General features: G+C 39.3%; 5 protein-coding genes across 5 annotated transcripts in view; 2 read left to right on the forward strand and 3 right to left on the reverse strand.

The window, feature by feature from the left end:
* The first annotated feature begins 14,388 nt into the window (after window positions 1–14,388).
* On the forward strand, window positions 14,389–40,823 carry IGFBP7 (insulin like growth factor binding protein 7). The gene is made up of 5 exons (XM_032213057.1): window positions 14,389–14,945; window positions 32,642–32,751; window positions 36,714–36,830; window positions 40,064–40,187; window positions 40,657–40,823. The coding sequence occupies exons 1-5, from the start codon at window positions 14,489–14,491 to the stop codon at window positions 40,674–40,676; spliced, it is 828 nt and encodes a 275-aa protein (XP_032068948.1). The 5' UTR covers window positions 14,389–14,488; the 3' UTR covers window positions 40,677–40,823.
* Window positions 40,824–67,838, reverse strand: POLR2B (RNA polymerase II subunit B). Its single transcript, XM_032213056.1, has 25 exons — window positions 67,717–67,838; window positions 66,472–66,544; window positions 65,415–65,565; window positions 63,462–63,574; window positions 63,094–63,313; window positions 62,384–62,542; window positions 61,490–61,654; window positions 59,843–60,039; window positions 58,911–59,030; window positions 55,007–55,193; window positions 53,702–53,845; window positions 52,816–52,955; window positions 52,190–52,301; window positions 51,307–51,461; window positions 48,604–48,802; window positions 48,310–48,478; window positions 47,245–47,341; window positions 46,711–46,805; window positions 46,109–46,359; window positions 45,928–46,017; window positions 43,707–43,814; window positions 43,131–43,244; window positions 42,879–43,039; window positions 42,177–42,372; window positions 40,824–41,083 (listed from the first exon to the last, which is right to left on the reverse strand). The coding sequence occupies exons 1-25, from the start codon at window positions 67,733–67,735 to the stop codon at window positions 40,994–40,996; spliced, it is 3,525 nt and encodes a 1,174-aa protein (XP_032068947.1). The 5' UTR covers window positions 67,736–67,838; the 3' UTR covers window positions 40,824–40,993.
* Window positions 67,839–69,637: 1,799 nt separating this feature from the next.
* Window positions 69,638–85,143, forward strand: NOA1 (nitric oxide associated 1). The gene is made up of 7 exons (XM_032214003.1): window positions 69,638–70,920; window positions 73,556–73,720; window positions 74,494–74,699; window positions 79,219–79,350; window positions 81,276–81,392; window positions 83,657–83,774; window positions 84,777–85,143. The coding sequence occupies exons 1-7, from the start codon at window positions 69,747–69,749 to the stop codon at window positions 85,001–85,003; spliced, it is 2,139 nt and encodes a 712-aa protein (XP_032069894.1). The 5' UTR covers window positions 69,638–69,746; the 3' UTR covers window positions 85,004–85,143.
* Window positions 85,144–102,784: 17,641 nt separating this feature from the next.
* On the reverse strand, window positions 102,785–120,891 carry REST (RE1 silencing transcription factor). The gene is given in 4 exon segments (XM_032213220.1): window positions 102,785–109,377; window positions 112,611–112,694; window positions 116,641–117,557; window positions 120,720–120,891. Coding segments are annotated over 3 exon segments (2,676 nt in total). The 5' UTR covers window positions 117,548–117,557; window positions 120,720–120,891; the 3' UTR covers window positions 102,785–107,692.
* A 15,822-nt stretch (window positions 120,892–136,713) lies between these two features.
* The window catches only part of SARAF (store-operated calcium entry associated regulatory factor), a 7,565-nt gene continuing 99 nt past the window's right edge, over window positions 136,714–144,179 (reverse strand). The window contains exons 1-6 of the mRNA XM_032214192.1: window positions 144,042–144,179; window positions 142,842–143,020; window positions 142,021–142,402; window positions 141,448–141,547; window positions 139,952–140,088; window positions 136,714–137,777 (exon numbers count right to left, since the gene is read on the reverse strand). The exon at window positions 144,042–144,179 is cut by the window's right edge and continues 99 nt beyond it. Coding sequence (XP_032070083.1) covers window positions 137,752–137,777; window positions 139,952–140,088; window positions 141,448–141,547; window positions 142,021–142,402; window positions 142,842–143,020; window positions 144,042–144,126 — 909 coding nt within the window. The 5' untranslated portion in view covers window positions 144,127–144,179 and the 3' untranslated portion in view covers window positions 136,714–137,751. The remainder of the gene's footprint in view (window positions 137,778–139,951; window positions 140,089–141,447; window positions 141,548–142,020; window positions 142,403–142,841; window positions 143,021–144,041) is intronic.

Below are 144,179 nucleotides of genomic sequence, written 5' to 3' on the forward strand. Positions count from 1 at the left end.
GCCCAAGGTTTCAAACTGCATTTTGAATGGGGTGCTTTAAAGTCATTTTAAGAGAATCTGTGCATGCCACCCGCATGGCCTCTTAGAGAATGAATTAGCTGAACTAAATTAAATGAGGTTCAAAAACAGATCACTCAGCTCGCATAAAGATAGAAATATAGTTGCTGAGAGTTGCAAATTTGATGAGTTAAGAACTGAGGGAGATGGAAAGAATATTTTTATTAATTTCCCTCTTCCTTCAGTTCAAAATTGCCTTCCTTGGGCAAAACGGAGTACCCAAATCTAATTTCAGGAGGGGATAGATTTGGGACAAGAAAAAAATACCTTCCAGAGAAATCATAGGCAATCGAGATTAACAGCAAAAGAGGAGAAATGATAGATGGCCACAAGGAAGACAGAATTGCTTCCTGGGGTTTGGTAGATATGCTGGCCAGATGCAAGAGTAGTATCTGGGCATGGGGGCATCAACCAGCCTGGAGAGCTCAGAAGGGTATGGAGAAGCATCTGACAGCAATGGCTATGGCAAAAGGGGAACAGTAGCTTGCAACACAGAGTAGATCAGAGGTGTCAAACTCAAGGCCCACGGCTGAATCCAGCGCATGGGGTGCTTAGATCTGGCCCATGGGGCCACCCTGGAAACAGGGAAGGACCGGCTCACTGTGCCTCTACCAGTGAAAACAGAGTTCAGGATGGCCGTGCGCAGAGAGCTGGAGGCAGCTGCAGCCGAAAACAGAGCACACCCCCTCCCGTACCCCATTTTAGCTGAAGGTGGCCATCACAGCTGAAAATGTGCCAGGCGAGACCTCTGGAGGCCAGAACGGAGCTTCTGAGGGGTGGATCTTCCCCTCAAAAGCTTCATTTCGACCTACAACATGCTGGGTGAGGCATCTGCAGGCCTAAACGGAACTGCAGAGGGGCGCACGTGGCTGAGAGGCTGGAAAGGAGACGGCTTGCTAGATAAGTGACCCAGTGTGGCATGTTGGGGCAAGAAGCAATTGTGGGGGATATGAAGTATTTCAGTGGGTCAGGAAGGCCGTGGGTGGTCTTAGGCAGGTGGCCTCTTCAATCACTAGGGCCCCCCATAGCCTTCCCCACCCTGAAATATCTCATGTGCACTTAATGAACCTCGGATACAATTAGCAAATGTGTGGGCAAAAAAAGGGAGTGATCCCATTCAAGATATGAAAATCACTCCCATGAATCCTCAGGTTATGAATGGAATGGGCAGGCTCCATTACATTCATAACTTGAGGACTGCCTGAACTACACTGGAGCATGAGAATTGGGAAGGAGAGTAGATCAAAAACTATGATGACAATGCATCTGATCAGAAATGCTATATTGATGCTGATGTCTATTAACTGGGGTTTTATTATTAAATTATATATATATAAAAATAAATGTATTAATATTGGGCTGCAACACAAGTGGTACCAAACCAATCTTTAGAGTGAATTGCTACTTTTGCCTCCTTATTGTTTAGAATGCCTTGAAAGGTTGATATTGGTTTGAAATATGTTAACCTGAGTATGGAAAAACAAAGGGAGGGTAAATAGTAGATGCTGGAAAGTCAGAAAGATGGTGTGGGAGAAAACTGACCAGTTTTCCATCTGGTGACAAGAACATGGCATACTCAAAACTCCAAAGATGTCCACTGACGCAAAAATGTGTCTATATTGTAGAATAGAATTCCACAGTCACAGTCAAAAGCAGCAAGTAAAGAGAAAAGTTTAATCAGCAACAAGGAATGTAGGCCAACTTACACAACTCTATAACTCTAGATAACCAGTAGATGGCAGTAAAGAGATGCCAAAAATCCACTTTTAACTAATTTCTCTGGGCCATCCATATTTGCTCCAGATCTGGTAGTTGTAGAGTCAAATCCTTGAAATTCCTCCCACACCCCATCCCCACACCCCAGATGGGCTGCAACGGTTCATGGTTTGGAAAAGATTTGCTTGAAAAACTCACCGTGGGAAATCCAGATTTCTTTTGCAGTCAGCAAAAATTCATCATTCTAATCAGACATGTCAGACATGTGGACCAGGTGCAGCCCACGATGCGGTGAGCAAAATCTCTAGAAATATGAATGTTTGTCTGTTACAACCACCACTCCCCTTTCCTCCTATTTATTCCCCAGCCAGGGAGGGGCCATTCAGTGTCAACCTCCATTTTGCTTCCCGAATTCACTCCATGCCTTCCATTGTTTACCTCTCCACACGCATGCATCTGGAACAGGCCCCAGCTGTTCTTCCTCCTCATTCATCTCTGACTCCAAACGCAGCTGCTCTCTGGGGGCTGGGAAATGCCCGACGGCCCTGGTTCTGACTCCGTGTCCAATGCTGAGCATCCATCAGCACCTTCCCCAGGCTCCAGAACTGACCCAAGTTCTTTCCCAACCTCTTCATCGTCCGAGTCTGCCGCCAACTCCACTGGCAGCAAACGGGCCACAACAAGCAGTGCCTGGCAGCAGTTGGAACTTGTTGGCCTCACCCTGCCTGGCCTTGAAGAAGCCATTACGCTAAGCAACTTGCAGCAGCGGCAGCATGCAGAAGTGAGCGCAGGAGAGTGAGGGGTGGCGCTGGGCAAGCAGCAGAGGCTTTTGAGCAGTAACTAAAGGTTGGAAGCTTTAGATTCAGCTCTGCCTTTGTCTTCTGGAGATAAAACTGTGTTAGGAGTGTTGAAAGAAATTGTCCTTCTGGGTTTGGCTCCAAGTGGGGAAAAGACACTGGAGACATGGCGGCTGCTTGGAAAGATGGTTTATTTGTGGACAGGACCACATGGCTTGAGGATCACATGCTTCAATGTTGGTGGAGAAAAGAGAAAGGACTGAGATGCTGAGTTCCTGGTTTTATGCCCTCTCTGGCCTTTGATCTTGATCTTGTATTCTGATTGGTTGTCAGATTCCCATGGGCCCATGCAGGGGCAACACTCTAGGCTGTGTTTTGAATCCAGGTTTGGTTGAGTTCTCAGATGCCATGTGGGTAAAGGGCCAATATTATCATGCCTTAATCCCATCCCCCTGGAGCTGAAGGGGAGAACTCTTTATTATGTAAAGTGGACTAGCTTGGCCTTCTTAATGGCCCATTGACAAAGTGGGGATGGGCAGGAAGCTACAGGGAGATATTCTGTCTTTTAAAACATGTTTCTTCCTTTTCACATCCAGAGAAATATTCTGCCTTTTCAATATTTCCTAGGATATTTTATTTTTTCTGGGAGAAGGCCTGGTGATACCTTCCTACAGGAGTTAGGAGCCATTGCTGGCACATTTGGGGATCCGTGTTGTTGACGGAGAGCAAAGCCGGCAGACAGGTAGGCAGGCAAGTAGGGCAGGCTGCAGCCTAATTTTCTACCCAGAAAATATTCAGAGGCTTCATTTATATTCCCACCCCCTGCACCCCTGCAATATGATTCTGGCGGTGTACATGAGTGCTGGCGGGGGGGGGGGGGGTGGAAAATTAGGCCGAAGCCTGCCCATGCCATTTCGAGGGCAGACTTGATCTAACTGCATCTGCAATGTGGCCTGTGGGCCTTGAGTTAGCTAGTGCGAATTGTTCCATCCCATCCCAGCCCCAATGAGCAGCATGGAGTCGCCCCCGCCCACCTGGCACTGTGAGTCGACATAGTCTTACATGCAACTGGTCCTTTGAGGGCAACCATAATGCTGATGCAGCCCTCAATGAAATTGAGTTTGACACCCCTGTTCTGGTTTATGACTGTCATGGTCTTGATGCAGAGAAACTAGAAAAGAGGCCATGCAGTTCATTCCTTTGCAACTTTAGTCAGAGGCTTTTAGGAAGTGTTAATTCAACTATCAGTCACACTTTTGATGAAGATGATGTTGGTACCTACAAATTAAAGTCTGCTTTTCCTCAAAAAGGAGAGAACTATCTCTCTGAAGCCTTTGTAAAGAACAAGGAGGTTTAACAAACAACTAGAATGTCCAAATTCCTTGTCAGAAGGATGAAGAGATTTTACAGAATGTCCTATCATATACTAAATAATGAAATTTCTCCTCAGGCTTTTAGAACCATGTTATATGAATATTGTAATATGAAAACCCCATCTTACATTCTGTACCTCATAAGTGGTAAATATTCTAATTAATATTTTTCTCATTTGTTTTGATGGCAACCAGGCAAAGAATATATCTGCAAAGAATATGTACAAAGAATTATTGTGGTTTCTTTAATCTATAATCAGCTGGAAGAGAATATGCCCAGACAGATGTTCAACAAGTGCAAACTTCTTTAGTCATTTGATAAAGAGGCTGCTAATGAATCTATGTTTGATGCAGGTTAGCTGAGAAAGTCCTCACCACTTTCCAGCTGCTATAGTAATGTTGCAGGTAGAAATTCAAGAGGTCAAAAAGAACATGCTGCAAGGACAGCGTATGCAGAACCGCCATCAGAAACAGATGGTATACACTGATGGTATCCCAAACGAACATATTCAAAAATAACAAATATACCTGAAAAGCATAGCAACTAATTTAATCCAAAAAGCAAATTTCGCTAGATATCCAAGCCTGTAAAGGAAAGACATTCTTAACAGATTGGATGGGAAAATCAGTAGCAAGCTGTGAATAGTTAGCCTGCACTGTAGGTAGCAATTTTGCACACAAAGATTAGAAAAATGTTCCCTTTGGATCAGCTGTGAGGTCCTTAAATTACAACTTTATTGCTATTCCCTCAAATCTTGCAAGCAATTAGGCTGCCCAGCCCATCAAATAACTTTGGAATTTGCAAAACTAGGACATTAAAATCCAATATATTTAACCAATCCTGCCTCCAAATCCATTCCATGTACCTTGGAAATACATACCTTCAACATTTACATGTAATTTTGCTAAGTGGTGCAAGATTCACTAAGACAAATGGCACAATGTTCAACTAACTAAACCGAATACATTTTATTAATAGGTAGAGAATGTATGTGTCATAAAGATACTGAACAAGTATTGGTTTTCACTTTAGACAATATTCACACGATTGGTAGTAGTGTCACATCGTCCTTTCATTCATGCAGCTCTTAATACTCACAGCTTCTGATCATTAATTGAAGCTAAAATATATGTCTAGTATATAGTGGCCCTCTTAAATACAGGGATATTTCCCATGGTAAAAATATTCCCATTATGTCTGTCAGTTTTCCTTGGCTTCTCTAGCCCCATCATTCTGAGTCAGCATTCTGTGTGATCAGGATGTCTATACTTCCTAATAGCTCTAGAGTAGACCTATCAAATCTCTGTTGCAAGCATTTGGCTGATGATAGCAAAGTATTAGAGCTTGTGGTTTGTTTGTTTGGTTTGTTTGGGGGGGGTTGTTTGTTTTGGTATTTGTATTTCTTTATTGCCATCTAGTGACGATCCAATTTTCTGCAGCCCAGATCTGGCAACCTTAATCTTGAAAGCACTGGGGAAAGCTGTTAAATCAAAACATCTTTTTACTTATTGAACGACTGTTAAAGACACAGAAGTTCTACCAAGGAGGTGGTGGAATCCTAGGTATATTTTCCTGGGAGAAAAACCCAAATGAACTCTAAAAAGAGGCAGAAATAGATGTGTATCCCCACCCCCACATTATATATGGAGAGAGAGAAATTGGTTGATGTATACCAAAGTGTCCTTGGTATGATACACTTCGTAAAATGAATAAAATTTAAATACCTGGCTATTTCCAAGTTGAAAGCAGCTTTATTTTCTCTACCAGTAACTTTTTGCATTTGTACAAAAAATTGTTTCTGCTTGATTATGTCAAGTAGGGGAGGACAACACAAAATCTTCAAGAAGATGCTGAGAAATAGAATGTTACCAAGCTGAAGGAAAAATCCAAATAGTAACTGGCAGTCGCTGATACCACTTGTATTGCTGTAGACTAAAGAAAAATACTTTGCAAAGCACGAACTGCTAATATTGATGTTTATGCTACTTCCACCATAAAATAACAACACAAATATTTTGGAAAGCAAAACCAGAAATGATTGGGCAAAAGGGAATTCCAGCAGGCATCAGTATCAGATCACTCAAGATAGAAGCTTCAGCAGTGACTATAGAGGAAACCTTCCTCCAAGCTAAAACTTGCCTTTTTACTCTCGGTATCCTAAAGAACTTGAAGTACTTATTTTATTTCAATCCCTAAAGGAAATTGCTGACAGGGACTTAGCAAACATGGATATTATATGTCCATTCATTGATTGCTCTTTCTAGGTCTCCCTACTGTGATTATTATACTCCTGATGATCACTAGTTTCCACCACTGAAGAGTTGTTCCACACGTTTCTAGAAGGCCACATTTATCACAGGATTAAAAAGTTCAATACTTACCTATCCCAATTTTGTGATTGAAAACCCAGTGCTCATGGGAAAGATTGGATTGCAATTATTTGGGAGGAGTCAGCACCCCAGGAGACAAATTACTGAGGTTAAAAAAAGGAAGGCAGCAAGGGTGGAATCTTGTAGTTGGCTTGGATGCTGTTGTATCTTCTAGTTTTTTCTCTCTCTCTAATCAAATAGTGACTTTGTGTGTAGGAAAGGCTTTTTTTGCTCTGAAGTGTTGTCTTCAATCTAGAACTGCAAAGAAAGTGAGTATGAGGATTTGTGGAGCATGTCGTGCTATTGGGAAGGGATGGCTCTGTCGGGTAACAACCAACCCCTTGTTGGTTGTGACCTTTCCAAAGCAATTTGCAGCCTTTAATGAGAAAATGATAATAATAGGCTCGACTTTGGGTTGTATGGTGGGGAAACTATAACCTGCCAAATGTTGGGTTGTATTGAATTGCTTGGCTCTTTAGCATTTGCAGAATTGATATAGTTTGTAGGCCCAGCATAATTAAAGAACAGGTAAAATTTTCTTTCTTACAAGTAGAAATTCTGTGAATGTAATGGCTGCATGAGCAGCTAGAAGCAAGTTGGAAACTGCTTTCTTATCACAGTAACCATAGGAAAAACTCTGCTTGTTAAAAACACAGCACAGGAACCTCTTAACCCAAAATGATAGCCCTGCGTGGGAAAGAAATGTTTGTTATAGAGACTCTGGTTCCATCTTTGATACACCCCATATAATGGGGCTTATCATTGAGTGGAACTGCAATAATAAAGAAAAAGAAATCTTTGACTTTAAATTCTTTGTTAAAACAATATTAAATTCTCAAATTGTGGCAGCAGCAGCTAGAAACACTGATAAAGCAGTCAGCCTGGACATGGCTGTATTGTTAGAAGAAATGTAAAAGGCTTGGTAAATTGGTACCAAGATCTCAGCTGCAGAAAATGAGTTCAAACACAGGCTATGTTTAATATATGGTTTGCTCCAGGAAAGGCTTTGCCTTCATTTAGTGATATGTTTGTTACTTTTCAGAGTGAATCCATGGCAAATCAATTGAGGAGATCTACAAGGCTCTCTCAACGCTGTTCTTCCCTGACCTTACAGGATGAGACAGATGCCCCTAAAGTTTCTGCTTCATCTCTCTACCCTAAGAAACAAACTGGTGCGATGCCATTGAATGTGTCCCGATGCCGTCGCTCAGAATCCTTTGCTGCGCCAGATTCAATCATAGTGACTCTGCTCCAGGCCTTGGCCCAGATAGGAGTCCCACTTTCGGAGGCAGAGCGCTTTGAGGCTCTTGTGCAGCAGGCAGGGTCTAGGCGACCATTCCCCTCCCTTGCACAGCTTTATCGTAGCTTCCTTCCTGCCCTGAGACAACGGCATGAATTGGCTCTTTGTCACAGCCTTCGGCATCAGGATGCCTTTGTCTTCCTTCATGAGGCTACCACAGACGACGGACGGATAGCCCTTGGACTCTCCCTTTCGCCTCTTAATAGACTTGGGCAGTCTCCACTGCTTCTTGGGATTGAGATCCTGGAAGAGTTGAGCCGTCCCTTAGTGGCCCGTGCTGTTGCCCGTATGCTGAGTGACGGGCATGTTTTGTTCCACCGGGTACTGGCTGTGGTCACTTCAGGGGGTGTGCCTATGAGCCAGGCCTTCGCTGCAAATGGGATTTTAGGTGAGGTGTTGCCGGCTGCCATTCATGTTCCTTGCTTGTATCATCAGTTGGAGTTGGTGATAGAGCTATGGCAAGATAAGTTAGAAAGGCTGGTTTCACTGCAGCATCTTCTGGATGAGACGTTTGGACGGCGTCCAACTCTCCGTCACCGTTATGCACTATTCCTGAAGGAGCATGAACTGAAGCTGTCTCTCCCTGTGTGCAATAGGCAGGCCGGCCCTGAGGTTTGGTTGGAGAAAGCAATAGGCATTGCAGACCATCTCCCAGTTCTGAGGGAATTTGTAGCAAGTGATGAAGTCGAGGGACCCATCATGGCAAAATTGCAGAGTATCTTAGGGGAGAATGGCAAGCAACTTGTGGCAGAAGCCACTTTTATAGCTGAGCATGCCCAAGGTCTGTTGGCCACGGTACGGTTTCTCCACCAGACAGGTGAGCCCCTGGCCCACCGAATCTATGGAGAACTAGATTCCTTGCGAGTTTCTTTCTCCTATCACTTAGATTCAAGACTGGGGCCCAACACAGAACAGCATCTGGCTTTGTGCCCACCTCAGTGGGCACAACAGTTTCGTGAAATCTTAGCTCAGAGCCTGAGTCTCCTGGAGTGCTTGTTTGACTATCATCCTGCGATGCCCACCTTGAAAGCAGTGCGGGCACTTGATCCCAAGCAACTGGGGGCTGTAGGATTGAACCAGATAGAGAAATACCAAGGGATCCCTGGCCTATTGGGGGTGCCAGAAATGGAATGGTTTCGGTATCAACATTTGGCTGAAGCAGCTCCTGCTGACGTCTCCTTGGCTCAGTGGTGGGAGGCACAAGCTGAGCAGCTTCCTGTGCTGAGTCCACTGGCCCGGCGATTCCTCTGGCTGCCTGTCTGTTTTCCCAAGTCTCCCTTCCTCCCAGGAGGTTTCTTCAAACTACCAGTGGCTGAGGATGGCTTTACACAGGAAGGTGCACGTCTCTTATGCATGCTTAAGTATAACCGCAAGCTCCTTTAATTGACTACTTCTGTGTAATTTATCCAGGACTGGGCAACGTTCACTTGGAATGGTGCAAAACCTCTAGTGTTTACTTTGGTTTTATGAGAATTTTAAATATTTGTCTTGTTAATTAGATGGAAAGTCACAAAATAGCCTGATTGTAAAACTAATAAAAATATCACCTGCATCAAATATTTCTTGTCCCTTCCCTTTTTGATGGTGAGGATAAATGGAGATCAGAGTGCAACTTGAACTATGAGCATGAAGACTACAGTGGGAATTGAAAATGATTATGCCTGAAAAGAAGAGTTGGGTTCTCTTTTGGTGGTTTTATGGATACCAGCGGTATTCCTCTACTTCTCCCAACCTGGTCAATCCTTTTCTTCATCCCACCATTCAATGGCCTCTCATGTCCAAAGGTTCTAATAAAAACTAAATTACAGCTGCCAACCCTCGCATCTGCCCATTCATATGGCAGTGCTTTCAGAAGTGGGCACTAGCATTTCAGCGAAGCTGTAATCTGACTGCTGTCCAGTAGATGGAGCCTGTGGGTCACACTAAACTCCACTTCTTTAGCACTTCCACCAGATAGAAGTTGCTCCGACAGTAAGCAAGGAGTTTCCAAAGGAAGTTGCAGAATTTCATTAAAAGAAATTCTAGCATAATGCCTATATTTGAAGGTAGGTCTGGACGGATGCCTCCCTCCATTGCTGGCTGAGCTGGTGCTGTTTAATGGCTAGTGAGTCACAAGGGCAGCTTCCTCTGACTTCTGTAAAGAAATGTAGCCCTCCCATGGATTCAGGCAAGTTGCAGAAAGCTTCTGAAGGAGCAGCCTGCTGCATTGCATCTTTTTCATTTCTCTAATGCCGGATGAACAGAAATTAAACTGAGGGAAAGTTCAAGTACTGGAAGACACGTTTTAGGTTTTTATGAGCAGTAGGCCGCCATCTTCTCCTCAGGCTTTGGAACAGCTTTAATTTCTTTAATTATATGGTAGAACTCCCAATTAAGAGGCAAAGTTCTATTGATCAAAAATGGTCTGCGTTCAGAAATCAACTTAAGTCTCTCTCAGAACTTCGGCATATTCACAGAGAATCCAAGGGTTCTCAGGAAGTCAGTTTGAACAATCCTACATCAATGCAAGGTTTTTATATGCTCAGGGGAGAGATTTTGAAGTTTGGGTAAGCATACCATTTCTTGTGGCTGTATATTTTGTATGAAAAGACCCTCCATGTATACTGGGTGGTATTCATAGGTGTTGTACATAGGTTGTACATAGGTGGTGTTCTTTCTTGCTAAATATCCAGCAAAAAGACTTAATACTGGGTTTATAGATACCCTATTTGGTGATAGAGATAAGTTGCTTTCTGGGTTAATATATACTAACCAAATGGGCTGGGTTCACACAACCCAGGGATCACCCCAAAATAACTTAAGTTTAAAATAAACACATTGTAGCATGTATCAGTAGTGCAGTTGCCCATGTTTGAATATGGTGTTCTGACCCAGCCTTAGCAGAAACAAGAAACAGACTCCTTGTCACGAAAACCTCCTTTATTTAACTCTTGTGAATTAATTGTATTCACTCACTGAAAAGTCCAAGCAATAGTCTTTAACTCTAGTAACAGACCTTATCAGTTCAGGAGTTAACTCTAGTAACAGACCTTATCAGTTCTCTCTGATAATTGCTCATGAGTTCCCAGCAGAAAGGTTGCAAATTAAGTTCTGGCAAGCATGAAACACAGTGAGCAAAATCTTCAGAAATATGAACTGTTGTCTCCTAGGACAACCACTCCCCTTTCCTTCTATTTATTTCCCAGCCAGGGAGGGGCCATTCAGCATCCACGTGTGCTTTGCTTCCTGAATCAATTCCTTGTCCTCCTTTGTACATCTCTCCTAACTGCTCTGTACATACATGCATCTGGAACAGGACCCAACTGTTCTTCCTCCTCATATCGCCTCTAAAGGCTGCTGCCACTCCGATGGCTGGAAAATGTTAGACGGCCCTGGCTCTATCTCTGTATCCAACGCAGAGTATCCATTGGAGCCTGACCCAGACTCCAGAACTGGCCAACCTCCTCATCGTCGGAGTCTGCCGCCAGCTCCGCTGGCAGCTGGCAGGCCACAAAATATGGTATGCCTTGAATTGCCAAATCAGGAACATGACTCACCGTGTTGCTCAAAGTCAGCTAATATACAAGTAGTCCTCGACTTGTGAGCCCAAAATATATGTTAAGTGAGACATTTGTTAAGTGAGTATTGCCCCATTTTTTATGCTTCTTGCCAGAGTTGAGTTGAACACTGCAGTTGATAAGTTAGTAACCAGGTTGTTAAGTGAATCTGGTTTCCCCATTGACTTTGTTTGTCAGAAGGTCGCAAAAGATGATCTCATGATCTTGGGACACAGCAACGGTCATAAGTATGAACCAATTGCCAAGCATCTGAATTTGGATCACATGATCATGGGGATGCTGCAGAGGTGGTAACTGTGAAAAACGGTCATAAGCCACTTTTTTCAATGTTGTAATGTTGAATCGCCACTTAATGAACTGTTGTAAATTGAGGACTACCTGTACTTCATTTTTAAAACAAAGTTTGTTGCATGTTAAAACAGCATGTTGGGGAAAGGTTGACTCGTCTGAAAGACACGCTGTCTGCGTGCAATAAAAGGATAAATATATATCTTTATTTTAAATCAAGAGAATTTTGCCTTGCATTCTGAAATACTCTGCCCAAGCAAAGTAATATTAGCTTGAGTGGCTTAAAAAAGAGCTGTTTCATGGAAAAGTGAGAATTTGTTTGACCAGCAGGTATTGACAGGTTGTGTGCTGTAGTTTCTCAAGGTTAATGTATTTATTAAACAAATTTATAGGGCTGCTCAACTCACACATAAGGGGTTCCAGGTGGCTTATATTATTATTTTGCTTGTATTACATGTTCAACCATTGTCTCAAACCATAGGACTGGATGGATATCAAGGGTCCTGTAATTTCAATTATCTCATTCCTTATTACTCTTGCTGACCAAAGTAAAACAGAAGAAATAAAATATAATTACACATTAAAAAGTATTTTATTAATAGCACTTCCCCCTGATTCTCAAGTCTACCTGATTATTTAACTTTTAAAATTATACTCATTAGTAGCTAAGGACTATTTAAAATGTATTGTTTCATTTCCTATAACAAGCCAGGAGACTGAATCTATCTGGAAAAAAAATACTATGGGGGTAAGATACCCCTAACACCCCTCAGGGTGTGTGTTCTGTTAAGATACAGCATGTTGTGCGTTAAAATGGCTTCTACTGTACTGCCATGAAATGGCTTCTACTATATAGTGCAGTGGAGTTGCCATGGTAAAGGCTTCACAATACCCCACAAGAGGGCTCCCTCTGGTAAGGGGGAAAATCCAACATTAGAAATTACTTTTGGTCCGGGCATTTCCCCGCTATAAATAAATACCTGGGCAACACCAGATTATCGGCTAGTTCTTTATAAATATACATGCAGTTTTAATGGTAATTTAATATTTTATTTTCCAACAATGATCACAGGCTAAAGAAACATATGGAATGAATCTTGTTCAAAGTTCTTGGCAAAAATATTGCATATTAAATCTTCTCATCATCACTCATGAGTTAGTATTTGGACTACTGCAATACACTTGTAGGAAGTTATCACCCAGCCGTCTCCCAAAAAAATGAAATATCCTAGGAAATATTGAAAAGACAAAATATTTCTCTGGATATGAAAAGAAAGAAACATGTTTTAAAAGACAGAATAGCTGCCTGTAGCTTCCTGCCCATCCCCACTTTGTCAATGGGCCATTAAGAAGGCCAAGCTAGTCCCTTTACATAATAAAGACTTCTCCACTTCAACTCCAGGTGGATGGGATTAAGGAACTTTACCCAACTCACCATATGGCATCTGAGAACTCCACCAAACCTGGATTCAAAACACAGCCTAGGGAGTTGCCCCTGCATGGCCCCATGGGAGTCTGACAACCAATCAGAATACATTTCTTACACAGGAACAGGAAACAGAGAGGCGGGATTGAACAGGTTATAAAAAGCCTAGCAAGCCCCTCCCTCAGCCCTTCTCTTCTTCTCCACCAACATTGAAGCATGTGATCACCTTTTCTGTTTAGGGCTCAAGCCATGTGGTCCTGTCCACCAATAAACCATCTTTCCAAACCGCCTCCATGTCTCCAGTGTCTTTTTCCCCACTTGGAGCTGAACCCAGAAGGACAATTTCTTTCATCACACTCAACATGAGGTGGTCCTTGAAGGCGGCTTGGAAGCTGCAATGAGTCCAGTGTCTGCAAGAGCAGTTACGGCTTTCTTTTTTTAATATAAAAAATATATTGAAAAATGAAAAAGAATGACAAGCGAAAGAATGTATGATATGAGCTAGTTTGACCTAGTGCAGGGTGTCAAACTCCCGGCCCATAGGCCAGATGTATCACGCGCTGGCCACCCCCACCCCCGTATTAGTGAAGGGGGAGAAAGTCACAATATGTCCCTCGACAACAACATGACGCCGGGAGTTTGACAATCCTGGCCTAGTGGTTAAGGCACCAGGCTAGAAAATAGGAGATTGTAAATTCAAGTCTCGCTTTAGCCATGAAAACCAGTTGGGTGACTTTGGGCCAGTCACTCTCTCTCAACCCAACCCACCTCACGGGGTTATTGGTGTGGAGAAAACAGGAGGAGGAAGATCTTGGATATATTTACTGCCTTATTTGTAAAAATAATAAAGGCGGGATACAAATAAGTAAAATAAATAATACAACAGGCTAAAAGTTTTGTTATAAATATGGATCAATGGGGGAATATGTGAAAGGTTTGAACTTTACACTGTTAATCTTTACCGATAATTTTTATAAAATGTCATAAGAAAAACTGCCGAGAAGTATAAAGGCTCTTCCATCATGCTAGAAATGTTTAAAAAGCCAAACATTTTGGACACAATTACATACAATAATACAGAAGACTTTAAAGACTCATATTTGATTGAAACCAGAGGCTTTTCTTGGGGATGGACAAGCAGCTGTGGGAAAAAATTATGGCACAAAGGTGAAAACTTTTGACTTTGCCTACAATGGAGTGGGTAGCGAAGAATTTGCTGAGATGGCCAAATTGACTGCTTCAATTAGAGGTAGGACATTGTCTAAATTTAATTATGATTTACTCTTTCTGGGAAACAGAAAATAAAAACTACGCTAATAATACGTCCCGAGGTACTTTTTCCTGGGCCATTTAAACTTTGAAGCCCCCGATTTATTCTCTTCTCGCACTCCTTAACCCCCCACCCTCCCCAAGGACACACAAAGGCTCTTGCCATCATTTCTGTTTATAACGGCAAGGCTGGGCGGGCGGAGAACGGGGCGGAGACTTCACTCCAGGCTTACTTTCCTGCCTCTTTTAAAGCAGATCTTGAGCCAGCAATTAAAGTCCCTCGCCAGCCCTTGCCAGGGAGAGGAGTCCCCGCCACTCCGGCCCAGCCTCTCGCAATGATGCGGGCTATTTGGTGCGCTCCGTCTTGCCTACTTTTGCTTCTCGGCTGCGCCGCGTCTCTGGAGGAGCCAGGCGCTGCCGCCGGCGGTTGTTCGCCCTGCGTCCCCGACGAGTGCCCGCCGCTGCCAGCCTGGGGTTGCCCGCTGGGCAAGGTGCGCGACAACTGCGGCTGCTGCTGGCGATGCGCTCGCGGCGAGGGAGAAGCGTGCGGGAACGGAGTCTCGGGCGGAGTCACCGTCGTCTGGGGACGCTGCGCGACCGGCTTGGAGTGCCGCCGCCGAACCAAAAGCCGGGGGGCCACCGCCGTGTGCGTCTGCAAGAACCGCTACCCGGTGTGCGGCTCCGACGGCCTCACCTATCCCAGCACTTGCCAGCTGCGGGCGGCCAGCCTGCGCGCCAAGAGCCGAGGCGAGCGCCCCGTCGCGCAGCGGAGCAAGGGGCCTTGCGAACAAGGTAGGCAGAGCCGGGAGAAGGTGGCGCCAGCGCAACAAGGATTAAAGGTGGGAAGGGTCGGGATGGGGGTCTCGGGCAGTGAATCCGCGCACTGCGGTTGTATTCCTAGGTGCTGCCACTCTCGCTTTCGCTTGGATGTAAACCCATTGAATTCTGTAGGGCTGACTTCGGAGTAAGCGCACAACAGGATCTAGCGCCCTTTGCGTAATTTCTGAAGCTGGCTGTTCAAAGATATCAAGCATAGCAACTCTTAAAAAAAAAAAAAACTCAACCAACTATTGATGGTTGTTTAACCTCACAAAGGATGTAAAAAAACCTGTTAATGTCTGGATACCAGTTTACAGTAGAATTGGGCACCTTTGCATGAGGTCAAGACAAGTTTGCCTTTGGCAAAAGTTTATTTATCTGGTCTTTTCTAGGTTATCATTTCTAAGTTTGGTCCTCCTGTCTTGTCGTTTTTAAAACCAGTTCTGGTGTTCTTAAAAAATGTGTGGTTTGGGTAAGGAAAATTAATTAAATAAACGTAAGCCTTGGCTGAAAGCTTAATTCTTTTAGAGTTGATTCATATGTTCAATAAAACTCTGGTTAGGGCTTTCTGTCGTGAGAGCACCATAATATTGGCCGGCACTTCATAGATGAGTTTTTATTGATTAATGTAGGGCTGAGAGTATTCAGATCTTTTATTATTTGTCTCCAGTAGTTCCTTGCATTTCTGCTAATCTGCACCAGGTTTTACCAAAAATGGGATTTCAGTCCCTATAGTCCTAAACATGCTTATTTGTAAGGAATGTTTAGGACTATAGATACTAACTTCTTAGTATCTTCACATCAAAATTTCAAGAAAAATTCTCAGGAAAGATCATTCTGGGATTAGAAGTATAATCTTTATTGTCATTAAATACTTGAATACAATGAAATTTGCATTTCATTGTGCAATCATCACTGAATGGAAAGAACAAATTGTGGTGCAACCATCATGAATTAGGTAGGGCTACTTGGCAATTTCAGATTATGAGAACTACTGCAATTTTGAGATAAACATCTAGTAGGACTGTGGATGTATGTTTTGTCTTGGAAAAATCACTGACTGATATATCTTCAAGATGTGTCTTTCTCAATATTTTAGTGCCTATCCGATTTGCTTTATTCCTGTTTTTTGGCTCACCCAGCAAATGGCTTTTCCCCCACCTTTGCCTTGCACACCAGAAATGTTGATATAACAGTTGGAAGATTGCAAAAAAGGTATTTCAGGTTAGATCCCAACACAAGTGTTTCTCAAACCTTGGCAGTTTAAATAAATATTTGGAAGGTGCAAGGAACACCCAATTAGAGGAAACCTATCCTTACTTTCTGTTTTTAAGAGCATGAAAATTCACAATTTTGGTGATTAAAATAATGATTATGTATAATTTCCCATGACTTCCAGTAAAAAAACCTTTTAAAACTTTTATAACAAACCAATTATTCCAAACTGTAGTATTTATTCACCATTTGCATTTTTATACACCATGTGGCATTATACCAACACTTGATAGCTTTTCAAAGGATACCAACATTAAATGAAATGATTTATTAGTTGTTCTGTAATGTTGAGTCTCACATACCAATAAAAGGAAATGGGAAGACAGGACCACACAGGCTTGAGATATGCTTTAAACTTGCCAAAGAAAAAAATTCCAAAGAAGCAAAATACTTAACTAAACCTCAGATGACCTCCAGACCCTACAGTAAGACAGAATATTTGCAAATGCTGTTAGTGGTTTAAGTCAAGAACACTCTAAACAGGAAATCTTGTTTTAGTGATGAATAATTTGAGGAACATCACGTCATTGGAGAATAGAACTTTGAGACTTGAGAAGATAGCAGAATCAAGTTTCCAAGCTTATTATCATTTCAATATGTCAAAGTTGAATAGAAGAAATATAATCACAATAACAATCAGGTCTATCTGATCATCCATAATCCCCATAAATCAAGATTGTGGTCAGCTTACAGATGGTTTAAAAGCTTTGTGATAAAATTCACTTCTTGAGTTCACTGAATTTTTTCAGAAAGTTTAAAGTCGCCAATATTAGTACTTTCATAAACAATCATTAATAGGGACATGGTGGCTCAGTGGCTAAGACGCTGAGCTTGTTGATCAAAAGGTCGGCAGTTTGGTGGTTCAAATCCCTAGCGCTGTGTAATGGAGTAAGCGCCCATTACTTGTCCCAGCTTCTGCCAACCTAGCAGTTCAAAAGCATGTAAAAAAGGCAAGTAGAAAAATAGGAACCACCTTTGGTGGGAAGATACAGCATTCCATGCATCTTCAGTGTTTAGTCATGACGACGGACACATGACCACGGAGACATCTTCAGACAACACTGACTCTTCGGCTTTGAAACGGAGATGAGCACTTCCCCCTAGAGTCAGGAACGACTAGCACATATGTGTGAGGGGAACCTTTGCCTTTTAACTAATCATTACTGTTTCTGGTTAAGGTGGCTATATAACCTCACCCACATTGAGACAAAGAAATGTTTACAGTAGCACTGGAGACAAAAAGGACATTTTCTTTCTCTTAAAGAGCTTCCAAAATACAATTTAGTTTCCCTGTCCTATAAGGATGACCTTTTGACAGCACATGCTTTTTGATAGGTAACAAAATTTGGCAACCATCTGAAATGGTTGACAAGAAAAGTTATTTTTTTAAAGAAATTAAAATATCTTTGTCTAGAAAAACATGCTCCATAGATGTTGTTATGGAGTTTTAATAAATCTGTCCTGAAGAGAAACTTGAGAGATGAATAGAACTGATCATTAGATTCTGACTCTTTTCCTGGGCAGTTCTGCTTCTTTTTAAAACATATTTTATTTATACATTTTTCTTAACATATATAAATATTCAGTAAACAATGTATTGTCTGGGTCATTTTACATATACGTACATAATTCTAGTAACCATAATATTCTTTACTTGTATATAATAATATTCTTCCAGTTTCTAATTTGTACCTTTATTGTCTAACCATTGATAAAATAAATCCCAAGTTAAAAAGCATTCTGTATCTTAATTATCCTTATTTAACTTTAACATTAATCTATCCATTTCCGCACAATCTAGTATTTTTTTTTATTATATTTTCATCTGCAGGAGCTTCCTAATTTTTCCAGTATTGTGCAAACACAATTCTCGCTGCTGTCAAAACATGCAATATTAAATATACATCCCTTTATCGTAATTTTCTGGCAATATACCTAACAAGAATATTTCTGGCTTTAGATCTATATGTTGTTTTATCTTTTCTCTAACCAAAAATTTTCAGCGAATTTTATTTTGCTTTTAGACATGTCCCCAACATATTATAGTAGGAACCTGGTATCTGATTGCATTTCCAATATTTGGCGGACATATTTTAAACATCTTTGCTAGCCTTGCTGGTGGCAAAAACTACCTATAAGACATTTTATACAGGTTTAGTTGCCATTGACAATTTATAATCTCTATCCCAAAGTTTCTGCCATTTATCTAGTTCTATAGTATATCCAAAACTTTTTGCCCATACTATCATTGTTTCTTTCACTTGTTCATCTTCCATTTTAAAGCTTAATAAATAGCTATATATTTTTAATTAACTTTTCATCCATTCCTAATAGTATCTGATCAAGTGTTGATGGCTCTTTATAAAAGCTATGTATTTTTACATCTTTCTCATATCTTGATTGTATTTGCAAATGTGGCCACCGTGTAAGGTTCACCCCTTGGTTTTGTAATTCCTATTTAGTTTTTAATTTCCCTTTCTCATTTAAAATATCTTCATACATCACATTTTTCCCATTTGGGTCTATCAGTGCTTCCATTATGGAAAGCCAGACTGTATTTTCATGTAGTTTTTTTGCCCTGACTTTTTCCCAGACTAAAAATAGAGCACTTCTTACAAAATGTCTTTGGAAATATCTATATATTTGGTTCTTCTCATACCACAGAAAAGCATGCCATCCCAGCTGAAGATCATGTCCCTCCAACAATAGTAATCTTCTATGTCTAAGATTTATCCATTCTTTCACCCAAGAGAGTATAGAGGCCTGGTAGTAAAGCTCCCAATCTGGGAACCCAAAGCCCCCATTATTTTTAGATTTTTGCAGCATTTTAAGTCTTATTCTTGCCCTTTTTCCTTGCTGGGCAGTTCTGCTTCTAAACTCAATGCTGCATTTAGCATATATCACATTTTTTTTAAAAAAGCATTTTAAAGAAAACAAGATTATGTTTTCTTGCAGTGAGACTTTAAATTACCAAATAATAGCTAATCCTTGCATCCATAAACTGTCAAGTCAATCATGCGTCTTTTTTCATTCCCCTTCCATGTACACATAAAATAGATTTATGCACAAACCATGTAATTTTCTAAGCAGATGCTCACCAAATATATTTCTATCTGTCCAGTTGTTTCTTCTTTAATCTCTTACTTCATTTTCATCTATCTATTCTTTCATCTATGGAATAATTGCCTCCCCCCATAAAAGTATTCATTTAGAACACTATATAATTTCTCCAAAAACTCAACCCTGTTTTTATTATCATCATTTACTGAAACATAACACAAACTCTCATCACTTACAGATTCCTACAGCAAAGTACATTAAAACAATGAGCCACAGATATGGCTTTCATATAATAGTTGTTAGTAATATCAATTCAGTAACACTGAGAAGATATAGAGTATTTCAGGCAAAGGGGAAAATTGGCTAAGATATTTGATTATAATCACTCCACAGGTGGTGGTGGTTGTTAGTTGCAAAGTCATGTCTGACCCATCGCAACCCCATGGACAACGTTCCTCCAGGTCTTCCTGTCTTCTACCATCCTCTAGACTAGAGTCCATTTAAGCTCACGCCTTCTGCTTCGGTGACTCCATCCAGCCACCTCATTCTCTGTAATCCCCTCCTTCTTTTGCCCTCAATCTTTCCCAGCATTAGGCTCTTCTCCAGTGAGTCCTTCCTTCTCATTAGGTGGCCAAAGTACTTGAGTTTCATCTTCAGGATCTGGCCTTCTAAAGAGCAGTCAGGGTTGATCTCCTCTAGAACTGACTAGTTTGACTTCACAGGTAGCCCTTACTTAACCAGGATTGATCGCTCCAGACTTACAACATGAATTTTTTGGTCATTAAGTTAACAACTCACAGTTGTAAAGCAAGACATCATGCAACCACAAATTATGATTTTACTGCCAGCTCCTGTGGATTCTGTGTTTTGAAAACTGGCTGTGAAATGTGCAAATGGCAGGCATATGACTAGAGGATGCCCCACCAGTTGCAAAATGCCCAAATAAAATTCAGCACATTGTAACTTCAAACGGTTGCTAAACAGGGCAATCATTAAGCAAGGACTATTTGCATAGCATTTCTATGGAGAGTACAATTTTGGTCTCTGGCCAACTAGGACACATGCCTAATTAAATTATAAAAATGTTAATTAACATTTACTGCAATGTTTATAAGGCTGGAATCATGTTATACAATTTGTAGCTGCATGTGTTATCAACATGCTTAAATTCTATGTCTAAATGCTTTTATTGTAAGTACTCTATTGCACTATTCTTGGCAAGGGTACAGTAAGGTTCCTTAAGCTTTTAACAGTAAGATAGGGCTAAAAACAATTCCTTGGCATCCATAGCCATCCTGTCTTAAGAGGCATGAAAAGTGCAGAAAAAAATAGACCCTTCAGATGTTTTTAGGCTTATTTCACAGTGCTTTTCGAAATGTCTCCTAGCTGTCTTTGGCACTAAAAATTCTAGGACAAATTGTCCTCTAAGTCCTAGAGATTGTTTTGAGTTTTTAAAGTGGAATGCAGATAGACTTATAAGGCAGAACTAGTCAACCAAAGCAGTGTCAGTCTGTGCAAGACTATCCCCACTTCCCTCCTATCCCCACTTTATAAAGTTTCTGCTAATCTTTTTCCTTTGTTTTTGTTTAGGTTTATTTTTATTTTTCATTCTTTTCTTTCTTTCTTTCTTTCTTTCTTTCTTTCTTTCTTTCTTTCTTTCTTTCTTTCTTTCGTGGTTCTGAAGAATTAAAACTTGATTTTTTTAGTTTTTCTCTTGATGAGTACTTGGATGGGAGATTTTCATTGATTATCAGAGCTATAAATAGACTGGGAAATTAGAAAAAAAAATCCCAGAGGAAAGTAGTGGCAAACAATTTCTGCATTTCTTGCCAAGCAAATAACATGAGTCAACTTCCATTCAAACAATACTTGGTTTCTTTCCTAGAATCAAAAGCTAGTTGGGAAATTTGTTGGCTATTTCTCTGTTTTATTTCAAAAGGAAAGGAACAGTTCCTTCCTTCTAGCATTAGACTGGCTTTCAAATGCTTCCATGGCAGGATTCCAGCTAAATGTTAACTTTATGGGATATTAAGGAATCACAATTCTTCAACATCAGCCTGAGCTATCAGATTTATGGGATATTAAAGAATCACTATTCTTCAACATCAGCCTGAGCTATCAGATTTGAACTACAAAACTCTGGAGGACCACTATGTGACAGCAAAGAATTTTGATCCAGAATTTTGCAAGAGATGGTAGGCCTTAACTTCAACCCATTAGACTTGAGAAAGGACTGTCTTGATGAGCCAGTTGGTTTAGCGGTTAAGACACCAGGCTAGAAACTGGGAGAGAGTGAGCTCTGTTCTTGCCATAGGCATGAAGCCAACTGGGTGACTTTCAGCCGGGCACTTTCTCTCAGCCCTAGAAAATGAATTTAGAACAAAGTAAACTCTACTGCTCCAGAATTTACATTGCTTGGACAAGTGAGATAAATGACATGGTTTGAATTCTGGGAAAACTGCAATAGGGGAAGGATGTGCTGCAGCTGTTAAATAACAGATAGATATTTATGGAATAACAAATGGGCAGCTGAAAGTCCTAAAGACACATATATAATGTATGGCATATATATGTCATATATATATATATGTATATATATATTCTATAGCATATGACTAGAAACTCCAGATTGGGGTCTCCTAATGCTGTTATCATGGAACAACAATCTAGCTGGATTTGATAGGTCATCAGGGCCACTGCACGCATGTGTGCAAGTTGTGCAATGCACAAAGGTGCCAGGACATGGGGAGGGAGGGCACCAAACAATGAGAATGGTAGCAGTCCAATGCCACATTGCAGAGCACCAGGTTGAGTGTGGGAGAAGCCCATCCACTTACTATGCCATGTGTGTCTGTGCATGCACTGTAGAAAGAAAAGAGAGAACAAAGCACCAGGAATCCACAACTGCCACATGATGTGACTTGACATTCTGATGCAAAAAACCTTTTGCACAAAGGTATCTTAGAGGCCAGAAGCATTCCTGTAGGTTGTTATTTCTAAAAACATTCCTAGCTTTTTTCAGCCTTGGCGGCTTCCCCTGATTCCCCATGCCTTTACTCCTTCCCAGCTTAATTCTTTACTGCAATACAAAAGGCTGGATAGTAGATCTCTGTTTGATCTACAGTGCATTAACAACAGTTTCTGGATTAATCCATTGCCTAACTGTAACAATCATTTCGTATTTACATTGCTAAAACAGAATGTTTTGGGGGATTCTTGAGAGAGTGATTCTGGCTCTGTATAAAAAATTGTTGGGTTGTATAAATACTGAGAAGAACCTTACTTGTTAATCTTGGTCTGTGTTACCTTCTACTTGGGCAAAGTAGATCCATTATGGTGAAAATTTGCCCATCTGTGTTTTAAAATAAGATTGGAAGTAGAAATAAGGATTTGTAGAAGGTTGATTCTGAAAACACTGATTTTTTTCCTCATATTTTTCTTCATACCAAATCATACTGTCATGTTGCTTGTTTTCCTATCTGCTCCCATCTGCCAACCAGTTCCCAATGCAATGTGGAGCAGGTAAATATATGAAGCAATAGGACTAGGCTATGGAGTGAGTAACCCTCTACATTGCTAATTACTAACATGTTACTAAGCTAAAAAATGTTTAACAATTTTTTCATAACTCTCAATAATACTAGCTTTAATGGAAGAAGAGGGGGAAATGTGCCACTTTTAAAGATTCCCACCTATTCTCTAATATATTATTGTGTATTGTTATGTTTAGTTTAGTTTAGATGTGTTCAGTGACCTTTGCTGAATCAGGGTTTGGATTATGCTGAGTCCCCATGCTTCTTGGTTTATATGGTTGCTTCTTTTCATTCTTTAAATCTGTGGTGCATTTGCATAGCAGCCAAACATTTATATATTGTAAAAATGTTTCTAAGAAAACAACCCACTTTTTCTAAATCTAACTGACATTGTTTTCTTGTGAACTACAATATTATCAAAAGCGAGTCCATAGTGAGACCTCCTCATGAGATTTGTTTGCTGGCCTGATTTGAGGAGGCATTCAAACTGATTACCTTCCCAGATGCTGCAACAAATTCTCACCATAACCCATTTTTTTAATCTCGTTGCTTTCTTTCCAGAAAGCCTGACAGTTTTGTAAGCCATGGAAGGGGTTGTGGTTTTGGAATAAAAACAGTAGAGAGTCTTCATGAATACATGAAAGATGAAGAAAGCAAAATAACTTGTGTGTTGGGGATAGTTTTTCTGACAAGGCCAGATGTGTGTTGTCAAAGGTTTCATATCACTCCTTAAGGCAGAAGTTCCTGAAACTTTACTAGAACCTGCTGATAATTTCCAGCCACAACCATTGAACTTTGTGAATGGAGTCAGTGCCAGCTACAGAAGTTTTGTTCAAGATGTTTGTCCTTTGAATTATAACAAGGTATTATTTACGTGCTTTTCAGTCAAGCTGCAAGAAGCATTCAAAAATTTTCATTTCTGGATTGGTTAACTGAAAGAAACTCTCATCCCTAGCTGACATGGCCAATAGAGCAATCATGGGAACTGCAATCCAGGATGTCTGGGTAAATATGGATTATGCAAAACACTTTTATTTTCATGTGCATTAGTGAGGACAATATCCCCCAGCTACTTTCCAGTAATCATCTCACAGGACTAGTAAATTTATATCCATTAAGCCTGTTTTTAATCTAGTCATAAAACTTCCAGATCCACTGTATAGTAGTGCTAACCTTAGGCTTCAATTAAGAATCATATCAGCAGCACATTTTATTTTCTAATGATAGGCAGTGGGGATATTACTGCAATCAGTGTAGCAGTTGACATCAAACTAACACGGTTGCTGTAAGACTCACTGAACAAAAGAATTCTAGATGTGTTTTGAATACAAGATGTGGACAGATTAATTGTAGAGAGGAAAAGACTTCTAGTAGCTGAAGCCAGAGCTTGGTTCTAAGAAGTTGAAACTCTGCCTGTGGTCCATTAGCCCATGGATAGAAAGTTATGGATTGACCTCAGGTGGCAACCAATACTGTATCCCAAAACATACGATTTTGCAGTATTTGAAGAATGGAAATGTGAGGATCATGTCTCTGAGAGGCTTCTTGTATGGCCCTGTCTCTTCTTTAGAAGTTACTACATACTGTAGCTGAAAATGTACAAAACTCCCATATTGCTTCCTGCAACATTAAAGTGTCAACATATGGATTCTGGTGGCCTTTCAGAAGATTGAGAGGTTGAGTTGTAGTCATTTTACCCTCAAATGCAATGAGCTGAATGCAACAAAAATTCATTTTAATATATGCCAATTAGTGTAAATTCAAAGTGACAATAAAGTTATTCTAAGTCTTCTAAATTTAAGTCTTAAAATACTGCCTAAACCTACATTCTATACTCCCTTCAGTTGAAACAAACAGCTTGACTTAGTAAACTAAAAGTATTGCACATTCCCCATGTGTATTGAACTGTAAAGCCATTAGAGTATAGTAAGGACTTAATCAGAAATTCAGACCTCTTTCCTGGGAATCACGTTTAAAATTCTTCCAGCAAAACTCTTTCGTGCAAGTATACAAAATTTGGATCCAGCACACTATGATATGCTGCTGATTGGAAGCAGCTTAAATATCTTCCTGCATTATTATGAAAGCATTCCAAAGGAGAAAATATGGTTATTTGGAGCTATTTTTCCCAGTATTAAAAGCATGATTGTCATCCCCTTGGGGCGGGAAATGACACTTATGGAACAATTCCACAAGCAGCAGGATGTTAGTGGAGGGTTTGCATCCTGTTGTGTTCTGCTCAGAGCCATAACTGTAAAAGGCTACACTGTAGTGTGTCATTAGATGTTCTTCTACTGTACAGGACACATGAAAGATGAATCTATTCTCTAGCACTAATAATGACCCTTCTGTGACTATGTTCACCTAGGCATTGCAGAAAAGTATCTTTTCCCCCCCTTGGGTGTAGGTTTCTCTCTGGTCTAGCGGTCCAGCGGGATTGGTCTGTTGGTTTAAAGGGATTGGTACTGCAGGCGGGAACGTTCAAGGAATTTCAGTGGCTGAGCTGTCAGACAGCTCCCTTTAAAAGAGGGAGCTGCCAGACAGCTCCAGCACTTGTATATATTGATCTAATGAATAAAAAGCTGTTGTTACTAGTCATGAGTCCTGCCTCTTCACTTGTCCCACACTTAACAGTTATATTATGGAGATCTCAGATGAATGTATTCAGTTACATTCTTTCTAGACTCCTAATTGAAATGCTAATTTTACCTGAATAAGGCATGGAATAACTGTTAATTACATTTTTTTAAATTTTCTTAATTATTGAGAACTGTTTTGGGGTAGTGGTTAAGGCACAAGCCTGGAAACAGGAGAAGATAACTTCTAGTACTGGGTTACATGAAAGCCAGCTGGGTGATTTCCAGCCAGTCAGTTAAACCAGAGTTAAAATGAGAGTGTAAAAAAAAAATCAACACCATTTTCTCCAGCATGAACCAGTAATTTATGCAGTGAAAATCTACTTCATTCTAAGAAGAGAGTGTAACACCAAAGGAGAAGAGAAAGAAGGTTTTTAACCAGGAGGAGGCACACCAAAGAACAAATCACATATTAACAATAAAAAGTAAGTATTGCAGACCAACTCTGTCCTCAGCCTGGAGTTTGATCCTGACAAGGTTCGAGGTTGAATTGTCCTTCCATCCTTCTGAGGTAAAACGAGGACCCAGATTATTGGGGGCAACATGCTGACATAGAGCCCAGGTGGCGCAGTGGTTAAATACAGCACTGCAGGCTACTTCAGCTGACTGCAATTCAGCAGTTCGGCTGTTCAAATCCCACCAGGCTCAAGGTTGACTCAGCCTTCCATCCTTCCGAGGTGGGTAAAATGAGGACCCGGATTGTTGTTGGGGGCAATATGCTGACTCTGTAAACCGCTTAGAGAGGGCTGAAAGCCCTATGAAGCGGTATATAAGTCTAACTATTGCTATCACAAACTGCCCAGAAACTGCTGTAAGGCACTATGAGGCGGTATATAGGTCTAAGAGCTACAGCTTTTGCTATTGCTAGTGTGTATATCTTTTTGCCTGGATGCTCACAACAGCAGATCAAAGGTCTTTTTCATGGTTGGGTTAACAGACATTTCTCCAGTCTTTGAGTCAGCAGAAAAGTGAGCTGCCTAAAGTGCCAACTCTGACTCCTCAGCCCATTCTGCTTCAATAATGAAGCCAGCCAGGAATGTTGTTTTTACAGCTTCAGCATGGGACAGATTGTGTTATTTCATTCCTTTCCAAGGTTTATGTGCTGCCTCTCTCATATCTGATTCTTTGCAGCTTAAAAAACTACCACTCAGTAATTAGGTAAAAATAAGATTTAACAACAAAATCCCCAACACTGATGCATACAGAACATAAACTCCAAAGGCCTGCTGAAAACGTCAGGTCTTAACAGCTTTGCAAAAATCCAGTAGAACCTGAGCCCATCTGATATCAAAGAATGTTCTGGAAGATTGATGTTCTTCTAAGCTGGACAAGACACCATTGCTTCTGCCTTCTGCCAGGGTACTTCAAGTAACAGTGAATCCTTCCTTCCTCCTTCCCTCCCTTCCTCCCTTCCTGATGTGAATCACCTGCAAAGTCCTCTGTCCTTAGAGGCCACTGCACATCTCCTATCAGGCTCTGCCTCATTTTAATGAATTTCTTAGGATGGGAGCATGAACCACATTTTCTTGAAAGTGTTGCTGGAGTTTTGAAGCCCGCTGCTCCTCATTTGCAGCAATCCCAGGGTTGAGTTTCGCCAGCTCCAATACCTTTCTTTTTATTCATGAGGCACAGCCCAATCCATGAAAACGGTACCATTGACAAAATGCAGTGTGCCTTTCCTCCCAGCAGAAGCCACTGATTTTCCAAACTTCAAGGGAACAAGGGAATAGCTTTTAACAGTTATTTTTTTTTGTTTAGAAGTAGCTGTATAAATACCCAATGAGAACTTGGAAAACATTGATGCCTTCAGAAGCCCAGAGACCCATCCTTCCCACAGCCCAAGCTAGCATAATCACAGAGGAGAGTGCCCAGTGAGAAGTGGAAGGGTGTATAACCACAACAGTCTTAAGGGGCTAAGTAAGCCCTGATTCCTTCATCACAAACTGTAGACAACTATGGAGATGGCCTTGAAGAAGGAATTCAGCCACTATTAGATAAACACCAGCTATATGTGGGAATGACCTTAGAAGACATAACATTGTAGACAATGTTGTCTACAACTAGACAACATTCAGATAGGAGGCAGCTGAACCTGGAGAAGGAATGCAGTGTGGTAAACATCTCAGAAGGAATCCTTCATAGCTTCTTTAATTGTAAAGGTTAGATGGGAGAGATAAACTTTCAGACTTGCAAGACTCTGTTAATGTAAATGTACAAAAAATATAAAGCTAGTACTTCTGGATGTGCTTCTTATCTAATGCTGACACCAGCTTAATCCTTGAAGGTAGAAGGGAGTAAGAAAAAAAGTCAAGATCCGTTTACCTTGATTCTCCTTGGAATAAGGGAGTGGGGAAGAGAATCTGTCAAGCTTTCAAGATTTGGTCTTCATATTCTGCATCAATAACAGAAAACTCAGTATGAACTTAAGTTGCCTTGTTTCTGGCTATGGATGAGATGAAAGCAACAATATTGTTCTTTAAAACAATTATTGAGACATCTTTGGGCCACCCTAGTAGGAATGAGGACAGGCACTTTGTCTATCAGCATGTTTCTGAAACTATGCTCCACTCGGCACTAAAGCTACCCAAACAACTTGACGTTGTTCCATAAAGACTTTTAATTACTTTCCCCATGAAAAGTGGATTTTCAACACTCACTACAACTAAGACCAGGTAACCAACTAGGTAGAATGTTGCAATGACTGCAGGGCTTCCATTAACAAATGAATCATGCATAGTTCATATTAAAGTGTTAATGATGCATGCTTTCATCATTTAATATGAAGCATGCATTTATTTTAATCATTTTCTTATTTTCTCCTTTTTACAAAAGAAACAATCATTTAATGTCCTCATAAGAAGGATAATGTGCTCGGTGCTTCTTTAGTGTCAAAAAGTAAAAAATAAGAATCTATTTGGTAACCAGAGTTACAGTAGACCCAGCTTAATAATATACTAATTTTACTATTAAACATACACTGCCTAAATACCAGTGGCCTAAATGCTTATTATAGGAATATAACAGCCCTCGGAGGGAAATGGGTATACTGTAATGTTCATCATATAAAAGTTACTAATTTCAGAGTCCTGAGAATTTCTTGGTTTCCCAGACTTCAACTATGCATATTTTAATTTCCCAGAAAGATCCCAGCAGGTCAGAATTCCTTTCCACATTGGGAAGACTGCACAATAGATCCTAGGCTCCCTTATGATTATAGAAGGAATAAGAAGCTGACACCAACTACTAAAAGTATTTCAAATGTCTTGGGGGTTTCTTTGAATTTAAATTAAATAGAACAAAATGTATAGTTTTCAACATTCACTAATATTTCATCTAGTTCCACCAAATTCAAGACTTTTAGAGATATGGCAAAAGAAGAACAAATTTTGCAACAACCCCTTCTCCACATCTGAGTTGACGGGCTATCCATCAATTCTTGTCAGCCAGCTATACCAACCTAACATTTGTTGTCATCACTGAAGATTACTTTCCTGAGCCCATGGCTTCTACCTTGGCTTGCTGGTGAATGGTGGTGTTCTGATGGTGAGGTTGTAGAGCAAGTTAAACAAAGCCATTTCTTAAAATGGCTATAATTGACAGAAAGTCTTCACGAAGAGCTAGATGGCAGGATTAGCAATAACCAAAACTCATCATTTGACAAGCCCAGTAGATGACTGATCACTGGGCTGGGAAGTTGCTCAGTAAAGTAGAAAATCATCTCCACTTTACCAAGTACATTTCCTTTCCTTGATTATTCCCTCAAGAAAAATGAAGGGAAGGAGAAGGAGAGTTGTACTAGATGGAATTGTGTTCCCAGGTACCAGGAAACAAATGTACCGTATATCCTTTCTCAATGTGTTCTTCTAAAACAGAGAGTAAACTGTCCTCAGCAACACTGGAGAAACACTGATTTCTAGGAATGAGAACTGGACAAAGGACAGAAAGAGAGAGAATCAGTATTACATTTATATATTATCAATACACTAATGAGAAATATGCAATGCTGATGCTTTTAGATTTCTGTTGTGTCCAAAATGACTTTAACTGACAGGATTTCTTAGTTTAAGAATTCCTTCAGGCCAAGAATTTCTAATGGACCTTCTGCTCCTTGAGGTTCTTCTTACCAGAGTTGCTGGGAGCTCAGCTAAAATGGGGCTTTGTGGATTCATGATGTTTTGTGCTATTATTTGTAAATTATTTTGAATTCTTGAGAAACACAGAAACATAAGCCATTTTTACAACACAGTCTTCCTTAAATAATTGTACACACAATGTATTGTACACACCACAAGCCCTTGGGACTAAATTTTAGCAGAGAGTAAAATTTAAATGGATGCCTGTAGAATATTCAGCTTTTCATTAGACTTTTTAAATAGGGAGAGGGATGCCATTATTATTATTTATTTATTTTTTTGAGGCATGAGATGGCTTTCATCCAGCCCTGCCTACATCAATCTTGCTTTCTTTTGTGGATAACTGACCAAGTACATGTCAATATTAGCAGTTTCTTCTAAGATGTTTACCAATTGGTCAAATTAGACAAAAATCTTAGAACTAGGTCACATTGCTTTGGTGAAAAACTCCCCCCGCCCTCTCTCTCTTAGATAGGACCATCTGACTCATGATATTTGGATGCTTTCGGTTGGCAGTCCTTTATCCTCTGCTGAAAACTGTGGCCGCTTTGAGTTGGAAGGTCTGCCTCTTCCCATGGTAATAATACACCCCAGGGATATTTCCTCGCCAGTGCTGAAGGAGATCGGAGCAGAATAGAACAAAAGGTCACAGCTATGCAACTTCAGCTAAGCCAAAGAAAAATCTAGTAATTCTAGCCAACAATCTCAAGAACAGCAGCTTGTCTCATACTGCATAAACCTTGATCTTAGGATACAAAGTCTTTTCTTTAGAACTTAGAACTAATTTCTAGAACTAAAACTAAGACAAATATTCCTTCCTGAGAAAAAAATATAATGTACACAGGAATTATGGTAAATGTCTCAGAATATCAATCTCCCTGAAGCATACTAAAAATTAGGGAAAAGAGTATATTGCAGATTCTGTCAAAGGCATAATACAGTAGTACTTGCAAATAGGAAACAACCATTCCTTTCTGCTATCTTGGTTATGTTGCTTAAGTGATTCTTAAGCAAGAAATGAAACAGATTTCTTTTCGTGGTTTAGGAGCAGATTGGGCATTGCTCAGTGAGGAAGACTGAATATTACTTCCAGATTACTTATAGGACTGTCCGTTCCCTATAGTTCCTGCTGGATATGATAGGGTGGGCTCAGTCTGGATTCCCTTGGTGAAGCAGTTTCACCTGGTGTTGCCTCAGAAGCTTGCTTTCTCTGTCTTAGTGCCTGCAGCAGCCTCCTCCAGAGAGTACCAAAGGCCCCAACCCTATTGACCTTCAAGAAAGTAGTTGAAGACCTGGCTTTCCCCCTACACATTAGGGTTAGGATAATGATAAAGTTGGCATATGATAGCTGATGGATGGATGGATGGATGGATGGATGGGAGATTTTAGCAGGGCCTCAACATAGTTTGTTTTAAGTGGTTTTTTTAAAAAAATCATTATGTTTTTATTTTGTCATCTAGAGTTCCTTTTGGTACTTGGGTAGCTACATAAATTTGTTAAACAAATAAATGTCTATGACTATCAGCTACAGTACTAGAGACCAAGCCAAAACAGATTTTTAAATCTTTAAGCTGAAGTTTTATGGAGAAAATATGTCAGCCCTTTGAGGTAACCCTGACAAGAAGCCCAATCCATGAATACCAACACTGTCTTTATTGTAAGGTTATAGTAGCAGGATCTTGCAAGTCTTTCTTTGTTTATTTTTACTCTCTAGAAAACTAGGGAGGGTCCCTTCTGAGATCTTTTCCAGTCCTATTTCCTTCTGTGAGCTGAGTTACCTTTCGCATGATGGTAGTGTAGGCTGTGGCTCTTCTTCCTGTCTCTCAAGGTCATTCCCACATACCATTCCAGAGCAACAGTTGGGTTCAGCTTTAGTTTTTGGCATCACAAAAAAGTAGAAGCAAGGGAAATGTCCTGGGGAATTGTTTTAAGAGCAAACTGTGTTTTCATTTAAGGATTGAGATGGACCCTTAAGTTTTGAAATGTCATAACAGACGTTTCTGAAAACAAACTTTGTTAATATTTAACTTCCTGTTGGGAAGTCAACTATGGACTTGAAAGACTATTATGTATGAATTGTTCCCTATCAGGGTCTGGTGTTGATGCTGATGTTTGAAAATATTGCATATTATGAACATATATGGCCATAAGATAGGCTTGCATCAGCTTCCTCGGTTGTACAGCTGAGTTGAAAAGCACCTGTATATAAATAGAATACAACTCTTTGGTCCTTATTAATATTATGTTTTATTCTCACTCACATCTTTCTCTCTTGCTTGCTTTTTGAAGCTACATACTTCCTTGCTCGTTGCCCCCCTTTTAATGTTTAAATCCAGTGTGATTTGTACAGCCACCTTTTCATTGGTCAGGATGAATACTTTGGTATCTAAGAATAATTGTCACATATTAATAATGACACAAAAGAGGAAGTCTTGGCAGGAGGAGGGGATCATATCTCAACTGTCAAGCAGCGCTTGTCATAATTCTCTCAATTGCAAAATGGGAACAGCATCCCCTCACTCTGCTTCTGGCTTTCCCACAGCAGTGGTCTGCCTGGTTATCTTGGGGAGGGGGCACAATAGCTAGAACTCAAATAGTAGTTTTATTTTGAAGTGCAGATAGTCTTCAATATATATTCAGTAGCATCAAGAAAGATTTACATTCTTTTGAGGGCAGTTACAAGTCACTGTCCAAAGAACTTCAGGTAGCAACAAGGTCCCAGGTCTGCCCTGGATGAGATTCTCTCCCCCCCCCCCCATTTGAAGCCTTCACTCACATCCTTATCACAAACACCTTCCCAAAGTATTCTCCTTGTCCCAGACAAGGAGCTAGCTAGAGAAACTAGAGGTTTAAATCCCTTCAGGACACATAAAACAAGTTGAAAGAACCAGGCTTCTGGGTCTAATCACCAAATAACAGAGAAGGGTTGGTTACTGTTAATAGTTTTTTGTTAATGATAAAATTGCTTTAATTTCATAACTTCATGAATACACTGTTTGCTGTCTTAAAAGGACTCTTTTTTTTATTTCTAGGTCCATCCATTGTGACCCCTCCAAAGGACATCTGGAATGTCAGTGGAGCCCAGGTTTACCTGAGCTGCGAAGTCATTGGAGTTCCCACTCCAATTCTCACCTGGAACAAGGTTAGTAGAAACTAGGCAAGCTTTGAAGGTGATCCACCAGAAGATTTTCCTGGACAGCTTCATTAGAATAAATGAGCGCCATGCCAGGACCCTGCCAAGTTCATGCCACATAAATGAAGAGGTCTCCCAGGTTTTTTTTACAGCAGTGATTCCTACGCAGAAATCCCTGAAGTCTGTGCTATTTGTAATGCTTAGGAGTACAGAAAGGGTACAGAAATAGATGTTGTATGTAACTGTGAGGGGGAAAAGAGAACAGTTCATCATATTAATGACTCATTGAAAACCACCCCAAGTACAAATGCAAAAGGATTAGAATATAGCATGGTGATAGGTGAATTTAGGTATGTGGTAGAAAGTGCTTTGTGAAGCCAAACTTTCTGCAGAGGCTTAGAAGTGTTATTTAAATTATAGAATGTTCTTTTCAAAAAATAATGCTATTAAGGTCTAGTGCTGGATTCAGTTCTGTTTACCCTTTTATATGAGCTCTGTCACCATATTAGGTCTTTGAAAGGAGCAAGTGCTAAGGAATAATTTGAACAGAATGCCAGTGTATTTCTGCAGACTTTGAGATATTTGAAGCAACAAATACAAGGCCTATTTTTGATGCAGTTTTCTTGGTTGCCTGTAAATGAAAGAAGCAGAGGAATTGGAAAGGAGTTGCTGCTTCAGCAGTATGAGATCAGATAATATTGATGACCTTGACTTGTTCTGTAGTAGCTGAGAATTTGAGCCATGTGTTAGAAAGACCTTGATTTACCATTTTCTTAGTTTCCAGACTCCTTAGACATTAATTAAGCTTGACTTTATTCATGAGAAGCTATAATTCCAGAATGTGCTTCTGGGTGTGCAGAAAGTTAGGTAGTCAGTAGGGTTATTAGATCTGGGCTCCAAAACTCCAGTCAATTGCTTTGCATGGTACTTCCACAAATGGGAAATAACTGTTTTAAAGTCAGGAATAAGAGTATTGCCGTCACACTAGACAAAGGCTGTTATTGTGTGTGTGTGTACACATACTTGTAGTAAAGGACAATGGAAAACAGTGGAAGAAATTATGCTGGGAATAGCAAAGGTAATGTAGAAGTGCTGCTGGTAAAACAGTGAGTTGTGTGATGTAGTAGTTAAAGCTTTAGAGTAATATGACAAGTGAAACCTAGGATTTTTTTTCCACAGCACATAATTCAACTTTAGAAAATGCTATTGTGGGAGGTGATGCTGGTTACCAGAAGGGCTGATGGCTTAAAAAAAAGAGAGAGTGAGTTGGACCAATTAAAGGAAGTCATGGAGATCAGTAATTTTCGTGTTGATAGCAATGTGACTGCATCTGTTGAGAAACTAGCGAGCTTCCTTGTGCAGGTGGCTGTCCACTGTAAGAACAGACTGGTGGAGTAGAAGGGCCTGGGTTAAAATTCAGCAACCCCCTGATTAAGTCTTTATCTAGGTTTAGGTCCAACCTTAGCCATGGAAGCTCAAAGGCTGGGCTTTGGAGCCAGTCTTTCTTTCTCACCTTACTTCCCTCTTATGATTGTTGTGATGGGGACAAAATGAAGCAAGATCTCTTAATATATAAATTAATTCATCTCTACATTATGAGATGAATAAAATCAATATAGCTTAGAGATGATTGCCTTGAAGTACTGCACAAAAGGCAGGTTATAAATCAGAAAGATAACTATTTTCAGAATAAGGAGAAAGCAAAGGGGCCTCATGTCCTGGAGGCCTCCAGATAATCAGAGCCGAGAGCCGAGGTGGCGCAGTGGTTAAATGCAGTACTGCAGGCTACTTCAGCTGACTGCAATTCAGCAGTTCGGCTGTTCAAATCTCACCGGCTCAGGGTTGACTCAGCCTTCCATCCTTCCGAGGTGGGTAAAATGAGGACCCGGATTGTTGGGGGCGATATGCTGACTCTGTAAACCGCTTAGAGATGGCTGAAAGCCCTATGAAGCGGTATATAAATCTAACTGCTATTGCTAAGTCTAACTGCTAATCAAAACTTTAGTATGGAGAGGCCTAAGTTACCATCTGATTTCTCAGTATTTGACATGAATTTAAAGTGAGCAGAACCCAGGAAATGTGTTTTTCCTTTCCAAGATTCAAACCACCCTTGTCATACTTGCTTTAAATAGGCCTTGAAAAACCTGGCTCTTGCCCCAGGGATGAGGGTTGGGTCCTTTCAGTTGGACGTGGCATGAGAAATAAAGTATTCATTGTTTTCCCTCTGGGCAATTGCCATCTTTCTAGGAACGATTATGTTTCTAGGTTTCTTTCTTTTTTCATTTCATAAGTTCCCAGAACTATTGTAGGGTCAGGCAGCTGTGGGTTGAGAGTGAGAGAAAATGAGAGAGGAAGATGGATAGATGGTTTGGAATATGACATCATGGGTGTACAATGTTCAGATGTTGATTGAAACACAAGGCAATAATGGGAGGATTGAATAGAGACTGAACTGATAATTAGAAGACATAATAGTGTGGTTACAAAAATAGGATCTCAGATGGTAATTCTTACAATGGGGCTATTTTCCAAGACATGTAACAGAGAGAATCAAGAGAACTACAGGGAGAAGAGAAGCAGGACTATTTCATCCCTTCTGCCGAGAAGCCAACTATATTTGGCTCTTCTACAATTGTCAGAAGGAACAACTTAACCTATTTCTACTGTAACTTTGGGAATCGGTATCTCTGTTGGCTTCTTTCCATTTTTCCACCCCTCTACCCCCAGCAATTTTTTTTACTAGTCATGTCAGGGACCATATTAAAATTGCTATTTATAAATCACTCTCTTTGAGCAAAGAGAAAGTTAAAAGAACATGTTAAGTTACTCTGTTGTCCACAAAGAAGTGGTTGTGTTTGAGTTGTGATCCTCCCACAATTCTCTCCAGTAGGGTAAATACCATGCTTAGTAAAGTTGACCTCCAGCTGATTGATTACAGGGGAACATTCTTTCCTATTTTTGGCCAGAATATGGAAATAGGTTTTGTCCTTTCCTCCCAGTTTAATATTCCCTTCTGATCTCCCATCCAAGCACAACCAGGTCAGGCCTTGCCTAGCTGCCCTCTGCTTGACCAACCAGTTGCTGACGCATCAGAGCTTGCTTTTGACTCTTCTAAATTATTGCCTTGTTTGACCTTTCTAACTCAAGGAGATAATGTAATACCAATCACAAATACTGTTCTCATTACAGTTCCAACTTTCTGATCAATAAGCTCTTTGTCAGAAGGGAAAAGTACCTAAAAATGCCTATTTGTCAATGCTCGAAGGGAATTTATATGTTTTTAATATTTTTTTTATTTAAAAGATTTCTACAATTCTGGACAGTGGTAAACAACAGTGATAAAAATATTAGGAAAGAAAAGACTGCTTTGATTTGAACTCTTGAACTCACTCATTCTCTTATTTACCCAGTGAAGGAATGAGTTTCTAATGCCTGGATAATGAAGTATTCTAGGTAATAAAATGTGCATTTCCTCCTCTGTAATGAAAACACAAAACCAGCAGATAATTGTTTATATTCCCATGGCTGCTTTTCATTAGTCGCACTTTCTCTTTGAGCAACTGGCAACTCTCCCTACAATATTATATAAGCAATTCATCTTTTTAAAAAAATGCAGTTTATTGTATAAGTCAGGAGAATTTGCTTTTTAAGGGGATACTAGTCTATTCTAAAACCCATTGGGTCTCCTGAAAATAATTTGTGCTCTTAACCAACTTATTCAGTATAGAAAGTCTGAAATGTTTTAACTATATGGTATATTAAATATCCAGGTTCAGTCCTCCTGACTAGTCCAAAACTCAACCCACCCACCTTTTCAAGTCTGTCCTTCCATCAGGGGTATCCAATCTTGGCAAATTAAGATTTGTGGCTTAATTCCTCAGCATGGCTTATTGAGGAATTCTAGGAGTCCACAAGTCATAAAGTTACAAGGTTGCACATCCCCGAGGCCCATCCTTTCTTCTCATATACAGGTAACAAGGGGACAATATAGTGTCCAAAGAGTGGAACTTCTTCCAGGAGACCGAGACAATTTAGCCGTTCAAACTCGTGGTGGTCCTGAAAAGCATGAGGTGACAGGGTGGGTATTGGTAAGTAAAAATTTCAAATTAATTTGTCCTTTTGAGAATTTTGCAGCAAATAGAGAAATAGGATTTTTCTTCTTGGAGGTTGGTTGAGAGGAATGTTGGCACATCATGAGGTAAATGACATGTTGGCTTTCTAGGTTAAATGATTAGCTTTCATTTAAGAACTAGTATGTACTGTAATATATTATGGTTATGCCATCAACTGTCCAATTTGTATGCAAAATTAGTGAAGTGCAGGCCTGTATCAGGGCTGGGTTTCAACCGGATCGCACCGGTCCCTGCGATCCGGTTGGTCGCCGAACCCGGAAGTAAGTAACTTCCGGGAACGGCGAAGCCCCCCCCGCGCCCGCGCGCGCCCGCACACCCGCGCCCGCTCCTTACCCGGTTTTTTCGAATTTCGCGCTTTCCACGCATGCGCAGAACGCCTGCGCGATCCTCCAGGAGCAGCTGGAGCATCGCGCAGATGCTAGTACGCATGCGCATGTGCACGCACGCACACGCACGCCGCATGCATGCGCGCGCACGCCGCGTGCGTGCATGAGGACGCCGCCGGCCTCGTTCCAACCGATCCGGTTGGAACGGGGCGAGAAACCCACCCCTGGCCTGTATCTATAGAATATACTGCCAATATTGCATCCAGATGTAGAACAGGTTCAAGGACAGAACATGCTGCGTTTTTGTTTTTTTTTAATTTCTTACACATCTGAGAGGGGAAGAGAGAGAGGGAGAGAGATTTTTTTATCCTTAATTGATCAGGGAAGGAATATTGACTTCTTCCAAAGCAAAATGCAAAATCCAAGTATATTGAATGTTTTGTAAAATGAGGTAGTTTTGTCTCGTGCCATTTGCCCCTTATACCATATCCTCCACAAAAAGCAGAGGTTGAAAAGTACTTGCCACATAAAGTTCAAATCATTGTACCTGCTAATCTGCACTTATCATAAGAAACTTCTTTTTCCACAGGGACACTTAATCCCACTTCTCCACCTCTCCCTAAATATATGCTAAGATCTCTTTGGTAAGGCAGAGAGTGTTTTCTGGTATCCTACCAGAATTCCATTTTGGGGCTTACTAACTCAAGCTGTGCAAAGGGACTCATATTACAGTGGACTGTCATAGTCAAAGTCAAACTGGATATAGATTGTTACAATCCAAGCAAACATACATTCATATACATATACCTATCTTTATATGCCTTCCAGCTAATAGCATAAGAGAGGGATGCAGTATCAGAAACATCCATCAAGACAAGAGATCCCTGTCCCACTCAGTTCCAATTATGAGAATTTCTCCATGAAAATGGTTTTCAGAGCTGCTTATTTGTTTCTTGAAGGTTCACCAAGTCTGTCTTCTCCCCACTCCGTATAAATTTGCAGTTTGCAGTTTATTAGGATTTGTATGCCGCCCACTCTCGAGAGACTCAGGGCGGCTTACAGATAAAGGCAGGAAGGGGGAACATATAAAAATTAAAAAGAACAGACATTAAAATTCCACAACATTCATATAGCTTATAATGGGGCTGGATAAATGAACAGCCCCAGGCCTGCCAGAACAGCCAGGTTTTAATCGCTTTGTGGAAGGCCGGAAGAGTAGTAAGGGTCCGGATCTCTATGGGGAGATCGTTCCATAGGGCTGGAGCAGCTACAGAGAAGGGGAGTCGCCAGCCGACATTGACCGGCAGATGGAATCCGGAGGAGGCCTAGTCTGTGTGATCTTATAGGTCTCTGGGAGGTAAATGGCAGGAGGCGGTCTCTCAGGTAGCCAGGTCCTAAACCATGTAGGGCTTTAAAAGTAACGACTAGCACCTTGAAACGTGTCCGGAGACCAATGGGAAGCCAGTGCAGCTCGCAGAGGATAGGTGTAACGTGAGTGTACCTAGGTACACCCACTATCGCTCACGCGGCAGCATTCTGGACTAACTGAAGTCTTCGAACACTCTTCAAGGGCAGCCCCATGTAGAGTGCGTTACAGTAATCCAGTCTTGAGGTGACGAGGGCGTGACTGACCATTCGAAGGGCCTCCCGGTCCAGATAGGGTCGCAACTGGTGCACCAGGCAAACCTGGGCAAAGGCCCCCCTGGTCACAGCCGACAAGTGATGTTCTAACGTCAGCTGCAGATCCAGGACGACTCCCAAATTGTGAACCCTCTCTGAGGGGTGTATAGTTTCGCCCCCCAGGCTAAGGGATGGAATAGCTGGACCATCCTTGGGAGGGAGCATCAATAGCCACTCAGTCTTGTCGGGATTGAGTGCAAGCTTGTTCGCTCCCATCCAGACCCTGACAGCCTCCAGGCACTGGCACATCACTTCTACCACTTTGCTGAGTTGGCACAGAGCGGACAGATATAATTGAGTATCGTCCGCGTATTGGTGGTATTTAATCCCGTGCCGGCGTATGATCTCACCCAGCGGCTTCATGTAGATGTTAAATAGGAGGGGGGACAGGACCGAGCCCTGCGGCACCCCATAATTGAGGGGCCTAGGGGTCGATCTCTTCCCTCCAACCAACACCGACTGCGACCTGTCCGAGAGATAGGAGAACCACCGTAAAACAGTGCCTCCCACTCCCATCTCTCGCAACCATCGCAGAAGGATATCATGGTCGATGGTATCGAAGGCTGCTGAGAGGTCAAGAAGCACTAGGATAGATGAGTGACCCCTATCCCTGGCTCGCCAGAGATAATCGATCAGCGTGACCAAAGTAGTTTCCATGCTGTAACCAGGCCTGAAACCCGACTGAAAGAGATCCAGATAAGACTGCCGGGCAAAGATCAGTAAATATAAAGCTGAGTTCTTAGCATCTGATGACACTGTTGTCTTTAGTCTCAAATGCTTTCCACTATTGGCAGCAATTGCTGAAGCTGTTCTTAATCCTTTCAGAATTAGTACCTAATGGAGACATAACAGAGCCATGATGGCACAATGGTTAGAATGCAGTATTGCAGGCTAACTCACTGCTTACTGCCAGGAGTTCTGTCTTGATTGCCTCAAGGTTGACTCAGCCTTCCAACCTTCCAAGATCGGTAAAATAAGGACCCATATTATTGGGGGCAATATGCTGACACTGTAAGCCATTTAAGAGAGGGCTCTAAGGCACTATGAAGCAGTATGTAACTCTAAGTACTATTGCTCTACTAACAAGTTTATTTAAAGATCATTCAGGGCCATAGCATTGTGATACAAGTATATTGTCAATGACCTCGAGGAATGCAATTAACCATGACTCTACTCCAACAGATATCTCCATTGAGCAACGATGATGCTGGAGAATATGAATGCCATGCATCTAATTCTAAAGGAGAAGCCACAGCTTCTGGAAAAATTACTGTGGTAAATTCCTTAAACGAAATACCTGCAAAAGGTATGTAGGTCTGCAGAAGCACTTCCTTTTCTATTGGATCTGGTTACAAAAAATCAAATAGCTTGGGTTGATTATTAACTGACAGTACATTTTGTCATCATTTGTGACCAAAATAAGTGTTTCACATCTTTGTAAGCTTCAACTGGCTTAACATATTATTTATTATTGTAAACCATCTCCCCCATGAAATTTTTGCTCCATCTTGTGGTATCACTGAATCCCTTTTATATTCCCTACTACCAGCAGCCTCTGGAAAAAAGTCAAATACCAAAGAAAGTTTGCTTACTTGTTATCTATGATTTTAAATGAATCTGAAATAATTGTGGAGGAAGAAAGAATTGTTATCTATTTCTGCTATGTTTCCTGCTTCAAGGAAATACCTTTGATTATTTCTATAGCAACTCATTTCTCTGGAATGCATCTCAAGGATAACATGTGTTCTTAAAGCACACTCTCATTTTCTTTGTAGGTGAAAGTACTGAGCTGTAAAAGGTGAACCATATATACTGCATATTGAAAAACAGTGCCTTTCATCTATAACAAGTTTATTTTTTTGAAAACTCACAACCAGCCATGGCTCTGTAGTCCCTTAATTCCTACTATTTTCGCTGTAATTACAATAAAGTATTAAGCGAATGTCTGAAAAGCTTTTATTTCTATTTACATAAAACATGAAATTCACACATTCATAATCTGGAAAAAAAACTTCCAATAAAACACCACACCTGTTGGGATTTAAAACACATTTAAAAAGGAAGTTTAAAGTAGGCAATACGAATTTCAGGAAAAGACGAATTGTTTGAAGACTACACACTCATCATTCGAGGTGCAATACTCATTGACATCAGTTCTTGGAAAAGTAGTTTGCAGGCATACGGCATCCTCACGAGAGAAATCTGGGGGGAAAAAGAGATTAGCCTATGTTAGCAAAAACATTTCATTCCAGAAAACATTCTATATCTTTATTTTTAAATAACTACAGATGGGGTTAGGAAGCTCAGAAAAGAGCACCATGAAATAATTTTTAAAGGCTTCAAAGACTGTGAAAGTAACAGTGATAAAAACATTTTTGGGAACAAGTTGGGAAATGTGAGAAAATTTAGAAAGGCACTGCTCAGTACTGGCCAAGCTTCACTGGAGAGGTGTGATGGAATATGCACCTAGAGGAACAATGTGGGAAGAGTCTGGCAACACAGAACTTTCCCAGAGAGAGGCACGGATTAAGAGACTGCACAAGTAGAAAAGGAGAGGAAAAAAGTTCAGGGTAGCCACACTGTAGAATCTCACGGGATATAACTAGTATGTTAGTAGGTTGTACATTTAGTTGGCAAGGTTTTGTCTATTAGCTATAAGCAAATAGAGGACTGAACTTGATTGCATTTCATTATGTCCTTTCTGGGCTTGGGCCTGACAGAAAACCACCTATGTACAGCATGCTGCAGACAGGAAAGCCAATTTCTTCAACGTCAACACCCTCCTAACCTGGGTGAGGAGGAAGGATTTAAAGATGATGCAACCATTGAGTATTAGGGGTTCCAGGATATTGAAGTGTACATTAAAGGGGCCCTTGACCTCCAGCCAACCATTGTTTAGAATCTCTCTCTCTTTCACAAACACACAAAGAGACACACAACTCTATTTACAGTATGTCAATTTAAAGTGAAGTAGAACTTGGCATCATCATAATTTAAGTATTAAAGACACACTTTAAAAGCAAAGATTATTACGTTCAGGAAAATAAAATGACATTTTGTAATACTGTTAAGAGAACAGCATTTTCAGCTTTTTAAAATTCATTGGCATTATTTCAGAAATTTTCCTAACTCTTCTGAATAGTTAGGAGAGTTTTATGCTCTCCCTCCTGCAGCTAATGACTCTGATTATATTGGATTCATGATAGATAACTAGTGCCTCAAGGTGAGACGAAGATAAATGTTTAAAAGAATGAGAGAAGGATGAAATGGAATGGGCATTACCCTCTTTACATACCTGTGTCTTATTACGACAACCCCTGCATTCATAGGTGTGGGTCCGGGTGTTTGCTATTGCCATTAGCCCACACAGGTTGCATACATGAACCTGATATGGATCTGAGGCTTCAAACAATCTTTCCCTTAGGAACTGGGCTGCTCCATGAGCAATCTGACAGTCTCGTTCCATCTCTCCAAACCGAAGACCTCCATCGCTGGGGGGGGGGGGGGGGGGAGAGAAAAATCATGTTCACTTCTTTATTTTTCCAATCTAGAAAAACTACCCAGCTGCCTGTTATTCCTGCCCCCAATTAATGTAAGAAGCTACTAGAGGAGAAGCCAGCTCATGTACCAAAAATGCTCCTAATGAAATGAAGTCTTAAAAAAACAGAACATACCAGAAGCTCCAAAGAAGTGCTACCCATACACATTGTCAATACAAGACAAGCTAAGGAAAATAATTAAAGAAGACAATATATTTCTCAACAATATATTTTAGCACTCCCATCTGGGCTCCTAGCATTTCTGGTCTTACTATTTTTCTAGCCCTCATAGTTGTAAATAATATCACTAAAAGCTATGAAAAGACCTGGAGAAATCTCAGAAACTAGTGGCATTTTCTAGTAAGATTTCTAAGGACTCTGACTTCAATACTTTGCTGAAATAAAGACAAATTGGAATAATAAATAATAAAAATAATAAAAAGGCATCTATTTCTTACCGAGATCGACCCTCCATAGGTTGTCTGTTAAGGATCTGAATAGGTCCTCTTGCCCTGGAATGAATTTTATCATCTACCATATGTTTTAGCCGCTGGTAGTAAGTGGGGCCAATAAAGATCTGTGATGTGATTTTGCGACCAGTAAAGCCATTGTACAGAACCTACAAAAAGTAATTGCTCCTGTTATAATAGCATATCAGTGCAGGAAACAGACAGAATGAGACTTCTCACTCATCAGTTGTATCAGATTACCTCATTTCCTCTCAGATGATACCCATAATCAGAGAGCAAGTTTGAAATCTTTTGCACGTTGACTGCATCATTAAAAGGTGTAGCATCACCGATCTCCCCTTTATTTGCTGATACCTGGAAAAGAGGAAGCAAAGACTAGCAATTTTTACACTACTCCGCATAACAACTGTCTAAAATGAAACTGGGAAGATTATATTCTAACTCCCATTGAAGGGTAGAGCTCACTAAGTCACTTTACTTAAACTGAAGGGCTTCTGCAAGCCAAAAATCAGAGGAATGGGGACTATGTACTACTTACTCTGACTTCTTTGGAGGAAGAAAAGAGTAAACATAAATTAAACATTAAAAGAATTTTAAATCATATTATGCTAATTTAGAGATTGTGTTTCCCCAGCATCTAGATTAACGCCACGAGCCAGAGAGTTAGCTTTTTAATTTGAAAATAAAATGGCTCCAGATTGAAAGAGATAAAAACTGATTCAACCTTGGATGGGTATGCTACAGTCAGAGATGTCCCTGGAAGCTCTGAAAAAGAGCATGATGGAGAATATCTCAGTTCCAAGCAGCAAGACTTACCTTTCCTTGAAGACATTCAATCAAGTGACCAATGGTCATTCGTGAAGGGATAGCGTGGGGATTGATAATTATATCAGGAGTGATACCTTCACAGGTAAATGGCATATCCTAAAAATGAAAACAGGTCAGAATCATTTTCCACAGCACCATTTTTCCTTGATTATAGTTTGCTTAATCTGCTGGATTTTTTCTTGCATGATATAAGTCACAAAATAAACTGTACACCTTCTTTATTCTGTCAGGTATTTGATCAATTATGAATTTCCCACTATACTGTATATACTCATGGATATGTTGAGAGTTTTAAGTGCCATTATACGCAAAAAAAAAGGAATTCGACTTATCTGCAGATGGGCTTGTCACTGAGCAAAGGTAATTCTTGTTAACAACCATAATTAAGACTGGCAAATCAGTCCTTAAGCAAACCAGTTTTTAAATCAAAACTCATGACCATAACTGTGCTTAAGATTTTACTTCAGTTTACACTTGCTTTATAACAAGGATACAATCCTGAACAGCTGAGAGCCCAACGAGAAGGAAGTTTCCAGAATTTGACTCTCAAAGAAACTATAAAAAAGGGCAAACGTTATATCTGCTTTCCCTCACTCCCCACCCTTTGAATTGCTCATCCCAGCAATGGGATATTTAGCAATAAAATTGATGTTCGAATTTACTTTCATTGGAGAGGGATTATAGGGAAATAAGCAGACACATGAATGCAATTTCCCAGGAAAGAAAGAAAGAAAAGTCCTTAGTATGAAACTGATTCATGTTTCCTCAACTTCAGGGAGCAGCTGAAAAACTTGCCTTAGCACTTTTCAAGGACATGCTGCACTGGGGAGAAAAGAAACTCAGGAAGAGAGAGCTTACTTAGGCAATCTCTCTGCTCTGCAATTGGTGATGGAAGGGACAAAAATGGGTCAGGCACAGGACAACACATACTGACTTCAATGGTAAACACATGACTGAGATACTGCACACATTAGTTGCAAAGTTAAATGTCTATGGAGATTCTCGGTCACCAGGTCATGGTTGTCTCAAAGGTGCTTTTTCAAGAGGCAACTGGACTTTCTGGTTTTTCTTTGAAGACATTTCACTTCTCATCCAAGAAGCTTCTTCAGCTCTGACTGGATGGTGGGGAATGGAAAGATTTATACTTCTTGCAGACAGTTAGCCATTTGCATTCTTTTGGCGAGTCACTAAGGCCACCTGGATGTTTATCTGTGTTGTCACCTGAGTAGTACAAATAGGTGTGGCGCCTTCTTGGAACTGTTGAAAGGACTGTGTTGTAGACTGGAGATAGATGATGTCGTATCCCACCCCCTCTGTTGAGAGAGAGCTGTTCAATCTATGTCAACTATGTCAAAATTGAACAGCCTTCCTTCTCTCAGAGGGGGAGGGATATGACATCAACTATCTCCAGTTTATAACAAGTACTTTCAATAGCAATAGCAATAGCAGTAGACTTATATACCGCTTCATAGGCCTTTCAGGCCTCTCTAAGCGGTTTACAGAGAGTCAGCATATTGCCCCCAACAATCTGGGTCCTCATTTTACCCACCTCGGAAGGATGGAAGGCTGAGTCAACCCTGAGCCAGTGAGATTTGAACCGCTGACCTGCTGATCTAGCAGTAGCCTGCAGTGCTGCATTTAACCACTGCGCCACCTTGGCGCAGTTCCAAGAAGGCTCCATATCAGTGGTGGGATTCAATTTTTTTTTACTATTGGTACTGTTGGTGTGGCTTGGTGGGCGTGGCTTGGCTTGGTGAGTGTGGCAGTAGAAGGATATTGCAAAATACCCATTCCCTTCCCACTCCTGGGGCAAGATACTGTAAAATCTCCTTTTCCACCCCACTCCAGGCTAAGAAAACTGTAAAATCCCCATTCCCTCCCCACCCCACTAAACTGCTTTCCAGCTCTGTTCTCCTGTGCAGGGCAACAGAAGACAACCCAGACGATCAGCTGGGACTCAGAAGGCAGAGAATAGCGGGGCCAGTCAGAGGTGGTATTTGCGGGTTCTCTGAACTATTCAAAATTTCTACTACCGGTTCACCAGAACCGGTCAGAACCTGCTGAATACCACCTCTGCTCCACATCCACCCTGACAATACCAATAAAGCAACTGATATATTCTAAGTAGTGTAAAACCAAGGGGTTATTTCAAATCCAATTGGCTAAGCATGATATCCTCTACATCAGAAACAAAATTGGAGGCATTTACCTCTTGCCTGTACTGGATACCACAGGTACCTTTCTGACCATGTCTACTAGCAAACTTATCTCCAATCTGTGGTATTCGGACAGACCGTACCTGGAGAGATAAAATAATAATAATGTATTGCACAAACTATTCACAAACGTTGGATTTAGTCTTGCAGACACATTTGCACAACTATACTTACTCTTATTTTACAAAACTTGTATCCTTCCTGGTTCAAGGTAATCATAACCTGGTCAACAATACCAGTTTCACTAGTGCGTAGAAAAGTGCTGCAATCCCTTTTGGTGTAGCGACGATTGGTGCTCTCTAGTTCGTCTTCGTTCTCGGGCAAAGTTACTGTCTTGCCAATGATGACATCATCTCCTGAGACACGTACGCCAGGTGCAATCAAACCATCATCGTCCAACTTGTCATAGATGGCATGTCTCATCCCTGAGAAAAGAAGAAAGCATTACGTACTTCCAAATCAGGGCTTCTGCTTGTTCCCCTTTTCCAATAGGTTAACATTTCTAGGCTAATACTATTTTGTTTTTGCTCGGGTGCCATTCTAAATTCAGAAAGAAAAATCCATTTCTGCTTGATTCCCTTTTTAAACTAATATTACATATGCATAACTCAGTGACAATGACAGGTAAGGTAGGATCACTCACTTGCAACCCCTGTGAAATCACATTCTTCTCTACAAATAGCATAAACATCTGAAACCTGGAAAATTCTATTACGGAGCAGTTATCTACTCTCTCTGTCTTCACGATGTATTCCTGGTCACTGTTTATTTCTTACCCTGGCATGTTTCACGACTAGGTTTCTCAAACACTTCTTCTTGGTCATATCCTTTTTTGGACTCCTGTTCTTTATAAGAGCGATAGAAGACAGATCTAATGGAAGAGAGAAGTGACACTATCAGCTCCAAGTCAGACAGCACTCTTTTAGTTCAGGTTGAGACATGATCTAACATTCTGCAGTAGCAGGACAAAACATGAAGGCATGTTGACATACACAATATCCACAGGAGATTGGAAGCAAAATATCCACAGATGATTGGAAGCCTATGGACTAAAACCACCACCACAACTAACCTTTAATCTAAAAGTGTAGCAAAAAGGTAAGTTTCTGACAACAAAAGAAAAGAAAAATACTTGATGACTAACGCCTACAGAGAACCATTGAAGTGAAATCTTTGATAAAACAGAACACTGCAAAAAAGCATACGAAGAATGCTTTAAAGCTAGTGGCTATTTCTTATAAGCATGTGAAATAGTTCTTTAATAGGGAAATAGAAATGTGGCACAATGTGAAATATTTAATAAGCCAAACCTGAAAAACCCTCTGTCAACAGCAGAGCGATTCATGATAACAGAATCTTCTTGATTATATCCTGTATATGAAGCTATGGCGACTATAGAGTTGATGCCTATAAAAGATTCAAGAATACACTTCAATTATACACACATTCTTTTCACTTTACAGATTGAGTATTAATGCAAAATAAGCTATAATTTCTCAATAACTTTATGCTGTTTTCTACAATACAATGGGATGAGCATATAACACACCCAGTGACCTCCTATGGAATAGCTTGCTGTTATCATCAGAAGATAGGTTTTGAAGCACGTGTGGAATTTGCTTGCAATTTCACATGTTCCTTCAACCATGTCCTTGAGAATTATCTCCAAATCCTGTTCATTTGCTATTTATATTTAAAGACTGGACCATCATGAACATAAACATTCCAAGAATTTAAAACTGGCTGATTAGATCATAGCTGAAACTTTTATAAATATTTTATGCTTGTTAAAATTGGAAAACAAATAGTGAAAAATGTAATAAGAATGTGCACACCCAAATACAAGCAATAACTGAGGTAGATATGAACAAGATACAGAAATAGAAAGAATGCATCTAAGGAATACTAATTACAGTTTTGACCACTGCCTTGCTACTTTATGTCAAAAAGTACTATGCTCTGAAAAATATATTAAACAAGCACGGCTAATTTAAGGAGCAAGCTAAGAAATATTTCAAAGTTGCAATGTTTTTCCTTTGTGATCCAGACACAACTGGCATTGCTTTTCAGTGTATCAATGAAACCTAATTGATTAAAGCTATAGGAAAAAGATTACTGATATAAATTTCTCACTACCAGAATTGAGATCACACAGCTGCTATTGCTAAATCATCAATTAACAAATATCAAATACAAAAAAAAGGCCCACATCTCAGTGAAAATTCATTATTGGTATTCCGGAAATGAATATTTACATTAGCTAAAAAAAAGACATATTGGCATATCTCTTTTAAGAAGTGGGTTGCTTCTCTAAAGGTCGAGGTTTTATACTTGAAGGTTTTATATTTGCACTAATCAGCAACTTGCAATCATACCTGCTGGCAACTCTCTGAACCTCAAATATTCCATAGACCGTGTGGTCACAAGGGGCTTCTGAGGATAATATAAAACATGGGCCAGTGTATCCATACGGACATGGAAATTAGTGATATAAACTCCCATGGCTTGTTTTCCCATAGCAGATTGGTATGTATTCCTAGGAGACTATTAAGAAAGGAGAAAATGTGTTAGGAATTTTTTTTAAAAACCCTTCAAAATTAATGCATAAAATTATTCCATCAAATCATAAACTCTTAATTTAAAATACTATAAACTAAAGTCCAACAAACCTGATTGTGATCTGGAAATGGAATAATAGATGCACAAACTCCTAGAATCATGGAGGGGTGAATCTCACAGTGTGTATATGTGGAGCAATATGCCACGCCTTTCTCCTGTAAGTCATCTGGAGTCATAGCCAGCATAACAGTCTCCTCTTCTAGAGTGTCAATGTATTCTACCACACCACTGGCCACCAAATCCTGCCAGCTAAACAAAATTAATTTTAATTAATGCAACTACATAGAGTTCTAAGAACAAACGTGACAATTTATATCTGAATTCCAAGAAAGTAAATATTGTTCCATGTAACGAAAAACTAAAAGTATAAGCATGCACATATTATATTACCCTTAATTTTGCCCCTTCAGGTACAATAGGCATTTGCTCCATTCCTTCATTAGTTTACAGTTTCCTTTTGTTTTTGCTTAATGCATATACTGCAGAAACCTTGATTCCTTAGAATTCAGCCCCTTTTTAAACTTCCTGTCTTAGCTGTCTAACTCACTAAAAATAAAGTGTACTGAATATTGTCCACACTCAACTCTGAACATAAGAATCTGTGATGAACCCATTGATCTATCTGGCTGGCAAAAGGGAATCTCTAATGCAGGCGTGTCAAACTCGATTTCATTGAGGGCCGCATCAGGGCTGTGTTTGACCTCGGCGGGGTGGGAACCAGCTTGATGTCACTCATGTCAGGGGCACATACGGTGGTCAAATGTTAAGGCAGGACTTCCCTCGGACCCTCCCACTCTCTCATTATAATCTTCCTTCCTTCCTTCTTTTTCCTTCTCTCTTCATTCTTTTTTCTTCCTTCCCCTCTTTCCTTTTTCCTTCCTTCCTCTCTTCCCATCTTTTCTTCTTTTTCTTTGTCTTTCCTCTTTCCCCTTCCCTTTTTTCTTCTTGGATGCTCAAATGCAAAAGGGGAAATATTTCTGCTTTTGTTTTGTTTTTAGTTTGTTTTGCTATCCCTCTGCCAGTGAAAACAAAGGCCAGGGGGGCACGCATGCCCCTCCCGAGATCCATTTTCGCTGGAAGAGGCACCATGGGCTGATCCTTCGCTGTTGACAGGGCGGCCATAGGGGCCAGATCTAAGTACCGTATATACTCGAGTATAGGCCGACCCGAATATAAGCCGAGGCACCTAATTTTACCACAAAAAACTGGAAAAGTTATTGACTCGAGTATAAGCCTAGGGTGGGAAATGCAGCAGCTACCGGTAAATTTCAAAAATAAAAATAGATACCAATAATGTTTTTGAATATTTATTTCAAAGAAAAACAGTAAACTAGCGGTGTATTCAATGAAATACTTCACTCACCTCATGATGCTGATGTCCCGCTGTGATGATGATGTCCCGTGCAGCCGCGGGAGTGATGTCCCGCCTCCTATGACACACGGCACAGTGATTCCTATCATTGGATCACTGTACCAGAGGAGGTGGGACATCGCTATGTGGCTGCTTGCCATAACAAGGAGGAGGTGGGACATCGTTGCAGAGCGGCAGGAGGGGGAGGAAGGGGAATCGTAAGACAGCCCTGCATTACATTAGAACGTGAGGAGGGGGGATGGTGCGGTGCGCGCTGCGCAGCAAACTGACACAGAGGGAGGGGAAACTCATAGGGGCGCCGGGCCATTCACGAGCATCACTCAGCGGCATGGCCCCACCCCTTTTTCTCCTCCATTTCGGGCAAATTTTTCAGTGACTCAAGTATAAGCCGAGGCGGCTTTTTTCAGCCCAAAATGTGGGCTGAAAAACTCGGCTTATACTTGAGTATATACGGTACCCAGCAGGCCAAATCTGGCCCGCGGACCTTGAGTTTCACACACCTGCTCTAATGCAACCTGGGAAAGAGATAGGAAAGGGAAGTGCTGTAACATTCAAAAGTTCACGTATATTTTCTGTATTTTGCAACTTTCATATTTAGCATACAGTAACTGTGGCAATTTCAAAAACACCTTTGTTGCTTTGATGAATGAAGAGGAATTACGAGGAGAAATGTAAGCAAGTATAAAAAGAACTATTTTTTGCAAGAATAGCTGCTTTCTACCACATCCAAGAAGAATACTGTCCAAAATGGTAGCAGGACCTGTTCCTAGCAGCACTTGAATTGTACTAGCAAAGTCAAATCACTCTAGAAAATGTCCAGCAAGTGTTTCAGACAAAACTTTTCCCATTTCTAAAACTGTACCCAGAAGGAAAGACTTTATTCACTTGTGTAGAGCCGTGGTGTCGCAGTAGGTAGAATGCAGTACTGCAGGCTACTTCGGCTGATCACCAGCTGCCAGCAGTTTGGCAGACTGAATCTCACCAGGCTCAAGGTTGACTCGCCTTCCATCCTTCTGAGGTGGGTAAAATGAGGACCCAGATTGTTGAGGCCAATATGCTGACTCTGTAAACCACTTAGAGAGGGCTGTAAAGCACTGTGAAGCAGTATTTAAATCTAAGTGCTATTGCTATTGCATGAGTTGGACCCTTAGTTTAAGCCATCAATAACATAACCACTCTTTTCAAGTCCTGCTCATTTCCACATAATATTTTAGCAGACACAATTATCTCTCGAGCTGAACTTGCTCGATTATGTATCTTCTTTAGCTAATGACCCTTCCAATGAATGCCTGGAATTTTCTCTTCTCTTCCCATGAAAAGTATCTTTGAGGAAAGACAAGTATAAATCCCAGAAAAGGAGAACATTTGAGGATAACCCCACCTGTAGTTGTTATATTCACGTTCTTTCAACTGGTCAATGTGCCTCTTCTTCAGTAACAGTTTTTGTTTTTCCACAATTAGAAGTGGGCGGCAGATCCTACCAGCATCAGTATAAATGCGAATTTCTCGCTCCCTGATATCTCTGATCATGGACACCTGCGTGAGAAGACACAGTTCTTATAAACACTTTCAACTAGCCATTTTTCAGAGACAGATTGAAAATATCGAAACACCTTGTTCTCAGACAGCCCCACCCCCCAACATTTTGCAAGTTGTGAAAATGGTGCTGTTCAGGCAGGCTTTTGTAGCTTAATAGCGATTAACCAATCCTGATGTCAGATAAGAGCAACTGAGTAGCTACATGACCCGACAAAAGTGCGAACGTCATAAGCGCGCCAACAAAACCGCGGCGCTAAAACCGCGATGTCAAAAGTGCACCGACAACAGCGCGCCGACAACAGCGCGCCGACAGAAGCGCAATTTAAGTTAAGGTAAGGTTTAAGGTTAGGTTTAGGGTTAGGTTTAGGTTTAGGGTTAGGGTTAGGATTACGTTACAGCGCGCTTCTGTCGGCGCGCTTTAGGGCTCATTCGTTGCTCATTCGTCACGCGGTTTTGTTGGCGCGGTTTTGTCACCGCGCTTTAGTCAGGCGCGCTTTTGTTGTTCGCGCATTTGTGGTGGAATCGAGTAGCTAAAGAGTCAAGGTGAACATTCTGAACCACACATGGCCTTCAGAGAGATTATCACTCTGTTTTAATTCATCAAAATTATATAAAATTTAAATTAAATCACCAATCTTTTTTCTAGCTCAACATATTTCATTTATTTTATTTTTTGGTCTAGGTTAGCACCTTTATAGGACAGCTGGAATTACAACAAAATTTACCTCTGATACAATGATGTCCATTTGCCGCCGCAGTTTCCTCAGCGTATTCATAAGTTGCTCTGGATCTTTGTGAATTCCAACCCAGCAACCGTTCACAAATATTTTTGTGGCGCTTATGGTAAAAAGAGAAAGAGCAGTTAAGCTGCTGCTTTAGAGTGAACCATATAGAAGCTAATGTGAAGGAATAGAGGTAAGGCTATGTAAAGACATGCGTAGAAAGCTACCATGATCTCAGTAGATGGTTATCTCAGATACCTACAAGCTCATCTAATTAGCAGAACCAGATGTGGGAAAAGAAGAAAGGTTACGTACAGACATGCACATTACAGCCATGATCTCAAGCAGCCGGTTATCTTTTAGCCCATGATCTCACTGAGCAGAGACAGGCCGTATCAGGGAGTTAGGTAAGATTCAACCTTGGCTGAGATAGCCTTCTGGATTCACAAGGGGAAAAAGAGGGAGTAAACCAAAAACAAGACTGTTGCTTTCTGTGCTTTGTTCTACTTGTTAAAACTATATAAAAGCCAAATAAACTCTGCGTAAGGCAGACAGACATTTTGGACACCACTGCTTGATGGATTTCTGAAAATCTACACTAATGGAATTACATTGTACTTGGTTCTTACTCTGCAATTGCCGCTGGGGAGATTTCTTCCAGGTTTTCCATACTCCATTCTTCTAAAAATTCCAGAATTGGGGATGGCTGAGACCCCACAGAAATATAGGCCATCAGAGCAAGGTTCTTCACAAGTCCCACAGCATGACCCTAGGAACAAACACAGGCTAAGCTTTCAATCTTAACAAGCTCTATTATGCACAGAAATTCTGGCAGTTTTTGAAATTGTAATAACAATTAATACAAGACTCAAGACTGTTATATGAGAATGGATCCTGAGGCACATATGTGGAAGACAAACCCTGTGAAACCCTTTTTAAAGATTTTGTGGACCACCCTGTAATAATTGCCCTGAATTTTGGCAGTTGGCTTGTGAAAACATCCCTGCTATTTCAAGATACTGTAGAAATAATAAGGAAATGTGTGACAAAAACCTAGAGCAAACCTAAACTTTAAGAAAATCCTGCAGGATTCTCCCAGAAATGGGAGAAAAGGAATATCCTAGCCTAAGTTACTTTATAAGTTACCACACTCACTGCAGCTCTTCTATAAATGTACCTTGTGTGCTTGTAACTCAGTTCACATATCCTTCATGTTAACTTACTGGGTTTCATTACCAACCAATTTTAACTTGAGAAGATGTTTAAAAATCTGAAAAGACACTCTACTAAATACTGCAGAAAAAGATGGTAATGATAAGGAGGTCTCTTTCATGAAAGCTGGGTTTTCCACCTGCAATTTTTATAAGCAACATTTATACAGCAATTTTGCCTATGCAAGCTAAATTACCCTATGCAAAGTAGCCTAATTCACATGGGAAAAATCTACAACTCCAATTTTTTGGAAAATTCCATTCACGCATGGTATAGAGGAACTTAAATATAATCTTTGATTACCTCTGGGGTTTCGGCAGGACAAACCATTCCCCACAAAGTGTTGTGCAACTGCCTGGGCTTTGCTAGTTTACCATCTCTTCCAATAGGCGAGTTTAAGCGTCGCAAATGGGAAAGTGTAGAAGCAAAGGTGAGGCGATTCAATACCTGAAGAAATGCAATCAAGGACATTTTTAGGCTTTTCATAACATACAAAACCGATATATTGTTTCTATAAGGCTGTGGTGGCGAACACGTGCTCGAAGTGACACACAGAACCATGTCACCTGGCATGTGTAGTGTCACCCGTTCCTCTTCTGGGTTTCTGGCACGCATGCGCGTGACCATCAGCTGGCCTTTGGAACCTGGAAGAGCTGGTCTTCTGTTTTCCGGTGTGAGCATACGCGCCGGCCAACTGATCATTGCGCACTCATGCGCAGCAGTAACCAGAAGACTAGTTGGCTGGTGCACTTACGCCTGCTGGAAACTGGAAGTTCATTTTCCAGCGCACACATGCCCCCTTGGTTACTCCTCTTCCAGGTTACGGCTCTGATGAGCGCAAGCGCATTCCCTTTTTGGCACTTGATGCTGAAAAGGTTTGCCATCACTACTATAAAGTCTAAAAGTTATATTATCAACTATGAGGAATATGTCACTGAGAGTGAGTCACTGAGAGTGAGCTGGGCAGCCATATACATTTTCTTAATAAATAATTACAAAAGCTTTATATTTATCACATATAATTTGAGCACCATATTTTACTAATCTTATTAAGCATAGTTTAATTCTGAATTATTAAAGGACCAAAGAATGGGCACTTTTAACAAAGAACAAAATCTAGTCTCGCGGGTGGAAATTTACTGAAATCCTTTAAAAGTGCAATTTTATTTTCTTTATGTACTAAGCGGGAAGGAAGAGGCACAAGGAAGCTATACAGTGTAACTGTTCTAAGAAAATTTTGGATAAAAGATCCATTTGAAAACAAATACCAAAGAATTAGGACTGTTGTTGGTTGAGGAAGAGGGTGGCTCGGGGTTAAGATACTGAGAAGAGAAGCTAAGGTAGAAGGAACAAAATGAGGGATGGGCAGAAAATGGGGCAAACAAGGCAGGTAAAGAATTATTTATTTAGGAAAGAATGAGGAAAATAAAATGAGCATCCTTATATTTCAGCCAACCCACTGAGCTAGATTGTCATTCTCTAAAAAGAATTCAGGTGATATAGTCATGTCTCTGCTGAGCTGATAACTTTAAAGAACGTAAATTTGAATAGCAGGAGTATCTAAAACAAAACACACTTACACTTTCACACAACAGACAATACACTTACTTGCGATACTCCAGCTCTAGCCTGGTGAGCTTTCTTCTGATCTCCCCAGTTGCCAGTTGCTAATGAATATTTCAAACCATCTGATATAATCCTTGTTTTAATTGCCAATTCCAAGTTAAAATCTTTGCCTCTGTCAATGAATTTCTGGGCATATATTCTAACTTCTTTCAGCAAATTCTTAAACATTCTGTTTAGGGAAACAGAAACATTGAATAACAATAAGTGCAATTTTGCATATTTCCCCATAATCTTCCACATACAATACCAAACCAAAAGGTCTCTATTTGCAAAACATTAGGCACAGTTGAAACTAGGTTGCAACAGGACTAACATTCTCAGGATGGATACCAGAGGAATAAACTTTTCAACAATGTCAGAATATTTAAATCAGTGGTCCCCAACCTTTTTATCGCCGCGGACCAGTCAGCCTTTGATAATTTTACCGTGGCCCGCTGAGCGCGCGCAGGGGTGGGGGGGCGTTGTTCCCTCTCTTCCCTGGAGCCTTTGCGCACGGCCCAGGAGCTTTTGCGCACGGCCCAGGAGCCTTTGCGCTGCAGCGAACATCAGAAGCCCAAAGCAGCATATATAAGTCTAATAAATAAATATTGTGCCATTTTTTCCTGCAACAACAGTGAGATTGGTTCATCTGAGAGCAAATGACCAAAATTACCCAGTGGACTTTTAGGTAAGGGACACCATTGACGGGGGGGGGGGGGGGGGGGGTTGATTTAAAAAAATTGTTTCACTTAACAAATGTGGCAAGAAAAATTGTAAAATGGGGCAAAACTCAATCAATTTCTCACTTAACAACATACATTTTGGGCTCAATTGTGGTCGTGCATTGAGGACTACCTGCACTTACCTTCAGTGTTACTTCATTCTACTGTAGCATTAAATTTCATATAGAACAAGCTTGTTCTTTCAGAATTGTGGAATTGTTATATAACTGTCTACCTTTAGAAAAGTTTCTCTTGAGTTAAACTCAGCTCCTATAATTTTATTGATGTGTCGTAATTTTCTTAGCAGTAGTATGAAAATTGTCATTGTTGCTTTTGGACAATTTTTAATATTTTACTATTAAATATACAGTACTGAGATTCCCAGGTGGGTTCCCCTCCAATTATTAGCCAGGTTCAACCCTGCTCATCTTTTTGAGAGCAGGCAAAAACAGCCAGGTTACATCCCTACAAATTGAAAGCTCTCTCTCTCTATCTCTCCCCTCCCTTCCTCTCTCTCTGTCACTCTGTGTGTATGTGTGTGTGTGTGTGTCTATCTCTCACTCACTCACTTAATCACACACTGTGTGTGTCTGTCTCTCCCTCCCTCTCTATCACTCTATCCCTCTCCCCTCCCTTCCTCTCTCTGTCACTCTGTGTGTATATGTATGTGTGTGTGTCTATCTGTTTCTCACTCACTCACTCACTCACTCACTCACTCTGTGTGTGCATCTCCCTCTGTGTCTCTGTCTGTCTGTTTTTCTGTCTGTCTCTCCCTCCTTCCCAACCTGCAGATGGGCTCCGGACCAGTGGAGCCTCTTCCTTCTTTTTAACCAGGTGATCTTTATTAAGGCATAAAAATGAACCTTAATTAGAGGCTCAACAAAAGAAGCTGGAAAGAGATAATGAGATAATGGAGCCAAGAAGCTGAAACCTGGAACTGGAGAAAAACCTTTTCTATCCCCTTACCAGCCCATTCGGGAAGACGATCCCTCCCCCCGTGGATGGGTTCTAGACCAGCGGAGCCTCCCTGGACATCACAGCAGCAGCAGCCCCAAGTGTGCCGATCTCGGCGTTTTTCACATCGGGGCGTGCTGCAAGAGGGAGTGAGTGAAGACCTTTTCTAGCCGGCGCAAAGGATTTCCCCCAACTTGCTTTGCTGAGCAGGGGATTCAGTAGAAAGGAAAGCAACTTCAGAGCTACGGCTGGCGTTGGGCCGGCAAAGGCTTCCCACTGACCTCCCCCCCACCTCCGAGTTCCTGACAGATCGAATTATTTCAGCAACAGCTTCCCCCACCATGGCGCCCAGCCTCCCCCTCGTACGTCACCTCCGCTCCGTTCTCCAGCAAGCCTCATGGGGTTTTTTGCCTTTAGGAATAAGAATGTTTAAAAGGCTTTTTTTTTTTTTTTTTGAAAAAAAGATGATGCAGGTTCTGAAAGAGTGAATCTCCGTCGCACTGCTATGCTTTTTCTTCCTCCAAATAATGGTCACTGCTTATTGTAGCGAGTCAGCCTCCTAACTTCAGTCCAGGCTCTGCAACTACCTTCTCTCCCCACCCCCCCAAACCCACAGAAACAGGAGGGAATCGGTCATTATCATTAGCACTCTCTCCCACGCCTGGCCTCCCCTTCGGAGGTAAGGGGCGGGGAAGAGCAGATCTCCCGGGGACACAAATATTCCCCAAGTGCCACCACCCGCTTCTCGTAGCTCCCCCCACAAAAAACAGGAGAGGAGTGAAATAATGCTACGCTTTGGAAACGCGGATCTCCAATGCCAGGGCCATGCCAGGAGCTTCGGGGGTTCCCTCCAGGCCACCTGCACAGCCAGCAGCCGCATCCACAGGCTCCTTGGAGAAAGGCAGGCCATGGGAAAGGGGAGCAAGTGCGCTCCCTGGCTCCCCGCTCCAATCTCGCCCGCCCAGTTCCCAGACCCTCTCTTTGGAAAGAGTTCTCCAGCAGCCTCTGGCGAGGTGTTTTCCCCGCCCCACTCGGGCGCAAAGCAAATAAAGCAAATAAAATATAAAATGCTGGTTTACCTTTCTCTGCTGCTTCTCTCCCTGGCTGGAGCCAAGAGGAGATCCCTGTCCTAGTCTTCCTGCTGCCCTCGTGGCATGGGCAAAACAGACGGTACTTTGTCCCTTCTGTCTCCCCGTTGCTCAGAAAAGCAACTCCGGGAATGTCCTTTGGTGGCGGCCCCCGGCCGCTGCAGCAATCATGGCCCCCGGCCGCTGCGCGGCCCGGTGCCAGATACTCCACGGCCCGGCACCGGTCCGCGGCCCGGCACCGGTCCGCGGACCGGGGGTTGGGGACCACTGATTTAAATCACTCAGATACTATGAATCTGATTATCCTGACATTGTACAATGAAGCATTTAGGGGGGGAAATCGGTACAACAGTTATGTTTCAGAAAAACACATTAAATAAAACACCAGATTGATAAGCAAAATCTTTCATGTCTTCCACTATTTTCTGTCTCCAAGCACTATTTAAAAAGAAGAATTGAGAACTGTTTCAAATAGCCTAGAAGAGCAATGTGTTTCAGTAATCATGATAATTTCAATTGGTCTGATAGTTAATGTAAAATTAAAGGGTCTCAACATTTTATTGGATATAAAGTCAACAATCCTTGAAACATGCATTATTCTATTCTTTCAGGGTAAGCAATATTTTGCAAGGAAGGGAAAAAGAATAGAAAGCAAAAACACTAAGGGCAAGATATAAAGGAAAAGGAAATTAATATTAGTTTACAAATACACTATTAATTATAACTTTCTATACCATTCTATCCTTGCAAACCAGCTTGCTTACATGCACTATCAATATATTGCCTTTTATTCTCTAAACCTGACATTTCTCTCTCTTTGAAGGCATTACCGTAATTTCAGATAACCATGATATTCCCAGACTTTTCTGTCTTCTTGATCCATTCATTCTTCCTTCATATATTTCTCTCACAATTTTCTAGAATCAAACCAACTTAATATATTTCTTTTGCCCAGCTTTCATAACAGCCAATCATTTTTTTATTCAATTCACATTTAATCATCACCCATCTCTTATAAACAGATTATCCTGCAGGCCATTATAGTCTACAGAGAAGTAAATATGTGTATTTTTACACATAACTTTTCAAAAAGGTGCAGTGTACTTAGACAATCTAAAGTAATAATTGACCACATGTACTCACCCTCTGAAGAGGAAAGCAAGCAATGGTCCCGCCAGGTCAAGCCGCTTGTTGCCATAGTGATCCCTATCATCTAATTCCCGTCTCCCCAAGGCTGCTAGCAGCAATCTATGAACCATGTACCTGAGAAACAGTGATTGACATAGATTACAGGAAGGTACAAGTGTAGGTTCCTGGATTGAGTACATAATACAAATCAGCAATTTACTCCCAATAAAGGAATCTGCCCAATCTATCATCTATTCAAAAAATCAAATTGTCATCCCAAGTATCTCACTGCATGTTATTTAAATTTGCTGCCAACAGTTTTAAACCTGTAATTAGCGAAATTTAACTTTGTTTTTTTGTAGATAACAAAACCCAGAATATCTGTACAATCATTCAGGAACCTTTAATTTATCTTATAAAAATATTGTAAATAGATCAGTTTTTCTTTCCAAAATATTAATGAAACACTATTTTCATTTCACTATATAAACTATAATAAATAAATGGAATAAACGGAAATGCTGATACTTAGGTCCTCCCAACAGCATAATTTATTCAAAAACTTTCCACTGTACCTTTGATCCGCTGCACTTAAATAAATAAATAATAAATAACCAATGACTCAAATTCGATTTGGCATCATTATCCTGGGACACATACATTTGCCTTCATTTGTAATAAAACACTATTTGAGTTTAAGACAGCATTTCATTGCATCACACTGAGCCAGTAAATGAACTTTATAAGTTCACTGGCCCATAAATAAAATACTCACTCCCAAAGCAGCAAGATGTTCCATTTTTATCAGTTTTCCCACCAACAGGTATTGTAAATATGAATCTCCCCTACCTGGAGCACTTTACCAATGTTGATTTCAACTGCCATAATCCCCAGCCAATATGATCACATATATGTTTACATGGATAGTATTATATATCAATACATACCCAAGAAAATAAGCCTTCTTAGTTTCACAGAAATCACTGACACCAACATGTGGAAGCATCTCTTTCTGTAAGACTTCTTTGGCGTACTTAATTCTCTTCTCTTTAGTGACACCGGGCTTTGCACCTCTTGAACCAATGAAATTCAACGCAACATTCTGTTCCTGAATCACAAATGCTTCATCCAAAGAAGGCTTCACCTATTGCACATATAAAAAGAAAATGAGAGTTACCTTCTTTAAGGAACTCCTTGGCATTTAGAAATACATTATTAAATAAAGATGCACAAAAATAGTCAAAAGTCAACAACTTCTAGCATGTTTCCTGCATGTGAAACAAAAGTTTATCAATGGTCACAAATAAGGATAACATTATGTAATATCTAGGTTTCTAAAGCAAAATTAGGAAATTATAGTTCAAAGTACTTCATACCTTACAGTAAAGTCAAGTACCTTTCTGTTCACAAGAAGAAGAACTGAACAAGTAAGAGCTAATTCTACCTCTTCTACTAGAAAGTAGGGATTTTGGATTTCTTCCTGTTCCATAAAGCAAACTTCAGCTGACTTCAGCTCAATGTGATTTGGCTCATCCCTTAAATTTTATTCAAACACACTGTGACTGGTAAAGGATGCATAGGACAGTGAAGAAACTCTCTTTCTGTCCTAGAGTAGGAGTGTAGGGTCCATCTTCCAATTACCAAAAAGAGTAAGTCCAACTACCATTCTTGGAGGAGAAGTTAACAGTTAAGAGCTATATAGCCTCTTCGTGAACAAAGTTGGTGTCTGAAGAGGATCTATATACTGTAGTTTATAGTCTTTATAAACATAGGTGGCTGCATCCCAGAGCTGCCATCCAAATGTCTATTGAGGCCAGTCACATGACACTACTCAAAAGAATGCTGTGAAGCAGGAAAGAGGCAGTATCATGCTGGCTGTGAATGTCAGGTAATGCGTTCTCTTGCTCCATTTTTTATATTAGAACATGAAACTCATCTCCTCTGATTTCCTGTTTCTATGAGGAAGACAAGACTGTCTAATGAATGAACTCCTCCTAATCTTTTGCACACCAAGCTTCAGCCATACATTTTCTGTGATGGAATAGGCTGTGTTCAGTTAAACCGTAGTTGTATCTGATTTTCTGCCATCCTGCATGCCCATTCTGGCATCAATGGAGCTCATTCTTCAAACTGGCCAATCATGCTTTATTAGTGCTCCTTCTCATCAATATGAAGTTATTTCAGACTTCTGGGCTGCTGATGCCCTGTATTTTGTCTGTCAAAGGTGCATTGGGAATGTTTCTGGATGACAACACTGCTTGCCTCCTTTAAGTTTCCCCACCTCTAGAGGCCTCACAAGACTCTTCCACTAACTGTCCAACTTCCAACTCTTAGGCCACTCTGTCATTTGGCCATGCCATCTTCCTCGTGTATGATTCTATACATGCCTTGACCTCATGGCAGTGAAAGAACTGATGGTCTGCTTCTCTCTTCTTTACTATCATCCTTTTATTCTCTAAGACATAGTTGATTCCTTCCTCTAGAAATTGTATGCAGTTCAATTTGCTTTGGAGTTTAATAATGCGAGAAAAGCATGATATAAAAATATACATTAATCTAATTTAGCAATTAATATATAGAAGCATGTACTTTACCATTTCCATCATCTCAGGATCCTCAAAGTCATAAATTATATGCTCCAAGATGTCTCTGTCAGATACAAATCCTAATGCACGGAACACAATAATGATGGGCACTTCCTGCTTTATATATGGCAAAGTTGCCACAATACGTTGACCTATCGCACTCTTCTTTGCACCCTAAAGTTAGAACAAACGCAACATCTATGCCATCAAACTGTATTTAGGCAATATTTGATATTGTCAACTCTCTCCCTTACACACACACACACACATACACACCCACCCAAATCCCTTGGACCTATGAACTCAGGTTGAGCAGAAAAAAATGCATCTCCAACTTCTAACCCTTGCAGTGGTTCAGTAGAACACCATAGTTAACAGTTTCCGAGATCATTATAAGGTCCAGCAAGACAAGAATAGTCAGGTTCCTGCCATCCAAGTCACCACAAAGCATCCACAAGAGTAACCAATGCAGTTTTTGTCCATGCCCAGGTCAAAGATATAGATAACTCTCACACACAATTCAGAAATTGTTGTAGCTTTCCCTATTTGCAAACAGAGTCTCTAAAAGTCTAATGGTCTTAAAGCACCTAATTTTCTTAAACATCTGCCCACAGACCTTAAAAAACAAACAAACCCCCAAGCAAAATAGTCTATTGAAGGTGGGGAAAGACTCTGGGAGATCCAACAGGATTTCTAACTGATTGGATTTTGACCTTGTTCTGCATTTTTCACTCCTACAATTTAGACAGGCAAGAATGAAATAAATCTTATGTCTTGACAAATCAAGGCAAGCACAACACAGGTAGGAGGGTCAGAAAGAGGATCACTCTATTCATTTATCAATCCCTAGGGTTTTTAAAAGATTTTTTTAAGAATTGAAAACTATGAATTGAAAATTCTCACCTGCCCACCTCTGGCCAACATGCTAACCCATATAGTACTTGTTGGTCGAGAGGAGTTCTCCAGGCAAGAACGGCACTCTCCTGTGTATGCATATTTAGAATCTTTCTTTGCAAACACATATACTGTGTTTGTAGCCATTTTCTCTTGAGCAATCAGAACCTGTTTGCAGAATATAAACAAGCATTAAAAAAAACCCTGTTTAATAGCTAAATATTTTACTGTCTTTTGGAATGCTTCAAACTATAATCATAAAGAGTTGCTGGAAGTCATGATACACATAATTATTATGATTATGTATAATTATATTTATATTATTATTTTCACTTGTAAAACAAACATAACAGAACAGGCATGATACAAAGAATTCTAAGTTCCAATCTCCATTAAAAAAACCAAAACAATCTATTTTGTTTCAACCAAAACAGTTTCAACAAAACCTTTGTGTTTGTTGTATTTGTTAAATAGCTCAAAATCTCACACTTTCCTCACATATTTTGTAATTTTTAATACCCAGGTTATAATTCAATATAGACCAGATTGTTAATCAAAAAATACTGTATGACTCTTTTTTTAATAATCTTTTGAAGAAGGAAAAAACCCTCTAAATTTAAATGTAAAGATGAATGTTCAAAAGGGACTGAAACTATGCTACAGCAAGCAGATGGAAGATTCTTATTCATGCTTCCTTGCTGAATATACCTAAATCTTACCTTTTCTGATCCATTAATAATAAAATAGCCCCCAGGATCAAGAGGGCATTCATTCAGTTCACAAAGATCACGATCAGTCAAACCATTTAATAGGCAGTACGTGGATCGCAGCATGATTGGAATTTTTCCTATGAATGTTTTTTGATGTTGTGTCTGCAACTGGTCTTCTCCTTCCTTAATAACTGTCTTAGTTATATCCACATAGAGTGGAGCAGAATACCTTTGGAAGAAAATGTACAGTCTGTTTTATCTTCTCAAATCATTTCAATACCAATATAATCAAGATTATTTTGTACCACTGCACAGTTCTTCAAATAATTATACAATTCTTGTTTCTTCAATAAATAGTAGAGGTAGATAGCTCTTACGTCAGATTTCTGAGTCTGGCTTCATTTGGCATCATAGGTGAAGGGGCACCATCTCTTTCCCAATGAGTAGGCTTAGACAGATAAATTTGTTCAAATTTCAAAAGATAACGTGGCTGAAAATAACATAAGCACAGCATCCATTAGGCATCACACCCAGCAGCATTTTTATCAAATATATGAAGTGAGGAGAAGCTATGCAAACATTTTGATGAAGATCAAGAAACTGAAGGTGAATCTTGACCAAAAAGGAAAATGAGAGTTAATTACATTCTCTGCAAATTTGGAAGGTTACATCATCTGCTTTGGATGAAGGAATGGATCTATAACTAGAAATTGCTCCTTAATCTGTTACTGCTGATAGAGTAAAAGCAACCTCTGTAGCAAGAAGTGCTTTTTCATAGCCTGGGTTAGTTCATTTTCTATAGCAATAATCTGGTTGCAATAATACATGCACTGACAATCTTAAACTGGGTCACCATAATATCTCTGCTTGTGGGTTACCAATGAAGTTGGCCTTGCAACTACAACTAGTGTAATATGTTACAGTTATATTGCCAAGTTGGACAGCCTAACAATAACATATTATATCTGCTTTTCTAATATACACATTTCATTAAAGATTTTTAAAAAGGAAGATAAACATAAACAAAAGAAACAAAAGAGGGCCTTCTCTGTCGCCGCTCCGACCCTATGGAACGAACTACCCCCAGAGATCCGGAACCTCCCCACTCTCATGACCTTCCAAAAGGCTATTAAAACCTGGCTATTCCGGCAGGCCTGGGGCTGTTGACCTCATGACTGAGGTCCAGCCCCAACTAGATTGGGTGCATGATGAGGTTTTAATCTGTTCTTCTATGTTTTTTAATTCTTTATTTTTATATTTATTTTCTGTAAGCCGCCCGGAGTCCTTCGGGATTGGGCGACCTATAAATCTATTAAACTCAAACTCAACTCAACTCAAAGTGAAACCTAAAATTGAAATCAAAAATTGCCTTTTAGAAAGAGAAGCAGCTGATCTACCATGCAGTCTTCCTATAGAGGTTGCCTCATGCCATTCTAGAAGCAGGAACCATTTTGGGAACAATCACAATTCTTGGATTGTGAGAACTGTGATTGTTTCCAAAATGGTGCCTGCTTCTGGGATGGCACCACACAGCTTCTATATAGGAAGTCTGCACTACACATCAGCTGCTACTCCTTGGGAAAGGTGATCTAGAGTGAGGCAGGCGTGATGGAGTGGGAGAAACCCACGGGTGAGGGACCCAGTGATGCAAAAAGCAGTCCCAAGGCTTAAGGGAGACCGAGCTGGATGGGAACTAGGCCGAAGGGACCCAGGAGGGCAGGATGAGGAATAAGCAGGTAGGGGGAGCTACAATGTCCCTGCAGTTGGTTGTAAGGGCAGATGGATTGCCAAGCACCTGAATTTTTGTCCCATGATTGTGGAGATAATGCAGCACCCATAACTTTGGGTACAAGTCATAAATCCCTGTGTTCAGCAGTCATAATTTCAAATGACTACTGAATGTATGGACATAAGTAGAGGACTATGTATAGAAACTATTATTGTTTACTTAGAATTTATCACCCGATTTTATTTTTATTTTTTTGATGAGAAGCAGTGTGTATGTGTGTGGATATGCTTGGATATGTGGTGCAAGGATTTCTTTGCTGTTTTGTAACTAATATGCTACAGTCTCCTTCAGATATATTTTTTTCTGAAGTGAAATAACAAGGCGGAATATTTTAAATAAATGTTAATACGTTGCGTAGCATATTGCCCACTGAGATTAAAAAATAAAACAAAATGTAAACATATACTTCCTTATTCAGACCGCACATTTATTCTTCTATTATAAAACTCTCAACTAGATCTTTTAGGATACACAACAACTGACTGTTGACAAATACCAACTTGTGCTTCACACTATCTTTAAAAACAGAACAGTCTCTTACTGGTTCTTCTACTTCACCAGTAGCATGTTGAGCTTCTGCTTGTAGATCAATTGGTGGGGCATCTTCTACAATTCTTTGCACAGACATCTGAATGAACTCATCAAAAGAATCCAGTTGCTGTCGAACCAGACCTTTTTCATCAAAGTAGGAGCTTTGGAAAATATTTTAGAGCCAGTTAGTGTTTAGATTCAATCTTTATCATAGCACAATCAAAAAAGAAGTGTTCCCACCTATATGAAATACGGTAAAAATGCATCTTGCTATCTAAACTTTTTACTAGTAGTTGCTTTAAGTTATAACTTACAATCAACAACTCTTTTGAATTTGATGTATTGTCAAACAAATATTATGAATGGATCAGTAAAAATTGTATCTACATTGCAAAAGATATAAAATATATATTCTACTTTTAATAGCCTTCAAACAATTTCTCCCTCATTACACTGACAGCAGAATAAAACATTTATTTACTCAAGAAGTAATTCTATTCACTTTGTCCTAACCCTTACTTTCTCACATTTACACACACACACCCGTGGGTGTGTGCCCGTGTGAATTAATTAATTAATTAATTAATTATATATATCCAATTATAGGAGGAAGCTAACTGCTTCCATCATCTGTCAATCGGATCGTCACAAGAGTCCATCACGACAGAAACCCAATGTTTTTTACTGTTGCCTTTGTTATATTTGTGTTTTTTTTTCATTTGTGCTGATAAATAAATAAAGGGAGACTAGTATAGATCTATTTCAAGCTATTTAGCTCTCATCAGCTAGCCATACCCTTACTGGGATTTGAACCTGGGCTATATTACATACTAGGCAGTATGTAATGTAATTGTCTGCCTAGTATGTAATATAGCCCAGGTTCAAATCCCAGTAAGGGTATGGCTAGCTGATAAATAGCTTGAAATAGATCTATACTAGTCTCCCTTTATTTATTTATCAGCACAAATAAAACACACACACACACACACACACACACACACACACATATATAATGTGTTTCATTCTGAGAATACAGCACATTTTATATTTTTAGTATGAAATGTTACCTGATGACAATCCAGCATGCTTCTTGCCACAGATCTGGAGTGATTTCATCATCATCCTCATCATATTGCATATCTATAAAAAAGTGGGGGGGGGGGAGGTAAGGAACTTCTACAGCATCTTTTTAACCCTTTGCAGAGAGTTATTTTTAATGCTAATAGTGTATTATTTTTGATGTTTACTTCTAAAATTTCTGGACAATAAAGTAGTAACAGTTTTTCAATATCTTGAGCAGAAGTACAGAAACAGAATCTGAGATATCTTTATAAATTATTTACCTTATATTTTACCACTGAGTTATGAATTTGCTTTTATATTACATAATTTAACTTCTAATTTAAAATTTCTTTTTTTACAGGAGTAAAAAAGTCTTCTACAATTATCTGGGAATAAATTTCATGTAACAATGGGACATATTCAAACCATTGCTTCTGCATTTGTCTGCGAAAGCAAAAATGTCTAGTACAGATTAAAAATCACAGAAAGACCAAATAACTGAAAATAAATGCTGGATTTGTTTCTGGTCTGATCTCTAGTGACTGAAAAAAATATATGCATATGTTAACTGAAAAATCCCACAACAGCCGCCTTCAAATATCTGTACCAAATATCATTTTTTCTAGATGCACTTATATTTTGTAAACTGTATGTATCACATATCAACGAGATAATTTAAAAGTTTTAAAAATGAAACTCTACAGAAAATGCCACACTGTCATTGAACTGCAGCATGTCTTAACTGAAAAAAATTAGATATATTTTGTATCACTATACATTGAAACAAAGACACTTCGTATACTGGGGTTTGAAGTTGACTTGTTTTCCCGAAATAAAGTTAAAATATCCAGTTTAACCTGAGGCTCAACAATGGCTTTTATTCAAACGTCCTCACTTGTATTACATTATAATTCTAACAATGAGATCCATTGCACATCCCTTGAACCAATTCTACGCTGTCCTCCTCCGACCTTAAAGCACGGAGAAGTCATCAATATCGGCCTGATCTGATTAAAACTTACCATAATACTTGCAATAAGCTAATCGAAACCCTTCGGATCCCCCATCATCTTTAACAGAGTGGATTGATTAAAAAGCAGCCAGGCTACTAATTAGCAGGTGACTTCGGATGCCACCAAGAAAACAGACAGAACAGTTTTAGGAGCCAGAAATGATATGGAATAAAGCCTCCCCGCCTCAAAGAGGTGAAGGCTCCCTTCCCCAAGCAGCTGCCTTAATAAGAGACTCACCTTCGTCCGCATCATACATCTTGGCAAAGGTTCCTCTCGGCTGGTCACGAATACAAGCAAGGTACTAGCCACCACCAAGACGGCTCCCTTCTGAAACAGAGGCACGGGATTATTATCGCGCTTGCGCGGAGCTCGCGTTTCTCGGCTACTTCCTATCGCTTCAAAACCTCATTTCCTTTCCCATTAGGGTCGTGCAAAGGCTTCTGGTCCTTCGGCAAAACATTTGCGCATGCTTAGCCGTATAGTGGAACTTCATGCGGGATCCCCTTGTCCGGCTAATTTTATTTAGGGAAAGATCTTGCCGTGAATTGTAATCCGAGGACGGGCTGCATAGGGTCCAAACATTCTTCCCCTCCCCTTCTAATATGCACTGTTGTGTGCAAAGATAGCAAGAATCGCGGTAGACAGATTTTCTGGTTTCTGGTTTGGTTTAGGATTTCTCTGTTAAACGAGAAAAAGCAAAGTATCTCATGCAAATGAATGCCGCCTTGGTTTGACAGGTGACAGTTCACACAGATCGGCATTTGCTACAGCCTCAAGTATGTTTTGTTTTGGAGATTTTCAAAAATGTAGTATTTGCGTAGCTATTTCAAGAGTTTATTTTTCTCCCTGTCTTCCATAATATATCCTTAACAGGATCACTGCATTTACAAAATTCTCCTAAAAAAATAATAGTCATTGAATTCATTAACTGGAGCCAAAAATATCTAATGGGTCACACAGTCTGTTATTGATTCACAGTCTGTTACTGTTCTAGGAATAATTTGAATATAGTTGGAATTGTACACTCCTTCAGGAACAGCAACCCTTTTAATGCTCTTTAAGACACCCAATGTGCTCATTTGCTTAAGAGAAGCAATTCGTGTGGAATGCAGTAGAGTATGCAGTTAATGTGTTATTCCTAAATAAGTGAACACATTTAGTTTGAATATTCAAAATAAATACATTTGTTTTCAAAAAATGTTTACATTCGAATTTGTTGGTCGTAGATTTCTGATTCAGTTGTGGATCAGTAGCTGCAAAAAAGGGTTTTGTGTGTGTTCCAGTATTGGTTGATTATGTGCCATTAAGTCATTTTCAATCCTAGAAACCACATAAATTTTCCCCATGACATCTGTCCCTAACCTGTTCTTTCAAGTCTCCCAATTGGTACACTCATTGCCATTGTAACTTAACCCATTCACCGTGCTGATGGTCATTCTCTTCTTGTCTTCCACCTTTCCCAGCATCACAGCTATGAAGTTAGGTCTTTGCAGAATGTGTCCGAAGTAGGATAATTTGTTCCTGGTTATTTATGCTTTGAGTGACAACTCTGGATTGATTTCTTTGATTATATGTTTGTTTTCATCATTCTCAGTCATCCAGATCGTAGTTGTCCTAAAGGTGCTTTTTTTGGAGGCAACTGGACTTCGTTTTTTCTGTGAAGACATTTCATTTCTCATCCAAGAAGCTTCTTCAGCTCTGATAGGATTTGTTTTCATAGCTGTCTATGGCAGGAGTTTTCTCCAACACCAAACTTCACAGGCTCATTTCTCTTCCTATACTGCTTCTCTAAAGTCCCACTTTCGCTTCCTTTGAGAGCCCCAGCGTGGCACTGCTGAAATTATTCAAACGTTTCAAGACAAATCCGGAACTTTTGTGAATTCTGCTCATGTCTAACCCTTAAAACTGAATCCTGAACTCTAAATTTTTAAGAGAGGAATTTGAGCTTGCCTTCGGAATTTGTGGGGGCTTCATCACTTGACTTGAGACTTTCAAGAAGAGATTGGACTGCCATTTGTCAGAAATGGTGTAGGGTCTTCTGCTTGAGAGAGGGGGATTGGACTAAGTGACCCATAAGTCCCTTCCAACTCTGTTGGCCTCAAGCCCTCCAGGGCGCTTCAGGCTTGAAGGGGAGGAGCTTGAAGGGGAGGAGCCTCAGCCGTTCGCCTAGGCCTGCGCTCCTCCCACAGAGGTCGAAAGTGGCTGAAAGGCTGCATGGTTGGTGCGACTTTGGTTGTCCCGGTCCGCTCGTTTGCTCGTGGACGGCGATGAACGTCTTCCGGCGGATTTTTGCTGGGGGCCTTCCTCGCTTTTGGCGGCCGCTCCGGCTTTCCGAGCCTGCTTGTGGTAAAAGAATCGGCGCGCTGCTTTGCCGCACCTCGGTGGACTGCCCCCCTCACTTCCCACTAGGGAAGGAACCCCGTGGGCGCTGGGGAGAAGCGGCGGTGGCGGTGTCCCCCGAATTGATGGAGCAGGAGGAGTTCGTCTTCCCCGAATATATCCCCGAGGAGCTGTCCTTAGATGAGGAGAAACGGCTGGTGGAGGCAGCGGTGGTGCAGGAGCTGGAGCAGGAGCGGCCTAAGAGCGGCGGGCACCCGCAGCAGCCCCGAGAAGGACGCCAGAAGGCAGCACGGAGTCACCAAGCGACGGGGCGGCCGGACGCTTCGGTGCGGCCGAGCGGAGTGAGTTGCTCTGGATGCGGCGCGGAGCTACACTGCCGGGATCCGGCCGTGCCGGGATATCTGCCCAGCGAGAAATACCTGAGCCTGCTGGGGCCTGAAGCGCTCCTGCAGCTGGAGGAAGATGAAGGAAAACAGAAGAAGGGGGCGAAGGACTGGAATGACCCCGTCAGGAAGGCGCTGGAAGGAACTGTGTGCCAGCGCTGCTGGCTTCTGATGCACCACCACCAAGCCCTCAAGGTGGAAATGTCCCGGGAGGCATACTACAACCTGGTGAGCGCCGCCTTAAAACGGCCTCCTCGTCACGGACGCTCACACCTTGTGCTCTGCATGGTGGATCTGCTGGATCTGCCTGACTCAATTCTGCCTGATCTGTCCAAGTTGGTGGGGACGGAGTCTCACTTATTTGTTCTAGGCAACAAGGTGGACCTTCTGCCTGCTGACTCTCCAAAATACCTGAAGCACCTCCAGGAGCTGCTGTTGAAGCATTGTGAGGATGCTGGCCTTGTGGATTTGAGCCAGCCTTCTGGAACCCCAAACCAGCGTATAATTGATGTGCACCTCATCAGTGCCAAGACAGGCTATGGAATAGAAACCCTGATCTCCAAATTGCAGCAGTCTTGGAAACTAAATGGGGATGTATACCTTGTAGGAGCAGCCAACAGTGGAAAGTCGTCTCTCTTTAATACACTCTTGCATTCTGACTATTGCAAATCCAAAGCTTCTGATGTGATTCACAGAGCAACCATCTCACCTTTCCCTGGTAAGGGGGAATTAAGGCATGCTTTAATAACTTATCCTTTTCAGGAAAACCCACATGGAACATCTGAGCACTTTGTTTTAAAAAGCATTACTTAAAGGCTGTATCATGGTTTTTATTTATTTATTTGATTTTGGCCTGCTTTTATTTTTATAGGTGGAAAACATACATACCAACAACAATCATGTGAGGTAGGTTGGGCTGAGAGTAAGTAACTAGCCCAAAGTTGCGCAGCCAGCATTCATCCCTAAGGCAGGACTAGAACTCACAGTCTCCTAGTTTCTAGGCCAGCACTTTAACTACTTTATCATACTAGCTCTTCTTGTATAGAAATCCTTTTGCTGAGATGAAATTGGATTTTTCACATATTTCCACGTTTCCACAGTCAGGATGATCAACCAGCCTGCATTTATATTTCCAATATTGACACCTGCCATGGTTGGTTCAAATTTGGTTGAGGCTGTCCAGATTTTCCTTGGAGATCAAAGCTGTACTGTGTCACATACTAAATTAAACAGATCAGGGTGAGAAGGTGCCCTGCTATCTCAACGTCAAAGTATTTTTTGACTAATTGCTGTCCAAGTTTCCATGGCGGCTTCGAGATTTGAAAATTTGATCATGACAATCCATGTGTATAAGTAATAATAGGTTTGCTTCACATTTTTGCCACTCCTTTTTTATAGCTAATTGTCTTTGAAGGTGTGACTAGCCTCATGGTGCACCCTGGGCAATGTCACAGCTGACTAGTCTACACATTCCAGCTGCTGCACCTCACAAGGATTTCCCAGCAAGAAGTAGCAGCATGATTACTGAAAATGATAGTTTAATGTAAAGGAGACAATAGAATTATAGAAAGGCTAATAATTCTTGCTAGACAACTAATGGTGTTTGAAACCTAATGCTAATAATTTTAGAACAAGTGTGTTGAGAACACTTTGATAACAGCCATTGAGTTAACTAGTAAAAGATGTTACTGTTCAATTCATTTTATGGCTGTGAAGAATTCAGTCTTTCTTTAAGAAAATTTAACTTTTAAACATAACTAGGGTAAGTGTCATAGGTTTGACATAACATTTCTCAAATAAAAGTTATTCTGAGACCTCTGTTAGTCTTTATACAGAATCCCTAAATGTTTATATAATAATGTAACGAAAGCCTTATAATTTTTTCCCTAAATATCTAACAATTGCTTTTTTTCTCAAAACTGTCTTAAAACTGCCTTTCAAGTAAAATAACAATACAATAAGGTGAATCTGTCTCAACTGTTCATTGGTTTTGCCTCATTAGGTAGCACTACCTAGCCTACTGTATTGATCTCAAAAACATACAGGTAATCCTCGACTTGCATTCATTTAGTGATCAAAGTTACATTTGAAAAAAGGGACTTATGACCACTTTTCACATAACTGTTGCCACATCCTCACAGTCACATGATCAAAATTTGGATGCTTAGCAATTGGCATGTCCCAGGATCATATGATTTCCATTTGCAATCTTCCTAGTTGGCTTCCGACAAGCAAAGTTAACAGGGCAAGCAAGATTCACTTAACAACCACACAATTCACTTAACAACTGCAGTGATTTGCTTTCAACTGTGGCAAAAAGGTCATAAAATGAGGCATGCTTCACTTAACAACTATCTTGCTTAGTAAGAGAAATTTTGGGGTCAATTGTAGTTTTAGGTTGAAGAGTAACTGTATTGTAGCAGATTTAGCATTACTTGGATGTAGAGCTAACAGGAAATAATGAGATTTGTAGGCTAGAATGGAAGAAGGAAAGAAAAAAAAACAGAAGGAAACACTAGGAAAGTTGTTCTGTTCTTGTAAAGATAATTCAAGGACAAATATATCTGTCATATTTTCCACTTGGAGATGACTCTATTCATGGATTAGAAAACTAAAACTCAATGTAACTAAATAACACATTAATCAGCTGTCTATTACAAATTAACACTGGGATCTTTGAAGGGACTAACATAATTCCAAGGATTATTTAATTTAAAGTTGGGTAAAATGAATATGGTTCTCATGCCATTTTCAGTTTCTGCTATAGAAGTAGCAATGTTTCGGAATTGTTTATTTAGAGAGGGAGAATGAAAGAGCAAAATCAGTGCACTAGATTTTACTGAATCAAACTGTTTAGAGGGATGGGGGATTAATGGAGACGATAGGAAGCAAAAATATTCCTATCTCTATTCTATTGATACCACTACCACAGACCCTGGAATCATCAAACGAGGCAGGAAATCATAATGCAGCCCTAGACCAAAAAAGGTTTATCAACTGTTACTTTAATTTGTGGATATAATGATAATGTATGCTTTGTAATACATTTGACCGGTGTAAGATAAGCTGATATTATATTGATATTTCAAACTTGCTTAAAGTTAGTCATGGTTGAGGCAGGATTTGAAGTGGGAATTTATTGACTTAATATTTCTTCTTTTAACCTTAATTGCTATCCATTATCTCATTTTCTTAATAGGGACTTCCTGTAGCTACAGTTTCTTTCACGCCTCACAAAACAATTTTGTGATCTATATTGTTTAAACCTATTCTAGTATCTTAATTCTTTGCCAATTCTGTATAGACCAACCATGGAAATTTATGGATTTTATTTTTCCATTTTTTCCTCCTAGGTACTACATTGAACCTTCTGAAATTTCCAATTATTAATCCTACACCTTACAGAGTACTCAGGAGACAAGAAAGGCTAAAGGAAGATTCAGAAAAAAGTGAAGAAGACCTCAGTATAAATGAACAAAAGCAGCTGAATATTTTAAAAAAACAAGGATACTTAATAGGTAGGTAAGGCCTTTGGGAACTGTGCAAGTGCTGCAACTCACAAATATTTGATAGATCTTTCCAAAACTGTCCACATATTTAATGATCAATTAAACACAGATATTATTGCATATCTAAAATGGATCTTTTTAATTATCTGACTAGAAAATCCACCTAAATAATCAGATTAGGTGGCTCCAAATTGTTTTGGATAGTTTAGGTATTTCTGTGCACATGGAGAACCAGATTTTTCTAAATTGATTCAGAAATTAAAAATTACCAATTTGGAAACTTACCTTAATTTTCCAAAGCAAATATTTCCCCTAGTACATATGAAAAGAACCTTCAATCTAGAAGATACCACATCTATACCATGAAAATATTTACAAGAATATTTATAAGCTAAGATTTATCAGAGCACATTCCATTAATATATAGTTTATGTTATTACTATTTCCACAGTCTTTTGAGTCTGGAAGATATGAGTTTAAAAAAAAAATACCTTCCTGTATTTTTTAGTTAACTGATCAGAAGGTTTAAAAAATAGGACAAATGTTTAGAATGTACAATGGAGAGGAGTCACAATTTACAGGGTGAGAGACTGTTGTACTTAGCATCCACCTTACTTTAAAGCAGTGGATTTTTTAATTTTTCATAATGCACTACAATAAAATAAAAAATTGTATTATGGACTAATGCAATGGATGTTGCATTTGCTAGCCTCAGAACAATATATCACAAAATAACATGAATAATCTACATCTACCTGTGTATCTTTCTATTGTTGATACAGGAAGAATTGGAAGAACCTTTAAACAACCTGAAAAAAATGAGAAAAATATTGAAATTGATTTTGATTTTGAGGCATTGTCTATGAGCATGGAGGAAGAACCTTCCCCTCCACGCAAAGCTAATACCACAAAAATTGAATTGACATACAATGAAGTGAAAGATTGTCGTTGGTTTCATGACACACCAGGGATTATAAAAGATGAATGTGTGAGTATACTGTTAAATTTGTTTGATATTTCAAACAGAAATGAAATCACTATTTCAGCAGCTTCCTGTGATCTTAATTCTTCTTTGTTTTAAGTATTGATGAGCTGAAAATGTATTTCATATATGGACTGTCAGGCTACTTGGAGCATTTGTGAAAAAAAACCCATTATAAATAACACAACTATGTATTTACAAAATACTAAAAAGGCTTATACAATGATTCTATTTGTATACATAGTTGTGTTATTTATAGTTGGACTTTTTTCACAAAACTTTTTCAAAATAGTGACAACTACTTTTATTTTTCAATTTATTTTGAAATCTTGCCAATGAAAGGAAACATCTGATTTAATTTAGGTTTAAATAGCTTACACTAAGTATTAAATGTGAAATTTCGGTTACATACATGCTCTATCAAAGCCTTACAAAGTTATCATTTATCAACATCATTGTTGTAAGCTAGTCATCATTTAATAATTTGATAAATATTGCCAAGTTCAAAATACTCAAGAATGACTAAAGATGGAAAATAAAGCTTTGTATTGTTCATGGTTTTTTTTTACCATTAGCTCCACTTCTCAAAGCAGAGATAACCAAAGATCAAAGTACTTCAAACTTATAAACCTGAGCTTTCAAGTGTATTGCAGCCAGTGGTGGGATATGACCGGTATGCCCCGGTACGGGCATATTGGTGCCTGCTGGGAGCACCAGATACCGTTCAGGTACGATGCTCCAGAGGGCCCTCCTTATCTGTATTTGAGCTGATCGGGGCTTTTGCACATGCACACGAAGTATACGGCACCTGCGTGATGCTCTGCCGAGCAGCTGGAGCATCGCAGGCGGTAAGTACGCATATGTGTGCTGCACATGTGCACGTCGTGGACGCCTGGACGCTTGGCGGCGTACCAGTTGCAATGGGATCCGGAACCCACCACTGATTGCAACCCATCTAAAACATGACTTTCTTCTGACTAATATTATTTCTGTTTTATCTGGATTTAATTTTAGGTGTACTTCACTTTTATTCAACCCATTCATTGACGCTAAGTGCTAGTTGATACTGCTAGCAGACATATTGATGGCATTTTATGTCCAGCTGCCTTTATGTAAATGTTGAATAAAACAAAGGACAAAAAAGAACTGTAGCCAAAAACTGTATACCCCGTTTCTCCCAAAATACGACCTATCCTGAAACTAAGGCCTTGCCACATTTTTCAGGTGGGCAACAATATAAGCCCCCACCGAAAATAATCTCCCTGAACAACCCCCCCTCCGGCCAGGCAGAGCGTCGCTCACCGACCTAGCGGTATCCTGAAGGCGCCAAGCCATGGGAGCCAGGGGGGGAGAAAGGTGCTCATGTTGCGCACCTTCTGGATACCGCTAGGTCAGTGAGCAGTGCTCTTCCTGGCCAGAGGGGGAGAGTTGCCGGGTGGGCTCCCAAAGAGCCGGGCGCAGCCTCAGTGGCGAAGCAGCCATGAGGTGACCACGCTCATGAGCAATCGCCCGGCAAACCCCCTCTCCAGCCAGGCAGAGCGCCATTCACTGACCTAGGGGGTATCCCTAAGGAATCAAGCCACGTGGCGCTCTGCTCGCTCCCATGGCATTGCACATTCGGAATACCCCCTAGTTCAGTGCATAGAGCTCTGCCCGGCTGGAGAGGAGGGTTGCGCAAGTGCCTGTTCCGGCCCCAGTCTCCCAGCTCTCCCTGCAGGGCCAGGGCACCGCCGTACTCCGAGCATAACTTCTCCGACTTCCAAACTCCGGAACTCGGCTTCCGATTCTTCCAGCAGTGGCCAGTCTAGAAGTGTGCTCTATGGTTGTGGGCAGGCTGCTGGAAAACTCTCTGTCCAGAAGACTCTCTGTCCAGCAGCCTGCCCACAACCATGGAAGAATTGGAAGCCGAGTTCCGGAGTTTGGAAGCCAAGGAAGAAGTTATGTTCAGAGCGTGGCAGCAGTGCCCTGGCCCTGCAGGGAGAGATGGGCCAGGGCATGGTGAGGTTGGGAAGCATGCAAGCTGGAGGTGGAACACGCGCTCACGCAACCCCCCTCTCCAGCCAGGCAGAGCTCCATGTACTGACCTAGGGGATATCCCGAATGTGCCATGCGGTGGGAGCTGGGGGGTGGACACAGCACCACGTGGCTTGGCGCCTTAGGGATACCCCCTAGGTCAGTGAATGGCACTCTGCCCGGCTGGAGAGGGGGTTTGCCGGGCGGCTGATCATGAACGTGCATTGCTGCGACAGTGCAACACAGCCGTTCGCCCATGAAGCTGTGCCCAGCTCTTTGGGAGCCCGCTTGCAAGAGAGGAACCGCCCGGCAACCCCAAAACAAGCCCTCCCCTGATAATAAGGCAGAAGCCATATTTTGTGGGTCAAAAGAAAATAAGACCTTGTCTTATTTTTGGGGAAACAGAATAGAACCATAAGATAATGTTCAAGAAAGGTTAACAGGGTCTTCTGACCTAGGCTTCCTGAGACAGTAAAAAGCTCACGCTTAGTCCCCAAAACCCTCTTTTTATTTCAACGGCTATGAATTAAGTTCATTCACAGCCTGTAATGAATCACAAATAGTTTGTAAAGAGTCCGACAGAAATCTGCTACAGTCTTTTGGGAAAAGGCTGATAAACACCCATCTTTATCTTTCTTGAAACACTGTCAAAGACCTCATTGCCAATTAACTTGGCAAGGCCAAATAGAGCACAGATTGAAAACAGAGCTTCAGAATTTAAACCGACCAGAACGAAGTTGCTTCCTGCAAAGGCTCATGTGTCTTGCTCCTCTTTTATGTCTTATGGGAGGGGCCAATCATCTCCAAGCCTTACTCCTAAGTCACTCCTTTTGTCTTAACTGTTCTTGCCTTCTGGCAGCTCTGCATGCGTGCACTGGGAACAGGCTCTCCATTCCTCTGCCTCACTGATGTCTGACTCTGGAGGCTTTGGGGGCAGCACATAACTCCCAGATGGCCCTGCCCTCCTCTCTGCCTCCGACACAGAGCCCTCGTCCGAGCCTTCCCCAGACTTCAGGACTGGCCCATGTTCATCCCCAACCTCACTGTCTGACTCTGCTGCCAGCTCCGCAGGCTGCCAGCAGAACACAGGGAAGAATGACTAGGACCAATGCAATGCAATGCACCCAAATCCCATTGCTGTCAAGAATACCAGAATAACTGGCCTCAAAAGCTGTTTTGTAGTTCAAGGGGCCACATTCCCTACTGATTTGTCGGTACACCTCCTCTTTATATAGGTGTTGTGGTCCACCGGTGGCCTGCGGAGCTCGCAGCAGAGTTGGAGAGTGAGGAGGTTGGGGAAGAACATGGGCAAAATTGCATGCGCACCAAACCGGCAGTAATGCCGGCAGCAACCCACCCTTCACTCACACAGAGAGAGGGGCGGAGGGGGAGGGAGTGAGGGAGAGAGAGAGAGAGAGAGAGAGAGCTAGAGAGAGATTGATTTATATACAGTATTGACTGATTGACTAACTTTCAGCCAATCACTTTCAGCCCAACCTATCTTGCAGGGCTGTTATGGGGAAAAGAGGAGGAAGATACTGCCTCAGATATGTTTGCCCCCTTTAACAGACGATAGTGTTAGAAATAATATCCATGTTTTAGCTTTTCTTATCTTTAATCCTGACTTTTATTTCCTGATTCCTGTTAACCATTTTTCAAACTTTTAATCATGTTTTTTTGAAAAATGTTTAAACTTCCAACATTTAACTTGATTCTTAGCTTAATAAAAAATGCAATATAGTTTGGAAGAAGGTTGAGAAATATAACTATTCTGAGCCAAGAAGATTTCCAAACAATAACTTTGCTCTCTTTTATTGGGTGGCAGCTGTTCACTGAAATGTTTAATTCTCCTCATCTCATTGCATTGAAAGGTAAACATTAGGCTTTTGGAAATTGCCCATGATTTAAAAATTGTTTGCCCTGCATTATTGTAAAACTGCTGATTAACTATTGTCCTTCAGCATGCTGAATAGGGTTGTGCATTATTTTGGAAACAGAATACTGTATTATTATTATTATTATTATTATTATTATTATCATTTTGGCACTTAAGGCTGCAGAAAATTACAGTACATCTATATTGTGCATATTCATTTTTGGATTATGGCCACATGGATTACAATTCTCATTAATTCAATCGTAACTAAGTAAAGTAGGCATTACAGCACCTGAAGAGCAGCTACACAAGTATTATCTTGCCATCAGTAGTATTAAGAAGTTTTACATGCTTCACTGCTTTTTCTTTCAGCTCTACATGAAATCCCTTTTAACTGCCACACGTCAGGCTGCTTCCTTTGTTATAAAAAGTAGGATAATTGCAACTGAGTTTATTTGTTTTGAATTGTGGATTCAAGACAGTTGTGGATCCTAGCTATTGCATGAGTCTGTATGAGTGCTGTTCATCAATGCTCCTATATTTTAGCCACATCCAACATGTCATCTATTTGTGAACCCTCGTAATATTTTAACATTTCAGCCTCTAATTTTCATATGTTTTCTGATTTTCTTTTAGGTTTTAAATCTCCTAACAGAAAAAGAAATAAAATATGTTTTGCCAACCATTGCCATTGTTCCAAGGACATTTATACTTAAACCTGGAACGACTCTATTTTTGGGTGCATTGGGACGTATAGATTATTTACAGGTAAGAGTTGCAATGGGAATGCTGAACTTAGTGTAGATGATGTATAGAACAAGATATTATTTGGACTGTTTGAGGGCACCAGTAATCACCTCTCTTTTGTTCTCCTGCTGCTGAATCATTTCCATTTTATCAGAATTGATAGGGGGGAGGGGTTGCTGCTTAAATGACTTTGAATATAGCTATTTCTTTTTCAGAATCATTAAAGTCTCCTAGTCCAGTGTTCTCTTCTTGCAGTCTGTATTGAAATTTAGCTTTCAGAAATCACTCTGAACTAAAGAAGCCAGAAACAGATTGGTTGGATTGGTCTCTGGATTAGAGAATTTAGTTTCTCTTCTAACGAAGACACGAACAAGAATTTCCTCTCTGTCCCTTTGGACGAGCCCCTCTTGATGGGTTCTACCATCTCAGTGCATCCCATTCACTCCAGCCACTGCAGCCAATTTAAAAATGGGGGCGGGGGATCAAGCCACAGAACTAATTTTTTTTTTAAAAAAAAATCACACAGCAGACAGGGAAACCGAAATTAGCCACCTCACTATTGACTTCATGACCAGTCATGTCCCATCTCTTGTGGAAGGATGTGTGGCATCTGAAGACACTGGCTATTGTATTCTCTGGGAAGCTTCTACAGAGAGTGTCAAGCCAAAGGGGAACATGCAGTGATTGGCAAGTAGAAAAGTGGGAAAAAGATGTTTTGAAGCAGCAGCTGGATAATACTTTTGTGTACACCTAACCAGCTACCACCGAGTAGCAGCATCAGGAATTCCACATGTAGAAATAATTTCAAGTGAAGACCAGAAAAGTACGCACCTGCAAGGAGGGGTGTGTGTGTTTGTGTGTGTGCAGTGCAGAATACAGACAATAGAAGCAATCCCAAACATACCAACCATATCATCTGAAAGAAGGGAGTCATGGAAACATATCTTTTGTGAGGAGAAAAGTGATGTGGCAGTTCTAGCCTAACCTACCTCTGCAAGATAGCAACCTGGGTTTCTCCTTCAACATTCATTAGACATTACAAAAATAGACAAAGAATTTTGCAGATGCAGCATAATCCTGCAGAGATTATAATTATAATAGATGTGCAAATCTCTCTAAGAATGTTTAATACATTTTTACCTGGTGACCAAAAACGTGTAATGAATGTACTGTGTAGCAGTTTTGGTCACTGATAACCGCACACACACCTTCCCAAAGTATCATATAGAATTAAAAGTCTATAAAGAGGCATTCCACACAGAGAACATTAACAGAATAGGGATGGAAAATTAATCTCAGTATTTCGTTGTACTTTTTTTGGTTATGTGATTCCAAGAATACAGTTGGCACTGCCATATGGCTAAAGTCAGTTCCCATAACTGAAAGTTTTATCTCAAAGGACAAGAAAAATGTTTTTGGGGGCCTTGCTTTCTCACTAGAAAAGGAATTAAGCCTTCCCTTTTGGTCTATCAAATAATTACCTTGGTAAGATCAACAGCTTTTTGCTGTGAATGAGAAAATGAATGTGAAGGACAAAGAAGAAGGATGGAATACCAGACTATGACTTGTTATGACTCATTTTATTCAGTATGCCAATATCTTACATTGCTTTAAAATTATTTGGTCTTCATCCATATGAATTAGAAGAAATGTTTTTCCTCAAAAAAAAAACACACCTAAGCTTATTACTTCATTTTTAAATAGGATAATACAGAATAATAAACTAACACTACATTATTCCAATAAAAGTTGAATAATTCAGCTGTGGGGACTAAAATGCTTTTGTTTTACTATGAAGTTCATTTACTTTATTTTAGTAGACTAGCAGCCTTCAGAAGCTAAGTTATCATTACACTAGTTAATAAAGTTGGTTTTTAAAACTTAATTGAAAAGAAATACTGTAGAATTTTTCAAGCAGTGTAATTTTCAAACTTTTTATTCCTTAGGGGAATCAGTCCTCCTGGTTTTCTGTTGTGGCCTCTAATTTGTTGCCGGTGCATATTACCGCCACAGAAAAAGCAGATGCTGTCTATCAAAAGCATGCAGGTCAACCACTACTAAAGGTAAGCCAGCACTTATGTACACTGACTGGAGAATCTGTTGAGCCTTGTGATTCTCTCCGTTCACAGGCATTCATTATTATGCCTCTTGGGACTTGGACAAGAGAAGCTTTGTTCTGTTGTTAGACAATACCATGACTGTGTTGTCTCAAACAAAATTTCCCTATCTTGGTGGTCTTCCACTTTATGCAAAATGATAATAATTTTGCACATTGTGTCTTTCCAATCTCTGGAAAGATAGTAAAAAGCAGCTTTTATGTACGTTCCAGGTAAAATATAATACAAAGAAAGAATCACTAAGTAGGTTCATTGACACTCATCCTTTATGTAGAAAAGTAACTCTCACTACTGTCAAGATGCAGTCCTTTGGTAAATATTGAAACGTTTCCCATGCATTGTTCTCTGCTTATGAATTACTTAACAGGGTTGCATGTTCTGTTGAAATTGGCAGCTTTTACCCACAAAACAACTTAATTCAAAGATAAGTTTCAAGTTTAAGCAAATTTAGTTCATTTCTTCTAACTTAATTATATGTTGGCCTGTGGGGAAAATCAATTTTAGATGAGTGGAATTGATTAAAGCAAGTTGATACATAGAAATATAAGGCCATCTTGTTATCTTTTTAGGATAATCCCATACATTTGCAATGAGAATTTATTTATTTTTGACACTTGGCATTCTCAAACTGCCCCCTTCTTTCAGATAGTAACCTGAAATCCATTACCTATAATAACTTGAGACCCTTTACTTATGAATATGTATGCTGACATCATCTATTAGTTGTTCTAGTGTCATCCCATCTTTCTGGGATGTATAAACATGAGTGCATCCCTTTGTTGGATAGGGTTTCCTCTCAAAAGTCTCTGGAGTGAGTCCCACCAGCACACGCTGTGTAATAAACACTGCAGTTTAGCTTTGATTCTTCTTTTGGAGTTCTGCATTTGATTTCACAGGATAGCAGGGTTGGTGTCAGATAGAAGAAATCAGGAACTAGGATAGAGTTCAAAAATACTACAAGTTTATGTAGTAAACTACTTATACACAAGGAATCTGAATTACTAACAGTGAAGGTGAATTGGCGTCAGATAAGTCAATGGACTTCAAGGGAGATTGACTTGGGTTTCTTACAGGAGTGTAGACACTCCAAATTGATGATGCATTTGATCCAACTCTTGGGCTCAACCTGGTCATCTCCTACAGTTGGCCCAATTTCCCAAACTTAGGACTACCCGTGGTAAAAGGAGAGTCTTGAGATATACTCTTGTAAGAATCAACGTCTGTGTCAAAATGATATATTATACTTTAAAGTACAGAATTTATTAGTCTTCTTTATCTTTCAGTATTCATCACATTTGCTGTTTGGGCTATCCGCTTTATTTTCTTTCTGGCATATTGCAATGTTTATTTCAGTAGCTTTATCTTTTTGTCTCGTTTTTTTCATTCTGTTAGCTGATTTTCATTTTTCTCTGATCACTTCAGCCATATCTCAGATGTCTGTCCATCTTCTTTTTCCATTATCCTTTTCACTCTCATTTTAACTGCTTCTGAAATTCTTTAATCTTGTCTTCTACCTTTTTTGTCCATGTGTATTCAGATGTAGTTTTCCTCACATAAAAACCCACCATTCATCTACTGCTTCACCTAAATCGTTTTTTAGAGACGCTCTTGCAATTTCAATGCTTTTTTAAATCACTGGGCTTCCAACTTTTTCTGTTTCTTTTGCTTTCTACTTTTATTGTTTTGTTTTTACATTATAAAACTGAAGGCAGAAATTGATTATAAATAGTATTTACCTGGTATAGATACTTACGAAAATTACTGAAGTGTTATTAAAAGGTTAAAGTTCCCCTTGCACATATATGCTAGTCGTTCTCGACTAAAGGGGGCAGTGTTCATCTCCGTTTCAAAGCGGAAGAGTCAGCGCTGTCCAAAGATGTCTCCGTGATCATGTGGCGGGCAGGACTAAATGCCAAAGGTGCACGGAACACTTACCTTCCCACCAAATGTGGTTCCTATTTTTCTACTTTCATTTTTACATGCTTTCAAACTGCTAGGTTCGCAGAAGCTGGGACAAGTAGCAGAAGCTCACTCCGTTACACAGCTCTAGGGATTTGAACCGCCAACCTTTCTAATCGACAAGCTTAGCATCTTAGCCACTGAGCCACCTTGAAGTGTTATTACTTAGTGTATAACTTGCTGATTAGCTTTGTCAGATGAATCTTAATTTTTATTATTTAAAAGACTGTCTTTCTAATTTGTAACACAAGGTTCCAATGGGAGGTGAAGAACGAATGAATGAATTTCCACCACTTGTTCCTCAGGAAGTGATGCTGGAAGGAATTGGGGTGGATGAAGCAATAGCTGACATAAAGCTCTCTTCTGCTGGTAAAGTTCCTCAATTTTTTTTTTGAATAGGAGACCTATTACAGGTAGTGATTGAGTTACAACCACTCATTCAGCCATCATTCAAAATGGTGCTGAATGAGGTTTTACAGTCTGTGAAGTTGTGGCCCTAGCAGTGCTCCAAGGTCATGTAATCACAATCTGGGTGCTCAGGTGCCTGGCTTGCAATTATGACATCACAGTAAGCCCCAGCGACATCATGCTTTGTGACCATGTCAGTGATATAGTGGCTAGTCCCAATTACCATCATTCAGCAAGGATACCCGTATTCCAGATTTTTGAATGAAAGGATATCTTTCCCAGTCGCTGTATTCACAATGTGAATCCATATGGGATTGGAGTCAAAAGTGATCCAATCTTTTACTCTCTTAACATAAGAAGCATCTTCTCTTCAGCAAATAATTCTGAAAGAAGTCCAAGCAGAATGTCTAAGTTGCTAGTTGTTTGGTGGGAAAGTATTTTATGTCACCGAGCAGGGATTTTTTTTTCTATCAGTAGAATTTATTTTATGTAGTAGTTGCTTACACTTCTCTATGAATTTGGCATATGGCAACAGGAAATTTAGGATTATTTTCTTAAGGATTAGGAACATTTTCCTATAAATTGCCTTTGTGGTTCCCATTGTTTTTCTATCCCATACCTGAAAAAGAGAGTACTCTCTTGTCAGACAAGGAAATACTGCAATCTTTTAGTTACACCACATGAAGGGAGCAACCCATTTTTACAATACTGTTTCCATTTACTACAGAAAAAGAACTTTAATACTTAAGACTAATGTTTGGTCTTGATTTTGTTGACATTGTAAAGTATTGTTCTGAAGGCTTTTTGGATAAACACTGAAGATTTTTGAAAACAGCTCTTGCTTTTGGTCCTAATGTGGAAATTAATATGACTCCGTTGCATCACTCAAACTGAAGTTCACAGTAAATCAAATTAAGAGTTATTATTTGTTTAGTAATAAAGTGATGTATTTCCTCTCTGTAGGTTGGGTTGCAGTTACGGCTCCTTCAAATAACAAAATGCAATTAAAATGCTATACTCCTGAAGGAACACTGGTAACTATACGGAAACCACCTCTGCTGCCATACATTGTTCATTTGAAAGGGCAACGTGTGAAAGGAAGTTCAACCTATAGAACTAAAAGACCACCTTCCTTTGTGCAAAATTTAAAATCTAATAAGGAGAAAAAAATAAAATATAAGGTTTTATAAACAATGGAATCCCCAGTGTAATTTTTTTTATCCCAAAACAGCAAATGGTTATTTGTTTACAAATAAAGATATTCATTTTCTTATTGTTATTTTGTTTTGGTAAATTGTCACTGCACATTAAAGGTTATGTTTACTTGCAACTTTGTGGTTACACTGCAGTCTATAGTAGTTCTTTCTATACTTCCTTTTCTTTAAAAACCAGTATTCTTTTAAGCTTTTTTCTAGTTTTGGTAGACAAATATTGCTAGAAAGGAAAGATGACCTCTTACAACTCCAACTATATAACAAACTTTAGGAAATTTTCCTTCAGGTTTTAGAATATTTTATCTACATAAATTAACTACATCTGTGTAATCCAAAGTAATTACTTATTACAAATTATTCCCAATCTTTCTTTAAAAATGTTTCCAAAATGTAGATCACATTAGTATAAACAGCTGTAAATAAATACAATACATATTTTAAAACAAATTGCTACACTCTTTTTAACAAGGCAGTTGTCAATCAAAGGGGACAGAGCAATATTATCTAGGCAGGCTTATGTGATGATTGTAACTTGCTTTCCTCCCTCTTATATCTGAATTTCCTTGAAAACAGAGACCATGGGACTGATCTGTGACACTTTACAGACACTAGTAACTCTGCGTTATTTCACAGAACTGAGAAACTCAGCTAAATAAATAAATGTACTGTATTTTGAGATTCAGTTGCTTCCTAATATTCAAGACATTTTGCCTTGCTACCAACTACAAAAATAAATGAATGTGGCTGCCAAAGTAAGTGTAAGTGTGACTCAGGCAACTTTGGCATGAAATCTGATAAACTGCTTAAGGAATGAAGCAGGGGAAAATTTATTGGAGATGAGATCCAAAAGAATATGCCAGAATTTGCTATTTCATATCTGAATTACTTAACTTATTTTACAGGTATGGGACTTTCTTAGAGATACTTACATTACAGTAATTCTTCACCATGGTAGCAAATACTGTGTAGAATGTTACTGTGAATATCACATGAAGAATTTTCTACAAATAAAATTAATACAAGTCCAATTTTAACTGGCTTTATTACTCACGGAAAAATGATTATGTCATTCATACCCAAGATAATAATCAGTGGCCTCTTAATCCACTAGAGCCCTCAAAAAAATGCCACCAAAGAGAAAAATAAAGTAAATACCCTTACTTATAGCAGAAAAAAAATACAGTTAAGTCTGATTGGTTAAAAAATAAAATCCAATCCCTATAACGAGAGAATTGGGAGAGAAACCAAACCCATTTTCTTTTCCATCTTTTTTTCCACAATTGCCTAGGTGTTAAAAAACATTTTGCCATTGAAGTCTTCAATATGATACTTGAAAGAAAAATTATTACACATAGCTGTTGTACCAACCTAAACATTTGGTATAAGCAAGATACCTAACACTTTCAATTCTTTTAACCATTTATGGTTTCAAATGCCCATCCATAGTATTTGGAGGTGTGATATAATCACACTAGTCTATCCAACCAGCTTCTGATAGTAGTGACATTATACTAAATTTACATTTATCTTAAATGAATATATTGCAGCCCATTCTTAACATCTGTAGTGTTTTTCATTTGTTTCTTAAGTCAGTGTTGAATCCTGATAACTGCCTGGACAAGTCCCTGCAGTTCTGACAAGATTTTCAGAAGTGGTTGGCCATTGTGTCCTTCCCAGAGCCACGAAAGAGAGGCTGGCCCAAAATAATTTAGTTGCCAGTGGGTCTAAGGTGAGAGTACTAAAGAAGTGAGTTTCCTAGTTTCTGGCTTGCTGTCTTGGCTAACAACCCCCCACCCCCATCCCTTAAATTGACTAGGAGTTAGTAAAACATGTTAACTAAATAATTCTAAACATAATCTCAAACCTTATTTTTCCCAAATGTGATTCTCTTCACTGTGTTAGATATTACGGTAGAGAAGAGAAACATGCCTTACACCAGGGAGTGCATTGAATAGATTAATACAGATCTCTTAACAGCCTGTTTTATGAGACCAGTGAATCCTGAATATATGTTTAAGTCAGACCCAACGTTCTCTATCTCAGGGCAGTGATTCAGAAAACAGGCTATGTAGATAAACAGTTTTGGTTCAGACTGGCCAAATAACTTGAGATGTAACACTATGAAAAGAGAACAAGACTATAGCTATTGGATCCACTGGTACAGGAACACATTGTATGAGCTATTTAAATATCAATACTTCAATTGGGAATATATGAGTGGGAGGATAAGAAGCAGTTTTACTTTCACCAGTGATTGTGACTGTGACAAAATGGCAAGGTATGTTTGAATTATAACTCCTGTTTTCCTGTGCTAATAAATTACTGCTAAAAAGTGTGGAGAATAGAGGGCGGGGCTGATGTCGCTATGATATGACATGCAATCTTGGAGCTCCAGGATTGCTGTCGATATCTCTGCTGCTGGACGGTCCTTTTTGGACCTAAACCGTCCCGTAGAGACGGTTGATACAGAAAGGCACATCTTGCTGATCTCAGGGACATCGCAAAGCCCCTGATCGATCCAGAAGCTCTCTTTTCCCGCTACAAGAGAAGCGCAGCCATTGAAGTTGCAAAAGGTTGGGACAGACCCCTGAAATGGAAGCAGAACAGGAGAGAGAGGGTGTCGGAAATGGTGAGAAAAATTTTACTATTACAAAAGAGAAAACCCAAAAAGACTTAGAGCTAAATTAAAATTGAAGATAGAAGAAAGCAAGCAGCGAATTGACCGTTGTCTTACCTGAACGGTCCTTCTATGGGTGCTGCGAAGGGAATCCAATCATGGGTTAACTTAGCCCTCTAGCCTTGAGACTGAGTATGTAAAATTTTCAAACCATGCCTCCTCTGGCTGGACTTCTCCAGTTTTCGCACGAAGTCCGCCGAATAATAAGTATGTCAATGTCAATCGAGCCGTAGGCAATCCGGTATTAAGGCACAGACAGAAGTCCAGTCAGAAGGTAAGTCAGTTACAGAGTCACAATCAAGGTGGAGCCCTGGCCAGCCGAAACTGCGGGCGGGTTTGGATTCCCTTCGCAGCACCCATAGAAGGACCGTTCAGGTAAGACAACGGTCATTCTCCTATGTGCTGCTCAGGGAATCCAATCATGGGACATGCCAAAGCAATTAATTCCCAGGGCGGGAGTTAGGCTGGTCAGGCTCCTCCGCAGAAGGAAGGACCCTTTGCAACACTCTCCACCCGAAGGAAGCCTCAGCCGAGGCATAGACATCAATCTTGTAGTGTCAAATAAAGGGTGAGGGCGACGCCCAAGTGGCCGCCTGACATATTTCTTCCACTGACGCTTGCGTAGCCCAGGCCGCTGTGGTGGCCGCACTCCTGGTAGAATGAGGGGTGATTCACCTGGGAACCGGTCGCGAGTGACTGTCGTACGCCAACGCAATACACGCCTTCAACCATCGGCCGATGGTGTGGGAAGACACCTTCTGTCCCATTGACGAAGGCTGGAAAGAAACGAACAGTGCCTCCGACCTCCTGAACGAAGCCGTGCAGTTCACATAGCGGCGGAGAGTCCTACGAACATCCAGATGGTGCCACTGGCGTTCCTGAGGATGGGAGGGATGTGGACAAAAGTCCGGCAAGACGAGTTCCTGCGTCCTGTGAAACAAGGAGTTGATCTTAGGAAGGAAGGTCGGGTCCAAACGAAGCACCACCCTGTTTGGATGGAAGATGCAAACACAGTCTTGAGTGTCAACAACCGGAGACTGATGGAGTGGATAGGTTCAAAGGGAGCAGATGTGAGAGCCCTGAGAACCAAGGTCAAGTCCCATGTGGGATAGCGGTGCACCGTCGGTGGACGTAAGTTGGAAGCACCTTTCTAGAAGGTTCGGACCCGCGAGTGCTGAGACAAGGAGCGACCTTGACCTCCTCCAATCACCGTAGACAAGGCTGTGACCTGCCGACGAAGTGTGTTCGGTGCCAGACCTTTGTTGAGACCGGATTGTAAAAAGTCCAAAACTTGAGGCACCGAAGCCTTGACGGGATTGACCCCGGTGCGGCGGCACCACCGACAGGCCTGCCAAGTGGCCTCGTAAATACGGGTAGTCGATGGACGACGGGCCGCTTGAATAGTGTCAATGACATCGTCGGAATAGTGAAGGGCCGCTAGAATAGCCCGCTCACGTGCCACACGGCTAACTGTAGCAACTGGGGGTTCGGGTGTATGAGAGCTCCCTGGTTGAGCTGAATCTGATCGTCCGGAATCCTCCAAGGACGCGAAACGGACAGATGGACGAGGTCTGCGTACCAGGGCCATCTGGACCACATGGGAGTGACCAGCAGCACTTCTGCCTGCTCTGTCAAAATCTTCTGAATGACCACCGGAAGGATCGGAAGAGGAGGAAAGGCATAGAGAAGGCCGGCCGGCCATGGGCTGCGCAGAGCGTCTACTCTCTCTGCTCCGGGGGTCTGGTACCTGGTGTAAAAGCGAGGGAGCTGAGCGTTGTGCGGGTGTGCAAATAGATCCACCTCGGGTTTGCCGAACTGGCAAGAGAGCTCCTGGAAGAGAACGGGGTGGAGTTGCCACTCCCCTTGATCCACAGTGGCCCTGCTCAGCCAGTCTGCCTGCGTGTTGGCCACGCCCGAGATGTGTTCCGCCCGAATCGACAAAAGTCTGGACTCCGCCCAATGGTGTAACCTTTCCGCCTCCAGCATCAGAGCCCTGGAATGGGTGCCCCCTTGACGGTTGATGTGGGCTTTGGAGGCCACATTGTCGGTCAAGACCAACACAAGATTGTGTGATACAATGTCCCGAAACTCCAGAAGGGCTAGGCGGATGGCCCGTAACTCTAACCAATTTATGCTGTTCGCCAACTCCTGATCCGACCAGCGTCCCTGAGCCACCCTGTCCAAGGCGTGGGCTCCCCATCCAAACACGCTGGTGTCCGTCGTGACCTGGATGCGTTCCGGTTCCTTGAATGGGCATCCCCGGAGAAGTCTGGAGGACATCCACCAACGCAGGGACCATTGGGGTTTGCTCGGAAGTTGCACTTTGATCTGGGAATGACTGGTATGCGCTCTCTGGAAGGGTAGAAGAAACCACTGTAGCAGACGCGCATGAAACCTGGCCCAGGGAACAACGTTGATACAGGAGATCATCTTCCCCAGTAGTTTGGACAACGTCGCCAGCGGTAGCAGCCTCTGGGACAGCACTTGATGAGCCAGGCGTTGTAAGCTCTGTGGCCTCTCTGGAGACAGGGAAACCTCGCACGTCACAGAGTTGATGATGGTCCCTAGGTGAAGTAGGGACGTGGTTGGGTGTAAGTGGCTTTTGGGCAGGTTGAGGACAAACCCATGACTGCGCAGTGAATCCATCGTGACCTGCAGATCTCGCAGGGCCTGGCTTCGAGAAGGCGACAGCACCAATATGTCGTCTAAATAACAGTTGACACATATTGGAATCGAGCGAAGGGAGGCTGCCACCATGGCCAGGAGCTTGGTGAACGTGCGCGGAGCCGAGGACAGGCCAAAGGGCAAGGCCCGATATTGAAAATGGCGGCCGTTGAAGTGAAACTGCAGGAGCTTCCGATGCGCCGGATGAATGGGCACATGGAGGTACGCTTCTTTGATGTCTATTGAAGTCATCATGTCGCCTTGGCGGATGGAGGCCAATATGCTCTTGAGAGACTGCATTTTGAATTTTTGGTATTTGATATGATTGAGCCGTTTCAAATCTAGGATAGCCCTCCATCCCCCGGAATTCTTTGGTACTAGAACAAGATGGAATAGAACCCTAGGCCCTCCTGCCCCTTGGGTACTTGTTCTATGGCCCTGATAGTGAGAAGGTGGTGTATCTCGGCGTCCATGAGACGCCGCTTCGATGGGCACCTGGGCACGGGGCACCTGATGAACCTTCTCAGGGGGATGGATAGAAATTCTAGAGTGAGGCCCAGTCTCACGACCTGAAGGGCCCAGGCGTCTGACGTGAGCTTCGCCCACTGATGGGCGAAGGCCAGGAGACGCCCCCCTATGGGTCCTACCTCCTGCGAGTCACCGGTACCTTCGAAAGGACCAGTTACCTGCTCCCCGAAAGGACCTTCTATTCTAGGACTGCACCTGATTCTGCTGGCGACCTCTATCCCTAGATCTGGCGCGGTCCTGGCCATGGTCCTGTGCCTGGGAAAACCCCCTGGTGTAGTTGGGAACATAGGGAGCAGGGGCGAATCCCGAGTCCCCAGTCCGAAAGGGCTGCCGCCTATTGTAAGGCCTTCTGTTAGCACGACCACTTGTAGAAGGGAGGACCTTGCGCTTATCCCGTGTCTCAATGAGGATGGGATCCAGGACTGAACCAAACAAGGCGCCGCCCTTGAAGGGTGTGGACGCTAGGCGCCACTTGGATTTGACATCAGCCTGCCAATGGCGAATCCATAGCAAACGTCGAGATGCCACATTAGAGACTAGCGAAGAGAGGCCCCACTAGCTTCAGAAATAATCGGGGGAGAATGGGGTCCAAAAACCCCCACCTCAGGGAGTGGAGCCTGGGGAAGCTGAATATCAGGAGAACAACTCTGCTCATTCACACGCACCGGAGAGACATTTTGTGGAATTAGAACCGGGGGTGGACAAACGGGAGCCCCAGAAGCCTTTGGTGGAACCTTGGCCTTGTCCTTGCACTTATGCGACTTGTTCCGGGCAGTGGATGAGGCTTGAGGCCTATTACTGGACGCCCTTGTGGCGGCCCTGCCGGGCCTAGGGCTAGCCCCCCCCTCGCCAGGGGAACGGGGCTCTGAAACTGGCTCTACAGTACCTTTAACTACTGATTGATCAGCCATGATATGATATTTGAAATAGCTCAATCACTGAACAAAGGAATTCAAACTGCGCACCACCGCCAAGGCGCCACATGGAAGCAGAGGCAGAGACAAAGTGACCCCCTCCCTGAGTCAGCAGCCTCGAGTGAGGGAAAGGGGAGGGTCGCCAGAACTGCGCAGACTCCAGCGCGCGAAACAAAACGCCTCGTCACTTTCGGGAATTCCCACGCATGTGCGAAATTGCCCCCCAAAATGGCGACCGGCAGCAAGGGCGCGAAATTTAAATCGCAAACGGCAGGGAGAAACCAACTGCCGAACCACTCAGCCTGCCCGGCAGCCGCTCCGACGAGAGAACGAAGGAGGGAGGGGGGGTTAGCCCATTCAGGCAGCAGCCCAGGATCCGACCGCGCCCGCAGGCGGGTGCTATCCGGCACGAAAATGGCACTGGGAGGCTCACAAAGCCGACGCGCCAAAGAGAAATAGAGGGCAGACAGTAAAGCCGCTTCCAGAGCCAGCAAGATCATCCGATGCCCAAGCTGTTGAAGCACAATCCCTAACGAGGGAAAAACAGCAACTATGAGGAATCGGGCTGGCAGAAACTGCTGCCTTCACCTTAAAATAGATAGAAATCCACAACGGAGCGAATTCCTATTGTAGAAACCAATAATCCATGAGAAGTTTGTCAATTAGTCAGAGAGAGAATTGAAAGACGTCTCGTAGGCTTGGACTGAGTAAAGAAAACTGGAGAAGTCCAGCCAGAGGAGGCGTGGTTTGAAAATTTTACATACTCAGTCTCAAGGCTAGAGGGCTAAGTTAACCCATGATTGGATTCCCTGAGCAGCACACAGGAGAACAAGCCTGGATTAAAACTATTGTGTTATCCTTTTCTCTTTAATTTTGTTTCGTTCTATGGATGGAATTTTTACAAATGCCTCATACTTTTAAATTGGACTGGTCTTTTTTTTCCTTCTATTTTTTCCCATTTTTGTATTTGTGGATTAAAAATCTCTTTCCTCTCAAGGCTTGGCTGGCTCATAACTTTTAAACATTTTTTCTCTCTTTTTGAGCTCAGAGATTAAAGAGAGAGGTAAAAGCAGAAGAAAGAAGTAACACTGCCATCTAGAAGCTGCAGGCTTGGTAACATCTGATTTTACAAGGCTATCGGCTCTGTTTACTGAAAGTGGAAAGCACGTTTTGTTTATACAGGTGCTCTTTTGGAGTAAAGAGAAAACCTTGAAAGATTACAGTGAATTTGTTTGCAACCTAGCAAAAAGCCTTGGATGTCTTAGTGGCAATGTTTACAACCTGGAAAAATGGCCTAACATGAAGAAAACGAATTAACGTTACAAATAGTTATGCTAGAAATTCAAAAAGTACTAATAAGCACAAAGATAATTGAAAAGAGATTTGAGATTATAGAACAAAATACAGAAATAATGGAGGGAAGAGTTGAGAATACTTACAAAACAATGATGAAATTTGAGGACAGAGTTCAAAAAATTGCAGAGAAATATGAAGAAAGTGATAAGAAAATTGTTGACACTGACAGCAAACCGAGAGTGGAGGGAAATGATACATGTGAAATACTGGAAGGAGAGATCAATGAACTGGAACTCTATCTCAGACTTCAAAACATAGATGAAGAAAGTGGAGACAATTTGGCAGAAACAATGAGAGTAATTTTGGCAGAAGCACCAGTGATAACTAAAGGCAAGCTGATGGAAGGAACAGATGGAGAGTTTCGAATCTCTATAAGATATGGAATGAAAAACAAGTTACCAAGAGAAATCCACATAAGACTTAGAAGAAAACACTTAGAATACAGATTCTACAAATGGCAAGAGATATTGGATTGCACTACTACTGGAAGGATACAGGATGATGAAATGAAGTGTCACGATAAAATTAAGTTAAACTTAAACTTTGAGTATAATGTATAAGACAAAGTAATAATAGCTATAGTCAAATAAATGATTAACAATGATAACAATACATTTATATATACTAGATTGATAATATGAAATTTTATATAAATTGCAAATGGGACTATGGAGATGGTGTTGGAAAGCTTTTTTTTATAAAAGACAAACAATTCTATATAGAATAGAATATAAAGATATAATAGCATTGGATGATTTTAGGATGATGTAATGAAACGCCATAATATAAATTTACTTTAAATTTAGTATGCTTTATAAAAAGGATGTAATAATAGCTATACTCAATGAGTGTTTGATGGTCATGGTGATTGTGTGTGTGTGTGTGTGTGTGTGTGTGTGTGTGTGTGTGTGTGTGTTGGATTGATGATACTAATAATGGAAAAAACATGGAATTGAAAATTATTAGAGAATGTTACCAATGCTAAAATAATAGAATGACTTAGAATAGGACATAAAATACTTCATTATTGGATATATTGAAGATGATATAATGAATTATTATAATACAAATGAATCCATATTTAGAATATCTTGTTTAAAATGAAGAAAAAATAGTGATAATTAAACAAATGAGGTACAATAATAATAATAATAATAATAATAATAATAATAATAACTCCACCATTGCCGGTCCCAAGCCCGGATGAGAAAGGTTGGGATCAGGTTGGCATCTGGTCCCGTAAAAACCCCCCCGCCAACCCATACAATATGGTGAAAAAAACAAATAAGAATTCCATACCGCATCGGTCGTCGCGCGGGTTAACAAGGGCCGCGGCGGATGTTGGGGTCCCTGGACATCCGTCGACAAGTGGGCTACAAGTGGACCAGCCAACAAAACGACAAAAATATAGTGCAGATGAAAACCGTGCCATAATGGCCTGTTACTACAACTCAGAGCCAGAAAAAAGAGGCTATTTAAAGCGAATGTATGAATTATGGAAACAACAATATCCAGATTCAAATGTTAGTGAACAACGACTAGCAGATCAAAGGCGATTTATTATACGGAATAAAGTGTTTAGTGAAGTTGAACATGAGGAAATTCAGGCAAATTGCAAAACTCAAAAAACAATATCACAAGCGGAAATAACTGATATTCAAGACACAACTAAAGACATTATAGTAGAACTCCCAGAAGAAGCTCTTAGGGAGGAAATAACATCACCACCACTAGAACCAGTTATCACTGAACCAACTGATGAACTAACTCAAAAACAAAAAGAATTGAAGGATAAGATCATGGAGCATTTTCTGCTTAATGAGGAAAGGCAACGTTTACCATCACTAAAAACTGTGCCGAAGAAAATTTTGGCCCCTATCATGAAAATGGTTAATGCAGTGTTTTCAACAATTGAACCGGGATCCATCTTGGAAACAAACCAGTTAATGTACAGCGCAGCTGTAATAGTCACTAATGAACTAGGCATTAAAATTAAAGTACCTAGTCATACAACAGAAAAAGTATCAAAGCCAAAGTGGAAAATCCGTTTAGAACAAAAAATAAAAAAATTAAGGGCAGATGCTAGTAACTTAAAGAACATGCATGAGCAACGGCTTAAAAACAACAAAATCATAGATCGGCTAATCAGGAGATATAGATTGGATACAAGAAACATCAATGAAGCTGTAGAGATTGTAAAACAGCAGATAACAGCAACAGCTAGAAAAATTGAAAGATATGAGGCACGAATCATCCAATATAAACAAAATCAGCAATTTCGATCAGACCAACGGCGTTTTTATCAAAGTCTTAATGTAAATGGTGACACCAAAAGTGAAAAACCAGAAAAACAGGCCACAGTTGAATTCTGGAAAGAATTGTGGGAAAATGCAAAGGACTACAACAAGGAAGCAAAGTGGATACATCACTTTGAGAAAAGCATTGGCAACAAACAAATGCAAGTATTAGAAATAACAACTGAGATGGTCAAAAATCGAGTTAAAAAGGTAAAGAATTGGACATCACCTGGAAAGGACCAATTACATGGTTTCTGGCTCAAATATCTGACCAGTTTACATGCAATATTGGCCAGGCAACTGAATGAAATTTTACAAAAGGGCCAAATTGATGAATGGTTGACAACTGGAAAAAACATACTTGATTCAGAAAGATCCAACTAAAGGAACACCTGAAAACTATAGACCAATAACATGCTTGCCAACAACCTTCAAATTACTCACAGGCATTATTGCAGATAACATGATGGATTATTTGGAAACAAACAACATCTTGCCAGTAGAGCAAAAAGGCAACAAAAGAAGGAGCAGGGGCACAAAAGATCAGCTTCTAATTGATAAAATGATATTAGAAAATTGTAAGAACAGAAAAACGAACTTGAATATGGTCTGGATTGATTACAAAAAGGCATTTGACTCACTGCCACATAGTTGGATCATAAAATGCTTAGAAACAACTGGCATTAGCAAAAATATTACATCCTTTACTGAAAGGCAATGAAACAATGGAGAACTGAGTTGGCAGTAGGGAATGAGAGCTACGGAATGGTTAACATCAAGCGAGGAATTTTCCAGGGTGATTCACTTTCACCTCTTCTCTTCATCATCGCAATGATCCCACTATCAGTAATCTTAAAAAAAATGAAATTAGGCTACCAAACAGCCAAAAAAGCTGAAAAAATTTCGCATTTACTATATATGGATGATTTGAAACTCTATGGAAAGTCAGAAATAGAAATCCAATCATTGACAAACACAGTCCGAGTATTCAGCACCGATATTTCAATGCAGTTTGGCATGGAAAAATGCGCCACTGTATCCATAAAAAGGGGCAAAATCACTGCATGTGAGGGAATTGAAATGCCCAATGGCCAATTAATTAAATGCAAAGAAAATGAAGCCTACAAATACTTAGGCATTCTGCAGTTGGATAACATCAAGCATGGAGAAGTAAAAACTATTGTCAGGCGAGAGTACACCAACAGACTTAGGAAAATTTTGAAATCTAAATTGAATGGTGGAAATACAATCAAGGCCATAAATACCTGGGCAATACCAGTTATAAGATACACAGCTGGTATAGTTAACTGGACACAAGCTGATTTGGACCTTTTGGACCAAAAAACCAGGAAACTAATGACAATGCACTACAGTTTACATCCACGTGGTGATACTGATAGACTGTACCTGCCCCGAAAATCAGGTGGCAGAGGATTATTACAAGTGAAGCAAACAGTTGAAGAAGAAAAACATGCACTGGCTGATTATTTAAAAGAAAGTCAAGAACATCTATTAATCGAAGTAAAGAACAAAAATCTACTGAAGGCCCAACAGACGAAACAAGAATACAGAAAAGATGTGATAAAATCAAGAATGGAGAGTTGGCAGAACAAAGCACTGCATGGCCAATTTCTGGAAAAAATAAAAGATAAAGTGGACAGTGAACAAACTTGGTTATGGTTAACAACAGGTACATTAAAGAAAGAAACAGAGTCACTAATCCTGGCTGCGCAAGAACAAGCTATCCGCACAAATGCCATTAAGGCCAAAATCGAAAAATCCTCTGATGATGCCAAATGCAGACTTTGCAAAGAAGCTGACGAAACTGTTGATCACATACTCAGCTGCTGTAAAAAAATCGCGCAGACTGATTATAAATTGCGGCACAATTCAGTAGCACAAATGATCCATTGGAATTTGTGCAAAAATTATAATATTAAAACAGCAACAAACTGGTGGGAACATCAGCCTGAAAAAGTCACCGAAAATCAGATGGTCAAGATCTTGTGGGATTTCCGTATACAAACCGACAAAATACTGGCGCATAATACACCAGACATCACACTGGTTGAGAAAAATAAGGTCACAATCATAGACATCGCAATACCAGGTGATAGCAGGGTCGCCGAGAAGGAACATGAAAAAATCGCAAGATACCAGGACTTAAAAATCGAAATTCAACGACTATGGCACAAACCAGCAGTGGTGATTCCAGTGGTAATTGGCACACTGGGTGCTATTCCAAAAGCACTGGAATTACATTTAAAACAGTAAAAATTGACAAAATCACCATCAGTCAAATGCAAAAAGCCGCACTGCTTGGATCTGCACGCATTTTAAGAAAATACGTTACAACGTCCTAGGCCCCTGGGTGGGGCCCGACTAGTAACCAATGCCAAATCCGGTGAAACAACTGGCCGCTGTGATACAATTGTATAATAATAATAATAATAATAATAATAATGTATACAAATATATTTGATTGACAATATGTGACCTTAGATAAAGTTTAAGTGATGACTATGGAAAGGACACACAAAAACTTTGTAACCAATCGACACACTGTACATAATTGAAGATATTTTTATGTTACATATCTCATTTATGTTTGTTTAAAATAAAAAATCTTTAAAAAAATTAAAAGTATGGAGAATATAACCATTTCTCATATAATAATGATTAAAAAATATTGGGGACGATGTGGCAAATCTAAGCTCAGATATTGATCTTATTGCTGAGACAGTTTTAACATGTCAATGAAAATTATGCTGGGAGATAAGAAGGGATGGTATATATGAAGTGGAAATATGAGCAGTGCTCAACTATTCATATTGTAACTATTTTTAATTTATTTTTATCCTGCCTATTTATACAAATAACTAAAGGCAGAGAACATATCCAACACACTTTCCTTCTTCTATTTTCCCTACACAATAAATAGCCCTGTGAGGTGGGTTGGGCTGAGACATGGTGACTGGCCCAAAGTCACCCAGTTGGTTTTTATGGCTGAGGCAGGACTTGAACTTAAGAGTCTCCTGCTTTCTAGCCAGGTGCCTATGATCAAACTGTAACATTTAAGTACTTAGGATCATCAGAAAACAGGCTGCACTGTTATTGATCATACAATATGTGAATTTAATCAATCTAAACACAGTAGCTTTACTGTTGATTACAGAGGTGTGTGCTGCCTGATAAGACAGAAATTGTGCTGCATACCTTTAATTTAGAGAGTTCTAAAATCACTAGCTGAACTTTAACATACATATTGTGACTGCACAAGAATCTAGTTCAGATTTGTTTAATGACAAGACCTATTTCTAATGGGATCTTCGATTCCTTAAAGCTTAGAAAACATGTATGAAAATCTATAAGAAATCCTTATTCAGATACTGTGATGCCCACAAAGATCAGAATAATGCAAACAATGGTATTCTTTGTGACACTCTATGGAGGCAAAAGATGAACTTTGGTGAAACAGGACAGGAAGACCCTTAACACTTTTGAACTTTGGTGTGGAGAAAATTCCTGAGAATACATCAGACAGCCAAGAAAACAAACAAATGGATCATCAGACAAATCTCACTCAAGGCACAAATAGCAAAGCTCAAATTATTCTACTTCAGACATATTGTGCGAAGATAGAAAAGGCTGTAATGCTAGGAAAGCTGGAAGGATACAGAAGAGGACAACTGGCAGCAAGATGATTGACACAGTTATGAGTATATGCTTAGAAGACCAGATAGAAAGAAAATCTATGTAATTGCTAAGAGCTAACAAAAACTTAATGGCGCATAATCAAATCCCAAAGGCAACCTTAGAAAACACAAAAAACCCTGAAGAACACTACGAGGAAGCAGTCCTTCAGATCCAAATAATGCTTTTTTCACTATATATAATTTTGAATAGAACTATAACATAATTTTGAATAGAATGGTAAGATAAAAAAGTTAACAATTTAAAATGAAATTATGCAAAATGAGCAAATGTGTTATATTTACATAATATATCAATTCATAGAAACCAAGGTGTCGCTTTGAACAATAGCACTGGATATGAAAATATGCCGGATTCCTCTACTAGCAAAAAATTCTTAGAACCAGGAGTAGAGGGAATGTACCCATACAATAGTTACTTAAATACAACGAAATTGGTTGAAGAGCTAGTGTGAGAAAGAGAAGGATTACAATACACAAGATGATTTCAAAGATACACAACAAGAAGGTTTAAACTGGTCCTTCTGGTAGTCTGGTAAATTAATTTAGTCCTCCCTCAACAGAGGGGGAGGTATAAAACACCACTTATCTCCAGCCTATAATAGCCTTTGCAGCAGTTCCAAGATTCCACAACCAATTGCACTTTGATTCAGGTGACAGTGGAGCACAGGTAAATCCCTAAGTGGCCTCAACAGAGAGCAGAAGAGTGCTAATGACCAGATGACTGCAAAGAAATACAATACATGCAGCCACCGCCACCCTCCCCTCCCTCCATATCCTTCCATCCTCCCCAACATCAGAACTGACGAAGCTTCTTGGATGAGATGCAAAATGTTTTCTTCTTCCTCAAGGAAAAAACAGTCCAGTTGCCTTTGGAAGGAAAAAGCACCATCAAGGCAACTATGACCTGGATGACAGAATTTTCACAAACATTTGCCAATTCAGTTATTGGTAAGTACATCTATGTACGCAAGGTTGATGGCAATACCAACAAACCCCCAAAATATTTACCAACATGGCACCTTGATCACAACTCAGGATGACACAGAATTCACTATTTGTATTTGTATTTATTGTCACTTATAGGCCGCCCTTTTCCCTGAGGGGACTCAGGGCGGCTTACAACTCATGGGAGGGGAGTGCAAGACAGAACGTAAAATAATATGTGGGTACAAATAAAAATAGCAATAAAACACAACATTCATTCAACATTCGGGTGGGGTGTATGAAGATCTTATCCCCAGGCCTGATGGGATAGCCAGATCTTAAGGGCTGTGCGGAAGCTCTGGACTGTGGTGAGAATGCGAATCTCTACGGGGAGATCATTCCAAAGGGTCGGAGCTGCTACTGAGAAGGCTCTCCTCCGCGTAGTCGCCAGTCGGCACTGACTGGCGGATGGAACTCGGAGGAGGCCCACTCTGTGCGATCTGATGGGACGAAGGGAGGTAATCGGCAGAAGGCGGTCTCTCAAGTACTCAGATCCACTACCATGGAGGGCTTTATGAATGGTAAGTAGCACTACAGGTAGTCCTCGAGTTACTACCCCCATCTGAGCCCAAAATTTATGTTCCTAAGTAAAACATTTGTTAAATGAGTTTGCCCCATTTTACGACTATTCTTTACACAGTTGTTAAGTGAATCATTGCATTTGTTAAGTTAGTAACACATTTAGTAATGGCTTACCCATTGACTTTGCTTGTCAGAAGTTTGCAAAAGCCAATCATGTGACCTTGGGTTACTGCAACTGTCATATATATGAACCAGTCGCCAGACATCTGAATTTTGATCATCTGAACATAGGGATATTGCAATGGTCATAACTATGAAAAACAGTCATGTCACTTTTTTCAGAGCCATTGTAACTTTGAATGGTCACTACATGAACTATTGTAAGTCAAGGACTATTTGTATTAGAAATTATTACTGTTTAGCAATCACTAATTGTATTAACCCTAGTGTTGCAAACTTGAGTGGACTCTGCTTCAAAATTGTTGCATCCTTCCACTTCAATTTGGAATAGTAGAGCAATTTGGTCTAATGGATAGCAGGAGATCATGAGTTCAAATTCCACCTTAGGCTTGAGAAGTGACTTTGGGCCAGTCATCTCTGTTGTCAGGTGCAAGTAACCAGCAACAGGAGTTGAGTTCAAAGCACTAGAAGTTTACTTCATGCTACCTTTGCATAAGAATCTGATCAGTAAGGCTCCAATCCTATAGATATATATTGGATATGAATAAGGAAGATCCATCTGAGTGAGTATGTCTCCAAAATAAACTTAGTATTGTACATACGTTGCTTTAAAATGTTATTTTCATCTATTGGTATTTTGTTTCTTCAATATCCTTTAATTTTTAATTTCCCCTTTCAAAAGCTACATTTTTTTTAATTTTTTTTTTCACACAGTGGGAGAAATCTATCTTGCTGCCATTCTTTTCCAGAGCTCCCCTCCCATCAGGCTATTCTGGGGAGTTCTTTAGCCTTTTGGAGAACATACTAAGTGAATAGGAAGAGCTATGGAGAGGACAATTATCTCTCTTTCAGGTTCTATGGAACAAAGATTACTGGATTTCATTCTATAATTTTCTTTCTGAAACTCCTCTGAGACCATTAATGTTTTCTCCTCTGAGATTATTTTAAGAGAACTAAGATGTAAACAACAGTAGCATTTATTAGAACAGGTAGACCTTGCCTAACTACCACAATTGGGACCGGAATCTCAATCATTGAGCAAAATGACCACTATTTCCAACAACCTCAATCTCCCAGTTTTCTCAGGTAATTAAGCAGATGGAGTCCCAGATAAGAAGTGTGGGGTGGGGAAAACTCTGGGAGGCTCAGCACTGGCCATGCATGAGTGTCTCTCCATTCAGGAGCTGAAAATTCTCCTTGCTGAAATCCAAGGAGTTTCAGCCCCTGCACAGAGACACACACACACATACTTCATAAACACCCAAATCTCAATGCTATGAAAGGAAGTGAAATAGCTATAACTTTGAGTAAGTTCCTTTGTTTGCTACCTTCATAATTTTGAATGGATGTTATGATTACGAAGAACTCAACAAGCTACCAATCTAAGCATATGTGTTAATTATATAATTTATAACAGAATAGGTCATATAATCGTAAAATCTTTGAAAAAGGATAAACATGAAATATAAAGATAAGACTTACCTGTCTCAATTATTTTAATAAAAGTAAAACCTTGCTCCCTCAATACCAGAAAAATAACGAAGAAATTCTGACTCAGCTAAGTGAAAAATACTGCAGTACCCTCTTGTTAATTATCATCCACCCAGCATAGGTTTTTCCATACAACCCCTTCCTCCCCAATAAATTAAGTGCCAAAAGGTTATTTAACAACCATTCTGTTCTAGATCAAGTGTATTGCAATCTGGTGTATTGCAGGTCAGGGATCCATTGCCCATTTAAATGTGTATTTAAATTGTGATTTGACTTGGCCAATCTGCAATTACCCTTGATTTTCTTCCATTTTGGTCTATATCAAAATGTCTCCTCATCACTAAGCTAATGAAGATCTTCATACCATGAACTCATACATAATAGGCATTTGTAACACATGAATGAATAAAAGACAAATTATCACTATGCATATTCCTTAATAAAGTTTATTGCCTTATAACTATGCTTGGGAAAATACACTCAAGGGTTAATATGCAATTCAGTTTAACACTTTATAATTTGAACAAAGACTTGTACATAGTTTAGGTAAATAAAAAACCAAGGACATGTGATCTGTTCTGATTTTACATCTATTACAAATGTATAAAAGCACTTCATGCACTACAGTAGATAGCAAGCACGAACAAATTACCTTTGGTTTAAATTGAGATAATAATACAAGTATTGCACTGTTAAAAGCATCAAACACGGTGCAACCAAACATAAAACATTTCAGTGCCAGCTTACAAAAGAGTTATTTAGCTAGTGTGATTTGAAATTTAGGTGAAAAATTGTATATTCATTGAAACAATTCCTGAACCTACTTGGATATCAATACTGTACCTCAGCATGTTAGCTACATAGTGAAGATTCAATAAATTTAAATTAACTTCTGTTTACAACTCATCAGCAAAACATATTATATACTGAAATTATTAATGCTGTGCATAAACTGACCTGTCAGTTTGCCTATAACAAGAATTGAAAGATCTAGGTCACAGGTGGCCCTTTACCACACTGAGATTACACCACTGAAATTCAGCTGAGAATGGCCAATTTTCAGTTGTGTAATTTTTAAAATTTGTATCCCCCTCCCCACTATGTTAGAATAACAATAGAAACAGGAGGTCTCAGAGAAGCAAATTATTCATTTAAAAAAACAGTCCAAAGCAGCCTCAAATCACACAGGCATAATATGGCAGAAAGTTTTTAAACCACTAGGGGAAATAAGAGTGAAAACTGGAGCAATTTACCACTGTGAAGCCTCCTGCTCCCATTCTCTCTTAGATCTCCCCCAAAAGGCTTTAAATGGATTGAAAAATAATGTTGATTCCAGTGACATCTATGAATCATTGGAAAGTATCCTTCTTCCTTCAGCTGGCTGTGGATATGAATTGTAGTCCTCAGACTAAACAGGGTTGACACTCTTGCCTTATGTATAAATCAAGCTCCAGATAGCAGCAGTCTTCAGTTGTATTGCAAGCTCCTAAATATTCTTTAATTTACTTGTAGAATTTAGTTCAAGTATTTGTTTCCAAATACTAACAGTGCTACTAACTATAGTGCTCAACATGACAGATTAATAAAGAATATGTCAAGTTGAGAGGTTGTAATAAGCACTGCTGCTAAAAGAAGCCTTCTTTTAGTAAGAAGCTGGGAAAATATCCAAATTCTTATAATCTTAATGTTCAATTTAAGAAATAACTACCTTAAGCAAACATAGATTATGTTATATATACTTTTAACCCTAATTTATTCATCCATTAGCTACATCTAACATGAAGATAGGAGTGACAGTCCATGGTTTACTGGCATACTTTAAAACATGTAATTCTGTCTTCTAAACAGACAACACTTAATAATATATTGGGATTTATGATAGTTATAAAGCCAATAAATCTCGGGACACATCATAATATCACTGGCATATTTGTTCATTTAACACTTCATTCCTTTGCATTCTCATGCTCAAGAATTCAGGCACTATTTTTGAATCCCTTCTACTGTGAAACCTTTATCTCTAATAATTTTCTAGTACCTATTTCAAGTCATATATCATTTTAATACATCAAGTTATCTGATGTGATTAACACTATTACTACATATCTGCCTTTTTTTCTCCAACCAACTTGGTTTTAAAAAAAATTGCAAGAAATGTAGACCAAGGCCACAAAGGCTCTTACAAAATGGAAGCATCTCTCTTAAAATAGGAAGACATTTTTAAAAAGTCCACAGAGAAATGGAGTTTCCGGTCTCTGTCCAACCCTCATATAAAACAATATTTTACATCCGTCAACAGAACTGTGAATAATGCTACTTTAGCTAACTGGTTAGGAAGACATTTCCGCAATGTTTAATGGATCAACATAAATATAGTTGCAACTTGATTCTCAGTTGACAATGATTGTCACAGCGAAGTAAGTTTTGACATAGTTTTCCACACACAAATAACTAATATTACACAATTTGTTTTTGTCCTAAAGGGTTTTTCTCCCTCAGATCTTTGGCCTCTATTGCAAATCTGCCATCCACCCTACCACAAAAGTGTTAGGTTTCTCAATTCAGTCTAATTATGTTGAAACAACTATAAACATTTCCAAGAGAAAAGAGAAGGGAATACGGAAAAATTAAATATAATCCAAACTATAATGCAACATCAGCTTTCAAGGGGAAAAATTAAATACTATAGTTTGTTTCAATATTTCTGAAGCAGCAAATAAGTCTCTTGAGAGCCATCTGGAGATATAATCAAGAGATTCTCATGCACACACATTAAAACACGAGTCAATACAATTCAAGAATACAGTAATAGGGCTTCGCAGCAGATTGTGGATTTGACGATACAAGTTTTCATGTCTGCTAATTTGCTGCATTGGGAAGCACACTTACACCTATAACTTTACAAAAGCAAAAATTATTTGAAAATGAACAAAAATGAAAGGTTGCATGCTCAGTTTTGCGATCTGTAGCTTTTCATTGTGTTTTCGGAAAGTTCAAGCAAATGTTAACTATTAATAAAGTCTTTAAAATAAAGTTGTGCTTCTCTTCCTGTGCCTGAACATTTATTCTTCAGATGTCTGATCATTTCAATTTTTCTTTAAGTGAATTATAAAAAGGAACAGGATGCTTAGAACTTGATTTAATGGAAATGGAAATTTTTACAACTGACATTTTCAAGGTTTGTTGCTTATCAGGATTTTTCTGATTTATGAACTTTGAAATGAGCAATTTCATTCTATCAAGGCAATGTCACCTAACAGAGTATAATTAACATTCATTGAAATAAATGCACATTGGGAAAAATCATAATGTAATATGAGCTATGGTCCAAGCCATTCCTTTTTGTATTAATTAATTATGCAATACAGTGGATATTTCACTTACAATGCCCAGCAATGTCTTAAAACCAAATAAGTATCTCTATTAATACTTTTAAGTTCACCAAGAAAAGTCTCACATAAGCCCCTCTAAAAGAAATGGGTGACAAACAAATCCCAATGTATGTTGTATTTATTTTAATTTTCCCCCAGCAGCGGGTATGGCAAAAATATTTATAATGCAAAAAGCAGAAGTATTATTAAAAAAGAATATATACAAATAATAATGGACTGGATCCATAATGTTTCTAATGAAGAAAGCTCTTTTAAATGGAAACTTATATAGGGATTTAAGTTTAAATAGCCTTTTAAAGAGAAGGATAAGTTCTGAATTACATTAGACAGCACCCCCTATAAAGACATTATGCACAATTCTAAGAGTGCAACTCTTAACAGTTAAATCAGAAATGTACAGAAATATTTGTCCAAAATGATATAATTAAAAGTATTAAAGCAATTTTATAGATTATCAACCAACATAGAATCAGAAAGTTATAGTCCAAAGAAGCAAATAATACTGGCCATGATAAGCAACAAATCTGAATGTGTCAACATTAAGGGGAGAAATTGATTTAACAAAACTAAACATGCATATATAAAATGTACATTTACAACAAAAATACTAAACTCCTAAAGACTTAAACTGCATAGGTAAAGATAAAACAATAATGTGCAACATTTTTCTCATCTTAAAGCACAAAAGGAAATGACCTTGTTTTAAAGAAGTATTTACCAAATTATGGATTCACCAATCAATAGATGGAAAGAACTTCAAGATTTTGGCTTGCTGATCATGATTGGGGGACCTGAAATGTATATGCAAATTAAAAATATGTTCATGAATATATTTTTTACTGCTAGTGAACCTCATTTTATTTCCAAAAGTGCTCTTTTTACAAAATAAGCTATTGTGTTTCTTGTACAGCTGAGTTTTTTAAGCACTCATCCTACTAACACATTAAGATAAACAAGAACCAAAACAGATTCTATTAGGAGCATCAAAGTTATTTTTTTTTATTTCTAAGATTCCATTTATAAAACAACTTTGTTAGCAAAGATGGCCTGTGTACTTGGCAAATTTTCAAGGAGTTATTAACCATGGACAAACAGCCTCAGGATTTTTTATCCAAAATTCATACTCACCTTTTTAAGGAAGAGGTTCTGCATGGAATAAGCTGCTAATGTATTAAAATCGGTGGTTCCAACATCCCCACTTGGGAACTGGCAAGTACTTTAATAATCAGAGAACACTTGAACATATAGAATGTCCTCAAACAATTGTTCTTATCCATGTAGTTCTCATGTTCACCTATTGCAATGGCACAGAACTGCATGACAATAAAATAATTCCATATTGTGGCAAGTGTGCATAAATGGGATTCAAGAAGGAGTTCTAGACTAGGTGATCAGAAATATAGCACATTGAAGTAAACTCTGAATAATATTTTATTTTCTCCAATTATTAAGGGAAAGAATACTTTTTCAGGTTAAACTTTCTCCTTGCAATTTGTTAAATGGAGAGGCACAGCCTTGGGACTTAATCAACTGGTACCATCTACAATTCAAGCTCTATGGAAATAAACAGACCTCTGCAAGAACATGACAGTGGCTTTGCATACCCATGAACGTTCCCCTGGGCTGTTCATTCCTAAACCTATGAAGTTGTACATATAAATGTGTTGCAAATCAACAGAAACATGCAAGTGATTCAAGGACTCTCTCTCAAGGACTTTTGTCAGCTTTGTAAGCCACAACATTTCATATCCCATTTGGCTTCTCTAATCAAAGAGAAACATATAGCTAATTAGTTCAACTTTTCTTCAAAGGTCGGGGGAAATAACCAACCAACAACTTAATAGTAAAAGCAAACTGAGCTTAAGCAAAGATTCTACAAGAACTGTACCTAAGCTCTAGAAGATTTTACAAAAAAGGAATAAATTGTCATTAAACTGTGTTTGGTTAATCTTGCTCCTTTGTTGCCTTCTCAAGATAATATACATTTACCAAATGTCGATTCAGATGCTTACTGTATTCACCCTTTTTTTTAAATGACCGGTCACAAAATATACACACATAGTTCTCCTTTGTAGGCTTAGCCTCTGCTACTTCTTGGGATGATTTCTGACCTGTTTTTTCTTGGGCCGTCCGAGCACCATTTAATCCAGAATCATCACTGCCTTCTGATATGTTGTCACTTATATCGCTGCCATCATGACTATGGATACCTTCATCCTCTTCCACATCCTGATTTTCATTCACTATTGTGCCACTTGGTGGTGATGAAGCCAAATCTGCTCCAGTATTGTGTTCAAGCTTTTCTGGTTCTTGGCGAGGTTGAGCTCCTGCTGGGTCTTCAGCTTGCAATTGTTTTGTAGAACAAACATCTTCTTGATGTGCTTTACTCATTATCTCTTTGTCACACGTTTGCAGTGACCGTATTTCTTGTACTAAATCTGGATCAGTCACACTTTCCATGTCACAGGTTTGTGTCATCTGAATATCTTGGCATAAATCTGGTAAAATGTCCTTTGCTTCTTTTTCCAGGGTGGCATTTGAATCCACAGAACTGGTCCCAGGCATAACTGCCAGTCCTGTTTCGGTGTTATTCTCTGAAACGTCTTTTGCAATCTCCTCTTGCCCTGTAAATATTTCTTGGTTTTTCATTTCTGCTGGAATATTTGTGTCTACCTGCTGTTCATGTAGCTCTTGGTGTATGTTATTTTCAGGTGCAGATTGATTCTCTCCATCAATGAGAAGCACAGGTTCCTGCTCACTGGAAGAAGTATCAGATGTCTTCCTTTGTCTTTCATGGATAAGAAAACATTCTTTATGAACAGAAGCTTCATCTGAGATCTTTTTGCTATCAGAACTGTTATTGTTTTTAGTAGTTTTATTCTTCAAATGTTTCTTTTTTTTGTTTTTCTTAAGGCAAGAATTTGACTTTTTGGTCACCTCCAATTTGCTTTCATCCTGACTCTTGGGTGATAGTTTTTCAGTTTTCTTTTTCTTTCTCACTATTACATCAATATCTGTTGATAAATCTTTTGTCAATGAAATAGAGCTATTCTCTGCTTTTCTTTTTGTCTTCTTAGTTTTATTAGTTTTTTCAATTTTGACATTTTCTTCTTTTCTTTCACTAACTACTTTGCGGCTTCTTGTTGTGATCTGGCCTACATTTGCATTACTAGTTGGTTTCTTATCTTTTGACAAACTCTCTTTCTTCTCTTCCTTTACAATTCTCTCATTTTTCTTTTCATTCAACTCTTTCTTTGTTTGTTCCTGTTCTAGTTTACTTTCAGTGTTAATATCATTCTCGGAAGTGTTAACCTCATTCTTTTTAGTTCTTAATCTTACTTTTGAGACATCCATTGTGATATCACAGCAGTCTGGGTGCCTGGATTTGATATGATACTGCAAGTTACATTTCTTGGATGCAGCATATTCACAAACTGGGCAAAGGAACTGACGAGGGCTGACATGGAGTTCAACATGCTTCTTGAAATTGCTTCTGTCAGCTGTTTTGTAATCACAGTGGGGACAAGCCAATGGTTTGGGCCCATCATGAACCTGCCTTGCATGTCGAGTCACTTCATGCTGGTTTGATGCCACATAGCAGCATTGTTCACATTTGAATGGCTTCTCACCTAAAGCAAGGAAGAAGCAATTACTAACCATTACATTACAAATCACAAATTATGTACATCTACAGATTTATACAGTTCATCATGCCATTGAACTTCTTGCATTTAAGAATAATTTGATTTTTCCACTTAACGTGTTCACAAAAAGCAACAAAATACAAAAAAGAAAACAACCATGCAAGAAATGATTAGACATTCCATCTACGTAATATACATACCAGATCACTCTACAGTATTATTAGCATTTGGAATCCAAACCAAACTGGTCCATTGAAAGCAATGTAGAAAAATGGAAATTATAAATGAATAATTATCTTACACAATTATTGTACATACCCCAAAAGAAAATATACTCTCATGAAGGAATAACAGACCCCCAAACCATCCCTGGCACATAATATTGTAATATTTAGACTGTAAATCCAACCATTTGGAAATCAGTGTATCTTTCTTTAATATTCTGAGCAAAAATGATGAATAAACTGCTGCAGTTTAACTTTCATATTGCTTCAAAATGTTTGCAAAATTATGTAGCTGAGTAAACTGAATAGTCTAAATAGTTTGTGGGTTTGTCTGTGTTTTGTATTTATGCAAATTCAGTTTCCTTTAAGCATGCTTATATCACTCTTCTGGTGCTATTCTCCCAAATAGACAATAACACTCACATTCGAACAAAGCAAATTGAAGGAACAATACGGAATGTTTACAATAAACTGCTACAAGTAGAACTCCATATAGATAGTCTTCAACCTACGACCACAACCGGACTGGAAATGAAGTGGTCATAAAATGAAATGTGACATGCCATCATTAAACAAGAATTGCTGGTTGTTTAGAGGGAGCCTCAGATAGATTAGGGGGGGGGGGGCTCCAGGGATTAGGGGAGGCCCTGGGAGACCCAAGACACACCATATACAACTCTGGAAGGGTGTTTAGTGCAGTGCAAGTACAAGGAAGCCTGGGAAAGAAGTCACAGCCACCCCTGGAAACCTCAGTCACCCCAGCCTGGCCCAGCAGTGTGGTGTAAAGGCTCTACATCCTGGGAAGTGCCAAATGCCCAGGAAGTCTCCACAGTGGAGTGCAAAACAGGCAGTATTCAGGATGCACCCAGGAAATATCCAATGCCCAGGAAGCTCCAACAGGGCACAGTAAAGCAGCTGTTGTCCCCCCCACCCCCAAGAAGACCTTTGCTGCCCTGTATTCCACCAAGCCAACTGATCTTCACTGTCTTCTTTGTCCTGTTGCTGACAAGGCATGTCCAGCCTGGCCATTTGCTGCTGGCCTTTGTAGGCCTTCTTCCAAGGCCACTTGCACTATTCTCCAAACAGCATGCAGCGTTACCGGCTCATGAATGGCATTCTTGCAAGCCTTTGGAAGGGTTCAAAACCTCAAAAGGCTACACATGATTTGGGGAAGGCCACACACCATATGGTCTCTAGAAGGCCCGGTGCAGTCAGCAGCTGCCTCACAAAGGCCAGCCCGGGCATGCTTAGTCAACAGCAGAAGCAAGAAAATGGCAAAGGTTAGCTGGGCAGCAAGAGCCACAGAATGTAGGGGGCTAAAAGAATATAGATGGGGGAAGTTGAAGCACTTCTACAGTCATAAATATGGGCAGGCTGCCAAGTTCCCATATTTTCATCACATGGCTGTAGAAGTGCTACAATGGCCCTAACCTTGGGCATAGATTTCAGCTACCAATACTGCTTAGCTGTGTGACACAGACAACCCAAAAGAAAACACATACAAGTACAAACACAACATCTATGTTCAAAAAACATCATATAGATTAGGCAATAAGAGTTTTAAAATATTCCCCACAGGATTCAAATTGGTTTCCTTCCTGATCCCTAAAACTAGTACTTGACTAAGCAAGCTCTACTCAGGGCTTCACTGATCCAGACTCATGAACATTCTTTGCATTTAACCTTGAGCTTCAGAAGATATGCATGAAGCAGGATTGCAATATTACTTAGTGAGTTGTGGGATATTATGGATTATGGTTAGGATTGCAATATTACCTAGTGAGTTATCTACTGAGCTTAAGGAAATTGATAGTGAGAGATAGCAGAAATCACCAACTCTCTTCTACAATGCCAAAATGGAGAAAGGGGCTTAAAGCCACATTGCACTGTTACTACACATATCAATGTTAGCATGTTATATATACCATTCACTCAATTCTGGAACAGCACAGCTAAGAGACGATGATTACAGCATCTCTATATCCCCATAATGGATTGCATTCCTACTCTAAAAAGCAAATTTCAGCTGCTAAAGAGCCAGTAACACCAAAAACAAAGGCTATGTGGGTCAGCAAAGAATCTAAGGGCCAGGCTACAGAAGCTGCTGTTGCTGCATCAGCAACTGTTACTTTTATACTGTGTCTATAATAGTTTTTTTTTTTCCTCAGAAGAGCTTTTCAATAAGGCATTATTTTACAGTGTAATCAATTCATATATAATAATATGATATATAACACTGCAATGTGTAATTTTAGAACATGTCAGCAACATGGTATACCATCAAATGTCACACCTTCCTACAATCCACATGATAACCACGACTTCCCAAAATCTGAACTGAATTAAAACAGAATTATTTTCAGAAATCACTAAAAATTCACAAGCTTTGTCAAGCCTTTAAGACTAAGTGAATTTTGGAAGGACCAGAGACCTGACAAGATGCTAACCCTTACTTTAACCAATTAAAATAATCCAAGATAAGCATTTTGAACAAGTACATTTTTAAAAATAAAAACAGCATAACATTTCCCAAAAAACAGTTTGAAAATACAGGAAAGCATCTTCAAGAAGAGGAAGACTCAGAAAGAGATGCAGGCACAAAATATGTCTCTCATCCTCTCATTTTAGAAAGCACTTTATATGTTCTGATGCATAAAATATATAAAACTGAATAGATCCCAAAATAGTGAATATAATTTTCTATAGGATTTGAGAAAATAAGAATAATGCAGACTGAATTTTACATCTAACCAACAATTAACATTATCTCCCCAAGAAGGCTTAAAGTCTGAACATATGTAATACTTTACAGAAATTAGCACCAAAAAGTAACAAGTCTGCTTTGTTTTTACTTTTTTCTTGGCTCATGTAGTCCTGCATTGCTAACTTTCAGCACTTAACAGTTTAATATGGAAAACTCTGTGAAATGCTGCCTACAACCTTGCATGTAACTAAAATACCATCTTAACTCTTTTGAACTACCTTTTTACCAACCTGAATGAGTGCGCATATGTCTCGTTAAATGAGTCTTCTGAGAACTTGAATAAGGACACATAGAACATCGATAGGGACGCTCGCCTGTGAAAACAGAGCATTAAATCAAGTATAAAATCTGTTGTCATAGAAAATTAAACTACTGTACTTGGTCATAATTATTTTCCCAGAGTCCAACATAGCTGGCAAATAATGCAAACATAAATACTATCATAAGCTGCCATATTTCACCTAAAAAGTAATTCTCTTGCTTTGTAAACGTAGCTGTTACCCAGGAATACAAAATAAATATTTTTGCAATAGGAAAACTCAGCTAAGCATGCATGCTTGAGCGCTGTTAGAAAATGCTCTCCCCCAGAAGCTTCCAACTGCCCTTCCTCCCACCTACACATTATAGTTTTCACAGCCATCATATGACTAACTAGCAATCATCACCCCTCCTTTCAAACTTTAAAATGACAGAGACAGTGAAAATCACTGCACAATTGGTAGATTGCCCTATCCTGCTGCTTTAAAACTGGGGGAAACAGGGATTGTTTTCAGGACTTTGTATACTGAACGCATCCTATTTACCTCAAAGTATAAAGCAATCATATTTTTTCTTCAATGAACAAATACAATCATAAAACCAGTGAAGAATGAAAAGTAAAGCTTTTAAATTGAGTTAAAGATGATAGGTTATAGCTCAGTTACAATTAAAGGTAAAATCAAGCTAAATTCATAAATCAAATTTATATCATTATGTATATATGTGTACATATGTTTGTGTATACATACACACATGCAGAGGGAGAGAGGGAGACAGATAAAGATTATATCAAAGATAGGAGGTGAAGAATATGCTTGGGACTAAATGTGACTAGTTTTGATATGAAATAAAAGAATAAGAAAATTGAGGGAAGATATCTAGAAAGCATTTTAAACTTGTGTTTTTATTTTAAATGTTTAAATAATTTAAGTTATCAATAATTTAAATCACACATTATCTTCAAAGTTCATTTATGAAGAAGATTGCAATTTCATTCTTTTTCCTACTTCTTCTAATATGTAGTCTACCTACTGGTTTACTCTGTAGCATTTAATAAAATAGTCCTACAAGATGTCTAACAGATACTGGTAGTCCTTGACTTATGACCACAACTGAGCCCAAGATAAGCCCCATTGCTAACTGAGAAATTGGTTAAGTTTTGCCCCATTTTACGACTTTTCTTGCCACACTTGTTGAGTGAATCACCACAGTTGTTAATAACACAGTTGTTAAAGGAATCTAGCTTCCCCTTTGACTCTGATTGTCAGAAGGTCACAAAAGGATCACATCACTCAAGGACACTGCAACTGTCAACTCACAATTAATTAAGGCATCTCTCAGAACCTTGACAGCAACCCTCATAAATAAGAGCCAGGTACCAAGCACCTTAATTTTGATCACCTGACCATGGGGATGCTGTAACGTGTGTGAAAAAGTGTGAAAAATGGTCATAAATCACTTTTCTCATTGCTGTTGTAACTTCAAATAGTCACTAAATGAACTGTTGTAAGTCAAGGACTACCTGTACTTAAAATTTTATTCTGAAATTGCATCGTAACATTAATCATACAGCTTGCTCTAAAACCAACATTTTTTTCTTGGAATTTCCAAATGTGAACCAAGACAACTATTTCTTTAAAACTAGCACACAACATACAAAATCACTATGAAATTCTCCCAAAAACAAAGCACTTTCCTTATCTGTCTATTTCAAGCATACTTTGCCTTATAATCTCATCTGAGTTTATACTTATAATAAGAGTTTTCATAGCAACAATATTATTCAATATTTCCTTTAAATAAGATTCAAAATTAGCTATTGTTTACTAAGTTAGCCTAGTAAACAAAATTCAAAATTTATAGAGAAAAAATCCCTACTTCTTACTTTTCTGGTACCAAGTGATTTCTGAATGTATTTTTAAAATCACAACTACTAGCTATAGGATTTCTCCAATTTATAAATTTGTTTGCTACCTTTTAAGATTTTGAACGTGACTAATGGCAACTTGATTATATTTACACATTTTTCATGCCTGATTCATTCATTCATTCATTCATTCATTCATTCATACATACATACATACATACATACATACATACATACATACATACATACATACAAGTTGTTGGGTAACAATTACAGGTAGTCCTTGACTTATGACCACAATTGAGCCCAAATTTATGTTAAGCAAGACAGTTGTTAAGTGAATTTTGCCGCATTTTATTAATTTTCTTGCCACAGTTGTTAAGTGAATCGCTGCAGTTGTTAAATTAATTGTATAACTGTTAAATGAATTTGGCTTCTCCATTAACTTTGCTTGTCATAAAGTCACAAAATGTGATCCCATGTCACTTTCATCATAAATACAAGTCAGCGGCCAAATGTCTGAATTTTGATTACATGGCCCTGGGAATGCTGCAAATAATCATAAGTGTGAAAAATTGTCATGAGTCACTTTTTCAGGGCCATTGTAACGTTGAACAGTCACTAAATAAACTGTTGTAAGTTGAGGACTACCTGTATTGTATCACAGTTGTAAAACCACAATGATCTATTTATTTATTTGCAATAGGAAAAAAGAGCCAGAACAAAAAAAGACAATAGATGGTCTCAATAGCTTTTTGAATGTTGTCTGTTATGTAATGTTGGGTTATTCACTTCATATTATCCTCATAAGATCTCTATATCTTGGGATAGGGTTATTAACACACCTACACAGATGAACTAGTATGAAAACTGCCCAAAGTAATACTTATCACCATATCTTGTGGCAGCAAATTGCACTATTTCAATATGTGCCATTTAGAAATGTTTCCTTTCACTTGTTGTGAATTCTCCATTACTCAAATTCATTGGTGATCTTGAATTCCCAATTGAGAGAAAGGAAACTGACTAAATTTTAAGTTTTGAAAGTTAAAATTTTAAATTTTAAAATCATCTTAATATATATAAATAAAAGCCCCTCAAAATATGCAAGGTCAACAAATGCTATAAGTGTTAATAAACCCTAAACCCTGTTTTTTAACTAAATGCCAAATGTTTTTCCCTTTTGAAATATTTTAAATGTTGGTATCTAAGCTATTAGTATTAGTGGAATAAAGAATGACTATTTCAAAGCAATTTATCTTAAACCTAAATCTAAACCAATTATAATTTGCTGGATAGACTCAAAGCTTAATTCAGTATATCCATCATTCTTTTTCCATCTTAATACTTCTGGAAGTTTATAGTATTGGCATCCATGGAAGTAGGCCAAAATATCAAGATGACAGTAGCAGCAATGCAACCAAAGCACCATCTATTTGTACAAGGATGTGAAAAGACATATACAAAAGGGAGCAAGGTTTCAATCACACTGCTATGACTGCCACTTTGATTTTTTCAGAACATCCCATTTAGTTAACAGCTATTGCAAATGTTTTGCTTAAGTTGATTCAATCCTAAATATCCTCTAATTTAGAAACAATAATAACATTTTACATTAATATTGTGCTGCAATGTAGCGTATGAACAATAAACATTATATAAATTGACTGATCTGGAATAGTTATGCTGCAGTAAATTGAAAGGCTGTTCCAGTCCTGAAATGTACTATAGAGCTTTTCAGTAGGAACACAGTATGCCTGGTAGGCGCAGAATTTTATTTTCCCTACATTAAGTATTGAAATAGCTTCCATTCACAATGGGAGATATCTCTTTTTTACATCGACCACCTTCAAATCTGGTCCAAAGGGTTCTATCTATAAAGCAGATCTGGAATGCTGTTAGATTGATGGAATGAATATTGCAAATATAATCTATTCAATTGCTTTATTATTTTTTATTCATTAACCACAGCATATCAGCAAGAATCAGCAGGTGATATTCATAACTGACCACACATTTCAAATCATGAAATGTTAAACTTTATCTGATAATGCACAAGCATAAATATAAGCAAATCTGGCACAAGCTCATTACAATTCATTAACAGACTTCAAAAAGTAAGGTGCAACACATACCTGTATGAGTTCGAATATGCTGCACATAATTATTCTTCCGATCTGAAAAGTAGGAGCACTGTGAGCATGTATATACTTTTCGTGGAAAATGGTTTCTTAGGTGCTTTTTCCAATGATATTCACTGACTGTTGTATATGTACAGATAGTGCATTTGTAGACTCTTCATTTTCCTCCTGCTTTGTTGTGGTGCTTCAAGTGAGCCAGATAATGATCATATCGGTTAGTATTATAGCCACAGCGATCACATCTTATAGGCCCCTTAGAAAAATCAACCTCCTCTGTAGTACTAGAGTCAGTTTCTTTAACCTGGCCATGCTTCTCAGCTTTTTCTTCTACAATGAATCTCTTGGCACTGTGTACCCGAATATGATGGACAAACTCTTTCTCAGACTCCGCCTCATACTGGCAAGGCTTGCAACGAAATGGTTTGTTCTTCAAACCCTTACATTTGTCATCTATGCTCTCCTGAGCATCTGGTGCTTCCAACGAAAAGACTTTTTCTTGATTACAAGAGTGAGGAACAGTAGACTCTGATAGTCTAGTTGTTTCTGCGTCGTGAACCTCAGGAGTAACAATGTCAATATCCATATCTTCTATGCCTTCAGAGTCATTCTCTGGTCTTTGTGAATCGTCCATTCCTTCTCCATCACTGTCTGAAAAATTGGTGTTACCCACCGTTGTCAGTTCAGCCATTTGCCTCTCTTCACCAACCATATAATCACAACAGTTGCCATTAACTTCTCCTGTCAGAGCCACATTTGCCAGCATAATAAGTTGAGGTGCTGCCAGTTCAGCTTTGGAAAGTTCCGAAAAGTCATACATGTCATTTGACAGTGCCATGCTAAGGTTAGTATTGCTAGAAAATAGGCTGCTGCCACCAGATTGCCCCAACACTTGCATTGCCATAACAACAATTCTGTTAAAGAAAAGAAATCAGAGTAAATTTCATTTTTATGGAGAAATTAAATTCTACAAAGCAAAAAAATAATTCCAGCAATATAGTAAGGACAATTTAGTTAAGATTGCAATATTATTGGCAATATATCTAACTACATTTATTTTAAAATCAAGCTAATTAATCATACAGTATTGAAATCATCTTTTTTCAGAAAATTAATTAAATAGGATCACATAAAGTTGGTCACACCTTTTATTTTGTAAATTAGAGTAATACGTTAACTCCTTAAAGCAAACCTAATTTGCAGCACCAAATAAACTGCTTTAATCACAATTGGTTGAACAAGTCAGAAGCAAGATCCATTTAAACTAGCAAAGTAAATATATTGTTTTGGCTAATCTTGTGACAAGTTTTCAGTTATTATTTCCTTACATCTTGCAATTTGGCTAAAACCTATACAAAACAATTCATAAGACTCTGGAACTAATAAAAACCACGTGTTCCACTTCCAATATAATACTAAACCAAGTCACAATTGGTAAATTAGCAAACCATACTTTTGAGACAAAATTTGGAAGTAAACCACAGTATGCCCACTGGCCTCCTTTGCACATAACAAAAAAACACAATATGGCTGTCAATGACATCTAAATCAAAGTAAAGCTATTCCATTAAATACAGTAAAATCTAGAACACCTGAGTTAAATGCATGTATGTTCCTGCAGAGATATATTTACATTTCAAAGATATAAGAATATTTCAATTACACAAACGTCTACAGGGAGAGAATGAATAAATAATCCAAAAGCATGATTAATAAAGGTCATAGAGAAGAGCCAATTAAAATGGGTGTTCAAGAAAACGTCCATTTGTAACTGTGATTCTTCACTTATCTTGAATCATGCCTGTTCATGTTAACTTCTATCAGGCAAAGTTAACTGCTCTGTATTTTACCCACAGTAGTTAATAACCTAATACAATTATCAGTTCACATGGACAAATTTGAGAACGTCTGTATTAAGGTATAAAATGTATTTATTATGCACTATATATTGTGGCTGAAATTAGATTTAAAGCAATATAATTTGAAATAAGGACCTTTGCAACTTTTTTAAAACACTGACTGGGTTCACGTTAAACCAGAATTTTTAACTATAGTTGTTGCACAAACCATAATGGCCTTGTCTACATATCATGCTAGGCTAGGCTAAGCTAAAACAAAAACAAACCTCATAGCCACTTACTATGTTTGCACAGCATTTTATGGAATTAATCTAATTTTCTGCGGTTGGACAACTCACTGAACCATTAACAAACAACTCAGGCAGAGTTCGCACAAAATTCTAGGTTAAAATGTGTCACATTAGTTTGTTGTGCATTATGTTACATGAACACAGCCATTATGAAATGACTGAACATTTATGTTTCGAGACTGCATTAGTATACTCTTACTACAGTATGTAAGAATCCTTGTCAATAAGAATATTGACTAATCATATTTGATCAATTTATTTTCCAAAATTTAAACTAGTATGTACTTGGTTAGATTCTAATTAAATACATTACTCCACTCCTAAACCTGCTGGGTGGGCTATTCAGTCTTGAAATTAAACTAACCGCATGGGGTGATTTTAATTTTATGCTTGCTTGCTCTGGTCTGAATATAAAAAGATCAGTAATTCTCAGATCTATATCTGAAATTGCTTCTTAGCAGAGAAAGCAAACTATATTGCAATTTGAAAGTTTTCAAAAGCATGAAAGAATATTTTAATTGGATCATCAACCTTTAGGGCCTTCAGTCCGATTCTATATAGAACTGATTTTGAAGCCCAACCAAGTGTGTTTCCCCGCACCTTCCCGGTAAATATATAAACGAATCACAAGGTTAGGACCACAGATAAACGTCCAAAAGTTTGCACTTTAAAAGCCCCTCACTAAATGAATGTATATTGCCAGCCAGCCAACCATCGGCAGCAGCGGCGGCTGTTGCATTCCAGAAATAGGCATTCGGCCATTTTCTCAAATACCAAGTAGGAGCACAAAGCACAGTTCTCTTTGCAAACTCTTGCCTGCACCAGATTCAAACTCAGCCAACTCAAGGCCTCCGGGGCTCGCGATAGATGCATCATCTACCACTTTTCCTCTCCTCCTTTTTTTGCTTTAAACCCTCCTCCCAAAGTTCCAGCTCCTCCATAGCTTTCTAGTGGGCTCCTAGAAAAGTCACCGAAGACGAAGAAGATTTGCCCAAGTTTCTCTCCCTCGCCCTTCCCCAAGGCGGCAGCGAAGCGGGTAGGGACTTTTTCCCCTTTCCTCCCCCCCCCCGCCCCCAAGCAGCTCCCGACCTAAGAAAATGGGGGAATCGGCGACAGGAGTTCCTGCCTTGTTGCTTCTCCACCCCACAAAAAAAAATCCCCAGAAGAACCATCTACTCCACCCCACCATCGCATACGAGGTGGAGGGCGTGGGTCGAGGAGATCAGGGAGGCACCCCCGCTCCGGAAGGCGAGAAAGGAGTGGAGCATGGAGCCGCCTTGGTGGGAAAGCGTGGCGGGGGAGAAGACGATCGAGGCCCACTCACACCTCCCAGGGGCCGAGGCGGCGGCGACAGTGCCAAAACCCCTCTCGGCTTCTCCATCCGTGCAGGACGCAGAGCCCAAGGTCACCCCCGCCCCAACCTCAACCTACCGCTCCCGGAGAAGGGGCCCGAAAGCGGGGACGGCGAGAAATCGCTGTCCAGCTCCAAGCAGGGGAGGCTGCTGTTGCTGCGGCCTCCTCGGCAACTCTCAACACGGGAGACGACAGCGGAGGCGGCTCCTCCCCGCCAAACTTCCTTCCCTTCTTCCTGCAGCAAGGAAGTAACGGCCCGTGATGAGAGACGGGGGAGCCGGGGTGGCAAGCCTCCCCGGCAAGAGGGAGACCTTTCCTCTGGGGCTCCTCCAGGGGCTTCCTTCCTGAGAGGCCCGTAGCTCGCCCGTCTTCCCCGCCTGCTAGGCTCGGCTTTCCCCACCCGCTCACTCCACACCCCCTCCGCCGCCGTCCCATGCGCAGCAGCGGCAGCAGCGCTAACAGCCTCCTCCAGATCAGCCCTGGACAGCGCCACAAGCTCGCTCCCGCGTCCCGCCAGCGCAACAGCTCCCCTCCCCCTCCTCCGTCTTCTCAGACCCGCCCGGGGGTTCCTCACCTCCCCCTTCTTCGCGTTTGCCTGGGAAGCCCCTCAGGCGGCCGGAGGGAGTCAAGGGCCGGCGGGGAGCCTCATCCGCTGAGCGGTGGGGAGGGCGACGCCGAAGGCAGGAGAACGGCGCCGCGCATTCCAGCACTCACACGCGCATGCAACGGCAGCCGCCGCGAGGAGAGCGGGCCCCGCCCATCCTAACCCGATCCAATTACTGCCCTGCCCTGACCCGCCCTCCCCCTCACGCCAGGTCAGGGCTTTGGCCTGCGCGGTTCGTGATCCTCGAAACCTGACTTTGAGCTCACAGGCAGACATGTTTAGTGGTCCTTTCTTGTCTGTTTTTTTGTTTGTTTTTTGTTTTGCTCTCCTGGTTGGCAACAGAAGAGGAGATCCTAAAGAGAGAGAGAAGTGTTTATGTGTGTGTATAGAAGTAGCTTGATAGAAAGCAAATATATACCATTTTAAATTAGGTAAACTAGCTGTTGCCTTGCTCCTGTAGACTTCTATGAATTACCTTTAAAAAGATGGTGCATAACACAAATTGTGTGACTACTTTGCTGAACCTCAATTGATGTATGTTTACTTTGGGGGGGAAATCCGATGTTTGGGAGATGCAGGTCTACATATTAAATATGCTGGTTGTGTTCACATAATGTACTTAATTAACTTTCTGGAACTGAGACACATTGAAGCCATAAAATAACAACATGGGGCAATTTGTCCAACAAATAAAAATTACCACCGGTAGTTGCCTAAACCATTGACTATACAACACATTAACTCATGGTTTCAATTATCATCGTTCAAAGAATCACCTTAATGGGTATGGTTCCCACTTCACAGTAGCTGTGTATAAGCTAGTCAACTGTGTTTTACTGTTGTGCATAGTGTACAAACACAGAAATCAAAATGTGAAAATCACATGAATTCTACAAATTCAGCCACTGAGCTGCAGCCTTACAAACCATATTAACCAACTGTTGTGCAAAACCTTCTGGTGTTTCTGAGTCTTAGTGATAAAGGTAAAATGCAAATGATAGTATTTTTTAGTATTTTTTTTGTTTAGTATTTTATTAAAATTTATAGGCCGCCCTTTTCCCTGAGGGGACTCAGGGCAGTGAAGTGTTAGTGCTAGTGAAGTGTTGTTTGCTTTGCTGGTGCTAAACCTTAATATTTTATAGATCTAGCCCATCTTCCCAAATTCAGAATCTCTCTTTCCACTCCCTTTTCTGCCAGAAGGAGCATACAGGAAATCAATTCTGTTGAGTAAGGCAAAACTTGCTTATAAAAGCAAACAAGTTGCCCTCTTATCAAATGCTTATTCCCTGAGGCAATTCCTGCCAGCACAGTGGGGAATGCTGATAAATATATAATATTACTTAGACACAGCAGTTAAAGTGCCTGAAGAACAGGCATGATTCATAGATTTTTTTGTGAGAGAGAGAGAGAAGGGGGGGGGGGTTTGCTGGGTGAAAGAACAACAGATTGCTGATTGAATTACAGAAGTTGAGGACATAGCTGAGTTTGGACTCTCAACTATGGTAATAGCAATTTGGAATTGTTATTTGTCTTGCTAGCCATCTAATAGTGAAGCAAAGAACTTTACCTGTCTATTAAGGTAGACTTTAAATCAGGTCTCCTACTGTGCTGAACCTTTATTTTTGAAAATAATTCAAAAATATTATAAAATGCCAAGCCCTCCATGGCTTTCTTCCAAAGAAAACAACTCAATAAATATATAATTTGAAATGTTTCACAGTTTGTAAAATTGTGCTGCAGATAACAATGTACTATAGTTTATAAATTCGCAAGTTAATATCCTAAGGGTAAATTGATTTACCCTTAATCAATAATTGTACACAATCGGATATTGGGCTGGTCATTAACCCTTAGTATATTCTACCTCACTAGGCTTATTGTGAAAATAAACTAAGGGGGGTGTCATATGCTGCCATGAGGGTTGCTTGTTTCATTGTTTGTTTTAAGAATGCATAAGGATTACAGCTCTTGGAATTAATACAGCCATTGAGTTCAGTACAACTCTTTTTCTAATGTAGAGGGTAGTGAGGAACACTTGGGCTGGGATCAGATAATCCCTTTGTTCCATTCTATTTTCCATCCTAGTCCAGATTTTCTTCCCAATGTCATTTACTGAAGAAAAAAGTATATAATGCAGATTTAATCACATACCGGTAATTATCTTCTCATTATTTGTGTTCCATTGAATAAAATGAGAAATACAGTACTTCAATCATAGCTATGAAAATACGTATACATATACAATTTTAGTTCAGATGTCATTGCTTTGGTGGGAAAGGGAAGTGGGAGGAAGCCATTGTTTTTCCATCTCCTCAATCTGCAATGTGGTAATTAGATTTCTCACTGGGTCTCTGCAGAGCACCTAGACATGCCAATGTGCCCAAGGATACTACCTTTTATGTGTGACATGCTGCTTGATTCTCCCTTTTACTTTTAAGGTGTAAAAAGTTTTAATTAAAAAAAAGGAAACTGACATGCTGCATGAAACTGGCACAGGGCCAATCTCAGCATTGCCTTTATTTCCAGTAATGATTCTGGAGAAGAAGCTATTAATAGGACCATAACTTTTTAGAGAATAATAATTTGCAAAGTCTGTTGATCTGTTTAAAAACAACAAAGATATTGTGTAGAAAAGTGGGACAAAAGGAGTGGTAGTGGCATTCTGGTAAAGTGATACTATTTTGAAACTTTTATAAATTATAAAACTATTTTTGGTTTTATGACATTCATGTCATATTCAAAATTTCAAATATCCTTACTAACCCCCCAAAATGTAAGACTTCTGGATTATTATATAGAATTTCTATAATACTATATGAGCTAAAAAATTTTTACAGCTATATAGATACTTTAGGAGCTTAAACATTTTGACCTTTGCTGACTAAACCTTTTTAGCTATCACTTATTGTTTTCATAACCTTTAGAGGAACAAGAAAAGTGGACAATGTGAAAGAAAAAAAGAACAGAATCTAGCAAAGCAGAAAGACATAACTCAAGAGAAGCTGTAAAGTTGAGGGAAATCTGGAAGCTGATTTTTGCTGTGTAGGTTGTGAGAGTTTGTGATGTGGACTGTAGTTGACATTTTTAGACAGTTCTTTCCTAAGAAGTGAAGATTGTCACCATGGACATTTGGCGGCATCAATTGCTTTATTTGAAGGTTTGTTTTCTCTGGTTTTCAAAGCAGGACCATTGCCCTGTGTTTCATAGTGGTGGTGTTGCTCTCTAATATTTTTGTCCAGTGAAGAGAAATAAAGATGCTAATCATGAAGATTAGAGCCTTTGGAACAGCATCCTTCACCCCAGATCTATTGGCTTTCTATAAGGCTTAAAAAACACCTCCCTCTCCCTCCATCCCCGCCCTCCAAGTGTATTTGTTGTGTGTGTGGTGTGTGTGTGTTGTCCCTTGAGCATTGGTCCACACTGTGGATGAGCCAGTCCCCTAATTGTTTGAAATTATATGTTTTTAGCTTAGCTGCATTGTATTGTTGTATATATTGTTGTATTGTGTGCTATATTGTTTATATTTTTTTGTTTGTTTTTATGCTATTACTCTTGTCAGCCATCCAGAGTTCCTACTGCAAATTGGATAGCCATATAAATCATTTATGGATGGAGAGAGAAGGGGGAAATTAATGCTGCAATATAAAAAGTTTTTTATTCATTACATCAATTTATATAATTGCCCATCTTGCAGTTACAACTCTTGTCAATGAACATAGGATTGTGATCAACAAGACAACAGAAGCAAATTAGAAATAATAATCATAATAGCACAAAATAAGTTTTAAAAATTCATCCAGGTAGAGGAATCTGGAAAGAAAAGAAGCAAGTTAGAGAAGAAAATAGCCCCTTTCAAAGGCTGGGAGGAGAGAAGGATTGGAGAAATCACTTATAAATGAAATATTATTGGAAAATAGTAGAAATAGAAATTTGCCTCGAAGTTCACATGAAGGTAGCACAATAACAAGCATGGTTTTTGTATCTAAGACACTAAAAATTTGTTTCCCCTGAAATATAGGCCAAGTTGTAAATAATAGCAGCAAATGTACCTCTGTAAATATTTCTGAGTATTTTAAGAAGCGCAGCACTCCTGGCTTGCCTTCCTCCTGTCTATCCTTTGAGCTTATTTCTTGCCAGTTGGCTTTTAGTTTTGCATTTACTGAAGACAATACAATCTGCAAGTTGTTGATTCCACACATTCCACAAGGAAGATTATGTTGTAAGAAAGAATTGGGGAAAGAAAACTGTCCCTAGGGTAGTTTCCACTGAACACAAAGTGGTCAGACTACCATTTCTAGCAATTATATTCCACTTCCAGGCTCTTATTCTTTTGCAGGCTCTTGCTTGTGGGTCATTCTTATATCTTTTCTGATATAATGGAAGGTATTCTAGCAGTGAAATGGAAAGGGTAGGCTGGTTGTTTTTAAAGGAGAGCCCAGATTTGTTATTACCATGATAGGATAACAGAGGGCGTATTATAAATATTAATTTCACTGGTATATTATAACTAAAAAATCAGTATAGTTCTATCAGATGAGAAATATTTACCTTTTTACAAATCCCTGACACATGTCATATGTTTTATAATTTGGTGTGGAGATGATGTGCTTTTCTAGTCATTTCTAACAATGTTTTTAGTTCATGTAAATGTGACAGAGTACTGCATGGATTATGCTAAATGTGACTTGTGCCCTGAGACAATGGTTACCTCTTTGAATTTGAATTCCACTCCTGGGGTATTTTAAATACAGCTCCTAGGGATGGGGGAAGTGAGGTGATTTGTTCTGCTTGGCTGTAAGGGAACAATGTTACTGGATACTTCCAAAAGCATGGCCATTAAGGCAGTAGATTTTCAGATCTCAGATTGCTGTAAATTAATGGAAGAGAGCTTTACATTTAGTTTCACAGTTACTTCTTTTTACAATATTTTTTGCATTTTAACAAAATATTTTGTGTTTGCTTTAGATATAACGGTCTGTGGCGGTTCTATTTGCTGGTTTGTTTTGCAGTTCTTTTGAAACTTTTTGACTATAGCATGCGCAATGGAAACCAGTCTAACCTGAGTTTCAACTTTTGCACACAATTGACAAAGCAATTCTTTGCACTGTCTGTGTTAATGTCTTTTACCATATATCAGCATTTAAGTAACTTCAGTTATGTAATGAAGTAGAAGCTTATTTTAAATAAATTAATATTTCATAGTTGTGCTCCAGCACACTAAATACATATATAAACCACGTTGTAGGAATTTAAGAACTTCCATTTATTGGCCTAGTTTTTCATTCCACTAGTCTGATGGAATGCTATAAGCAAGATAAGCATGGATTGATCAAGTCATTTTTGACTCCCAGTGACCTAGTGATTTTCTCTATCATGATTTCTCTTCTGAACTGATCTTCAGGTCTCCAAAAGTTGCACTCATAGTTGCCATAGTAACTGAGTCTAACTGCTGATTATCCTCTTCTCTTTCTTTCCTCTTTCCTAACAACCATTAGTTAGCAGCAGTTTCCTCTATTGTTTGACAGCCATCTAGTAGAGCACTCAATTTTTGCAGCTCAAATATAATCACCCTAGATAATCAACATTAGCTTCACTCTCCATCGGATTGAGAATAAGGTTCTTTTAACTTCATTGTTAATCCCAATGTCATATTTTGCATTTTCTCCAAATATTAATGGGTAATATTTTTAAGGAATACCATAGTCTTGACTGATGGATGGTTAATTGATTGATTACAGATACTATATCTTTTTTCATGTTTTTCAAGGAAAATAGGAAAAAAACCTAATAAGTAATTATACTGAATTTAAAAGATGAGTGTAACAAAAGCGTAAGCCTTTCTTGATAGTAACAAAATACAGACAGGTCCCTAGGAAAAGCTGATTATTTTTAAAAAATCAAATATAGATTTGGACCTGACAAGAAAGCATCATAGATTATTTTAATAGACAGATTCGTCTGAAAGATGGTGTATCATCAGATATCCTGAACTAAGGATGCTAAACTTGTTCTTAATTTGCAAACTGATTCCCTGTCCATTGACTGAATACTGACAAAAGTAGAATGGGACACCACTTCCTTCTTGAACATTTTGACCTTAGACTGAAGCAAGACTAGGAGGAAGTGAACATAATCCATAGTGATTTACATTTTTCACAATAGGGTTTCACATATAACCATTAAAACTGAACAGAGATTCTTTTGGTAACTTGAAGACATAAAGTACTGAATGTAATAGTTAATATTAGACTTGGGCCAGAGAAATTCTGATTCAATTCTCACCGAAGCTCATTAAGTGACCTTGCACTAATCTGTTTCTCCTCTTGGTTAGGTTTTTTACTTCAGCATTTTTAATAAGGGTAATACAATGATCAACATATTTTAATTCTAGCTAGTTACTATATAGTAGTCAACCATTCATTAGGGTGTTCATTAGCATAGTATAAGCGCTGTGATTGAGGGACTGCATTTGTTTTAAAAAAATATAATTTATTGTATATATGGTCTATATAAGTACATACCTAAAACGGGCTTTTGGTGACAGATGTTACCAAAAAAGAAAAAAAATCAATTCAGCACATCTCTTATTTCCTAATGGTATGACAGTTAGTTCTCAGAGCTAATTAAAAGTATGATTAAACAATGAATTAAGTACTAGTGGAGGGCAGACAAAGAGCCATTGATGATATAGATACTTTTGCAAATCATAGGAGCTTCTCCACAATATGCTTTTAAAGAATGTATGTAAGTCAAATTTCCAAGGTTTTATTTTCCTGAGTTTGTAATACATACATATGTGGTTACTAATCATCCAACTCTTCATAACCTGAATAAACATAATTTCAACAGTTCTTTGAGTTTTTGTAGATTTATGTTATCAGGATAGGATCTAGCCATCCTGTCTTCTATCAGTCAGATGAAGGGCTCTTCCACATGTCCTGCCCAATGTGAATATACTCCATTTATGGGGCATGGGAATACACAACATTGTTCTCAACCTGCTCCACTCTGCCAGGAAGTGAACCACCATGCTTCTTTTCTTGGTATTGTGTCAGTAGTAGAGTTTTTCAAACCTCTATGGAGCGGTATGCTCTTCTTTCTCTGTTCCATTTCATCAAGGCAAATGCCTGTGCTCCAATTTGCTAGTACACCCCAGTCCTCCAGCCATTGGGCACTGCCTTCCATGTTATATCATAAGCTACTAAGAGCCGTGGTGGTGCATGGTTAGAATGCAGTGTTGCAGGATAACTCATTGCTCAGTCCAAAATTCAATTCTGAGCAGCTCAAGTTGACTCAATCTTCCATCCTTTCGAGGTCAGTAAAATGAGGACTCAGATTGTTGGGGACAATATGCTGACTCTGTAAACTGCTTAGAGAGGACTCTAATGCACTATAAAGCAGTACATAAGTTTAAGTTCTGTTGCTAAGATGTTGAGTTGACTGTCTCCTTCCATAGGAGGCCTTCCCACAAGTCTGACAGTGCTGCAGAAAAATGACAGATGGTCAGAGAGGATTGCAGGACTTTCCTTCTCTAATACACAACAGTGAATGATGCACCTTTTTTCACTATTATTTTTAATCAGTGAAATGGTAGGAATGATAAAATGACTTTTCTTTTTTGAGTCCACTTCTCAATGGGTAGGCCACATTAGAAAACAGACTCTGCAAAATATCAGACTGCCACTTATCCTGGTAAGGCATAATAACAAAAATCTTGAAGGAATCACAGATTTTTTTTTGCCCTTGATTTGGTATGTTTGAATTCCTTTCTCATTTTTTTTTCCTTTTCCCAGTACTGAGTTGCCATTTCTCTTAACAGTTGATCGATTCCTTTCCCAAGATCATTTCCAATTTCTTTATCCCACTGGTTGACCAGTCAATCATGGGATTCTAAAATGGCCTCTCCTCTTTTCCCACCAACAGTGGCAAAATGCTGGTTTGAAATTGATAATAATTTTGTTTCTAACTGAACTCACAGAAAGAATGATAAACTGATCTGGTAGTCTTTATTAGAATTGATAAATTCTTCATTCAACATAAAGGACATTCATGGAAAAAGTTGATAAAGGAAACAGTGTGTCATCAAAGATCGCTGCCCAAAAAGGAATGCAATTAGTATATATTTTCACAGCATGGGTAAGTGGAGTATAAAAACAGGAAAGTCCACCAATTTGAACCAATGATAACCATAGGACAGAAACTCTGGCCAGTATTATTGCCAAAGTTGCAATAATACTGGCAACTTTGCCAGACTGAAATTAGGACAGCAATTTCTTAAGCCATCTTTGTTGCCAGCCAGCTTTGGCATGGAAGATAGGCAGCCTACAGCTGTTGTGCAGATGAGGCTTATTCTTCTGTGCAATAGCATTTTTATAACTTGGCTTCAGATCAGAACAAGTATGACTCTGCAGATGTTGGCAAATGTTTCAGCTAGAGGCCGGTATTACTTCTTTTCCTGCACCCTTATTTCCACCTCTGACGAGTGTATGAGAGCATTGCAATATAATTCCTTCTGATTATATGCATTGCATATAATCAGACGGGATCAATAGGGTGATATTTTTAGGGTTAAAAAAAAGATATAGATGTATGGCCTAGGTAGTTTATGAGTGCAAGAGGTATAATATGCCCATTTTATTCCTTAAACTGTTTTTTAAAAGGAAAAAAAATATTTTGCTGTCATCTTTATGTGATGCAATCCTGGGAAGTCTGGAGACTACAAAACCATGTTCTGGACCACAGTTATTCAGTTCTGACTAACAAATTCTTCTTCAGTGTATGGATTACTCATCCAACTCTGACTTTTCAGAGCAAGGCTATTGCTATGAGTTCAGAATAGTATTTTGAATATTGCTGAATGGATTATTTCTTCCACCAAACCTTTGTTTTAGTCCATGTGCATCTTTTCATTATTTCTTTAATGCATTATTTCTTCACTTTGGGCCCAAAATTCCTCAAATAGTTCCAATCTGGAGCTATTTTAAAAATAGAATATTTAAGGAAAAGAAAGAAAAGAAAAAGAAAGAAGAAAGAAAGAGAAGAAAAGAAGAGAAAGAAAGGAAGAAATAGACAGGAGTATTTAAAAGTGAATTCTGGAAATGAACCATTTATCTAGACTCTAAAGTTAATGGACTGAATAAAGCCTTGCTTTAGAAAGCATTGGAAGTATTGATATAGCAGGGCTAATAAACCACTCAATAAAAATAAAAAATACTTTTTCATTAATTCATAGCCCTCTTTTTCTATTTCTATAAAGAGCCGAGGTGGCGCAGTGGGTAGAGTGCAGTACTGCAGGCCACTTCAGCTGACTGCTATCTGCAGTTCAGCGGTTCAAAATCTCACCGGCTCAGGGTTGACTCAGCCTTCCATCCTTCCAGGTGGGTAAAATGAGACCCAGATTGTGGGGGCGATATGCTGACTCTGTAAACCGCTTAGAGAGGGCTGAAAGCTCTATGAAGCGGTATATAAGTCCAACTGCTATTGCTATTTGTTAATGCTCAGAGTATAAGAAATAAACAAGATAAACTCAGCCACTTGAATAGGAGAGGCAAGTACAAGGTTATAAAATATAATATAAATCCAGTGGGGATTTTTTCAGCACTTCTAGGAAGGCCAGGTCAGGAAATCACAAGTACCATGTAATAGAATTATATGTTATTGGATGTAATAACACATCTTGAGAGCCTGACAGAAATTCTCTCTCCCCTATTGTATGCCAAAGAAAATCAAAGTTAAGCAATCTTTACCTCTCTCCTCCTGCTTTCCAGGGCTAAGCTGGTATTTACCTAAGAATTGATCAGTGACGTGCGGTGAGGTTTATGGCTGGTGAGACAGTCCTCTCCCCCGGCCCCCACTAACTAAAGCACTTTCTTTCGCCCGCCTGTGCTCATGGCAGAGCTCAGGCAGGCTGCCGTGAGCTCAGGCGGGCGAAAGAAAGTGCTTTAGTCAGTGGGGTGTCGCGGGAGAGGAGAGAATGCCTGAGCATTACATTTATTAAAGAAAAAAGAAAAAAAATTGAAGGAAAAGAGGGAGTGTGGGGTGGGGGGCATCAGAAACGGAGAAAGAGAGGAGGAAGAGTGAGTGTGACGCTGCAGCTTTAAACAGAATGACAGAGTTGAAACCTCTAAAAAATGTGCCCACTACTATGAGGCAGGAGAACTGCATGCCTCAACTACCTTGGGATTTATTAGGCTTTTAACCCTTGCTTAACTCTTGCTCGAGCGCCTAAAAGTCAGACTAGATGAGGCATGCAGTTCTCCTGCCTCATAGTAGAGGGTGCTTTTTTAGAGGCTTTTTTAAATAGGCAGTCATTCACAATGTGGCAGCAGCTAGCTAGCCTAACCTCAGCACTTGCCTTTTCCCGTTTACATTTTTTTTCCTTTCATGATTGACAGTGGTGAGGCTGTGTCTCCCCTGCCTCCCCTGACTGCACATCACTGGAATGATCAATATCTCCTTCAAGGTCATCTCAAGACTCCTTTACAATGATTCCCATGATAATTAAAAGATACAGTATTTTTAAAAGAAGCAGAAATAAGGATGCACTACCCTACTGTATTGTTCCAGGACAAGAATATTCCATTTCTCCTCTGGACCATATCAATTCAGCCATTCTGGGTATTAAGTGCTGTTTGAATTTGTGGACATTAATCTTCAGAATTAGATGCAGCTTGTAATGTTCTAGACAAACAAGTCTCCTGGTGGACCACATTTCTATTGGATATCCTCTTCTCTTTCCTTCTACCTTCCAAGCATTAGCCTTGTTCAAAGCATTAAGTCTTTGCATTATATGTTTGTAGTAGGATTATTTAAGCCTGGTTAGTTATGCCTCAAGTGAGAACTCTGATTGTTTTGTTTGATAAGCCATTGTTTGCTTTGCATGGGTTTTTAAATTTATTTAAAGATAATTAAACCAATGTGGTCCGATCTATATTTTAGACTTTAAAAAATATAATGTTAATATATAGAGAGTAATGATAAATGGGATCCATGGCAGGAGAGACTAATAGAAAAAAAAGAGGTTAAGATGGGTGGGAATTCCTAAGGAGGAGATAAAAGCCCAAGTACAAATACTTTCAGTGAGGAAATAGAGATTAGCAGAAAAAGTGCAGCTATATCAAACATTTAATGAATATCTGGAAACAAAAAGATGTAGAGGATGTAGAAGGGAGGCAAGTCATCAAGAAAGATTATATACAGCAGCAAGGGACTGGAATAACTTCCATAAGCTCAACTATTTTGTATATAGGAGTCAGTCCTCTCCCAGGCTATGGAATGCTATTCCTAGAATGTTTTGTTTCCACACTTTCAAATTTAGTGAGGGGGGGTGGGGAATAGCAGAAATGCATTTCTTTTACCAAACTTTTAATTATGTTTGTTTGAATTGTCTTGATTTTAATTTGAATGTTGCTTTTTTGTAAACCATTTGGGTGTTTTTGAAAAGCCAAAAGTGGATTCTGCATAACAACATAAAATTAGTAATAGTTCCACTTTATTTTGAATTTATCAGAAACAGTGTAAGAAAGATTCAGATAAACTGGAACAAGATCAGAAAAGGCAATGTGAATAATTAGGAAATTCTAACAGAACATCTAACCTTTACAAGAGAGAAGACTGATGTGAACTGTATGATAATATTCTTCAAATACTTGAAAGATATCACACAGAAGGTCAAGACCTGTTTTCCACCATTCCAGAGCATGAAATAATAATTCCAGTTATATGAAGGCAGATGCCAGTTGAGTATTAGAAAAAAATGAATACTATAATATGCAAACTTTCAGATTCTCCAAAAATCTTTCTTGTTCAATAAAATATGTAATAAACAATGTGATAAATGTAATAAAACAATGTAACAAAACAGAACTGTGGAATGGGAATGGAAGGGAGATATATGCCTCTGTAGCAATGGGAATCTCGTTATTATCTGATTTAACTATTGAAAGGCCACTCCCTACATTCCTGCATCCCTAATTTGCTGCCCAATCAAATGCCAAATCAAGAGGCCCAATCTTGAACTGCTTTGCGTGGCTGATATTTTTAAATACAACACAAATGAATGCATTATTATATTTAATATACCATCTAAGTGGTTTTCTCTTTGAACTCAGCAATACCTAACTACTGAAGAAACAATATACACTAGTTTGCAATGCCTTAAGCATTCTGATCTAGTAATCCATAAACACTCTTTCCAAATACTTCAATATCCTGCTGGCCAATTCAGTATCTTGCATATTCTAATCAAATGAATTCAAGATAGGTTGCTAGCCACTGAACAGTAGAAATCCACTACAGGATGATAAATGTACTTAGGCCTCAGTATAAAGACCCATATGTAAGGATTATATAAATATAACGTATCTATAGTTTATAAATGTAAAGTACAACTGTTGGCTTACATCCAATTTTTCTCACCCTTCCAAATTTTTGCATTCTGCCTGAAGAGTTTTAATGCATAACAGTGGGCCTTGATTTTGTGTCATTTCAATTAAGCTTCATGTTCCTATTCTTGTTTTGTTTGGATTTTTATTGTGAAATTGCAATGATTCTGAATGGAATCTGCATGAAAGCTTGTCTAGATTGCAAAAGAATTAATCAACAGAGGCAAATTAAGTCATGCAAGTTATCAAGGGAAGGTTGTTGGTGAACTGGTCAGATATTATATTCTACAGTCTCTTGTTTGAATGAATGGAATAACATATTTTTAGGTACTGGCTTTCTTGTACATCAAAGTTAATTTGCTTTCTGTTTGATCCTGTGGCAGAGTGTTTATTCGTTCACATTTATTTTATGGAAGTATCCATATTGTCATTTGAAAAGCCCTACAGTTTTTTGGCACTACATATTGCTTTCCTTGTAAATTTTATAACCTTTGAGTGTTGCGATAAACAAAGCCTTAAAATGTGCACTGCATTTTTATTTCTGAAGTTTCACATAAATAAAAAAGGTATTCATATAATTGTCATAGGCATTGGCCTGATAGGATCTACACTAATATAAACACTGATGGGCTACAGAGTTCTGTCTATACTACCAGTCTATTTTATGAATAATTAAGTACAGTTAAGACACAAAGATTTTTTGTTCTGGAGACTGCACTTAATTTTTCCCTATTATTTTGGACTCCAATAGTTTCACTAGTAAGGGATTGATCATCTTTCTCTACTAATACTTTAGAAGTTCATATGGTGTTTTATTTCTTGGGGCTTTTTAGAAAACCACAGAGCCAAATGGGATCACTGAAGAGTAGAACCTAAATAGGGGCAACTCCAAATCCAAGGCCTAGTTATACCCCCATTCCAGCTGCCCAATAATGCCTCAGTGAAACTGCCTACCAGTTCTTCAAGCTCCCTCTGAAACTGATCAAGGTCCATTAGTCGCCTAGGGATAGACTGATCAAACTGGTCTAACTTCCCCCTGGTAAGTACAGGACAGTACAGTATTAGCAAATCAAACAGCAACCAGACTATAATGACTGCAACACCTCTGTCCTGGATTCATCAGTGGTAATTGACAATAACAAAGACTGATGATAAGGTTCACCATCTTATATCACAACTGCTCATATCACAACTGCCTTGACAAAAAAAAGGAAAAAACCCCAAATTTTATATGCAACCTCCTATGGGCATCAGGCACTCAGCAATTTGAGTCAGAGCCATAGTTGCCATGGTGGTCATGAATTCCTGAGTGCCTCCCCTCTCCCCCGGTCCCTATATCATACAAGAGCATTTAAATAGCTCAGGAAAGGATGTTGCTATTCTCAGTAGGGAAGATAATACCATTAATAAAACATTTTGAAACCAGTTTCAACCACAGGCTCTCCAAGTTTTCTGCAGTACAAAACTTCTGAAAGTGGTTAGGGGCCTTCTCAGATGACAAATGTCACCTCACTCCAGAGTTTGGCTACTCCCAAACTCAAAACCCAAGTGAGTATACAGTATCTTGTACATGCATAGAACAATAAAAATTGCTCTGCGCATGCGCATAACCAAAAGACAAGATGGTGGCACCTACGGCGCTGCCTGGAGAACTGGTTTGGGGGCGTTGCAGGCCTACGTCGCTGCTGGTTCCAGTGACCAAGGCCACCAAATCACTACCAGTTCGGCTGAACTGATCTGAACCGGTAGGAATCCACCATTGATCTAATGATAGCAATAGCACTTAGACTTACATACTGCTTCATGGTGCTTTACAGCCTTCTCTAAGCCGTTTACAGAGTCAACATATTGCCCCAACAATCTGGGTCCTCATTTTACCAACCGCAGAAGGATGGAAGTCTGAGTCAACTTTGAACCTGGTGAGATTCGAACTGCCAAATTGCAGGCAGTCAGCATCAGTACCCTGCGATATTGCATCCTAACCACTGTGCCACAACAGCTCTAATGGAGCTTTAAAAGTTAATACTAGGGTCAGAAACCTGGGTAAGTCACAGACATCAACTGTTTTCCCATGGAGGTCCATCCACAAATCCTTATGAAGTTGCTATCTTTCACTATCCTGATGTTGGTGCCTGCCTCCTGCCCATCTAAATCTCTCCTAAACTCTGCTCTCCTCCTCCCAGATCATGAGACACACACACACACAACTTCACATTCCACTAAACATGCAAATTGTGCACCCTATCTCCATTAAACACAGCACTCCCAAAGCTGTTCCTGCTCAGGTATCACTAGGGAGATTCAGCTATTGTCATTTCCTTAATCACATAATCTACTTCAACCCTGCTTGCTCCAAACTATCAGAGCTACCTACAATAATTACAGTATTGTTTCTATCTTCAATTCTCCAGTCCATTCCAGGGTGTGTTCCAGATTTAATAACTAAGTAGGTGATTCAAGAGCCAATCCTAGCTGTTAGTATATTAACATAGATCCTCCAGTATGATTTTCAGAAAGACTTGAGCAGATGATCTACATTTGGAAGCCACAATCCTAGGTTATGGTAGAGACCAATAACTCATTATTTGGCATGACCCCGCTCCTACTACCCAGCCTTCTCACTACCATTCCTCAGATCATTGTTCTTAGGTCTGCTGAAGGCTATATTTCAGGAGCCCAAATTAAGACTGCTGCAATTCCAAGGAGGAAAACCTCCAACCAGGTCTTCTCTCCTGCGATGCCAACAAGTATTCATACATTCTGGGCCAAAACTCTGCTCAAATCTATGGAGGGAATTGCCTCAGTGCAACCAGCAGGCTGACATGTAACTCCTAGTACTTAAGCAGAATATTGATCTGATAGTCTTTCTGATCCAACCTCTGGACTGGTCTGAAATAATTCAATGCTTTGTTATAGCCTGCTTCCAGGCAATGCCATTATGATTATTTCAATTGACTCCGTTACCTCCACCACTAAATACAATTAATAAGATTCAGGTTCCAAGGAAGCATTACCTTGAAATAAGCGTGTATGCGTGCTCATATGCGTGCATTTTTCACTTCCTCTCTCCTCTGCTCTTCAATCAAAAAGCATTCAAGAGCAGCTTTCATGTTAATATTATGTCTGCTAGAGCCAAAGCTATGTCAGCAGGAAGATTCCAGAGGTTTCCATTGCTTTTTTTAAATAGATTAGTTTTCAGCATTCAATAACTATAGAGCAAGACCTACTTGTTCTAAAATAAAATAAAAAAGTTTCTGCAGCTATAGTAATATTGTCAGTGTAATATAACAGATACCAGAGTTTTAGATTAAATTAATTCAATTGTTATGAGAGAGCTTCATTGTTTGGGGAATTTTTCTGTTTTTCAAAGTGTCCCTGCCTTTTACTATTAGGTATTAATAAATTGTCATTCTTATAATTGTTACTGTGTTGATTCTTTAATGTGATTTTATGCATTTGAATTTCATTAATTTCCTTGTTGAACAATTATGAGTTTCTTTACATGCCTGTTTCATTCACTCATTGTTTAAATATTTTAAAAAGTGTTAATGAAGAATTAACATTAAAATTCAGCAATGACATACTTTCAGACATTACTTTATTTTGAAATTTAAATACAAACTTTTGGGACTGCTGTTAATTTTCTCACCAATTTAATTTCCTACAGAAATGGAAAGTAAGAAAATATTCACAAAATGCTAGGAAGAAAGGTTAGAAAGCGGCACATCAAAAGAAAGAGGGGAAAATACATTTAATTGGAAATAAACAAGATGCCCAGTAAAGATAAGTCCCCAATGCCTTGTATCCTTTATGTCCCATGCCAAGAAAGTAATGCTTGATCTAGTAAAGGATAATTCCACTGAATCTAGTGGAATTACTATCTAGTTGACTTTTCTCTCTCTATCTCAGGTCTTTCTAAAGAACTATTGTAAAGAAAAGAAAATAGATAGATATCTCTTCTGTTGGTTAGATCAGTCTGTTCAGACCAAAGAGTATACTATTCCAAATAATGTTTCCTTCTTTGTTTTTATAATGTATAATAGCCATTATCAGAGAGGCCTTAAAATAAGGCCAACCCCCGGTACATGGGCCGGCACCGGTCCATGGCATGCCAGAAGCCAGTCCACGCAAACAAGCGAAGCCTGATCTGCGGGATACAGGTAGCACACGGAACCATACCCCGTGAAAAACCTCTCTCCATGGAACAGATCCCTGATGCCCAAAAGATTGGGCGCCGCTGCCTTAGAAAATGGCATTTTCAACTTTTAAAAAATACAATTATTACTGATATTCCAATCTTTAGTCTCCAACATGATGTCAAGCTATTATTTCTAGGAGAGATATTCCAATTCATTGAAAGGCACTAGATTGCAGAAGGCTACCCTATTATCTTCCCTTTTCTATAGAACACAGTTCCATGTTAGAAATTACTTGAGAAGCTTCCCCATTTTGTTAAAAGCTACTGTTCCAAAATAAATTTAGCAATTTTTTTTAGAGATGCACAGATACAAATATAAACAGTTAGAATTTTATAATTCTAGCAAGCAGACTAAGGGCACATTTCAGAATTGCCAAAATGTTGCTTTATTCACTCGCTTAGGTAGAGTGGAAGTCAAACTTCATCTTCTTTTGGTACTTCCAAAACCTAAGAAAAAGATGGAGAACAAGAAAAAAGCTATTATTAATAAATAGTAAATTCTAAAATAATTTGAATAATGAAATAACGGAGATAAATGCATTCATCTCTGTGAGCTAGTTTACAAAAAATATTTCACCAAGGACGGGGTAGAGCAAATCAGGCAGGGACTTCATTTTCTGTATGGTAAGGTCTGATAGCCTGCGTAGACACTAAGGTTTGTAATATAACTTTGCAAGATGGCACAAGTGCTCAATCCTTCGATTAAAAATGACTGAAATATGATATTGCTAAATCTTGCAAGATTTCAGCACTCTAGCCCCCATCTTTGAAGTTCTCAAGTACAAATATTTGAGAATTTCATCTGGGGGAAGGAAATTATTCTTGCTTAAAGCATTTAAGATATGGGTGTGTTGCTGATTTCTCTTTTACACTATGTGACCAGAAGATTCTACTGCTGTTTGAGAACATAATATAGTCTATCAGATCACCCAGATCTTAATCCTATTTAGCATTATTGGAAATACATGTTTTGTTTAAATGTTATCTAGGAAATGGTTCAATGATTAAAATAACATGTCTTGCACTGTAATTTATATGAGTGCAATCCTACATATGTCTACTCAAAACGTAGAGTCCATCTATTTGTAGGTGATGGAGCATATGACTGCAGCCTCAGGGACAGAAATATACCAGTTCTGCCAAAAATATAATCAACACCTGCACTAGTTTGTCAGGTAATACCCCCCTCCCCATTTTCCTACTAGCTAAATTCTTGGATTTGAATATAATTCCATGCAGTAGAATTCCATTAGGAAACCAGTTATCTGCTACTAGAGCTGATCCACAACCATTCATTTAGTGACTGTATGAAGTAATGATGACACCTAAAAAAACTATTTATGACTGTTTTTCACACTTATGACGATTGAAACATTCCCATGGCCATGTGATCAAAATTTGGGTGCTTGGTAGCTGCCATGTATTTATGATAGTTGCACTGTCCCAGGCTCATGCAACCTTCCCAGGTGGTTTCTGACAAGCAAAGTCAATGCGGGAGGCCAGATTCTCATGATTCACTTAGCAGTTGCAGTTATTTGCTTAACAACTGTGGCAAAAAGGTTGTAAAATATGGCACAACTCATTTAACAACTCTCTTGCTTAGCAATGGGAATGTTGAGCTTAACTGTGGTTGCAATTGAGGACTTTCTTGAATGGAGAGATGTGCTCAAATCTGAAATCTGGATGAGGCAGAATATGAAATCCCTCTCCTCCAGTGAGTCTTATTTATTGCAGAATAAACAAATGCAGACCTAAGCATTTGTTTATTATTTACCAAATTTGTAAGCTGACCCAATCTGCATGATTCTGGGTGGTTTAAAAGATACAACAGTAGAAACTATAAAAATGTAGAATATATAGTACATTTTAAAAAAAGTCCCGAGAAAATAATTAATCAATTAACAGCTGAAAGATTCCACAAGGGCTCTAACAAATATTCTAACTTAGGACCTGGAGACAGAACCAGAATTTTATGAATCATTAAAATATTGCCAGGTGGGGGCTGTGAAAAACCTGCAACACAAGAGTAATAAAAGAAAAAATTCTTATTTCAATAAAAGCAAAAAAATATAGTGGATAGCAATTACACAAGGGTGAAATCTGCATTCCAAAACTAGCATTCAATAAATAGTGTAACCAAACAAGAAAAATAGTGGATTGAAACAAATACAAAACTTGAGAAATTGAGCAAACTGCATTAAACAAAAATAAAAACCAACCTCCGATTAAATCTTGCCTGGCAACTTTTATATTACCAGAATTTTTTAAGTTTACACTTGAATCCTGAAACTAGTTGCATAAAATCCCTTTTCTTCAGATAACTGCTCCCCTGAGAACAAAATAAATTCCTTAGTTCCTCTGCCTTGAATCTCATCCTCTTCATTCTTATTGGAAGAGACAGTGATAGCAATCTAATTATCCAGAGTGACTCTGGGCAGTTTACAATGGTACAAAAGCATAAATATAAAAGCATTACAAACAATTAAATAAAAGATTAAAAACCAAATTTGCTATCATTAAGCCAAATCCAACTCTTTTCAATAGGATTTTTTAAATTGGAAAGTTACTGATATCAGGCACACTTAACCCAAAAATTAAGGACAACATGGCTTATAACTTACCAGAGGTAGGTTTTGTTTCTGAACTGTAAGATGTTGAACAGCTATTTGAATTGCCAAATGAACCAGTAAATGGAGGTTGAACAGATGGACCAGCCCACGTGCTATAATAAGGAGAATACCTGTGATCTGAAGGTGACCTAGAAGAAAATGATTCTGTTAATTATTTAGAGTTTTTGCATGTGTACAAAATTAAATTTTTAATAGATGAATAATCTAGAAAAGAAGTAGAAGGCCATTTAAGGCAAAGAATCAGCAAGTAACCATAGAAAAAATATGTAAATAATTGGAATATATTCAATTATTCCAACAAACTGAGGATATCTGTTCAGTAATTTTTTAGTTCTATTTCTATTTAAAAAGGAATATTTGCAAGAAACACATTGATTTACCATTAAGGTATGTATTGCTATTAGGAAAAACTTAACAAGATTTCAAATTTTAAAAAGTGTGGTTGGAACGTCATACAAATTCAGTACAAAAGTCATACAAGCTGTACAATATATGCAGAAAGCTAAAAAAAACTTTAAAAAGTCCATTAAAAATATAAGTCAGAATCCAGTGGTTTTGGAAGAATATACAGGAGAATTATCAGTGAAAAACTGGGAGGGGGATTAGAGACGGACAACTTTGAAAGTTATAAAAGCAAAATTCAATGTGGAAAAGAAATAGTTAATACGAAAGACATGATCATATTCGTACACAGAAATTTTGGAGACAACATAAATAAAACATAGAGAAGTGAGAATCTATTTAATAACATAAAAATAACCAAATTAAGCCTTTAATTCTTATATTTATCAAAATATAACCATTATTATTAAAAGACAAACAAACAAACAAACAAACAAACAAACAAGGATTTAGGAAAACCTGTGATTTGAAAAACAGCTAATACTGAAGTAATCTTAAAATTGACAACAGTTTCTATCTTTGTTCTCTGGAAACTGCAGCTTGTATTTTTAACATCATTGCAGGAGTTTCTTCCCTAATGATGCAATATTAAGCAACCACAGGGCATAATTGAAAGTGTATTGCATGAGTCAATGACAGCTGTTTTCTTTATTTTACATATCAATCCATTTATCACCATTTACTGCTGGGTTCTGAATTCCATGCATTCTGACAAACAACCTGCTTCTTCAGTATTTCTGTTATTCTAAAAAAATTCCTAGAGATACCTACCAATTGGACAACTATTAAAATGTTTTAATAGGCAAAAAATTCTTATTCTAAAATAAGGATGTTGTAGACAGCTACGTAATCAATTCACCTTTTTATCTGGTGTTATTCATTAATGCTGACTGCAGTAGTGATGAGTTGGATAACTATTTCTCAAAACATTCATAATCTATTGTTACTTTAAAATCAACATGTAAACAAGACATTCCATGTTTACAACTGATGGTATTACTAGTATGAAAGAGAAAATATTTTTCTTTGGGAGAAGCAATTTCCTTTCTGTCATTTAGGATTGTTGCAAGAGAAGACAAGATTACCTTCGGTTGCCAAGCAAGTATCCAAGAAGTCCTCCGGCACCTAATCCAGTCCAGAAACCTGGACCTGAATTGGAATCATAGCTGGACCCACTAGCAGCTCCTTAATTTAAATAAAATTATATCGATTTAGATCAAATAATATTTGGGATCAAAGCTTTTATAATTTTTTTTTATATATAGGCTACCTCAGCAGATAATTGAAGAGTCTTACAAGCTCTCCAAAGTTTTAAATCAAACATTGCTGTACAATGCTATAGAACTATTGATTTTACTGGAGAAACAGACTATGGGCTATCACTTTTTATCCCCTTATTTTCTAAAAGTTATAGTTCCTAGACTTTAGACTAAAGAACCAACTCAGAAACACAAGGAGTTCTCATTTTAATTGTGCCTGAAATTTCTGCCAACTATATAAACAAGAGCATAGGCTAGACATGATACAAAATTCTGTAGATAATTCAGTGACCCTATTAACAATGATAATTATCAATGAAAAAACTTCCTAGAATTTGAAAAGTAGATTACCTATCAATGTTACTAATAAATGTTTTTGTTGTGACATAAGATATTTACCTGTGTAATTTGATTTAAATCCTGGCTGAGGTGGGCTTTGATAACTTTGCCCATAGGATCCTGAATATACATCATCATTAGGGACATTATGTTGTCGGTTATCACAGAGGAATAGCTTGTAGATGCCAAAAACAAAAGCAACAAATAATATTACCAGGATCACTCCAAATCCGGAACCAAATGACTCATGAGAAGTTGGAGAATAATAGGTCCCAGAAAAAGTGTTAGATTTTTGCTGTCCTTTCTTAGTTAACTCTAACGTGTATTCCAAGCCACATGATCCTTTTAAAATGAAAGGGTCATTTGGGTAATCGTAGCCTTCACAGCTTACTTCAATTTTTCCAAAGCGATATGAAACATCCAAATGTGCTTTACATTCCCACTGAAAATAAAAGAGAATTATTTTTCTATAATAAAATATATAACATAATTGAACATTAACTTAAAATTGATATGTTTTTAGTAATTTTATTAAAATACAACATTTTTCCAAAAAGTTCTAATTAAACTCATAAGTAACGCTTTACAACTCTAATAGGGCTTGAAAGAATACACATGAAAATGCCAGACAAGAACGCTAAATGACAAACTTGTTAAAGTTGTTTAGAAGGAATATGGATTTACTTTAATTTTTTCTCCTGTTGGCAATGTTGCAGCCCCATTTTTAATTTTTAACTCATTGCATCCTCCTGGAGTTTCAGAGTTTTGCCTTGATATGTATAATTGTTCTTCAGTCTTCAAAAGCCAGCCATTTAATTAATTTTACATTTATACAAATACACCACAAGATAACACATTTTCCTTCATACAAAGAAGCATACCTGCACATCATAGCCATCCCAACCTTTGTTGTAACACTGAACAACATCAGGGGTATATGCCGTACATCCAGCTGAGCCTCCGGTACATTGCAATTGGGGCACTGGAGATGTCCTCCTATAATTGGTGTACTTTGCCTGGTAGAGTGTCAGGGCTTGGACTTCGCGCAATAGGACTCTCTCTGACAGAATATAAATATGTGGTAGATTTAGAAACACTATGCAAGATAATAAATACATATTTTAGGATTTTGCGACTTTATTAATGCCAATAAAGAAATTCTCAGAATAATTCCTGTTAGGTTGTATATTTTGAATACATAGAATTAGTAATTTCAAAAGGGCTTTAATAAAGAATATATCTAAGATTAAAGTTAACATCTATGCGCTCTAATTAATTTTGCTTTAGTTGTTCACCAATTATTCCATTTTATCAAGTAGTCAACCACAGGTTTTCAGAACCTCACAAGCAATACATAGGTATCTCCCCCTGTTTCTTTCCTATATAATATTCAAGAATTTGTGAACGCAGGCCTCCAATTTGCTCTCCAATGTCCTATGCAATTACGTACTTATGAAAACATCCCCAATAGTGACTGGATTCCCACAAATCATTGTTTCTTTCAACTCTATTTTGCAGAATGAACCACAAGAACAATATTGGCGAAACCTTAAATCTCTTTTTACACATCCCAGTGACCATATTTACACATTGCACTGGGTCAAGCTCACACCATTCACACATTATAACCTGTGATAAATCAATTGATTCTGGGGAGCACACAACAGAGTACAAGTAAAAATAAAAAGGCAGGCGTGAGTGAATCAAATCCCCTATAATGTGAAACATTTAATACTGTTAAAACATGTTTCAGTGTGTGGGTCTGTGTGGGTATTTACGGATGAACGGGACATCTAAACCCAACCAGTGTCGTCGAAGAAACCTTTTGTTACGACTGACAATTGTTACAAATGGCTTCTAAAATGTCTCCCTAATAAGGCCGACGCCCGTCATTACATCGCACTTTCACTATAAAAACCTGCGCAGGAAATGTCCTTCACTATCCCAGAAAAGATGCTCTAAACCAGGGACAGCAGCGTCAAGTCACAGACGCGGAGAGCCACGATTCCTCCCCGACCGTCGTGAACCGAGAGGCTGGCTTCCTAAAGAGGATCGCCCGGTGAGCCCGTTCCTCGCCTTACCCGGCTGCTCCCAGCCCGTCGCTAAAGATGTTGCCGTCAGCACCACCAACAGCGGCAAAAGCAGTCGTCCCAAAGACGCCTCCATTTTAGCCCTTTGATTGAGAAACGAAGCGGCTGCGCTCCAGCCTTTTCCGCCTA

This window comes from Thamnophis elegans, chromosome 3 (assembly GCF_009769535.1).
Source record: "Thamnophis elegans isolate rThaEle1 chromosome 3, rThaEle1.pri, whole genome shotgun sequence".
NCBI lineage: Eukaryota > Metazoa > Chordata > Lepidosauria > Squamata > Colubridae > Thamnophis > Thamnophis elegans.

Excerpts from the sequence above, each read along its gene's own strand:
- IGFBP7 (XM_032213057.1), top strand. The coding sequence starts at position 14,489 with ATGATGCGGGCTATTTGGTGCGCTCCGTCTTGCCTACTTTTGCTTCTC. Across the intron at positions 14,946-32,641 it reads CAAGGGGCCTTGCGAACAAG|GTCCATCCATTGTGACCCCT; the intron begins GTAGGCAGAGCC and ends TTTTATTTCTAG. Across the intron at positions 40,188-40,656 it reads AAACGAAATACCTGCAAAAG|GTGAAAGTACTGAGCTGTAA; the intron begins GTATGTAGGTCT and ends TTTTCTTTGTAG.
- POLR2B (XM_032213056.1), bottom strand. Across the intron at positions 53,846-55,006 it reads CTAGAGCTGGAGTATCGCAA|GTATTGAATCGCCTCACCTT; the intron begins GTAAGTGTATTG and ends GCATTTCTTCAG. Across the intron at positions 41,084-42,176 it reads GTTGTCGTAATAAGACACAG|ATTTCTCTCGTGAGGATGCC; the intron begins GTATGTAAAGAG and ends TTTTCCCCCCAG.
- NOA1 (XM_032214003.1), top strand. The coding sequence starts at position 69,747 with ATGAACGTCTTCCGGCGGATTTTTGCTGGGGGCCTTCCTCGCTTTTGG. Across the intron at positions 70,921-73,555 it reads AACCATCTCACCTTTCCCTG|GTACTACATTGAACCTTCTG; the intron begins GTAAGGGGGAAT and ends TTTTCCTCCTAG. Across the intron at positions 81,393-83,656 it reads CAGGTCAACCACTACTAAAG|GTTCCAATGGGAGGTGAAGA; the intron begins GTAAGCCAGCAC and ends TTGTAACACAAG.